The 144,179-nt window shown below is 47.0% G+C and overlaps 2 protein-coding genes and 1 long non-coding RNA gene across 3 annotated transcripts; 2 read left to right on the forward strand and 1 right to left on the reverse strand.

Annotated features, from left to right (window-relative positions):
- The first annotated feature begins 12,935 nt into the window (after positions 1-12,935).
- Positions 12,936-69,331, forward strand: ETF1 (eukaryotic translation termination factor 1). Its single transcript, XM_069763818.1, has 11 exons — positions 12,936-13,092; positions 13,187-13,303; positions 27,991-28,166; positions 36,615-36,754; positions 47,500-47,638; positions 49,634-49,824; positions 53,437-53,566; positions 55,340-55,495; positions 55,579-55,643; positions 58,397-58,544; positions 67,021-69,331. Exons 2-11 carry the CDS (start codon positions 13,218-13,220, stop codon positions 67,101-67,103), a joined length of 1,314 nt encoding a protein of 437 aa, XP_069619919.1. The 5' UTR covers positions 12,936-13,092; positions 13,187-13,217; the 3' UTR covers positions 67,104-69,331.
- A 2,342-nt stretch (positions 69,332-71,673) lies between these two features.
- Positions 71,674-73,228, forward strand: LOC138675512 (uncharacterized). Its single transcript, XM_069763819.1, has 2 exons — positions 71,674-72,049; positions 72,317-73,228. The coding sequence occupies exons 1-2, from the start codon at positions 71,712-71,714 to the stop codon at positions 73,215-73,217; spliced, it is 1,239 nt and encodes a 412-aa protein (XP_069619920.1). The 5' UTR covers positions 71,674-71,711; the 3' UTR covers positions 73,218-73,228.
- A 1,059-nt stretch (positions 73,229-74,287) lies between these two features.
- On the reverse strand, positions 74,288-76,125 carry LOC138675513 (uncharacterized). Its single transcript, XR_011320685.1, has 3 exons — positions 75,776-76,125; positions 75,082-75,238; positions 74,288-74,541 (listed from the first exon to the last, which is right to left on the reverse strand). It is a non-coding gene; the product is annotated as an uncharacterized lncRNA (long non-coding RNA).
- Positions 76,126-144,179: the final 68,054 nt, after the last annotated feature.

Consider the following 144,179-nt stretch of genomic DNA (forward strand, 5'->3'; position numbering starts at 1 on the left):
GATCTTGCTCGGGTGGCCGTTTTGGCGGGTTGTGGAACGGATGAGTCTTGGACGGTCATGGACGGAAGTGACGGTTTACCTACAGGTTTCTTTCGTCTGGACCGTCTCTGTGAGCTTGAAGGGGAAGACTTTTCAGGAGATGCAGTACTTGGCTCATCGAAAGCTTTGCAGAAGGCCACCAGGAAGGCCGGCAGATTCGAGATGATGGGTTCCCCTGCTTCCCAAAGGGGGTCGCACCACATCAAAGCATCTCCTCTAAGGTAGGCCATTAAGAAACCTACTTTCAACCAGTCAGTGGGGAATTGGGGAGCATGCCACTTGAAATAACGCAAGCACCGCTCCAGGAACACACAACATTGCTTTGGGTCCCCATAGTAGCATGGAGGATCTGCTGGCTTGGATTCGTCATTAGGAGCGCAGGCTTGAAGTCGATCAAACAGCTCATTAGAGATGACAATTGGGGATGCAGCAGTGAAGGACTAGCTTTCAGACTGGGTAAACATTTTCCTCGGAGGCCAATACTGGCAAGAAGAGAGTTCATCTTGCTCCGAGAGCGAAGGCACATGGGACTCAGCGGGGACCATGGCCTGTGCAAACTGTCACGCACGCGCCCAGACTGGTTGGCGTGGGCATACGGGGGTGTGGCCCCACCGGACCACAGACCAAACTTCCCTAGAAGGGGCGTAACTAAGTAGCTTCCTAGGTGTTCGCTGGAGCCTCTGATGGTGAGGTCAGACTTGTGCAATAGGAAGCTACCAGGTGCCACTCCAGGGTGATGTCTGGCTGTGGCTGCTGATCCCACTAAGGAACGGAGCGGGCACGGCTGGCACTCTGGCTGACAGGCGGGTACGGCTGGAACATAGGAAGAACCGGTAGGGACCGGTCTGCAGGCAGGTATGTGAAACAGGTAGGAACCTGTTCAGACAGGAGGACTAAGTAACAAGTAGAAGGTGGAACTAAGAGAAGAGGAGAAGGCAGAGCCAAGGGCGGAGACGCTGGAGGCGGAGCCAAGAGCGGAGACGCTGGAGGCGGAGCCAAGAGCGGAGACGCTGGAGGCGGAGCCAAGAGCGGAGACGCTGGAGGCGGAGCCAAGAGCGGAGACGCTGGAGGCGGAGCCAAGAGCAGAGACGCTGGAGGCGGAGCCAAGAGCGGAGACGCTGGAGGCGGAGCCAAGAGCGGAGATGCTGGAGGCGGAGCCAAGAGCGGAGACGCTGGAGGCGGAGCCAAGAGCGGAGACGCTGGAGGTGGAGCCAAGAGCGGAGACGCTGGAGGCGGAGCCAAGAGCGGAGACGCTGGAGGTAACGCCAAGAGCGGAGACGCTGGAGGTAACGCCAAGAGCGGAGACGCTGGAGGTAACGCCAAGAGCAGAGACGGAGCCAAGTGCAGAAACACAGGAGGCGGAGCCCGATAGAACCGCAGAGCGGAGCCAGATAGAACCGCAAAGAGCGGAGCCACAGAGCAAAGCCAGAGAGTGCGAAGCAAGGTCTGAGTGCAGAGCTGCAAGAGTGCGGAGTGTAAGCAGACTGAGAACACAAGGAAAGACAAAGCAGGGAAGGAAGCCACAGACAAGGAGACCGAGAAAAGACACAGTACAGACAAGGCAATGGAACAAGACACAGGGACAAAGACACAGGGACCAGGATATTCTGCCTCCTGGAGGGCGGACTACAAGATCAAGGCAAAAGCACAGAGAAAAGCTCAGAGGGAGAAACTCAGAGCAAGGCCAGGCAAACTCAGCAGCTAAACACTAACTGAGCTAACACATTGCACAGGCCCAGACCACAGGGTGGAGCTGCACTATATACAGGAGGCCTCTTGATAATTGGTCAGGAACTGATTAGACAGATGCACCTGATTCCTATAAGAACCAGAGAGTTCAGGCGCCAGCCCCCTATACACATAGCCATGAGGCATGCACAGAGCAGAGACACAGAACATGGAGCTGGCAAGAAACAGAAACCACATCATGGCCTGGAGCAGTGGTAAGATTGTGTGAGAGATGTGAGGCCATGCTTTGATGCCAGCAGAGTTGTTACAGCAGCTCAGTGCGTCAAGGCAGTGGAGGAGGCTCTGCACAAAGAGGGAGCAGATGCAGTGCCTCTGCCCAAGGCAAGACCAGTATGGCCCAACTGTGGCACAGTTTTGTGTGCCCACCCCAAATGTCTACACCATCACCGGCGGCTCCAGTCAGCAGGATGCAACGGTTCCGTCAGATGGTGACAGACTACATGACTTGCCCTCTTACTGTGATGTCCAGGCCGTGCGCCGCCTCCTCAGTATTGTTTGATTCTGTCACGGACCCTGCGCTGTTATGTTATCCCTTGACCATGCACAGTTAGCGCTGCCCGTCTTCTGACATCATTTGGTGTCAGGCTGGCTGCGCCTGTGCGGCCATGCTGCCCAAGATCCCACCTCGCAGTGTCGTCTAATGTAATCCCACTGTGAGCTTGGGATCCATGGGCATGCGCAGTGCATATCCTCGCCTCTCACCCCCTCCTTCCGGCCTCTTCAGACTGTGCAGCGTCAGCTGATCCCTAATAGCATGCCACGGCCGTGACGCCACACAGTCTGAAGAAGCCGGAAGGCGGGGAGTGAGAGGCGAGGATATGCACTGTGCATGCCCATGGATCCCAGGCCCGCAGTGGGATTACATTAGACGACACTGCGAGGTGGGATCTCGGGCAGCGTGGACGCACAGGCGCAGCCAGCCTGACACCAAATGATGTCAGAAGACGGGCAGCACTAAGTGTGCATGGCCAAGGGATAACATAACAGCACAGGCTCCGGGACAGATTTAAACAACGCTGAGGAGGCGGCGCACGGCACCATGGGGGTAGGAATGACGGCTGTGCTGCATCACATTGCAAAGGAAAGTCCCACCTCCGGGACGGTTTTACGGTGTGAGGGGACACATTTCATAAGTATCTAGTTCAACGTTTGCAAGGAGCATAATTAAAAGAGCCACCTTTTCCTTTTGCAGCATTAGTGCTGTACAAGATGGCTCTTTCAGCAACAAACGCCTGGGGGGGGTTAAAGGTTCCCTTTCAACTTGCTCCAGTGCAGGTTTCGGCCTACACTCAGCTCCTCCTGCTGTCCCTGGGCTCTAACACCGCTAGTTGGTGCCCGGAAGTGCTAGCTGCACAGAGAAAAACACCAGCCAATGTGTCAGTGGGGTTCAGCAACGCCAGCTGTTCCCCTGCTGTGTAGCCGGCAAAGTGTTCTGCAAATGCTACGCAGACACAAAGCTGCCGCCAGTGCAGGCTTCAGCCTACACTCTGCTCCTCTCCTCCTCCTGCTGACCCTGGGCTCTAACACCGCCAGTTGGTGCCCGGAAGTGCTGGCTGCACAGAGAAAAACACCCGCCAATGTGTCAATGGGGTTCAGCAATGCCAGCTGTTCCCCTGCTGTGTAGCCGGCAATGTGTCCTGCAAACACCACGCAGACACAACAGACCAAAAACTGCCTCCAGTGAAGGCTTCGGCCTACACTCTGCTCCTCTCCTCCTCCTGCTGACCCTGGGCTCTAACACCGCCAGTTGGTGCCTGGAAGTTCTGGCGGCACAGAGCAAAACACCCGCCAATGTGTCAGTGGGGTTCAGCAACACCAGCTGTTCCCCTGCTGTGTAGCTGGCAACGTGTCCTGCAAACGCCTCACGGACACCTGAACTGAAATTAAAGGGAACCTGTCTCCCCCCAGACGTTTGCATGTATATCAGCCACCTTGTATAGCAGTAATGCTGCATTTGTACAAGGTGGCTCATTAACTTATTCTCCTTGCATACGTCGAACTCAACATGTAAAAATGTGTCCCCTGAGACCATTAAACCATCCCTGAGGTGTGACTTTCCTTTGTAATGACACGCAGCAACCCCCTTGTTAGCGCTGCCCGTCTTCTGACATCATTGGTTGGCTGGCTGCGCCTCTGCGTCCGCCCTGCCCGACACAACAGCCCTCAGTGTCTTATTTATTTTGACTGCGAAAGTGTGATTGATGGGCATGAGCAGTGCATATCTTCGCCTGACTTCACTCATCTCCTTCCGCCATCTTCAGATATACGGCTTCATGGCCGTGGCATGCGATAAGGGATCAGCTGACGCCGCCCAGTCTGAAGCAGGTGTAAAGACATGTGTGAGAGGTGAACATATTTACTGCGCAAGGCGATGAATCCCAGCCCCGCAGTGTGAATTAATGAAAAGACACTGCAGGGCTGGGATTCATGGGCATCGCTAACCGCACCGGCCGACATGAAATGAGGTCAGAAGACGGGCAGCGCTAACAGTGCATGGCCAAGGGATAACACAACAGCGCAGACTCCTGTACAGCAAATAACGACGTTCAGGAGGCTGCGCCCAGCACCAAGGTGGAATTTTTGACAGCTGTGCTGCGTCTCATTAAGAAGGCAAGTCACGCCTCCAAGACAGTTTGACTGTGTAAGGGGCTAAATTGTATACGTGTTTCATTCAGCGTGTGCAAGGAGCTAAATTTAAAGAGCAACCTTTCACTTGTGGAGCATTACTGCTGCACAAGGTGTGGCTCTTCTACATTATAACACCTGAGGGTGGGTTAAAGGTTACCTTTGAAATTGGTTCAATTAGGCTTCGGCCTACACTCTGCTCCTCCTGCAGACCCTGGGCTCTAACTACGCCAGTTGGGGCCCGGAAGTGCTGGCTGCACAGAGGAAAACACCCGCCATTGTGTCAGTGGGGTTCAGCACCGCCAGCTGTTCCCCTGCTGTGTAGCCGGCAACGTGTCCAGCACAAGCCACGCTGGCAAAACAGACCAAAAGCTGCCACCAGTGCATGCTTCGGCCTACACTCTGCTCCTCTCCTCCTCCTGCTGACCCTGGGCTCAAACACCGCCAGTTTCTGCCCGGACGTGCTAGCTGCACAGAGAAGAACACCAGCCAATGTGTTAGTGGGGTTCAGCACCGCCAGCTGTTCCCCTGCTGTGTAGCCGGCAACGTGTCCAGCACAAGCCACGCTGGCACAACAGACCAAAAGCTGCCACCAGTGCAGGCTTCAGCCTACACTCTGCTCCTCTCCTCCTCCTGCTGACCCTGGGCTCAAACACCGCCAGTTTCTGCTCGGACGTGCTAGCTGCACAGAGGAAAACACCAGCCAATGTGTTAGTGGGCTTCAGCACCACCAGCTGTTCCCCTGCTGTGTAGCCGGCAACGTGACCTGCAAACGCCACGCAGGCACCTGAACTGAAATTAAAGGGACCCTGACCCCCACCCCCAGGTGTTTCTATGTATAACAGCCACCTTGTACAGCAGTACTGCTGCATTTGTACAAGGTGGCTGACTTTTTCTCCTTGCCCACGTGGAACTCAACACATACAAAATGTGTCTCATTAGAGACCATTACAATGGCCCTGAGGTGTGACTTTCCTTTTTAATGACACACAGCACCCCCCTTGGTAGCGCTGCCCGTCTTCTGACATCATTGGTTGGCTGGCTGTGCCTGTGCGTCCGCCCTGCCCGACACAACCGCCCTCGTTGTCTGATCTATTTTGACTGCGAGGGTGTGATTGATGGGCATATGCAGTGCATATGTTCGCCTGTCTTCACTCATCTCCTTCCGCCTTCTTCAGACTGTGCGGCCTCATGGCCATGGCAGGCGATAAGGGATCAGCTGAGGCCGCCCAGTCTGAAACAGGTGTAAGGACATTTGTGAGCGGCGAACATATTTACTGCACAAGGCCATGAATCCCAGGCCCGCAGTGTGAATTATTGAAAACACACTGGGGGTCTGGGATTCATGGCCATCGATAACCGCACCGGCTAACATGAAATGAGGTCATAAGACAGGCTGCGCTCACAGCGCATGGCCAAGGGCTAACAAGAGCACACACTCCTGTACAGCAAATAACAACGCTCAGGAGGCTGCGCCCAGCACCAAGGCGTTATTTTTGGACACCTGTGCCGCGTCTCCTTAAAAAGACAAGTCACGCCTCCAATACAGTTCTACTGTACAATGGGCAAAATTGTGTACGTCTTTCATTCTGCGTGTGCAATGAGCAAAATTTAAAGAGCAACCTATCACTTGTGGAGCAGTACTGCTGCACAAGGTATGGCTCTTCTACATTTTAACACCTGAGGGTGGGTTAAAGGTTACCTTTGAAATTGGTTCAATTAGGATTCGGCCTACACTATGCTCCTCTCCTCCTCCTGCTGACCCTGGGCTCTAACACCGCCAGTTTTTGCCCGGAAGGTGCTAGCTGCACAGAGAAAAACACCTGCCAATGTGTCAGTAGGGTTCAGCAACGCCAGCTGTTCCCCTGCTGTGTAGCCGGCAACGTGTCCTGCAAACGCAACGCAGACACAAAGCTGCCTCCAGTGCAGGCTTCGGCCTACACTCTGCTCCCCCTGCTTACCCTTTGCTCCAACACCGCTAGTTGGGGCTCTAGGAAGACAATCTTGAATAGGCAACGCATCCGGGTTCCAGCACCGTCAGCTGGTTCTCGGCAGTGTCTTTGTCACGGGTACTCCCTCCTGCCCAGCCTGGTTCCAGCACCGTCAGCTGGTTCCGGGTAGTGTCAATGTCACTTACACGCCTATACATTGCCCCGTCGTGTTGCGGTCGGGTTAGCCAACTCCAGGGTGCCTCCAGTTTAGGAGCTTCCTATGTGGGCTGCGTGAATTGGTAGTCAAGGCTGGTTCTGTAGTGCCAGTAGGCCAAGCTCCCGCTGTAGGACTGTTGGGGTTCGGTAACTGCGGCTGCCTCGCGGCCTAGCTGTTCTCTCCTCTCCTGTGGACCTTCTGGTCCACCACCTGGTTCCAGCACCGTCAGCTGGTTCCGGGCAGAGTCTTTGGCTTAGGTGCCTCCTCCTGGGTATCCGAGTTCCGCCAACGTCAGGCGGTCCTTGGTAGTGCTTTTAAGCACGGGCACCTACAGCTTAGTAACCGGGTTCCAGCACCGTCAGCTGGTCCTCGGTGCCATTGGCTCTTGCACACTGGGGCGACGCATCCGAGTTCCAGCACCGCCAGCTGGTTCTCGGCAGTGTTTTTGTCACGGGTACTCCCTCGTGCCCAGCCTGGTTCCAGCACCGTCAGCTGTTTCCGGGTAGTGTCAAGCTCACTGAGACGCCTATGCTTGCCCCGTTGTGTTGCAGTCGGGTTAGCCGACTCCAGGGTGCCTCCAGTTTAGGAGCTTCCTATGTGGGCTGCGTGAATTGGCAGTCAAGGCTGGTTCTGTAGTGCCAGTAGGCCAAGCTCCCGCTGTAGGACTGTTGGGGTTTGGTAACTGCGGCTGCCTCGCGGCCTAGCTGTTCTCTCCTCTCCTGTGGACCTTCTGGTCCACCACCTGGTTCCAGCACCGTCAGCTGGTTCTGGGCAGAGCCTTTGGCTTAGGTGCCTCCTCCTGGGTATCCGAGTTCCGCCAACGTCAGGCGGTCCTTGGTAGTGCTTTTAAGCGCGGGCACCTATAGCTTAGTAACCGGGTTCCAGCACCATCAGCTGGTCCTCGGTGCCATTGGCTCTTGCACACTGGGGCGACGCATCCGGGTTCCAGCACCACCAGCTGGTTCTCGGCAGTGTTTTTGTCACGGGTACTCCCTCGTGCCCAGCCTGGTTCCAGCACCGTCAGCTGTTTCCGGGTAGTGTCAAGCTCACTGAGACGCCTATGCTTGCCCCGTCGTGTTGCAGTCGGGTTAGCCAACTCCAGGGTGCCTCCAGTTTAGGAGCTTCCTATGTGGGCTGCGTGAATTGGCAGTCAAGGCTGGTTCTGTAGTGCCAGTAGGCCAAGCTCCCGCTGTAGGACTGTTGGGGTTCGGTAACTGCGGCTGCCTCGCGGCCTAGCTGTTCTCTCCTCTCCTGTGGACCTTCTGGTCCACCACCTGGTTCCAGCACCGTCAGCTGGTTCCGGGCAGAGCCTTTGGCTTAGGTGCCTCCTCCTGGGTATCCGAGTTCCGCCAACGTCAGGCGGTCCTTGGTAGTGCTTTTAAGCGCGGGCACCTACAGCTTAGTAACCGGGTTCCAGCACCGTCAGCTGGTCCTCGGTGCCATTGGCTCTTGCACACTGGGGCGACGCATCCGGGTTCCAGCACCGCCTGCTGGTTCTCGGCAGTGTTTTTGTCACGGGTACTCCCTCGTGCCCAGCCTTGTTCCAGCACCGTCAGCTGTTTCCGGGTAGTGTCAAGCTCACTGAGACACCTATGCTTGCCCCGTCGTGTTGCGGTCGGGTTAGCCAACTCCAGGGTGCCTCCAGTTTAGGAGCTTCCTATGTGGGCTGCGTGAATTGGCAGTCAAGGCTGGTTCTGTAGTGCCAGTAGGCCAAGCTCCCCCTGTAAGACTGTTGGGGTTCGGTAGCTGCGGCTGCCTCGCGGCCTAGCTGTTCTCTCCTCTCCTGTGGACCTTCTGGTCCACATCCTGGTTCCAGCACCGTCAGCTGGTTCTCGGCAGTATCTTTTGCTCTTGTACCTTCTGCTCCCCATCCTGGTTCCAGTACCGTCAGCTGGTTCCGGGCAGAGCCTTTGGCTTAGGTGCCTCCTTCTGGGTATCCAAGTTCCACCAACGTCAGGTGGTCCTTGGTAGTGCTTTCAGGCACGGGTACCTCCTGCTTAGTAACCGGGTTCCAGTAACATCAGCTGGATCTCGGTAGTTCCATTGGCTCTTGGACCTTCGGCTACCCATCCGGGTTCCAGTACCGTCAGCTGGTTCTCGGCAGTGTCTTTTGCTCTTGTACCTTCTGCTCCCCATCCTGGTTCCAGTAACGTCAGCTGGTTTCGGGCAGAGCCTTTGGCTTAGGTGCCTCCTTCTTGGTATCCGAGTTCCGCCAACGTCAGGTGGTCCTTGGTAGTGCTTTTTAGCACGGGTACCTCCTGCTTAGTAACCGGGTTCCAGTAACGTCAGCTGGTCCTCGGTAGTTCCATAGGCTCTTGAACCTTCGGGTAGCCATCCGAGTTCCAGTTCAATCAGCTGGTTCTTGGCATTTTCTCAGCCTTCTTGTACCTTCTGCTACATTTCCAAGTTGAAGACCCTAAAGTCGACGACCCGGAAGACCACCCCTAAGATGACGACGACACCAGAGACGACAACCACTGAGATGACGACGACCCTGGAGATGACGACCCTGAAGACCACCCCGATGACGACGACGGCGGAGACGACGACCCTGGAGACGACGACATGGAAGACCGAGAAGCAGAAGAACAAGAGGCTGCAGAACAAAGAGCAGAAGAACATTAAGCATAACACTTAATATCAGAGCAAAAGATATTATCTAAATTATATGCAGAAGAAGACTAAGCAGTGTATGGGGGTGAGTCCGTTCCTCCTCGTGGTGCCCCTGGATAAAGCCTGATGCTGCAGGCCAAACTGAACGCGGACAAATGTAACTTTTGTGACAGGCAGAACGGAAGGTGTAATCTTCAAACTTTTATAGATAACAACTACGAGAATGCCTGTCACAAATGAGAATATGATGAAGAAGTAGAATAGGAAGAATAATAACAGTTGAATAAAATGAATATGTAGAATAGGAAGAATAATAATAGTTGAATAAAATGAATATGAAGAATGTAATAAAAAAAAATAGGTAGAAGATGAAGAAGATGAATAAGGTGAAGAAGACGTTGATGTCAAAGATGCTGATGATGATGAAGATGAAAGTGTGGGAAAAGTAAAAAAAAGAAGGGGAAGGGCGTGGAATAGTGAAACATCAATATCTGACAAAATAAAAAATAATTTACATAGTCAATATCTTTGTCACTCCGAACGTCTTTAAAAAAAACAAAAAACATGCTATTCTATTTGATTGGGCTAAACCTCTATGCCTTTAATGTCTCCGCCACCTCCTCAAATACATCCTGCATTATTCTTAGTTGTTTTCCTTCATGTAGAATGAACCTACAAGGAAAGAAAGGGTTTATTTTAATTCCGATATTTTGGTCCCATTGACTTGCATTGGGATCGGGGATCGGTATCGGCGATATCCGATATTTTTTGAATATTGGCCGATCCAATCCGATACTTTCCGATATCGGAAGGTATCGCTCAACACTAGAAAAGACACATCTGGGATTAGATCCAGGTCTGCCTCCTACAGACACTAAGCTTAAACTGAGTTGCTTTGTGCCTGTCGGTGGGAGTATACAGCTGGGAAGGACCTATTTTCCTTTTCTGCCTAGTGCCAGCCTCTTAGCGACAGCTGCATACACCTATGGTTACCTGTGTCTTCTAATGAAGCGATAAAGAAATTCATTTATGGGTACATTTTTTTGTCGTTTGTTTTTTTTTTGGCTCTTTCTCTTAGTTCCTCTATGGGACTTTCACTTTCATGATCTGATCGAAGTTCTAAGGCTATGTGCACACATATTTTTGAGGTCTGCAGATTTTTCCATAGCGGATTTGAGAAATCTGCAGGTAAAAGGCACTGGGTTTTACCTGCGGATTTTATGCGGATTCCACCTGCGGTTTTACACCTGCATATTCCTATTATGGAGCAGGTGTAAACCGCTGCAGAATCCGCACAAAGAATTCACATGCTGCGCAAAGCGTGGATATACGCAGCATGGGCACAGCGGTTTATGTTTTCCATAGGTTTACATAGTACTGTAAACTCATGGGAAACTGCTGCGGATCCGCAGCAAAATCCGCAACGTGTGCACATAGCCTAATGCATTACTATGCACCAGCATTGCTATGCATCAGAACTGTCAGCCTGCTCTCACACACAAACTATCAAGCTTGCTAGAACCTGGTGACATCCGGGTCAACATGGTAACGATCAGGCACCACAATGACATTGCGGGGGCAGCAATCGGAGTGCAGAGGGGGCTCCCTCCCTTTTCAATGCTGAAATCAACATTGATAGCAGCATTTAGGGAGGTGTGTGTCAGCTGTCAAAATTGCTAAACATCCTGTGGCGATCGAGCGTGCACAGCATCTGTGCGTGCAAAATCGCCGGAAGTATCCATAAGTCCAAGCCGACCTGGACGTATGGATACTTTCAAGGTCGTGAAGGGGTTAAAGAGGAAGTAAAACTGACACAAAAAGCCTGGGCAGCACTGTGGTTATTTGTACCTTTTTCCAAAGGCTACATTGTCATACTGAACCAATAAGTTTCCAACTGATTTCAATGGGAAAAGCTCCTTGAGGCTATGTGCACACGTTGCGGAATGTTGTACGGATTTTTCCGCACTGATTTTGGTAAATCCGCACTGCGGATTTACCGCGGTTTTTGTGCGGATTCCACCTGCGATTTTACACCTGCGGATTTCTATTATGGAGCAGGTGTAAACCGCTGCGGAATCCACACAAAGAATTGACATGCTGCAATAAACAATGTGTTTCCGCGTTTTTTTTCCACAGCCTGTGCACTGCGGATTTTGTTGCCGACAGGGTACATGGTACTGTAAACTCATGGAAAACAGCTGCGAATCCGCGGCGGCCAATCCGCTGCAGATCCGCAGCAACATCGGCAGCGTGTGCACACAGCCTCAGTGCAGACGGTGCTGTTCTTATAAAATTATTTTGAACATTTCTCAGCAAAACAGGAAGTTTATTCAAGAGTAGCTGCAGCATTTTTATGTGGATTTTGCAGTAAAATCTTCTTCTAAAAACCTGTGAATAGGTCCTGAAGAGGAACAGGTCATGTGCGTGCATGACTCTTTACAATGGATGGCTTTTTTGCTTGCCACCTAATGATTCAGAACTCACAGAGTGGAGCGAGCCACAAACTCGAAAGACCACCTAATTCACATGCCACTTTTTGGAGTGCCAGCGGGTTAGCTGACCCCATTCTCCTTGTGGATGAGGCATCCAGAGAGGTGTACACAGGGTCCATTAGTACTTCACAGTCCCTGCTCCCTCTACTATTCTGTGAGGCCGGTTATACATAGTTATCATATCGGACAAGCACCTTTTTCTGTCCATATGGTTGGGTGGGCCGCATAGAAAGGGCACTGGAGGCCACAGGACGTGTACCCCTTTACTAAATGGACCAAAACAAATTGGAACCTGAAGAATTGACATATTGCAAATATTAAAGGGTTTTTTTTAACTATGAAAAACTAGTTGATGACAGGGCTAGAAGACAATGGCGCTAATTCATGCTGCTACCAGTCCCTCAGTGCCAGTCTCTTTATTTTTGGGGAAAGGGCAGTTAGCGATTGTCTGCAGAGGTCACAAACTGTTCCGCATCTTTCTGTAACCTGAGAGCCAGCAGAACCAGCCTATGACTGGCAGCGGACCATACGGAGGCCCGGCCTCAGCCTGAGCTGCCCTATAGATAGTATTTACCTTTTTACTTGGAGCCATCTCCCTCCCAGTCCACCAGCTGGGGCTGCAATACCCTGCAGGCTTCCTGAGAGCCAGACAAGGGCGAGGTGGGCCATAGGGCAGCTATGGGGTCCTAACTAGGGACACGACCTGTACAAGACCCCTCTATCCAGGGGCACCGTAGTGGACGGCCCCATAAGGCTACGTTCACATTAGCGTTACGCTAATGTGCGTCGCTGTTGCGTCGGCGACGCGCCCCTATGTTTAACATAGGGGACGCGTGCGTTTTTTTGTTAGCGTTTTTCGACATGTGCGTCGTTTTCGACGCTAGCGTCGGACGCACGAAAATGCAACAAGTTGCCTTTTTCGTGCGTCCGATTTTCGTCAAAAAACGACGCACGCGTCGCAAAACGCAGCGTTTTTGCGCTCGTTTTTGGTGCGTCGCGTGTTGCGTCGCCGACGCACCGGCGCGCAACGCTAATGTGAACGTAGCCTTACTGCAGGCTCCACACTGACACCAGAGATAGCGGAGGAATCCGCGGGCAGAGCTCAGGTCCCGGGAATGGAGGCCTGGGCCGTGCCGCAGCGCACACGTGAAGGACTACATTTTCCCGTCCCAGCTAGACGTTGCATCCGCGCCAGCGACCAATCACATTCTGCCTTATTTCCAATAGCTCGCCCAATAGGAACGCAAGGTGCTGGCGGCGGCAGGAAGTGACGTCACGTACCCCATGTGAGCAAGCATAGATTGCAACACATGCAGCAGCCGCGGCGAAGAAAGAAGCCGGTTTCTACGTCACTTCTGGGAGCTGGGGCTGACTCCATTGAGATCGGACGTCGTGGTCTGGACTGAACGCCGGGATAAGGGGACAGGTAAGCCGCGCTCCTCGCCGCTCGGGTCGGGAGGCGCAGCCTCGTGTGAGGTGATCGCTGGCTCTGACCAACCGTTGGCTTTTCTGTTGAGCAGCTCTCGGCTTCAGACAGGAGGAGGAGAGAAGATGGCGGACGATCCGAGTGCGGCAGACCGAAATGTGGAGATCTGGAAGATCAAGAAGCTGATCAAAAGCTTAGAGGCGGCCAGAGGGTGAGTGCGAGCGGCAGGGTGGCCGGGCCGTCCCCGGGAGGCGGCGCCGCTGGAGCCCCGCGTCCTGCCCCGTGCCGCACGTGTGATCAGCGGGCGGGCGCCGCTCCTCTCCGGCACATGTGTCCGGGCTCCAGCCCTAGGCCGCTCTCCTCAGCAGAGGTGGGGTGTGACTGAGCTAGCAGAGCGGCGAGGAGGCGGCGGAGCATTCCCCCAGCTGCTGCATGTCGCCCCATCTGTCAGTGTGCGGGTGCCTGAATGTGTGCGGCGCCCTATCTGGTCACCGGGAGGAATATCGCCCCAATCTGTCACAGTATGTGTGTGTGCAACGTCCTATCTGGTCACCGGGAGGAATATCGCCCCATCTGTCAGTGTATGTGTGTGTGCAACGTCCTATCTGGTCCCCGGGAGGAATATCGCCCCAATCTGTCACTGTATGTGCGTGGTATCTGGTCACTGGGAGGAATATCGCCCCAATCTGTCACTGTATGTGTGTATGCAACGTCCTATCTGGTCCCCGGGAGGAATATCGCCCCAATCTGTCACTGTATGTGCGTGGTATCTGGTCACTGGGAGGAATATCGCCCCAATCTGTCACTGTATGTGTGTGTGCAACGTCCTATCTGGTCCCCGGGAGGAATATCGCCCCAATCTGTCACTGTATGTGTGTGTGCAACGTCCTATCTGGTCCCCGGGAGGAATATCGCCCCAATCTGTCACTGTATGTGCGTGGTATCTGGTCACTGGGAGGAATATCGCCCCAATCTGTCAGTGTATGTGTGTGTGCGGCGCCTTATCTGGTCACCGGGAGGAATATCGCCCCAATCTGTCACTGTATGTGCGTGGTATCTGGTCACTGGGAGGAATATCGCCCCAATCTGTCAGTGTATGTGTGTGTGCGGCGCCTTATCTGGTCACCGGGAGGAATATCGCCCCATCTGTCAGTGTATGTGTGTGTGCAACGTCCTATCTGGTCCCCGGGAGGAATATCGCCCCATCAGTCACTGTATGTGTGTGTGCAGCGCCATATCTGGTCCCCGGGAGGAATATCGCCCCAATCTGTCAGTGTATGTGTGTGTGCAACGTCCTATCTGGTCCCCGGGAGGAATATCGCCCCATCTGTCAGTGTGCGGGTGCCTGAATGTGTGCGGCGCCCTATCTGGTCACTGGGAGGAATATCGCCCCAATCTGTCACTGTATGTGTGTGTGCAACGTCCTATCTGGTCCCCGGGAGGAATATCGCCCCATCTGTCAGTGTGCGGGTGTCTGAATGTGTGCGGCGCCCTATCTGGTCACTGGGAGGAATATCACCCCAATCTGTCACTGTATGTGTGTGTGCAACGTCCTATCTGGTCCCCGGGAGGAATATCGCCCCAATCTGTCAGTGTGCGGGTGCCTGAATGTGTGCGGCGCCCTATCTGGTCACCGGGAGGAATATCGCCCCAATCTGTCACTGTATGTGCGTGGTATCTGGTCACTGGGAGGAATATCGCCCCAATCTGTCAGTGTATGTGTGTGTGCGGCGCCTTATCTGGTCACCGGGAGGAATATCGCCCCAATCTGTCACTGTATGTGCGTGGTATCTGGTCACTGGGAGGAATATCGCCCCAATCTGTCAGTGTATGTGTGTGTGCGGCGCCTTATCTGGTCACCGGGAGGAATATCGCCCCAATCTGTCAGTGTGCGGGTGCCTGAATGTGTGCGGCGCCCTATCTGGTCACCGGGAGGAATATCGCCCCAATCTGTCACTGTATGTGCGTGGTATCTGGTCACTGGGAGGAATATCGCCCCAATCTGTCAGTGTATGTGTGTGTGCGGCGCCTTATCTGGTCACTGGGAGGAATATCGCCCCAATCTGTCACTGTATGTGTGTGTGCAACGTCCTATCTGGTCCCCGGGAGGAATATCGCCCCATCTGTCAGTGTGCGGGTGCCTGAATGTGTGCGGCGCCCTATCTGGTCACTGGGAGGAATATCGCCCCAATCTGTCACTGTATGTGTGTGTGCAACGTCCTATCTGGTCCCCGGGAGGAATATCGCCCCATCTGTCAGTGTGCGGGTGCCTGAATGTGTGCGGCGCCCTATCTGGTCACCGGGAGGAATATCGCCCCATCTGTCAGTGTATGTGTGTGTGCGGCGCCTTATCTGGTCACCGGGAGGAATATCGCCCCATCTGTCAGTGTATGTGTGTGTGCAACGTCCTATCTGGTCCCCGGGAGGAATATCGCCCCATCAGTCACTGTATGTGTGTGTGCAGCGCCATATCTGGTCCCCGGGAGGAATATCGCCCCAATCTGTCACTGTATGTGTGTGTGCAACGTCCTATCTGGTCCCCGGGAGGAATATCGCCCCATCTGTCAGTGTGCGGGTGCCTGAATGTGTGCGGCGCCCTATCTGGTCACTGGGAGGAATATCGCCCCAATCTGTCACTGTATGTGTGTGTGCAACGTCCTATCTGGTCCCCGGGAGGAATATCGCCCCATCTGTCAGTGTGCGGGTGCCTGAATGTGTGCGGCGCCCTATCTGGTCACCGGGAGGAATATCGCCCCATCTGTCAGTGTATGTGTGTGTGCGGCGCCTTATCTGGTCACCGGGAGGAATATCGCCCCATCTGTCAGTGTATGTGTGTGTGCAACGTCCTATCTGGTCCCCGGGAGGAATATCGCCCCATCAGTCACTGTATGTGTGTGTGCAGCGCCATATCTGGTCCCCGGGAGGAATATCGCCCCAATCTGTCAGTGTATGTGTGTGTGCAACGTCCTATCTGGTCCCCGGGAGGAATATCGCCCCATCTGTCAGGGCGCCGCACACATTCAGGCACCCGCACACTGACAGATGGGGCGATATTCCTCCCGGTGACCAGATAGGGCGTCGCACACACTCATACAGTGACAGATGGGGCGATATTCCTCCCAGTGACCAGATAGGGCGCCGCACACATTCAGGCACCCGCACACTATCTGGTCACTGGGAGGAATATCGCCCCATCTGTCACTGTATGAGTGTGTGCGACGCCCTATCTGGTCACCGGGAGGAATATCGCCCCATCTGTCACTGTATGTGTGTGTGCGACGTCATATCTGGTCACCGGGAGGAATATCGCCCCATCTGTCAGTGTGCGGGTGCCTGTATGTGTGCGGCGCCCTATCTGGTCACCGGGAGGAATATCGCCCCAATCTGTCACTGTATGTGCGTGGTATCTGGTCACTGGGAGGAATATCGCCCCAATCTGTCAGTGTATGTGTGTGTGCGGCGCCTTATCTGGTCACCGGGAGGAATATCGCCCCAATCTGTCACTGTATGAGTGTGTGCGACGCCCTATCTGGTCACCGGGAGGAATATCGCCCCAATCTGTTACTGTATGTATGTGTGCGGCGCCATATCTGGTCACCGGGAGGAATATCGCCCCAATCTGTTACTGTATGTATGTGTGCGGCGCCATATCTGGTCACCGGGAGGAATATCACCCCAATCTGTCACTGTGTGTCTGTGACGTCCTATCTAATCACCGGGAGGAATATCGCCCCATCTGTCAGTGTATGTGTGTGTGTGCGCCGTCATATCTGGTCACCAGGAGGAATATCACCCCAATCTGTCACTGTATGTGTGTGGTATCTGGTCACCGGGAGGAATATCGCCCCAATCTGTCACTGTATGAGTGTGTGCAACATCCTATCTGGTCATCGGGAGGAATATCACCCCAATCTGTCACTGTATGTGTGCAGCGCCCTATCTGGTCACCGGGAGGAATATCACCCCAATCTGTCACTGTATGTGTGTGGGATTTGGTCACCGGGAGGAATATCACCCCAATCTGTCACTGTATGTGTGTGGTATCTGGTCACCGGGAGGAATATCGCCCCAATCCGTCACTGTATGAGTGTGTGCAACATCCTATCTGGTCACCGGGTGCGGGTGCCTGTATGTGTGCGGCGCCCTATCTGGTCACCGGGAGGAATATCACCCCAATCTGTCACTGTATGTGTGTGGGATTTGGTCACCGGGAGGAATATCACCCCAAACTGTCACTGTACGTGTGTGGTATCTGGTCACTGTGAGGAATGTCGCCCCAATCTGTCACTGTACGTGTGCAGCGCTGTATCTGGTCACTGCGAGGAATAGCGCCCAATCTGTCACCGTGCGAGTGCATTGTCGAATCTGGTCACTGTCAGGATGCATGTGTGTGTGCGGTGTTGTATCTGGTCACCTTTTCGAATTACCACCCAGTCTGTCAGTGTTCGGGTGCATGTACGTGTGCGGTACCGTATCGGGTCACCATGAGGATTAACACCCCAATCTGTCACTGTGCGGGTACATGTGCAGTGTCGTAGCTGGTCTTTGTGAAAAATGGGGTGCATGTGCGGTGCCGTATCTGGTCACCGCGAGGGATAACGCACCAATCTGTCTCTGTACTTGTGCTGCGCCATATCTGACCACTGTGAGGAATATCGCACCCGTCTCACTACGTGTACGTGTTCGGCTTCATATCTGGTCATCGCAAGAGATAACGCACCAATCTGTCACCGTGAGCAGTCCTGTATGTGTGCAGCATCGTATCTGGTCACGGTGAGGAATAATGCCCCAATCTGTCACCGTGCAGGTGCATGTACATGTTTGGCACCATATCTGGTCACCGTGAGGAATAACGCCCCAATCCTGTGCGTGTACGTGTGCCGCGCCATATTTGGTCGCTATGAGGAATAACGCACCAGTCTGTCACTGAGCTTTTCTGTAGACATGTATATCGTTGTATCTGGTCACCATGAGCTCTCCTGTATATGTGCGGTGCTGTAAATGGTCACCATGAGAAATAACACACCAGTCTGTCACCATGAGCGTTCCTGTACGTGTGTGGCGTTGCATTTGGTCATAGTGACAAGATTTGAATTCCCAGAAATGTATAACGGGCGCTGTCATCTCATGCGGATGTGATCCTGAGGGTGTCACCTGTTATCTACTCTACCATGGGATGTCAGTTGAAAAACTAAGTTCCCCTCCCTCCTGACAGTGATGGAAAAGTGAGAATACTGGCATCTTGTCTGATACCGCCTAGCACTCAGTGGGAGCCCCTGGGCTGTGATAGGTGGGAATCCACCACCAATAGTTTTGTTGAACCCCCTTCCTATATATCAGGTGTAACCGGTCACTCAGCCATATTGATGTTTTTTTACTTGTTATACCTCGCCTTCCTCTTCATCACACCCAAGTAGCTCATTCCCCTCAGCACGTGTGTGGCCGGTACATGATCATCTTTATCTATAGTGGATTAGTAATCTACACTTTGCAGTCTTTCTGCTCTTGTGCTGGATATCTGCTCTCTAGGCTCTGATGTCCTCAGCTTGTGATAAACCTGGTTCAGACAAAGCTGCTAATCTGAGAGAAAACTACAGGGGGAGACGGTGACAGCCTGAACTAATGGCGACACCGTAGGTCTGTCCTAGGTCAATGGTGAGACCGTAGGTCTGGCCTAGGTCAATGGTGAGACCGTAGGTCTGGCCTAGGTCAATGGTGAGACCGTAGGTCTGGCCTAGGTCAATGGTGAGACCGTAGGTCTGGCCTAGGTCAATGGTGAGACCGAAGGTCTGGCCTAGGTCAATGGTGAGACCGTAGGTCTGGCCTAGGTCAATGGTGAGACCGTAGGTCTGGCCTAGGTCAGTGGTGAGACCGTAGGTCTGGCCTAGGTCAGTGGTGAGACCGTAGGTCTGGCCTAGGTCAGTGGTGAGACCGTAGGTCTGGCCTAGGTCAATGGTGAGACCGTAGGTCTGGCCTAGGTCAATGGTGAGACCGTAGGTCTGGCCTAGGTCAATGGTGAGACCGTACGTCTGGCCTAGGTCAATGGGGACACTGCTCATAGCTGTGTCCTTATGGAGCTGCTCTAAGGTACCGTCATATTTAGCGACGCTGCAGCAATCTAGACAACGATCCCGATCGCTGCAGCGTGGCTGTGTGGTCGCTGGAGAGCTGACCAACGATGCCGGTCCCCTGGTAACCAGGGTAAACATCGGGTTACTAAGCGCAGGGCCGCGCTTAGTAACCCGATGTTTACCCTGGTTACCAGCGTAAACGTAAAAAAGACACACTACATACTTACATTCCGGTGTCTGTCCTCCGGCGCTGTGCTTCTCTGCACTGTTAGCGCCGGCCAGCCGTAAAGCAGAGCGGTATCGTCACCGCTGTGCTTTACGGCCGGCCGGCGCTCACAGCCAGTGCAGGAAAGCACAGCGCCGGAGGACAGACACTGGAATGTAAGTATGTAGTGTTTGTTTTTTTTTTTTTTTACGTTTACGCTGGTAAGCAAGGTAAACATCGGGTTACTAAGCGCGGCCCTGTGCTTAGTAACCCGATGTTTACCCTGGTTACCAGTGAAGACATCGCTGAATCGGCGTCACACACGCAGATTCAGCGATGTCTGCGGGAGGTCCAGCGACGAAATAAAGTTCTGGACTTTCTGCTCCGACCAACAACAGCACAGCAGGATCCAGATCACTGCTGCCTGTCAAACTGAACGATATCGCTATCCAGAACGCTGCAACGTCACGGATCGCTGGCGATATCGTTCAGTGTGAAGGTACCTTTAGATCCTGCCCAGCCGCAAGATCTGAGGGGTTACAAAGGTGAGCCTGCCTGGCTTGTGTGGGCACTCATTAGCCACTGTAAGGCCGGCGTCACACTCGGCGTATAAAAATACGGTCTGTAATTTACGGCCGTAATACTCAAAAAAGTCCCCAAAATAGTGGTCCGTATCTCCTCAGTAGGCAGGGTGTATCAGCGTATTTTGCGCATGGCATCCTCCGTATGTAATCCGTATGGCATCCGTACTGCGAGATTTTCTCGCAGGCTTGCAAAACCGACATACGGACAAACAACGGATGCATGTTCTCAAAAAGTCATAAAAACATATATACTGTCCTATCTATCTATCTATCTATCTATCTATCTATCTATCTATCTATCTATCTATCTATCTATCTATCTATCTATCTATCTATCCCTATTCTATGTGTAGACATTTATTCTACCTATTCTATTGTAAGCTGTCAGTGTGATTTTACTGTACACCGCGCTGAATTGCCGGCTTTTCTCTCTAACACCGCTGCGTATTTCTCGCAAGTCACACTGCTGGTCCGTGTGTAATCCGTATTTTTCTGGCCCCCATAGACTTTCATTGGTGGATTTTTTGCGCAAAACGGTGACAAACGCAGCATGCTGCAATTTTCTACGGCAGTAGAAGACCGTATAATATGGATCAGTAAAATACGGCTGATAGGAGCAGGGGCATAGAGAAGCATTGTACCGTATGCAATCCGTATTTTCAGCACTCCTCTTACGTCCGTAAAACACGGTAGTGTGACGCCGGCCTAAGAGAACAATTTCTGGAAGAATTTTGGCTGCTTGTGAAAATCAACACCTGTCTGTGGTGTACCCGCCCTAATCCAAGTGATGCATGGAGGTCTACTACACAAGGCCTTCAGAGATGCAAAGTCTGCATCATTGGAAAGGTGTGCACATGGGACACCATCATCCCCTCCAATTACCCAGTGCTTAAAGGGGTATTGACATCTCCAAGATGTGATCGTAATATTAGCAAATCTCCATTTAGGAGTGTAGTATAGTTCTTCCGATTCACTTTGTCTCTTTCCTTATGTGCAGGCATTGCAGAACCTTGGGCATCTGTGGCTATGTTGACTGACAATTAGTTTGTTGCTAGTGGTCGTAACCATGGATACCTAAGGTCCTGCACATGAGGAAAGGGACAGAGCGAATCAGAGAAACTATACTACATTTCTAATTGGAGGTATTTACTATTATTATTTATTATTATTATTATTATTCCTACTACATATTGGGATAGGATCATGGAAATGGGAATAACTTCTAGTGTGACAGTTTTCACACATATCGGAGACATGTACACACTCATACTCATTATCTATGGGGCTGTGCACATGTCCATGTGTTCATACGGATCGTGGGACCCGCATGAGGACATGACCATTGTTTTTTTTCCCCCGGCAGCACAGACATCAATACATAAATTGTGCCGTCTGTGTGACCCGTTGCAGAATAGAAATGACAGATGTTTAGGTGTTACACAGAGAAACTTTACCCACTGGTGGAGAACAGTGGCACTCAAGTGCATTGTGCCCCTAAGGTTACTTTCACAATAGCGTCGTACTCGCCCCATCGCAGTGCGTCGGGCCGAGGTTACCGACGCTAGCAGTGAATGCGCCGCACAACTGGTGCAGCGGATGCATTTTTCCAGCGCATCCGCTGCCCCATTGTGAGGTGCGGGAAGGTGGGGAGGAGTTCCGGCCGCGCATGCGCGGTCAGAAATGGCGGATTGTCGGAACCAAAAACCGTTACATGTAACGTTTTTTCTCCCGGCGGTCCGCCATAACATGGCGCAACCGTCGCACGACGGTTGCGACGTGTGTCAATGCATCGCAATGCGTCGCTAATGTTAGTCTATGGGGCAAAAACGCATCCTGCAGACAACTTTACAGGATGCGTTTTTTTCCCCTAAATGAAGCATTGCGACGTATTGAAAAAAACGCTAGTGTGAAAGTAGCCTAAGACCATGTTCCCATGCAAAGTAAATCCTGTATTGTGTGGTTTGTTTTTTTCGCTGCATTTTGTGATTTTTTTTTTTATTTTTCTGTGAAAAATTCGTGCCACTTTTGAACTTTTTTTTTCTTTAGGGCTTTTATGGAGACCCTGAAAATGAAGCCCCCCACCCCCCCGTGCAGTTGTGATTTTAAGTGTTGAATCAAAGCTTCCTAGTAGTGATGAGCGAGTGTACTTGTTGCTCAGGTTTTCCCGAGCATGCTCAGGTGGTCTCCAGGTATTTGTTAGTTCTCGGAGATTTAATTTTTGTTGACGCAGCTGCATGATTTGCGGCTGCTAGACAGGCTGAATACATGTGGGGATTCCCTAGCAACCAGGCAACCCCCACATGTATTCAGGCTGGCTAATAGCTGTAAATCATTCAGCTGTATCAACAAAAACTAAATCTCCAAACAGTCACAAATACTCGGAGACGACTCGAGCGTGCTGGGGAAAACCTGAGTAACAAGTATACTCGCTCATCACTACTTCCTACACTTAACAAAGGCATATTTCAGAAGCCCTCCTAAACCTGTGTATGTGGTAATATCCTCCCCTCCTGCTTTCTCCGGGGTCCAGCGTAATTCTGACCTCTCCTCCGTGACGTTATTGAGTGAATTACTACGCTGACACTAGATTACATCCACATATATCCAGATTTAGGGGGAAGGAAGTGTAGTGGGAGGGCTTCTTCAAATCTGTTCCTTCAAATCTGTACCAAAAGCATCAGATACAGGGTTAAAAGCATAAAAACCCCACATTTATTAAGATAAAGATAAGATTATTGCATATTATGGTGCGGACACCTGCAGAAGAATTGTAGAAAAACTGCATCATTTAACGCTTTGTGTGAACAAGGCATGAAGCTCCCGGAAGGATTTTTTTGGCTAGATGGAGCTGGGCCTTAGACTTTCTAGACTTGGCTCATCGCAGATGCCAGTGTTTCGCCTCTGTGGTTATCACACATAGAACTCGTTCCCATTATAGTCTATGGGGTTGGCCACATGTCCTCCGTGTATTTTTGCTGACTCAGTGGTCAGCTCCATTGCTTTGGCGAGCTTGATCTGTGACTGATGCGTGTCTGATTTTAACCCTGGTCACAGATCAATGTCGCCAATGCAAGACTATGGGCTGTGAAAAAAAATCTGACATCTGCTAGAAGCCTAAATGCCAGCAGTTTAATCTTTTTTTGTTTTTTTTTTGCCTGAGAAAAGAACTTTTGATGGTAAAATCTGACACTGATCAAACTCTGCTGAATATTTGATCCACAAATAGTTTTTACCTATGCGAACAATCACTGATGTGTGACTGAGCCCTGAGGAACATTTCCCCTCTTCTAATGAACCTAAACTGGCACATTCCTTGTAGAGGGAGGGCACCACCCTTTCACTTTAGCATATGGGGGTGTCAGATCTTTGACCCTCACAGAATTTCTGGCATGTCAGGCCTTTTTGTCATCTTTTAACCCGTTAAGGACCAGGCGTATTTCTATTTTTGCATTTCCATTTTTTGCTCTGCTTCTTCCTAGAGACCTTACTTTATTTATCTGTCAATATGGTGATCTGAGGGCTTGTTTTTTTTTTTTTTTTTCGGGTCGAGTAGCACTTTTGAATTGCACCATTGATTTTACCCCATATTGTGTACTGAAAACGGGATAAGAATTGTAAGTGCAGTGAAAGTGCAAAAAAAAGTGCAATTCCAGTTTGTTTTTTTCACCATTTTCACTAATTGCTGACATCTTTACGGATACTATTTTAGTGTAGATAGAATGTTTTGATTGCCCGTTATTGCAATGTTGCAGCGACGAAAAAAAAACATAATTCTGGCTTTTGATTTTTTTTCTCATTACGCCATTTACTGATCGGAATATTTTTTTTAATTGATTAAGCAATTTTGAATCTGTTATACCAAATATGTGTGTTTTTTATTTTATTTTTTTTTTGAATGGAGCAGAAGGGTGATTTGACCTTTTTTCTATATTTTTTTTAAAAATATTTTTAAACCTTTTTTTTTAACTTTTTACATGCTTCAGTAGTCTCCATGGAAGATGAAACTGCGATCTTCCGATCACCTGTGCTACACATAGCATGGCTCAAATCGATCCAGCAATGACAGCCACGGGGGTCTCCTACAGACCGCAGGTTGTCATGCCAACCCAATGGTGGCCCACGGTCATGTGACATGGGTGCTGATGGGCATGGTTTGTGACGCGCTTCCGGCATGGCCATGTTAAGAGCCACGGGTAGATTGTGACTTCACCCACGGCTGTTAGGGCAGCGTGACAGCTGATCAGATCAGCTATCATGTGCCGGAGTCCGGACCAAAGAGGGGGTGGCACCCTATAACTGAGATATGTCATTGGACATTAAGGGGTTAAAGGTGATGTCCACTACTTTTTCATTGACCTATCTTTAAAGGTACCGTCACATTTAGCGACGCTGCAGCGATCTAGACAATCATTCCGATCGCTGCCGCGTCGCTGTGTGGTCGCTGGAGAGCTGTCACACAGACAGCTCTCCAGCGACCAACTATGCGAAGTCCCCTGGTAACCAGGGTAAACATCGGGTTACTAAGCGCAGGGCCGCGCTTAGTAACCCGATGTTTACCCTGGTTACCGGCGTAAACGTAAAAATAAACCAAACACTACATACTTACATTCCGGTGTCTGTCCCCCGGCGCTGTGCTTCTCTGCACTGACTGTGAGCGCCAGCTGACTGTGACGTCACCGCTATGCTCTGCTTTCCGGCCGGTGCTTACACAGTGCAGAGAAGCACAGCGCCGGGGGACAGACACCGGAATGTAAGTATGTAGTGTTTGGTTTATTTTTACGTTTAAGCTGGTAACCAGGGTAAACATCGGGTTACTAAGCGCGGCCCTGCGCTTAGCAACCCGATGTTTACTCTGGTTACCAGTGAAGACATCGCTGAATCTGTGTCACACATGCCGATTCAGCGATGTCTGTAGGAGGTCCAGCGACAAAATAAAGTTCTGGACTTTCTTCTCCGACCAACGATGGCACAGCAGGATCCTGATCGCTGCTGCCTGTCAAACTCAACGATATCGCTAGCCAGGACGCTGCAACGTCACGGATCGCTAGCGATATCGTTCAGTGTGAAGGTACCTTAAGTCCTGAGTGGCCACCCAGGTATTGATGACTTAAATGCTGATCAGCTGTTGCCGGAAATACTCGATTGCGTAGCTTGTCGTCTTCTGACAGTGGCCGCTGCAGGGTACTATACATCCACCTCCTATTGAGGTGAATAGGCGGATGTGCAGTATCAAGCTGCGCCCACTACCAGAAGGCAGAGCGAGTCTACAAGTGAGTATTTTTGGCCACCACCACCGATAACGGCGGCTGAGCGGGAGTGTCAGATCTTGGACAATCAGACATTGATGACCTATCCTAAAGATGGATTATCAATGAAATAGTAGTGGACAACCTCTAAGTATTAGTTTCACTGTGAGGCTTGTAATATTGTAAAATTGATCTTTGCCTGGTATAGTCTGCTTTTATGTGGGTGGTCAGCGCTGGGTCACAGCTGCTACTACTGGACTTTTTCTACTGTAGTATTGTGCACGGTACTAGGTAGCGCCACTACAGGTATACAGTGAACTGCAGAATTAGGCAGAACTCTCATTGAGGTTACAGTAGTTAGCTTCTGATACTCGGCAATAATTGAAGTTGCAATGTTACTGCGATTTATTTATTTTTAAAGGCCGATGACTGACTGAACAAGCATTCATTCATAATTGTTACCCCATGTAGACATTTCTGCTGATCATATAGTTTGACCTTAACTATCATTGTTTGCAGCACCTCGCCTCGTACAGACAGCATTGGGCTGTAGACCATCACTCGTCCGCCTATACTGTCCATAACTCCTCAGAAATGGAGCTAAGCGATCACCTGCTTGATTGTGGTCTGTAGATGGGTCATAAAGGTAACGTGGCACCATGAAAATGCAGTCTGTGGGCACAACGTTGTAGAGCAGATTGATACCGGTGTTTTCATACTCTTTTGTGGGACTTTCGGTAGAGTGGGTGTTCTCCTCAGGGGCTGATGGCTTTCTTTGCATAAGGCCAGGTGCACACCACCAATGTTTCCATCAGAGTGCTGGGGTTTGCACTTTGTTATTTTTCTTTTCGCACCCTTAGAACTAGCTTATCCGAGGAAAAAAAATAACATGTCTGAGTTTGATTCCAATATGGGAAACATCGCACTGCACGCTGATGATGCCCGAATACAGTCCGATTTCCACAGACTGACACGATGGATACATTTGTTTCTCCATCTCCTCAGTATGCTAATCGGATCATAATAAGCTGACACTCTGATCAGTGTCATTTGCATAATCGGCCCAATTGTCTGGAATGAAAGAATTTACAGCCATACAGCCATCTGACCCAGGCCCTAGTGCATAGAGATAGCGGTCACACACTGATGGGACCGTCCACTGGACCGAAAGTCCCAGAAAGAGCAGAGGACTAAATTAGCCTGAATGTTATCACAAAACTATATATCAATCTACTCTTTCTCAGTTCTTTAAGGCCAGTTTCACACTAGCGTTTGTGTACATGCTGTGTTTGGCGGGCATGTCACAAGGCCGCACGGGGACGCATTCGCCTACAGCGCATGACCACGCATGTCCCTGCGTACACAATGTTAAAGATAGGCACGCAGGACGGATGCGGATGTATGCGAATCTGAAGGAAAGTAAGCAGCCCTGCGTACACAAACACTAGTGTGAAACCGGCCTAACATGGTGCTTGCAGGCTCTTTCTGCATTTTCATGGTGACAGATTCTCTTTTAAAGGGGTTTGGGGGTTTTTTCCACAAAGTTCTTTTTAATCAATAGGTATTGGATTAAAAATAAGTTCCACAATTAAATGTGTTTAGAAAAAAATGTTCCTGTGCTGTGATAATCTTATAGATGTACAGTGTAATGGCCGTGTCTGACCGTACAGGGACATGGTCTGATCATACCACCGCTCCTGGGCAGGGGAGGACGCAAAAGAGAGTATACAGACATGACAGCACAGACTTCAAAATTATGCTTTTTTTTGTGGTAAAACCTTGTTTAACAATGGGCAGGGAAATATTTTACCTCACAAAAAGAATCTGCTGCAATGTCTGTATACTCTTATTGCTTCCCCCTCTGCCCAGGAGCTGTGGTATGATCAGACCATGTTCCTGTACGGTCAGACACAGACATTACACAGTACACAGCAGGGGCACATTTATAAGATTATCTCAGCACAGGAACATTTCTTCTTTACACATCCAGTTGTGTAAATTATTGTTATTAATAATAAATCTAGTGATTAAAATGTAGTTTGTGGGAAAACCCCTTTAACATTGCCATAAAAATTAAAGTCGGGCATCCCCCTGATTTGTATGGAGGCCTTCCAACTCTTCCCTGACAGATGTTGGGGTAAGGCTATGTTCACACGTCACATTTTTGCAGCGAAAAACAGCTGTTTACTGTCCCAGAGATTCATAAAGTCTCTTGTACACGTCTTTTTCCTTGCAGGTTTGAAGCAGTCCCATACCTGCAATAAATATATAAATTCTCTCAGCGGTTTGCACACCTTTTATTAATGAATGGGAAAAAATTAGCACACAAAAAAAATTCTATTTTATGCAGCATTTTCTTTCAAAAAGAAATTTATTCGCAGTAGATTTTTCTGCTGCAAATTCTGAATGTGCTAAGAATTGGAGTGCTGGAGTGTGAACGTCCAATTCGTTTGTTCTCGGGACATAAGCCAGTGCTCGGCCCGCGCTTGTGTATGGCGGCGTTGTGTACACTGCTCCTATGTATGGCTGCTGGTTTTGTGCAGATACATAATTTTGTCGTTTGGCCCTTATGTCTGGGTGACACGACTCTCTCCACATACAATTTTTAGTGGCTGGGTACATTTAGAGCCGGAGAGCTCCCTGTTAGGAACCTGATGACATGGAGTACAGCTATGGTCTCATATCAAACCTTGGCTCTTAATTGTTCTCATAGTGTAAGCTGCAGAAAGTGACCTTCACGACGTGTGTCTACTTCCATATTAAACTATGTCTTTCACATATCCTCATTGCAGAAATGGCACCAGCATGATCTCTTTGATCATTCCTCCCAAAGACCAAATTTCGAGAGTGGCCAAGATGTTGGCAGATGAGTTTGGAACAGCGTCTAACATTAAGTCTCGTGTGAACCGTTTGTCCGTCCTGGGAGCAATTACATCTGTACAACAGAGGCTTAAGCTCTATAATAAAGGTAAGCTTATATAGCATTGTGTCCTCGAGAAGGTAATTATTAGACCACGGTCAGTATTTGTAAGCCAAAACCCACTCCTGGTTTTGGCTTACAAATACTGAGGTAAACTCACCAAATACTGGTGTGCTCGTAGTCTTAGTATCTGTCCCAAATGCAGATGGAGACCTCTTAGATGCTTTAATAGAACGATGGTAGCTAGCTGGTAAGCGAGGGACTGAATCTAGCCATGGTAAGGAGATGACCATGCTCACCAGCTTCGAAGCTGGATTTTCAAGATCAATAGTAAAGAACTTGTGAGCACTGTGCATGTTTGACATCAGTGGTGGTCTGTCACCTAGGCAACCAAAAGTCTTAAAGGGAACCTGTCACCCCCAAAATCGAGGGTGAGCTAAGCCCATCATCAGGGGCTTATCTACAGCATTCTGGAATGCTCTAGATAAGCCCCCGATGTATCCTAAAAGATGAGAAAAAGAAGTTGTTATACTCACCCAGGGGCGGTCCCAGTCCGGTCTGATGGGTGTCACGGTCCGGTCCGGCGCCTCCTATCTTCATCAGATGACGTCCTCTTCTTGTCTTCATGCTCCGGCGCAGGCGTACTTTGTCTGCCCTGTTGAGGGCAGAGCAAAGTACTGCAGTGCGCAGGCGCCGGGCCTCTCTGACCTTTTCCTGCACACTGCAGTACTTTGCTCTGCCCTCAACAGGGCAGATAAAGTATGCCTGTGCCGGAGCCGCAGGGTGAAGAGCAGAAGAGGACATCATCGTAAGAAGATGGGAGGACTCGGACCGCCCGCCCGCCCGCCCAGGTGAGTATAATCTAACCTTTTTACTCATCTTTTAGGATACATCGGGGCTTATCTACAGCATTTCAGAAGGCTGTAGATAAGCCCGTGATGCTGGTGGGCTTTGCTCACCCTCGATTTTGGGGTGACAGGTTCCCTATAATATCTCAAGAACAGCTAAAAATATCAATTGCAAATAAGCTTGTGTTCTGCAGTATCCCCCTTAGCCTGCTATTGTAAATCTCCTTTGAACGCCTGGTGCATGGCCATCTTTTGGAGATCGTGATTGGCAATCAGATAATCACAGCTTCAAGTTTTCTTTAACCCCTTTCTGCCATTGGACGTACTATTCCGTCCATGTGGGGTGGGCCCTACTTCCCAAGGACGGAATAGTACGTCCAGCGTGATCGGCCGCACTCACGGGGGGAGCGCGGCCGGGTGTCAGCTGCTTATCGCAACTGACATCCGGCACTATGTGCCAGGAGCGGTCACGGACCGCCCCCGCCACATTAACCCCCGGCACACCGCAATCAAACATGATCGCGATGTGCCGGCAGTGCAGGGAAGCATCGCACAGGGAGGGGGCTCCCTGCGGGCTTCCCTGAGACCCCCGCACCAACGCGATGTGATCGCGTTGCTGCGAGGGTCTCCTACCTTCCTCCCTGCAGCAAGGCCCGGATCCAATATGGCCGCGGCATCCGGGTCCTGCAGGGAGGGAGGTGGCTTACCAAGTGCCTGCTCAGAGCAGGCACTTGGTAACGCTGCAGCGCTCTGAAACAGATCGGTGATCTGTCAGAGTGCTGTGCAAACTGTCAGATCACCGATCTGTATTGTCCCCCCTGGGACAAAGTAATAAAGTAAAAAAAAAAAAATTCCAAGTGTGTAAAAAAAAAAAAAAATCCTAAATAATGAAAAAAAAAATATATATTATTCCCATAAATACATTTCTTTATCTAAATAAAAAAACAAAACAAAAGTACACACATTTAGTATCGTCGCGTCCATAACGACCCAACCTATCAAAGCTGTCCCACTAGTTAACCCCTTCAGTAAACACCGTAAGAAAAAAAAAAAGAGGCAAAAAACAACACTTTATTATCATACCGCCGAACAAAAAGTGGAATAACATGCGATCAAAAAGACGGATATTAATAACCATGGTACCGCTGAAAGCGTCATCTTGTCCTGCAAAAATCGAGCCACCATACAGCAACATCAGCAAAAAAAATAAAAAAGTTTTAGTCCTCAGAATAAAGCGATGCCAAAATAATTATTTTTTCTATAAAATAGTTTTTATCGTATAAAAGCGCCAAAACATTAAAAAAATGATATAAATGAGCTGTCGCTGTAATCGTACTGACCCGAAGAATAAAACTGCTTTATCAATTTTACCAAACGCGGAACGGTATAAACGCCTCCCCCAAAAGAAATTCATGAATAGCTGGTTTTTGGTCATTCTACCTCACAAAAATCGGAATAAAAAGCGATCAAAAAATGTCACGTGCCCGAAAATGTTACCAATAAAAACGTCAACTCGTCCCGCAAAAAACAAGACCTCACATGACTCTGTGGACTCAAATATGGAAAAATTATAGCTCTCAAAAATATTTTCTGCAATGAAAAGCGTCTTTCAGTGTGTGATGGCTGCCAATCATAAAAATCCGCTAAAAAACCCACTATAAAAGTAAATCAAACCCCCCTTCATCACCCCCTTAGTTAGGGAAAAATTAAAAAAATGTATTTATTTCCATTTTCCCATTAGGGCTAGGGTTAGGGCTACAGTTAGGGTTAAGGCTAAAGTTAGGGTTAGGGTTTGGATTACATTTGCGGTTGGGAATAGGTTTGGGATTAGGATTAGGGGTGTGTCTGGGTTAGAGGTGTGGTTAGGGTTACCGTTGGGATTAGGGTTAGGGGTGTGTTTGGATTAGGGTTTGTTAAAATTGGGGGGTTTCCACTGTTTAGATACATCAGGGGCTCTCCAAACGCGACATGGCGTCCGATCTCAATTCCAGCCAATTCTGCGTTGAAAAAGTAAAACAGTGCTCCTTCCCTTCCGAGCCCTCCCATGCGCCCAAACAGGAGTTTACCCCAACATATGGGGTATCAGCGTACTCAGGACAAATTGGACAACAACTTTTGGGGTCCAATTTCTCCTGTTACCCTTGGGAAAATACAAAACTGGGGGCTAAAAAATAATTTTTGTGGGGGGAAAAAGATTTTTTATTTTCACGGCTCTGCGTTATAAACTGTAGTGAAACACTTGGGGGCTCAAAGTTCTCACAACACATCTAGATAAGTTCGTGGGGGGGTCTAGTTTCCAATATGGGGTCACTTGTGGGGGGTTTCTACTGTTTAGGTATATTAGGGGCTCTGCAAACGCAATGTGATGCCTGCAGACCATTCCATCTAAGTCTGCATTCCAAATGGCGCTCCTTCCCTTCCGAACCCTTCCATGCGCCCAAACGGTGGTTCTCCCCCACATATGGGGTATCAACGCACTCAGGACAAATTGGACAACAACTTTTGGGGTCCAATTTCTCCTTTTACCCTCGAGAAAATACAAATCTCGGGGCTAAAAAATAATTTTTGTGGGGAAAAATTTTAGTTTTATTTTTACGGCTCTGCATTATAAACTTCTGTGAAGCTCTTGGTGGGTCAAAGTGCTCACCACACATCTAGATAAGTTCCTTAGGGGGTCTACTTTTCAAAATGGTGTCACTTGTGGGGGGTTTCAATGTTTAGGCACATCAGTGGCTCTCCAAACGCAACATGGCATCCCATCTCAATTCCTGTCAATTTTGCATTGAAAAGTCAAACTGCGCTCCTTCCCTTCCGAGCACTCCCATGCGCCCATACAGTGGTTTACCCCCATATATGGGGTATCGGCGTACTCAGGACAAATTGTACAACAAAGTTTGGGGTCCATTTTCTCCTGTAACCCTTGGTAAAATAAAACAAATTGGAGCTGAAGTAATTTTTTTGTGAAAAAAAGTTAAATGTTCATTTTTATTTAAACATTCCAAAAATTCCTGTGAAACACCTGAAGGGTTAATAAACTTCTTGAATGTGGTTTTGAGAACCTTGAGGGGTGCAGTTTTTAGAATGGTGTCACATTTGGGCATTTTCTATCATATAGACCCCTAAAAATGACTTCAAATGAGATGTGGTCCCCCCAAAAAATTGGTGTTGTAAAAATGAGAAATTGCTGGTCAACTTTTAGCCCTTATAACGCCCTAACAAAAAAAAATGTTGGTTCCAAAATTGTGCTGATGTAAAGTAGACGTGTGGGAAATGTTACTTAAGTATTTTGTGTGACATATCTCTGTGATTTAACCCCTTCATGACCGGGGGATTTTTTTGTTTTTCCGTGTTCGTTTTTCGCTCCCCTCCTTCCCAGAGCCATAACTTTTTTATTTTTCCGTCAATTTGGCCATGTGAGGGCTTATTTTTTGCGGGACGAGTTGTACTTTTGAACGACATCATTGGTTTTAGCATGTCGTGTACTAGAAAACGGGAAAAAAATTCCAAGTGCGGTGAAATTGCAAAAAAAGTGCAATCCCACATTGGTTTTTTGTTTGGCTTTTTTGCTAGGTTCACTAAATGCTAAAAATGACCTGCCATTATGATTCTCCAGGTCATTACGAGTTCATAGACACCAAACATGACTAGGTTATTTTTTTATCTAAGTGGTGAAAAAAAATTCCAAACTTTGCTAAAAAAAAAAAAGAAAAAAAAAGAAGAAAAAATCGCGCCATTTTCCGATACTCGTAGCGTCTCCATTTTTCATCATCTGGGGTCGGTTGAGGGCTTATTTTTTGCGTGCCGAGATGACGTTTTTAATGATAGCATTTCGGTGCAGATACGTTCTTTTGATCGCCCGTTATTGCATTTTAATGCAATGTCGCGGCGACCAAAAAAACGTAATTCTGGCGTTTCGAATTTTTTTCCCGCTACGCTGTTTAGCGATCAGGTTAATACTTTTTTTTAATTGATAGATCGGGCGATTCTGAGCGCGGCGATACCAAATATGCGTAGATTTTGATATTTTTTTTTATTGATTTATTTTGATTGGGGCGAAAGGGGGGTGATTTAAACTTTTATGTTTTTTTTATTTTTTTCAAACTTTTTTTTTTTAACTTTTGCCATGCTTCAATAGCCTCCATGAGAGGCTAGAAGCAGGCATAGCACGAACGGCTCTGCTACACAGCAGTGATCTGCTGATCGCTGCTATGTAGCAGAATTGCACGTGTGCTGTGAGCGCCGACCACAGGGTGGCGCTCACAGCGACGGGCAATCAGTAACCATAGAGGTCTCAAGGACCTCTATGGTTACCATTCACAAGCATCGCCGACCCCCGATCATGTGACGGGGGTCGGCGATTACGTCATTTCCGGCCGCCCGGCCGGAAGCGGTAGTTAAATGCCGCTGTCTGCGTTTGACAGCGGCATTTAACTAGTTAATAGGTGCGGGCAGATCGTGATTCTGCCCGCGCCTATTACGGGCACATGTCAGCTGTTCAAAACAGCTGACATGTCCCGGCTTTGGTGCGGGCTCACCGCGGAGCCCTGCATCAAAGCGGGGGAGCCGGCATCGGACGGTATAGTACGTCCGATGCCGGTAAGGGGTTAATTGCATAAAAATTCAAATTTAGAAAATTGCAAAATTTTCAAAATTTGCGCCAAATTTCCGTTTTTTTCACAAATAAACGCAGGTAATATCAAAGAAATTTTACCACTATCATGAAGTACAATATGTCACGAGAAAACAATGTCAGAATCACTGGGATCCGTTGAAGCGTTTCGGAGTTATAACCTCATAAAGGGACAGTGGTCAGAATTGTAAAAATTGGCCCGGTCCATAACGTGCAAACCATCCTTGGGGGTAAAGGGGTTAAAAAGAAAAAAAGTTTTAAATTTTTTTTTTTTTAAATAACACAAGTTCAAATCACCCCCCTTTTCCCCCATTGAAAATAAAGCAATAAAAAAAATAGACATTTGTTATTGCTGCTTTCAGAAATGTCCGATCAAAATATAAAAATAATTCATCTGATCGGTAAAATAGCATAACGAGGAAAAAACTAAAACATCAGAGAGCCAGTTACTTTTTTTGTCTGCCGCAAGATTGCAATGAGAGGCGGTCAAAACATTGTATCTACACCAAAATGGTATCCATAAAAATGTCCGCTCGGGGCGCAAAAACTAAGCCCTCACCCAGCCCAAGATCAGGAAAAATGGAGACACTGTGGGTCTCTGAAAATAACTTTTTTTTCTTCCTTACAAAGTCTAAACTTCATTAAGTGTTAATGACGGGTACAAGTGCACTGGATACAGTTAGTACATTCTGCTCTCTGACTTCTTTGCTTAAAGTGGAAAAGCTCAGCAAAACAAAATGGGTAAAAATGTATTAAAGAATTGACTTTTTCAGAGTAGCTCTTCAGTAGTCTGAGCAGTTGGTAGTTATATGGTTGCGCTGCAGCATGGAGAAGGGTGTATTTCTACATTTAAGAACACTTTATAGGTCCACTTAAATTTATATTCTAGCTACTTTCTACGCAGGGGTCTTCCTGAAACTGAAACCCTCAGCAGCCCTAAGCTATTGCGCCCCATCCATGGCCATGATGTTAACATTTAGGCTATGTTCACACATAGCGTCGGGTCCCTGCGGGTTCTCCCGCAGCGGATTTGATAAATCTGCAGGGCAAACCCGCTGCGGTTATCCCTGCAGATTTATCATGTTTTGTCCTGCGGGTTGATGCTGCATATGCAGCAATATGCAGCATCAATAGTAATGTTAAAAATAATAAAATCCTGATATACTCACCCTCTGACGTCCCGATCTCCTCGGCGCTGCAGGCGGCTGTGCGAGAAGGACCTTCGTCACCGCAGGTCCTGGTCGCATAGCAAACCTGAGACCGGACGGCCGTGTGCAGCGCTGAGAGGTGAGTATAGCTAATTTTTTATTTTAATTCTTTTTTTTTTTTACCCACAAATATGGTTCCCGGGGCCTGGAGGAGAGTCTACTCTCCTCCACCCCGGGTACCACCCGCACATTATCCGCTTACTTCCCGCATGGTGGGCACAGCCCCATGCGGGAAGTAAGCGGATCAATGCATTCCTATGTGTGCAGAATCGCTGCGATTCTGCACAAAGAAGTGACATGCTGCGGATTGTAAACCGCTGCGTTCCCGCGCGGTTTTTCCCGCCGCATGTGCACAGTGGTTTGCGTTTTCCATAGGGTTTACAGGTTACTGTAAACGCTATGGAGACTGCTGCGGACCCGCAGCTGCAAAATCGTTGCGGTTCCGCGGTAAAAACCGCAGTGTGAACATGGCCTTAGTCTTACAGAAAAATTGATTGTTGTATAAAGAGCAGTAAAAATAAGGCAGTGCTGTGGTTTCTGACTACAATCTGGCGTCTGCACATGCAGATGTCCGTGCATTACTGTCCGAGCACGGACTGGTCTCCTGACCTAAAGGTACCGTCACACTAAGCGACGCTGCAGCGATACCGACAACGATCCGGATCGCTGCAGCGTCGCTGTTTGGTCCCTGGAGAGCTGTCACACAGACAGCTCTCCAGCGACCAACGATGCCGGTAGCAGAGAAGCACAGCGCCGGGGACAGACAGCGGTAGGTAAGTATGTAGTGGCTGTTTTTTTTTACTTTAACGATGGTAACCAGGGTAAACATCGGGTTACTAAGCGCGGCTCTGCGCTTAGTAACCCGATGTTTTCCCTGGTTACCAGCGAAGACATCGCTGAATCGGAGTCACACGCCGATTCAGCGATGTCAGCGGGAGAGCCAGCGACGAAACAAAGTTCTGGACTTTCTGCCCCGACCAGCGATATCACAGCAGGGGCCTGATCGCTGCTGCCTGTCACACTGGACGATATCGCTAGCCAGGACGCTGCAACGTCACGGATCGCTAGCGATATCGTCTAGTGTGACGGTATCTTTAGTGTGGTGGCCTCCTAGAATTGTATGAAGCTGTCACAGGCGGGTCAGGAGACCTGCAGCCAGTCTGTGCACGGAGGTCTGCATTCGCATTTGGGTGTATTTCAGCCAAAAACACACAAGAGAAAGTGATCTGATGACACACAGCCAAAAACACACACGAGAAAGTGATCTGGTGACACACAAGAGAAAGTGATCTGGTGAGACACAGCCAAAAACACACAAGAGAAAGTGATTTGATGACACACAGCCAAAGGCACACACGAGAAAGTGATCTGATGACACACAGCCAAAAACACACAAGAGAAAGTGATCTGATGACACACAGCCAAAAACACACAAGAGAAAGTGATCTGATGACACACAGCCAAAGACACACAAGAGAAAGTGATCTGATGACACACAGCCAAAGGCACACAAGAGAAAGTGATCTGATGACACACAGCCAAAGGCACACACGAGAAAGTGATCTGATGACACACAGCCAAAAACACACAAGAGAAAGTGATCTGATGACACACAGCCAAAGGCACACACGAGAAAGTGATCTGATGACACACAAGAGAAAGTGATCTGGTGACACACAGCCAAAAACACACAAGAGAAAGTGATTTGATGACACACAGCCAAAGACACACAAGAGAAAGTGATCTGATGACTTTTGTTGTCTCTTGTCCGACTGTACCAGAATTCCTCTGATCTCTGCTTTTGTTTCAGTACCACCGAATGGTTTAGTGGTTTACTGCGGAACAATTGTAACAGAAGAAGGAAAGGAGAAGAAAGTGAACATCGACTTTGAACCTTTCAAACCAATCAACACATCCTTGTATTTATGTGACAACAAGTTCCACACAGAGGTATGGCTTCCTGACTTCTGTCCGTATGTTGTGTCCCTCACTTTTGCTGCCAGCATTGTGGCTGGACCAGATGAGCTCTGGCTCCGGTCAGAACTTGTCTGGGAGTGGAAGGTCTCCTGCTCTAAGTCAGGATGAAGCCAGTTCAGTGTGTAACAATAGAGCCACACCTAGAGGCACATGGTGAGAGATGAGCCGCGGCCACCGCCTCCTGAGTTCCTTTTGTTAGGCCCAGACCTATAAAGCTCATCTGCCCTGTACTTCCCCCTTCTGTCTCCTGGCAAGTAAAGTGACTTTGAGGATTTTCTGACAAATAAGCCCCTTAAACAAGACCCCTTTTTAGAAACTACACCCCTCTAGGAAGTCAAAACTGCATTCAGGGATTTTATTAACCCTTCAGATGTTTCATAAGAATTAACGCAGAGTCAAATGAAAAATGTTTAGATTTTCACAAGGGGAAATACATGGACCGGTGGTTTAGGCACACTGTGGGGCTCAGAAGGGAGGAGGCATTTGGTTTTGGGAGCACAGATTTTGCTGCTTTTTTTTTTTTTTTTTGTCACTTTTTTTATCTCCCACATTTACCCTGCGCTTTACGCTGAGCACTTACATCGGGATTTTTATCTATGTCTCTGAGAGACGTGCGTCAAGTGAATCCCCTTACAGAGCCATCCACCAAGTCAGGCAGAGTTACTCTGGATTCAGTCTGGCCTCTGTTCAGTAGTGTCCGTCTCATCGGCCAGAAGGAGGCCACCTACCTAATAGTGAATCTTCTGTCTGGGGTTTGTCTAAATCCTGTATTGTTATTGACGGAGATATAGTTGGAAGAAAAGCTCGTTAGAGCTCAAACGTCACATGGGTGAATGATAGGGTAATTTCCCTGGATGTGCTGCCCCACTTTCCATATTTTGTTATGAACTCCAATGTAAATGCTCAGCGTAGGGCATAGGCAAATGTGAATGGAGTCTTGTGATCTCTGAAAGGCAGAAGGAACAAATACACAGCAATTCAAGAAGTTAGTGGGTTTTATTATAATTCTTTTTTTTTTTTTTTTGCATTGCTCTATTTTGAGAGCTATAACTTTTTTGTTTGTTTAAACTGGTGGTAGAACTTGTTTACGTTTTTTTTTTTTTTGTCTGAGATGGAAAAAACCCAGAACATGCGGTTTCAGTGTATTGGTTAGATAGTGTGACAGTTTAATAGCGCAGGTCATTCAGGACATGTCAGCATGTGTACATTTTTCTTTTTTTCCTTGTTAATTAAAAATTTTTAATGGCAAAATATTTTTGATATAATTTTTTTTTTTATATACTGCTGCCAAAATGCTGCTAGTTCCAGATTGTGGTCTCATAGCCCAACAGGCTAATTAAGGTATGGACCATTGGTCAAAGTTATCTGAGCACACAAATCTCCAAGGGTGCCCAAACTTGTGCAATAGCCCATTTTTCTTTATTTTGTTTTTTTTCTTCATTTTTAAATAGTAAAAGATGATTTTTTTTTTTTTTTTTTTTTTTTTTTGGTTGCCTTAAATACAAAGGAAATATGTCCGCTTTAACTTAGGCCCTTTTTAGAGATTTTCATCTTCAACTTGCTCAACTGTTCACAAAAACAGTAAATTTGACCAGGGGTGCCCAAAATTTTGAGGTGTCTTTGTATGTTTGATGGCACAATTATTGTACTGACCTGAAAAAGTATCATTTTGGCAGATACACGAAAAAAGTCACAATGAAGCAGGAGCCACCAGTATGTTCAAGTACTACTCCTATCAAAATTGGTATACTCTTTGTAATATATTGTAATCATGCTAAAAGGATACAAATGTTAATGGGAGTGCCTTTTTAATGGAGGTTAACCAAAATAAGTGTAAGATCTATGTAATTCCAAACAAAAAGAGGAGAAAGGCATACAGAAGATTGTTTATCTTCAGGTAGTGTAACCAATGTAAATCGTCATTATGTGACAAATGCAAAACCCTGGGCAAGACTGTTTAAAATGTGCCCAATCACTAGAGCCCATTTCCTGGTCCAAAGATTGTCACTGGGATATGACCGACATGACAACTAATAAAGGCATTTAACTTTCAGTAATATCTGAAATGGCAATAGACCCTTCCCCTAAGGTGAAGTCAAATAGTATTCAATAATGGCGAAGGGTTCAACGCTCAAGTAGAGATAATACATAAGTAATGCAGAAGAATGAAAGAGGTCAGCAGTAACAGTACAAAAAGGTGCCTTGTACAGAGCCTCCCAGGTAAGCTGGGGAACAGGAAAAGCATCGTATAGGAATGAGGACATGTGTATCGCCAAAGGTGTCTTCCTCAGAGGGTAAGGTTCAGTGCCTCCACTAGTGCCTTATCTACTTGAGTTATAAAATGACTAGATGGTGGCCCGATTCTAACGCATCGGATATTCTAGAATATGCATGTCCTCGTAGTATATTGCACAGCCATGTAGTATATTGCCCAGCCACGTAGTATATTGCCCACCGACGTAGTATACAGCACGTAGTATATTGCCCAGCCATGTAGTATATTGCCCACCGACGTAGTATACAGCACGTAGTATATTGCCCAGCCACGTAGCATATTGCCCAGCCACGTAGCATATTGCCCAGTTACGTAGCGTATAGCCCAGTTACGTAGCGTATAGCCCAGTTACGTAGCGTATAGCCCAGTTACGTAGCGTATAGCCCAGTTACGTAGCGTATAGCCCAGTTACGTAGCGTATAGCCCAGTTACGTAGCGTATAGCCCAGTTACGTGTATGTCACAGGTTAAAAAATAAACATATACTTACCTTCCGAGGGCCCCTTGTAGTTTGGTCACATGACCGTGACGTCATGGCAGATCCTTCGCACGCAGGCGCGCAGGGCCTGTGATAACGTCGCGGTCACATGACCGTGACGTCATGACAGCTCCTTCTCCCATACCATCCTTGGCACCGGAAGCTGCTGGAGGTCACCGGAGTGTCGCGAAAGGTGAGTATATAATTTATTTTTTTTATTATTTTTAACATTAGATGTTTTTACTATTGACACTGCATAGGCAGCATCAATAGTAAAAACTTCGTTACCGCCGCTATTAACCCTGTGTGACTGAGTTACCCGCGGCATAACGCGGTCCGTTACCGCTGGCATTAACCCTGTGTGAGCGGTGACTGCGGGGAGTATGGAGCGGGCGCCGACTGCAGGGGAGTAGGGAGGGACTAATCGGACTGAGGCCGTCGCTGATTGGTCGCGGCAGCCTTGACAGGTAGCTGGCGAGACCAATCAGCGACTTGGATTTCATGACAGACATTGGCCGCGACCAATGAATATCCGTGACAGACAGAAAGAAGGACAGAAAGACGGAAGTGACCCCTAGACAATTATATATTAGATGATTAAGTAAATTCCCTGAGCTGCATGATGGTGGGCAAAGATGCCCTCCGCATCCAAAGATCCCAACAGATACATGTGCTGGACGCATAGTGATAGACAATGCTACTAAAAAGAATAGCAACAATTGCTCAAAAATATAACTAGATTATTATTATTATTTATTGTTATAGCGCCATTTATTCCATGGCGCTTTACATGTAAGGAGGGGTATACATAATAAAAAAAAGTACAACAATCTTAAACAATACAAGTCATAACTGGTACAGGAGGAGTGAGGACCTTGCCCGCGAAGGCTCACAATCTACAAGGGATGGGTGAAGATACAGTAGGTAAGGATAGAGCTGGTCGTGCAGCTGTTTGGTCGATCGGTGGTTACTGCAGGTTGTAGGCTTGTCGGAAGAGGTGGGTCTTCAGGTTCTTTTTGAAGGTTTCGATGGTAGGCGAGAGTCTGATGTGTTGTGGTAGTGGGTTCCAGAGTAGGGGTGATACGCGAGATAAATATTGTATACGATTGTGGGAAGAGGAGATAAGAGGGGAATAGAGAAGGAGATCTTGTGAGGATCAGAGGTTGCGTGTAGGTAAGTACCGGGAGACGATGTCACAGATGTATGGAGGAGACAGGTTGTGGATGGCTTTGTACGTCATGGTTGGGGTTTTGTACTGGAGTCTCTGGGCAATGGGGAGCCAGTGAAGGGATTGACAGAGGGAAGAAGCTGGGGAATAGCAGGGGGACAGGTGGATTAGTCGGGCAGCAGAGTTTAGAATAGATTGGAGGGGTGCGAGAGTGTTCGAGGGGAGGCCACAGAGCAGGAGGTTGCAGTAGTCAAGGCGAGATGATGAGGGCATGGACTAGGGTTTTTGCAGATTCTTGGTTGAGGAATGAACGGATTTGTGAAATATTTTTGAGTTGAAGTCGGCAGGAAGTGGAAAGGGCTTGGGTATGTGGTTTGAAGGAGAGATCAGCGTCAAGGATTACCCCGAGGCAGCGAGCTTGTGGGACTGGGGAGAGTCGGCAGCCATGTACTGTAATGGAAAGGTTCGTTGGGTGGGTCACGTGAGATGGGGGAAAGATGAATTCTTTTTTGTCCATGTTAAGTTTCAGAAATCTAGTGGAGAAGAAGGATGAAATAGTGGACAGACATTGAGGCATTCTGGTTAGAAGGGAGGTGATATCTGGTCCAGAGATGTAGATCTGTGTGTCATCAGCATAGAGATGATGCTGAAAGCCATGAGATGCTATGAGCTGTCCCAGGCCAAAGGTGTAAATGGAGAAGAGCAGGGGCCCTAGGACTAAACCTTGTGGGACTCCGACAGATAGGGGGCGAGGTGAGGAGGTGGTGTGTGAGATGACACTAATGATAAAGTATCTGTGCTCATCTTTAAGTAGCACTATCTAGATAAGTTATGTCATCACTATGCATCCAGCTCATGCACCTTAAGATCTCTGAATGCTGATTCCAACTTTGCCCCCCCCCCCCCCCCCCACACACGCAGATCAAGTAATTTACTTAGTTTTTCATAACTGTTCAGTATATAAGGCTCTAGCCGAGCCACTGAACTTAACCCAGAGGAAGCCACGTCCTGTGGCGATAAGCACGTTATTCTTATTGCTATACTAGCTGAAGAGCCCGGCGTTGCCCGGACATAGTAACTAACTGTGGTTAGTTATAACAAATCATAATGATGATCCTCCATCCCATAGTCCCGTGCCCATATACCCATCATACATATCCTCCATCCCGTAGTCCTGTGCCCATATACTCATCATGCATATCCTCCATCCCATAGTCCCGTGCCCATATACCCATCATACATATCCTCCATCTTGTAGTCCTGTGCCCATATACTCATCATGCATATCCTCCATCCCGTAGTCCTGTGCCCATATACTCATCATGCATATCCTCCATCCCATAGTCCCGTGCCCATATACCCATCATACATATCCTCCATCTTGTAGTCCTGTGCCCATATACCCATCATACACATCCTCCATCCCATAGTCCTGTGCCCATATACCCATCATACACATCCTCCATCCCATAGTCCTGTGCCCATATACCCATCATACACATCCTCCATCCCATAGTCCTGTGCCCCTATACCCATCATACACATCCTCCATCCCATAGTCCTGTGCCCCTATACCCATCATACACATCCTCCATCCCATAGTCCTGTGCCCATATACCCATCATACACATCCTCCATCCCATAGTCCTGTGCCCCTATACCCATCATACACATCCTCCATCCCATAGTCCTGTGCCCCTATAACCATCATACATATCCTCCATCCCATAGTCACGTGCCCATATTACCCATCACACATCCTCCATCCCATAGTTCCATGCCCATATACCCATTGATATCATCTTCGCCATGGTAACCATTGACATCACCATGGCAACCTTTTATGACACCATCATCACCATGGCAACCATTGACATCCTCGTCGATACACACGTGTGTATATATATATCACACTGTATATACAATATATATATATATATATATGTGTGTGTGTGTATATATATCTTTTCCAGTTCACACAGGTGACTCTACACATGACTCTCTTTATTGCAGTGTTGCTACTGAATTATTTTTATTTTTTATATATACATTTGTGTATTATCTGTACAAGGGCATAGCACCTCTCTCCGTTACTGAATACTATTTGGAAAAAAAAAAAACCTTTAGGGAAGTGTCTATTCACAGCCATCTCAGTTATCCAATATATTTCCATGGCTTTCTTGGTTATCCATCTGGTGATATGCTCTGTATCCTCGTCCCGGTTTTTGGCCAGCTATTTAGGAAGTACAGCCTTTCTTTTGTACTTGTCTATCTTCTATTTTTGAGTCATGTTACAAGGTTATTTTTCCTCACTCTGAACGTCCTAAAAACTGAACCCACAACATTTTTTTATAGTATAATCGTGTGCCAAAATAAATAGAGACGTTCAAAACTTCAACTCATCCCCGAAGAAGAATAGGCTCCGCTCTTCTGTGGGTTGGCCACTAAATGACGTGTCCTTTTTATGTGAACACACTGCCATAGATAAGCTCTTGCTTTTCTAAATCCTGCTGTAATATGAGCTGCCCTCATGGTCATATGATCTCTGGGTGGCTGAGAATCTCCGGGCTTCCTCTGGTGTCACATCAGGGGGCAGTATAGGACCCTGAGCATGGCTTGCTCCATTCAGCAAAGCTCCCGCTGCTCCTGTGCGTGCTGCTGCACACGGCTCTCTGCAGAGCTCTCCCCTGTTTCTGCATTTATACAGCAGTGTGTAATATGTACATATCCTGCTCTATCCTGTGTAATGTCTATATACACCTTGCTGTAATCCATGTAGTATATAAATACATGCATATCTTAGTCTTTCTCCACCATCCATCCACCCAATTATACTAGAACACCATTAGGCTAGGTTCAGATTGCGTTAGTGCAATCCGTTTAGCGCCAGCGGATTGCGCTACGCAATGTGATATAAAGGGGTCGCGTTAAACGTCCCCGCTCTCCGATCCCCAGATCTCCGAACTGCGGGAACGGACCGCGGGCGCGCCTCGGACGCTGCACCCTCCATGATAGAAATCTGCAGTGGTAAAAACTGCATAAAACCCGCACAAAATCTGCATCAATTCCGCGGCAAATCCGCAGCTGCGGATTCTGCCAGGAGATGCGGATTTTGTGCAGAAAATTCTGCACCACGTGTGCACATAGCCTATCGGTGACTTGCCTGATGCGCTATATGACGCTGGGGGAGGAGTGGAAAGGGTTTGGGCAGAGTTACAAGGGCTGTGCTCCCTGCTGGCTTGCAGCCATGCTCAAGTGATGATGGGAAATGTAGTCAGAAGGAAGCAGGATTCTAAGAAGGAAGTGATGTCCGTGACGGCACAGCTGGTGCGAGGTCGTGAAGCAGAAAGGCATAAAACATGAAAATGGCATATAATTGTCTAAGGGGTACTTCCGTCTGTCTTTCTGTCGGCAACTTCCGTCACGGAAATCCCGCGTCGCTGATTGGTCTCATCAGCTGCCTGTCATGGCTGCCGCGACCAATCAGCGACGGGCACAGTCCGATTAGTCCCTCCCTACTCCCCTGCAGTCAGTGCCTGCATACTCCTAATGCCAGTGGTAACGGGCACTCTAACCGCTGCAATTAACCCTGTGTGACCAAGTTTTTACTATTGATGCTGCCTATGCAGCATCAATAGTAAAAAGATCTAATGTTAAAAATAATAAAAAAAAAAAACTGCTATGCTCACCTTCCGTAGTCCGACGATGCGCTCGCGGCTGCCGCCAGCTTCCGTTCCCAGAGATGCTTTGTGAAATTACCCAGAAGACTTAGCGGTCTCGCAAGACCGCTAAGTTATCTGGGTAATTTTGCAATGCATCCTGGGAACGGAAGATGGCGGCAGCCTCGCGCATAGGAACAGCTTCGCTGGATCCCGGCGGGTGAGTATATAACTATTTTTTATTTTAATTATCTTTTTTTAACACGGATATGTGCCCACACTGCTATATACTACGTGGGCTGTTATATAGCGCGTGGGCTGCGTTATATACAGCGTGGCTGCTATATACTACGTGGGCAGTGTTATATACCACGTGGGCTGCATTATATACTATGTGGCCAGTGTTATAAACTATGTGGCCAGTGTTATAAACTATGTGGGCAGTGTTATATACCGCGTGGCTGCTGTATACTACGTGGCCAGTGTTGGATACTATGTGGGCTGTATTATGTACTGCATAGCTTGTGCTATATATTACGTGGCAACTGTTATATACTGCATGGCCTGTGTTATATACTGCGTGGCTGCTATATACTATTTGGGTTGTGTTATATACTGCGTGGCCTGTATTAACGCATCGGGTATTCTACAATATGTATATAGCAGCCGCATAGTATATAGCACAGGCCACGTAGTATTTGTCTGCTATATACTACATGGCTCATATACTATGTGGCCTGTGCTATATACTATGTGGTTTACATACATACATACATACATACATACATACATACATACATACATACATACATACATACATACTCTAGAATAATACCCGATGCGTTAGAATCAGGCCACCATTTAGTATAATTATATGCACCTTTTATGCTCTGTGCATAAGTAGATTAGCGACTATATCCACATGAAGCACATGAAGAGAAATCATGAGTCAATGCTATATTATCAAATAGCGAATTTTTACTTCAAACAGTAAACCCACATGTTTAAAATGCATGCGAAAATTAAGCAGGAAAGTAGTTAAAATAGTAACCATAAACCTAAAAGTGAAGCGGTTCACAGCACTGATGTTACAGCACTCTGGGTCTAAAAAATGTATTGTACAGTTATCCATCCCAGGTAAAGAGCAAGTAAATAATTAGACTTGGTACATCATGCATATAGTATATCTTGTATAGGATGGGTCTGTGACAAACAGGGAAAAGATGGGTATCCAGATCGCTCTTATAATGGCGGTAACATGGTATCCTACATAAACAGGGATATGGTTTTCCAAATCAGTCTCTGCACTGTGGCCTCAGTGTTACAGGGTTCTGAACCGGTTTGTGAAAAACCAAAGCAAAATATAAGGGGAGGTTTGTGGACAGTGGGATAACTGTCCAAAATTCTATGCATGTGCCCGTTAGTCAGTTGTGCAAGTCAAATGGTAGAGATAACATGAAAATCAATTAGTAGTAGTAACCCATGGCTTACAGCAGTGTTTTCCTGGAACCGCTATCCCCATCGCACGTTTCACTAGTTTTGCCTCCTCAACAGCATAACATGCGTTGGGGACAGCTGTTCCAGGCACACATTGTTGTCAGCCATGGGTAACTACTAGTGATGAGCGAGTACACTCGTTACTCATCATTTCTGAGCACGCTCAGGTATCCTCCGAGTATTTGTGACGGCTAGATTGTTTTTGTCGACTCAGCTGCATGATTTATGACTGCTAGCCACATGTACTCAGGCTGGCTAGCAGCCGTAAATCATGCAGTTGCGGGGATGAAAACGAAATCTCCGAGCACTCAAATACTCGGAGGATACCCGAGCGTGCTCGGGAAAACCCGAGCAGCAAGTATACTCACTCATCACTAGAACTAATAATTGATTTTCATGTTATTTGTACCATTTGACTTTCACAACTGACTAATGGGCACATGCATAAACAGTATTAATCAGAACCTGTCAGCAGATTTTGCCGCTGTAAGCCCTGAAAGGCAGTGGCCGTATCTTGTCTACAGCATTCTATGATGGGTGTTTGGGTGTCGTCTTATAAATTTATTACCCACCCCAAGGAGACTGATCTGTGCCTCTAGCTGTACAATTTTTTCCCCTCATGGAGATTGTGTGTATATAATAATATTATTTTTCTATAGCGTGAACATATTCTGCAGCACTTCACATTTTAGAGGGGACTTTCATCATACGTAACTTTTTGTGAGCTGGTGACCCTCTTAAGAGAACATAAAGCTATGTAGTTCCCTGCAGGTCACCATGTGATCATAAGACCTTACGAAGGACAAGTATACCATGAATTTCATATAAAATAGAACAGTCTAAGTTGACAATAGCTGAGCTTCATCTCTAAGACGATTAGATGAAGGAACTTTAAATGTAAATTATGCCATGCATTACCATATTTTTCGGGCTATGAACACGCAGCGGATCATAACACACCCCAAATTTTCAGGAGGAAAATGGGGAAAAAATGAATGCGTCAAATGGGGGTCCGTCTTAAAGTCCTGAATACAGCTTACCGAGGACGGGAGCGGAGTTACAGGGGGTGTTTGGTGGTCTGGCGATGATATGACCCAAGACTGGTGCGCAGGTTCCGCTATGCTCAGTGGTGTGGGGACTACGGTGACATTTTTTGAAAGCCCGTGGCCCCCACACTATTATTACCTCAATGCTGTGGCCTCAGGGAAAATGGCCACCAGAGGTGCGCATGCGCAGATTGAGATCTCGGCAACAAGATCTCCATCTGCGCATGCGCCGACGGCCATTTTCCCTGAGGCCACAGCATTGAGGCAATAGAAGTGTGGGGGCCACGGACTTTCACAAAATGTCGCCAGAGCCCTTCCCTTGCACGACCGAATCTGCCGCACCAGGCTGGGGTGGGAGCGAGATCATCGCCCTGCAGTGTCGGACCACCGGAAGATTCTCCCGACTCCTACTGCCACCAAGCTAACTAAGTACATTCAGACTATAAGACACGCCCGTTTTCCACAAAAACCATTTGGAGGAAAAAGTGTCTTATAGTCAGAAAAATCTGGTACTTTATATATAAAATCACTACAAAAGACTTTGTACCTGCAATTCTTTCAGAAGGACGTCATGTTGTGGATTGTTGTGTTTTCAGGCTCTTACAGCTCTTCTTTCTGATGACAGCAAGTTTGGATTCATAGTAATAGATGGAAGTGGAGCGCTTTTTGGAACTCTACAAGGCAATACAAGAGAAGTGCTGCACAAATTCACTGTGGATCTTCCAAAGAAGCATGGTGAGACTCATTGACCTGTTAGATCTTAACACGAGGGGGGTGGAACTCAATTAGCTGAGGAATGTTGATGTTCTGAACCATTAGTGGAGCCAATCTTGAGTCGTGTCCACTTACAATGTCCCCTCCCTCCCCCCCCTATATATTGATGCATTGTTTTCCCATAAGTCTGGTCCTAGATGATGGCCCCTTTGATCTCTGTAATGTGACTATATTTTGGTCTTCACCCTTGTTCCTACAACAAGACTATGCACTTTACCGGGATTCATCCTAATCGGGTTGACTATATTCTTGCTCCCAATAGGATTGACTATCTATACCCGTAGATAAATACTGTATATAGAATTTTTAATATGGGGTATTAATGAATACTAATAAAGATTTACATATTTTATAGGAAGGGTATTTTTTTTTAAACACAAAAGATCACTCTTCAAGACGAATAAGGGTTTTCCTTGTTTGTTGGATGATCTTCAGCCAGTTTACACTGCATTGTTATTGTGAAATGAGCGTTCCAAAGAATGCTTGTTCATGATTATCTTGCAGTGTAAATGGACAATAAGGCTGTGTTCACACGTTGTTGTTTTTTTTTCAGCTTTTTTGCGTTTTTATGCAAGTTTTCACATACGTTTTAAAGTACTAGCCAAGTTTGAGATTTGAGAATTCTCGCGCACAGAGCTTGGTTTGTCCTCAGCATTATGTGCAAAACCTTGGGTTTAGAGCATGTCACTTCTTTCAGCGTTTTTTACCCATTGAAAGCAATGGGTGGTGGAAAAAAAATGCTGAAAAAATGCAGGTATCAGTTTTTGCTGCGTTTTTTTGTGTGCCAAAACCTGATTAACTAGAATCAGTTTTGTTTTTTGGTTTTTTTTTTGCACTAATCTTGCTTGAGACAAATGTACCATGACAAAAATGATGCAAGAATCGCAATAAAAACTAAGCAAATCCTGCTTTTTTGAGGCTAGTTTCTTACTGCCTAGAAAGTAGGTTTTGCCTTAGGAAAAAAGCGCAGCAAAAATGCAAAGTGTGAACATTGCCTAAAGGGGTTCCTCAAGAAAGTGGCCCCTGTTATGTAATTTAGATGGTAGACCGTCAGTCACATGTTGGAATCAGTTGAAGTCTGAAGGAAAAACTGCTCCTTAGACTTATGTCTCAACTTGATAGAGCTCTATCGCAAGCACACATATCCTGGTGAGCTGCCGGAAAAGGGCTGTGACAGAAGAAGAAACAAATGTTCTTGTTTGGCTGAGAAGGGCTGTGACAGAGGAAGATACAAATCTTCTTGGCTGGCTGAGGAGAAGGGCTGTGACAGAAGAAGAAACAAATCTTCCTGGCTGGCTGAGGAGAAGGGCTGTGACAGAAGAAGAAACAAATCTTCTTGTTTGGCTGAGGAGAAGGGCTGTGATAGAAGAAAATACAAATCTTCTTGGCTGGCTGAGAAGGGCTGTGACAGAAGAAGATACAAATCTTCCTGGCTGGCTGAGGAGAAGGGCTGTGACACGAGAAGATACAAATCTTCTTGGCTGGCTGAGGAGAAGGGCTGTGACAGAAGAAACAAATCTTCTTTGCTGGCTGACTGCTCATGAAGACACAGCTGAGGATGGAGGAAACAAATCCTTTCCACTCAGTCAGCTGAGAAGATTTTTTTCTTCTGATATTGCAGCCTTTCTCCTCAGCTCGCAAAGGTCTTAAGACTGGTGTTTCTTCAGACAGCAAGTGTATGAAGCGAGGACGCGCCCACTAGACGAGCTCTGGCCGGGAGTACGTATAACGCATACATACCTTCGGTCCAAGCGAATTCCTGCAGTGCACAGTGCTAGCGCTGCGGGGGGATTCATAAGTCGGTGGCCACACAGAATGACTGCAGACATAACCATTTAGACCATACAACCCCATTAAGCCCAAACTAAAATGCTAAAGCAGTAATATATTGCTCTACATGAAGGGTGATTCTTCTCGTCTTTGCTCCTCATAATGTAATGTCTCTTCCTCCCACAGGCAGAGGAGGGCAGTCTGCTCTGCGTTTTGCACGTCTACGAATGGAGAAACGTCACAATTACGTTAGGAAAGTAGCAGAAACTGCTGTGCAGCTGTTTATCTCTGGCGATAAAGTGAACGTAGCTGGTCTCGTGTTAGCGGGGTCAGCCGACTTCAAGACGGAGCTTAGTCAGTCTGATATGTTTGATCAGGTGAGAGGTTTATTACTGGTAAAGTCCACCTGTGCCGAGACTGCTGCCATCTAATGCCCACGTGACCATAAACGTCATTGTCGTACTTGGTGCTGTAAGGTATGACACACATAATTGGGGTCTCTGCCACGGTTTCCCTGTCTCTCGGCTGTGTCGCAATCTTCTTTTGCTGCTTATACACAGACTGTGAAGGTTTATGCCCCTCAGATTTAATAACCCTGGCAATTTATAAAAATTGTCCTGTGGCACTTATATTCGCCTGCTTTATTCATGTAGCTCAACTTGCTGCCCTGTGACTGACATAGTAATTGATGTCTTGTGTTGGCACGTCATCAATTTTGTGTATGGTGGGGGGCGTTGAACCTGTTCGCTTTAGTAGCCGAGATGGCCCCTTTCTATCTTTGCTACTGCATAAACATAAGAGGGGCAACTTTGGGTAATGAAATGAGCATTCTGCCAGCCACCTTCACATACAGCCCTGATCATGTGCCTGCACTGGAAACTTGTCAACATTGGGTTGGGAGTGGAATTGCTGAACCGGAGACCAATCCGGATAGGTGGAATACAGTGCACTATTGAAAATTAAAAAGATTTATGATCGAATTCTGAATACATCTAAATGTGATGTTAAGTTTATGATTGTATTACTTAATGGTTAAGGTCAATTTGTGTAGCCCTTCATTAAAGAAAACCTGACTGGTCCCCATGAGCACTAACCCATCAGCATTTTGTATATGTACTGCTAGATTCCCTTCCTAACCAGCCCTTTACACCCTTAGTCACCTAAACCCATGTTTAAAGTATTTTAGAAACTATTTTTTTTTTTAATGCAAGTGTGCCTTGTTTTATGTAACAAAGGGTATAAAGGGCTGGTTAGGCAGGAAATTTTACAATAGATACACAAATGCTGGTGGGTTAGAGGGCATGGGGGAAGCCTGTCGGGTTCACATACCAATGACACTTACACGTGAGTGCAGAAAGAGTAGGTCCCAAATACTATGGCTCATCAAACATTTTTGTTTGGATTTTCTACAAACTAAAGAATACAGCTGCCCTATGTAAGCGCTAAGGCTAGTTTCACACTAGCGTTTTGAGGAGCTGCGGAGGGCTGCAGACTTCCTCAATGAAGCCCCGCCCTCGACCGCACCTCCGCCGCTAGCTCTGCCTACTTCTGCATGCGGCCTGCGTAACCAATCTTTAACATTTGGTACGCAGGTTGTGCGGCTGTATGCGGAAAAAGAAAATTGCTACGCGTCCTATGCTGGTCGCCGCATCGTCAAAACGACGCATGCGGAAGCATCCGCATACAGCCGCACGACCTGCGTACCTAATGTTAAAGATAGGTATGCAGGCCGCATGCAGAAGTAGGCAGAGCTAGCGGCGAAGGTGCGGCCGAGGGCGGGGTTCACGGAGGAAGTCCGCAGCTCGTCAAAACGCTAATGTGAAACCGGCCTAACATGTATGCAAACAATGAATAGATTATCACTAGACTGCATTACTGCTATGCAAAATATACCATATTTTTCGGAGTATGAGACGCACCTAGGTTTTAGAGGAGGAAATTAGAAATATAAAAAAAAAAAAAGTGGTCATGACACACTGTTATGGGGGGTGGGGGGGGGGAAGCTGCTGCTGACACTGCTATAGGGGTAATATCCCCCATCTAGGCATATATGGTCCCCCGTCCTGGTGTACATGGGGCCCTCCCATCCCCGTCCTGGTTTACATGGGCCCCATTACAAAGCACACACAAAAAAAATTAATTCCGCTATTTACCTTCCCTCTGCTCCCTCCCTATTCTGATGCCAGTAGCTGATTTCAGCGTGTAACAGCATATGGCGTCACTGCTATGCACCCTCATACGCTGAGGTCAGCTTCCGGAATACTCTGATCCCCACACCCGGGACTATGGGTGTGGAGAGCAGTGAATCTTTTTCTTTAATAGCGTTCACAGTGTTGGCCGCAGCTGCTGGCTCCTGTAGTGACTGGGCGATGATGTGTGCCCGCTATTAAAGAGAATGAATATTCACTGCTCTTCACTCAATGAGTATCAGTTCTCTTTAATAGCGGGCACACGTAATTGCATGGCGGCTGCGGCTAACACTGCCCAGTATTAGCGAAAATAAATATTCACTGCTCTCCACTCCCATAGTTCCCCTCATCTTGCAGTTCCGGCCTCAGTGCATAGAGGTGGGTGGGACTATGGGCATGGGTGCAGTGAATATTCTCTTTAACAGTGGGCACACGCATTAGCTGCAGCAGCCGGCTCCTGCCTACTGTAACCCGCTTGTCTGCTGCTGCCGCTCCTCTCTCATCCACAGACACAGGGGACATAAATATATTAGTAACCATCTGAACTATAAGAAGCACCTTCAAAAAATTTTAGAGGAAAGTGCTTCTTATAGTCTGAAAAAACGGTACTTGTCCCATAAATTGACCAATTCACGAGACCCCACCAGCCGCAACAAGGTGACCTTAGATAGAACCCTAAACCTAATATTTATCAAACATGCCCCTCCTTAGGCTGATGGTAGGAGTACTCGATCAGAAAAGGCAGCTCTCACCACCTCCAGTAGTATACTACAAAAAACTGACCTGCACCTCCAACCAGAATAAAGCAAGTGTAAACAGGTGCAAGCTGCTGTGACTGCATATTTTACAGACCAGAGTATAGCAGCTCACAGTAATTCCTGCGGTGAATGCAAACATTGAGTATATGAAATTGAGTGCATTACTGCTATATAGAATATACTTATTGGTGCACAAATCGGACAATGCACGAGAGCCCACCAGCCTCGGCAATTCATATCTTTGATGGTCGTTTCTACCCCAGTCCCGTTAACTTTTTGTGAAAATTGATGTGGCTTAGCTAGAGGCTGCGTGAATTAATCGTAATATCCGAGAAGTGTGCTCCAGATTTTGTCTGGAGTACATTTCTTATGGTGGCGCACAGCAACTGAAAAATCCCTAAATTCATTAAGACGTTCACGTCTCAATTAATTTGATGCATCTTGCTCTAGCTCAGCCCTAAAAAAACAAAAAAAAGGTCTCTATGAATTTGTGCTTTAGTTTCCACTCTTGTGATCCCATATTTAGTCTTATACAGACAACCTGTCGGCTCTTCTGTGATGCTTGTTGTACTTAGAGGTATTCCCATCTCCAAGATCCTATCCCAATATGTAGGAGGAATAATAATAATGTTAGCAAATACTTCCAATTAGAAACTGTAGTGCAGTTCTTCTGATTCGCCATGTCGCTTACTCCATGTGCAGGAGATAGCCATGGTTACAAGTCATAGTGAGTAAGTTAGCTTTTACTGGTCGTAACCAAGTATACCTCAGCTACTGCAGTGCCCTGCATATGGGGTAAGCATAGCAAATCAGAAGAACTATACTACAATTTTTTTTCAAAAATTTGGTCAAAACGGTCAGTCTGTTGGGTCTGCACTCCTCTCTTCAAAATTATGCAAAGATCTTAATGAATATTTTTTTCTGCTGTTTCTGCAATCCACACGTTTACTGCACAGAGCAGATCTGCACAATTATTGGATGTACATGATTCTTTGTGTTCCTTTTGCAATTGTTTAAGGATGAACTTCTTGTTTCTTTGCAGCGATTGCAATCCAAAGTTCTGAAGCTAGTAGATATCTCTTATGGGGGAGAAAATGGTTTTAACCAAGCAATTGAGCTCTCGACAGAGGTCCTTTCTAATGTGAAATTCATCCAAGAAAAGAAGCTAATAGGTATGTATGGTTTAGGCTCGGTAAGAACACAAGGTTTCTCTACAAGTAAAATGGGGCACTGAGGTCGCGATTCAGAAGTGTTTTCACCAGATTTCTGCTGTAGTGTAGACTTTGAAAAGTCGCACAACTTTTGTACAATTGTTGCTTCTCCCCCCCCCCCCCCCCCCCCCTGCCCAGGAGCTGTGCTATGATCAGACCATGTTCCTGTACGGTCAGACACGGAAATTACACAGTACACAGCAGAAACGCATATATTAGATTATCTCCGCTCAGGAACATTTCTTTTTAACTCATCAAGTTGTGGGACTTATTTTTGTTCCATGATCTATTAAAGTGGGGACGTACTAGAAAGAATGAAGAAAAGGAATAAATAAAAAGAATGAACGTAACGTATAGCTCCAAAGATATAGAGAGGTATTATAGATTTCTTATGAATATTGGCCATGGAATGAACATGCAATATATGTACACTATAGAGGAATGAACACACATGTTCATTCCTCTATTCTAAATAATATAGTGGTAGATGCTGGGTAACCGCTTTAACACGCACTTTGTATTAATAGGAAACTTTGTATACAAGAATAGTAGAGGATTGTAAGATGCAAAGGTTCTTATCAGAGACATACGCCTCTTTCTCAAATTATGAGTTAAGGTACCTTCACACATAACGATATCGTTAACGATATCGTTGCTTTTGGTGACGTAGCAACGATATCGTTAAAGAAATCGTTGTGTGACAGCGACCAACGATCAGGCCCTTGCTGGGAGATCGTTGGTCGCTGAGGAAAGTCCAGAACTTTTTCGTCGCTGGACTTCCCGCTGACATCGCTGGATCGGCGTGTGTGACACCGATCCAGCGATGTCTTCACTGGTAACCAGGGTAAACATCGGGTAACTAAGCGCAGGGCCGCGCTTAGTAACCCGATGTTTACCCTGGTTACCATCCTAAAAGTAAAAAAAACAAACACTACATACTTACCTACCGCTGTCTGTCCCCGGCGCTCTGCTCTGCACTCCTCCTGTACTGGCTGTGAGCGTCGGTCAGCCGGAAAGCAGAGCGGTGACGTCACTGCTCTGCTTTCCGGCCGCTGTGCTCACAGCCAGTACAGGAGGAGTGCAGAGAAGCAGAGAGCCGGGGACAGACAGCGGTAGGTAAGTATGTAGTGTTTGTTTTTTTTACTTTTAGGATGGTAACCAGGGTAAACATCGGGTTACTAAGCGCGGCCCTGCGCTTAGTTACCCGATGTTTACCCTGGTTACCGGCATAGTTGGTCGCTGGAGAGCTGTCTGTGTGACAGCTCTCCAGCGACCAAACAGCGACGCTGCAGCGATCCGGATCGTTGTCGGTATCGCTGCAGCGTCGCTTAATGTGAAGGGGCCTCTACTTCTTCCCAATTTCCACTCCGTTCCCGGATGTACCATTCAATCTGATGAAATGCCAGCACAGTGAGGTATCAGGTTACACCTTGTATTATCCTCTATAGACAGGAGGAGTGTGGAGCAGAGGGACCCACAGAAACATTGTGCTGAGCTTTTTAGCAAGCCTTTTACCTCATCCCAGTGCTGCATTCATGTCCAAACAGCTCCAGGCTGCTGTATAAGCTCCTCCATGCTTAAAAATAACACCAGGATCCCTGTGTGTGCTGTGCATGGGAGAGTTCATAGCAGCAAGTCTCCCCCTACCAGCTCAGAGTGAATTGCAAATTAGGAAATGGCGCACAGTTGTCTAGAATTAGTTTATGGACTAAAATTTGTGTGTTTCTTTCACAGGGAGATACTTTGATGAGATCAGTCAGGACACGGGGAAATATTGTTTTGGTGTTGAAGACACACTAAAGGCATTGGAAATGGGAGCAGTAGAAATTCTGATCGTGTATGAGAACCTGGATATCATGAGATATGTCTTAAGATGTAATGGCTCTGAAGGTAATTCTCCCCCTTCCCAATCAAGCTGTTTGAAAGCTGCTTGAAGCTCCAATAAGCCTGACATTGTTTTCCCCCTTTTTTAGAAGAGAAAGTTCTTTACCTAACACCAGAACAAGAAAAGGACAAATCACACTTCACTGACAAAGAGGTATGAATTATGTAGTAACGGTCCGGCTTCACTATTGTTGGATCAGCTGATATTGTAATATCTGTTGCGAGTAAAACTGGGCACAATACCAGAGTAACCTCAATGGGCACGACTCATCAAAGCATTGACGCCAGAATTCTGACTTAAAACCTTTAAAAATAAATTGCAAAATTTAGGAGCACCTTGGAGTTGCGTGTCAAGATCTTGCATTTTTTGTTGTTTATATGACCATTTCTCCCATCCATAACCAAGTGAGCAGAGTTTGGGTGGGTGCTGGATGCCCCTGCTCGTCTAATTCGCAATGAACCATGGTGACAGTCCCGAAGCCAGAATTCTCACTTCGGTACTAGAGTAAGTCCACACCACTTGTCAGATGCTTCAGATTTCATGAGTTGGGATCATCTGATTCCAGCACACTCCCTCATCAAGATAGGTGTGAACAATGCCGGTCTTGATGAATCTGGTCCAGTCAGCATTAATGGACTGTGATCCATGAAACCTATTGAATGAAGCAATGTAAATGCAAAATTTAATGTAAATAATGGGCTCTCTACATACATGGGACTGAGGCTACATTCACACAGTTGTGTGTTGTCTGCATTATTCTCAGACATTGACCCATAGTTTCATTGATACAGTTTTAAAACCGGCTCCTTCTCTCCGTTGGTGAGACTCGGAGCATGTCCTAATCTCTTATGTGGCTCAGACTGACATTAAAGTTTATGGAGGATTAGTGCAAAACTAATGAAACACAGATGATATACTTTGTGATTCAGTTTTCTCTTTTGTTTTTATCCCATCCAGTTTAGAGTGAACGGATAGTTTAGTTCAGTCTACCTGGTCAAGCCGAAAAAAAAGTAATCCTTACTGGCCACTGTTTTCAACAGCGATCTGGTCTCTTCCAGCACCTCATGGCCACGTTTGTGACCTGTACAATCAGTGTCACCGGTGTGAAGCACCGGTTACTCTCTGTGTAAGGCTATATTCACACTTAGCGGTTTTTACCGCGGAACCGCCGCGATTTTGATGCTGCGGGTCCGCAGCAGTTTCCATAGCGTTTACAGTAACATGTAAACCCTATGGAAACCGCAAACCGCTGTGCACATGCTGCGGGAAAAACCGCGCGGGAACGCAGCGGTTTACAACCCGCAGCATGTCACTTCTTTGTGCAGAATCGCTGCGATTCTGCACCCATAGAAATACATTGAACCGCTTACTTCCCGCATGGGGCTGTGCCCACGTTGCGGGAAGTAAGCGGATAATGTGCGGGTGGTACCCGGGGTGGAGGAGAGGAGACTCTCCTCCAGGCCCTGGGAACCATATTTGGGGTTAAAAAATAAAAAATCTGGTTATACTCACCCTCTGATGTCCGGAGCTCCTGGGCGCTGCACGCGGCTGTCCGGTCAGAGTTGCTGTGCGACCAGGACCTGCGGTGACGTCGCGGTCACATGACCGTGACGTCACGAAGGGTCCTTCTCCCACAGCATCTTAGGAACCGGACCGCCGGGTGCAGCGCCCAGGAGATCCGGACATCAGAAAGTGAGTATAACCAATTTTTATTATTTTTAACATTACTATTGATGCTGCATATTGCTGCATATGCAGCATCAATAGTATTGGCGGAAACCCGCAGCGGAAAACGCGGAACAAACCGCGATAAATCTGCAGGGAGAACCGCAGTTGTTTTGCCCCGCAGATTTATCAAATCCGCTGCGGGAGAACCCGCAGGGACCCAACGCAAGGTGTGAACATAGCCTTAATCTGAGCCGGAGCTACAGAGCCTTGTTTTGAGGTTGTTTATATTTTACATTAAGAACATTCCAAAAGTGACCCCCGCACCTCATGACAAACACGGTCCCATGGTGCCGGAAGATAGTACCGATGAAACTGCAGAAGACTGCGGACAGTGAGATATTACTTCACTCATTACACATGCGCAAACAACGGGAAAAATAAATCCCTCATGCAGAAACAATTAGGCCTTGGAAGACGAGATTAGTGTGTAAAGGAGGATGTGGGAAAAGAACATTCTCTGGATTTTACAGAATCTCATACAGTAGGGAATGTGCCTTATTTCTCTGACTAGACCTCATTTTAAGCCTTAGATAACTGGGCAAAAACAGAGACAGTTGGGGGACAGTAGCATCTGGCAAATGTCCATTTTTCATCTGCAGTAGCGGGCACTTCCAGCAGCTTGTCATGTGCCACACTGCCAGCGAACGGCTCAAACTCCCTGTATTCTGTTAGCCACCCATATCAGTGTGTCAACCAATTCCCCCCCCCATAAGTGTGAATGGGGTCTTCTGCAGATGGCACTACACTTTGTTTGAAATATTTCTTTTTCCAGTTACTCGGCAGTCTTTCTATTACATACCCCTCCACCCCAGTGTTGCCTTGAGGTGATTGCCGTCAAGGATAATGTCCTCTTCTGTTCTGTTTATTGCTGCATAATTGGCTCCATCCTGAACCCTCGGTTGCACCAAATGATTCTCCGTATCAGCGTCTATGGGGTGGTCTCTGTATTCCTATGACTCTAACATGGAGTTACTGAATACCGGTCCACACTGCAGTCACTCTAGGAGTTGTATGTACAGCTGAGGGTCCGGGATACAATGATATCGGGACAAGAGCGCACGGTTTCCCACAAGAATGCTGATGATGAGCTATTGGTTTCTGCTGTGAAGCCACTGAGTGATGATTTCTTGGGGATTTATTTCAGGTTTTTATAGTCCTATTTCTGATCTTCTCTTTAGACTGGACAAGAGCATGAGCTGATAGAGAGTATGCCTCTACTAGAATGGTTTGCTAATAACTACAAGAAGTTTGGAGCAACACTGGAGATTGTTACAGACAAGTCACAAGAAGGATCACAGTTTGTGAAAGGATTTGGTGGAATTGGAGGTAAATGCAGAATAATGGGGAGCTGTCACTGATGTACAAGGTTTCTTGCCCAGTGTACCTGCAAAAAAATAAATAAATGGGGAAGCAGGTGGGCTACATTTGTGGTACTGGTATACTATGTAGTGGGATTTCTTTGATAAACTTTTGCTATAATGCATGTGTTTATAATATTAGGTTAAGTTGTCTTGGGTGAGGCATTTTCAATCCCACCATCTACTGTATATACAGTGGGGCAAAAAAGTATTTAGTCAGTCAGCAATAGTGCAAGTTCCACCACTTAAAAAGATGAGAGGCGTCTGTAATTTACATCATAGGTAGACCTCAACTATGGGAGACAAACTGAGACAAAAAAAATCCAGAAAATCACATTGTCTGTTTTTTTATCATTTTTATTGCATTTTATGGTGGAAAATAAGTATTTGGTCAGAAACAAACAATCAAGATTTCTGGCTCTCACAGACCTGTAACTTCTTCTTTAAGAGTCTCCTCTTTCCTCCACTGATTACCTGTAGTAATGGCACCTGTTTAAACTTGTTATCAGTATAAAAAGACACCTGTGCACACCCTCAAACAGTCTGACTCCAAACTCCACTATAGTGAAGACCAAAGAGCTGTCAAAGGACACCAGAAACAAAATTGTAGCCCTGCACCAGGCTGGGAAGACTGAATCTGCAATAGCCAACCAGCTTGGAGTGAAGAAATCAACAGTGGGAGCAATAATTAGAAAATGGAAGACATACAAGACCACTGATAATCTCCCTCGATCTGGGGCTCCACGCAAAATCCCACCCCGTGGAGTCAGAATGATCACAAGAACGGTGAGCAAAAATCCCAGAACCACGCGGGGGGACCTAGTGAATGAACTGCAGAGAGCTGGGACCAATGTAACAAGGCCTACCATAAGTAACACACTACGCCACCATGGACTCAGATCCTACAGTGCCAGACGTGTCCCACTGCTTAAGCCAGTACATGTCCGGGCCCGTCTGAAGTTTGCTAGAGAGCATTTGGATGATCCAGAGGAGTTTTGGGAGAATGTCCTATGGTCTGATGAAACCAAACTGGAACTGTTTGGTAGAAACACAACTTGTCGTGTTTGGAGGAAAAAGAATACTGAGTTGCATCCATCAAACACCATACCTACTGTAAAGCATGGTGGTGGAAACATCATGCTTTGGGGCTGTTTCTCTGCAAAGGGGCCAGGACGACTGATCCGGGTACATGAAAGAATGAATGGGGCCATGTATCGTGAGATTTTGAGTGCAAACCTCCTTCCATCAGCAAGGGCATTGAAGATGAAACGTGGCTGGGTCTTTCAACATGACAATGATCCAAAGCACACTGCCAGGGCAACGAAGGAGTGGCTTCGTAAGAAGCATTTCAAGGTCCTGGAGTGGCCTAGCCAGTCTCCAGATCTCAACCCTATAGAAAACCTTTGGAGGGAGTTGAAAGTCCGTGTTGCCAAGCGAAAAGCCAAAAACATCACTGCTCTAGAGGAGATCTGCATGGAGGAATGGGCCAACATACCAACAACAGTGTGTGGCAACCTTGTGAAGACTTACAGAAAACGTTTGACCTCTGTCATTGCCAACAAAGGATATATTACAAAGTATTGAGATGAAATTTTGTTTCTGACCAAATACTTATTTTCCACCATAATATGCAAATAAAATGTTAAAAAAACAGACAATGTGATTTTCTGGATTTTTTTTTCTCAGTTTGTCTCCCATAGTTGAGGTCTACCTATGATGTAAATTACAGACGCCTCTCATCTTTTTAAATGGTGGAACTTGCACTATTGCTGACTGACTAAATACTTTTTTGCCCCACTGTACTTGAGTATAAGCCGACCCGAGTATAAGCTGAGACCCCTAATTTTGCCACAAAAAAACTGGGAAAACTTAATGACTCGAGTATAAGCCTAGGGTGCTAAATGCAACAGCTACCGGTAAATGTCAAAACTAAAAATAGATACCAATAAAAGTAAAATTAATTGAGACATCAGTAGGTTAAGTGTTTTTGAATATGCATATTGAATCAGGAGCCCCATAAGATGCTTAATGCTTCATACAGTTCATGATGGGCCCCTTAAGATGCTCCATATTAAAATATGCCCCATATAATGCTGCACAAATGTTGATTATGGCCCCATAAGATGCTCTATAGACATATTTTCCCCATATAATGCTCATTATGGCCCCTATAAGATGCTCCAAAGACACATTTGCCCCATATAATGCTCCACAAATGCTGATTATGGCCCCATAAGATGCTCCATGGACATATTTGCCCCATATAATGCTGCACAGATGCTGCACATGGCCCCATAAGATGCTCCATAGAGATATTTGCCCCATATAATGCTGCACAAATGCTGATTATTGCCCTATAAGATGCTCCATAGACACATTTGCTCCATATAATGCTGCACAAATTCTGATTAAGGCCTCATAAGATGCTCCATAGACTATTATGCCCCATATGCTGTTGCTGTGATTAAAAAAAAAAAAAAATCACATATTTGCCTCTCGTCGCTCAGACCTCCGGCACTTACTATAGTCACCTGTCCCGCCGCTGTGTCTTCCACGTCCTCTGCACAGACTGTTCAGGCAGAGGGTGGCGCACCCACTAATCGCGCCCTCTGACCTGCGCGTCACTGCAGAGGGCTCGGAGCGGCGCTGACGGTGGATCGAAGACAGGTGAATATCGCGCAATGCCCCCGTTATACTCACCTGCTCCTGGCGCCGGTCCCTGGTTCTCCGGGCGCTGACAGCTTCTTCCTGTATTGAGCGGTCACATGGTACCGCTCATTACAGTAATGAATATGCGGCTCCACCCCGGAACGTGTGCACACAGCCTTATTCTTCATGTCAGTAAGATTATAGAAATTTAGCATTTTTTTATGTTTTGGGCGCTTTTAGAGCACCAAATAAATGTGATGTAAACTGTTCCCAATAAAAGTTTCAGATTCACAAAAAAAAGTCCCAACTATTATCCATCACCTGTCAATGTAAATAAGAGGCTTCCACATTATTGGTAGAACAAATGCTGTGGAAAAGTGCTGTGGCTCTTCATCCCACAAAAGAAATCCAGCTCACAAATGCCCATTCCCCCCCCCCCCCACCCCCCCCCCCCCCCCCTTCTGAGCCCCAGTGTGCCTAAACCTCATTTAGTGTCCGCTTGTTTGGTATTTCTGTAGTGCTGAGAGCCCGCCTAATTTGTGAGCACATGTCTCCAGAAGCATGAGCTGGGCATAATGCATGGTCACTACAATGTAAAGACACTACAATAACAGATTTGTAATTCTCGCTCAGCAACATCCTCTGCTGCTTGTTTATGTAAAATGCCCATTGAGTTAATACACCTCTAGATAAATTCCCAGATGGCTGTAATTTCCAAAAATGAGGTCACTTGAAGGGGGATTCTGCTCTTCTGGTACTTAAAAGCTCTGTATATGGAGTCCACAAACGATTTTAAAATTTGTTTTCGAATAGTCAGTGCTCTATCCCTCCTGAGTCTCTCCGTGTGGATAAGCAATTCTGTACAGGCACAAAAGGGGCAATTACTTTTTCAGCAAAAGTTGAGTGACAAACATAGGTGCCATTTTAACCCATTTCCTGTTGTGAAAATGTCAAATCTGGGGCTAAAAGTTGTGGTAAAAATGTATTTTTCTTCTATAAAATTCTGCGACCCACCTGTGGTGTCAATTTGATAATTGCACCCTTAAATGAATTCATTGAGATGTGTCACGGGGGTAGTCCACTGTTCTGGCACCCCAGGGGCTTTGCCAATGTAACATGGAACCCTAAAGCCATTCTAGCAAAAACTGAACTCCAATATGGCGCTTCTTCGCTTCTGAACTTTGCACTATGCCTCAAAAGTAGTTTTCTACTACCGTATATACTCGAGTATAAGCCGACCCGAGTATAAGCCGACCCCCCCCTAATTTTGCCACAAAAAACTGGGAAAACTTATTGATTCGAGTATAAGCCTAGTGTGGAAATGCAGCAGCTACCAGTGAATTTCAAAAATAAAAATAGATCATTATTTCCCCATAGCTGTGCCATATAGTGCTCTGCACCGTTCATTATTTCCCTATAGCTGTGCCATATAGTGCTCTGCACCGTTCATTATTTCCCCATAGCTGTGCCATATAGTGCTCTGCACCGTTCATTATTTCCCTATAGCTGTGCCATATAGTGCTCTGCACCGTTCATATTTCCCCATAGCTGTGCCATATAGTGCTCTGCACCGTTCATTATTTCCCCATAGCTGTGCCATATAGTGCTCTGCACCGTTCATTATTTCCCCATAGCTGTGCCATATAGTGCTCTGCACCGTTCATACTGCCCCATAGCTGTGCCATATAGTGCTCTGCACCGTTCATTATTTCCCTATAGCTGTGCCATATAGTGCTCTGCACCGTTCATTATTTCCCCATAGCTGTGCCATATAGTGCTCTGCACCGTTCATTATTTCCCCATAGCTGTGCCATATAGTGCTCTGCACCGTTCATACTGCCCCATAGCTGTGCCATATAGTGCTCTGCACCGTTCATACTGCCCCATAGCTGTGCCATATAGTGCTGTGCACCGTTCATACTGCCCCATAGCTGTGCCATATAGTGCTCTGCACCGTTCATACTGCCCCATAGCTGTGCCATATAGTGCTCTGCACCGTTCATACTGCCCCATAGCTGTACCATATAGTGCTCTGCACCGTTCATACTGCCCCATAGCTGTACCATATAGTGCTCTGCACCGTTCATATTGCCCCATAGCTGTGCCCTATATGCTCTGCACCGTTCATACTGCCCCATATCTGTGCCCCATATAGTGCTCTGCACCGTTCATATTGCCCCATAGATGCTCCACATAAATCTGCTGCCGCTGCAATAAAAAAAAAGCCATACTCGCCTCTCTTGCTTGCAGCTCCCAGCGTCCGGTCCCGGCGTCTCTGCGGACTGACTGATCAGGCAGAGTGCGCCGCGCACACTATATGCGTCATCGCGCCCTCTGACCTGAACAGTCAGAGCGGAGCGACGCCGGGAAGATGGAGCGGCGCCCGGCGTGTGGAACGGGGACAGGTAAATATGACATACTTACCTGTTCCCGGCGTCCCGCTCCTTCTCCCGGACAGCTGTCTTAGGTGCCGCAGCCTCTTCCTCCATCAGCGGTCACAGTTACCGCTGATTAGAGAAATGAACATGCGGCTCCACCCCTATGGGAGGTGGAGCCGCTTATTCATTTCTCTAATGAGCGGTCCCACGTGACCGCTGGACAGGGGAAGAGCTGCAGCACCGAAGACCGTGGGACGGCAGGGGGAGCGCCAGGATCGCTGGAAGCAGGTAAGTATGCCTCGGCGCCCTCACCCACCGACCCTGCCACCCACCTTGACTCGAGTATAAGCCGAGAGGGGCACTTTCAGCCCAAAAACTTGGGCTGAAAATCTCTGCTTATACTCGAGTATATACGGTATATATGAGGTGTTGGTGTACTCAGGAGAAATTAAGCAACAAATTGGTTAATTTTCTCCTTTTGTCTCTTTTTGAAAATTAATAACTTGGAGTCCATGCAATATTTTAGGAAAAAATGGTAATTTTCCATTTACTCGACCCAATATTAAACAATTCTGTGAATCGCTTGAGGGTTAAAAATGCTTACTACACCCCTAGATGAATTCCTCAAGAGATTTAGTTTTCTAAATAGTCATTTGTGGAGGGGGGTGTTTACTGTTTTGGCTATTCATTTATGACATGGCATCAGTAATCGATTTCACTCAAAATTGAGCTTCAAAAATTCAATTTCCTTCAGAGCCGTGCCGTAACCCCAAACCATTTTCCTCAACTATTTTTTCTGTTACCATTGTGAAAATGAAGAATTTGATGCTAAAGCAACATTTTTGCTTACTTTTTTTTTTTTTTTTTTTTCCATGGCTCAATGTTAAAATTCTGTGAAGCACCTGTGGGTTCAACTTGCTCACCATACCACTAGATAAGTTCATTGAGGGATGTCAAATAGGTTCACTTGTGGGGGTGTTTCCACTGTTTAGGCACATCAGGGGCTCTGCAAATGCAACATGTCATCCACTTTCTTTTCCAGACAATTTTGTGCTCCAAAAGTCGAATGGTGCTCCTTCCCTTCTGAGCTTTGCCATGCACCCAAACTGTAGTTTTCCACCATATATGGGGTATCTGCGTACTCAAAAGAAATTGCTCAACAAATTGTACAGCCAATTTTCTCCTGTTACCTTTTGTGGTAAAAATTTGGGGCTAAAGCAACATTTTTGTGGGTCGAAGTAAAATATTTATTTTTCCCCTTTGCTTTAATTCTTGTGAAGCACCTTTTTAAAAGGTTAAAAAAAAAAAAAAATAACTTCTTGAATTATGTTTTCAAAATTGTCGGTATTTTCTGTTACATAGGGTTTGTAAATTTTGCTGGAAAAATTAAAAATTGCTGATTGTTTTTTCATGAAGGTTTAAAAGTTACCGTATATACTCGAGTATAAGCCGAGATCTTCAGCCCAAATTTTTGGGCTGAAAGTGCCCCTCTCGGCTTATACTCGAGTCACGGTGGGTGGCAGGGTCGGCAGGTGAGGGGGAGAGGGCGCTGAGGCATACTCGCCTAGTCCCGGCGGTCCTGACGCTCCCCCTGCCGTCCCACGGTCTTCGGTGCTGCAGCTCTTCCCCTGTTCAGCGGTCACGTGGGACCGCTCATTAGAGAAATGAATATGTGGCTCCACCTCCCATAGGTGTGGAGCCACATATTCATTTCTCTAATCAGCGGTGCCGGAAGAGGCTGCGGCACCGAAGACCGTGTGACAGGCAGAGGGAGCGGGACGCCGGGAGCAGGTAAGTATGTAATATTCACCTGTCCGCGTTCCACATGCCGGGCGCCGCTCCATCTTCCCGGCACCGCTCCATCTTCCCGGCGTCTCTGCGCTCTGACTGTTCAGGTCAGAGGGCGCGATGACGCATATAGTGTGCGGCGCCCTCTGCCTGATCAGTCAGTGCGGAGAGACGCCGGGAGCTGCAAGCAAGAGAAGTGAGTATAGCATTTTTTTTTTTTTTTAATTGCAGCAGCAATGGCACAGCTTTATATGGCACAGCTATGGGGCAATAATGAACGGTGCAGAGCACTATATGGCAGCTATGGGGCAATAATGAACGGCGCAGAGTACTATATGGCACAGCTATGGGGCAATAATGAACGGTGCAGAGCACTATATGGCACAGCTATGGGGTAATAATGAACGGTGCAGAGCACTATATGGCACAGCTATGGGGCAATAACGAACGGTGCAGAGCACTATATGGCACAGCTATGGGGTAATAATGAACGGTGCAGAGCACTATATGGCACAGCTATGGGGCAGTATGAACGGTGCAGAGCACTATATGGCACAGCTATGGGGCAGTATGAACGGTGCAGAGCACTATATGGCACAGCTATGGGGCAGTATGAACGGTGCAGAGCACTATATGGCACAGCTATGGGGCAATAATGAACGGTGCAGAGCACTATATGGCACAGCTATGGGGCAATAATGAACGGCGCAGAGTACTATATGGCAGCTATGGGGCAATAATGAACGGCGCAGAGCACTATATGGCACAGCTATGGGGCAATGAACGGTGCAGAGCACTATATGGCACAGCTATGGGGCAATGAACGGTGCAGAGCACTATATGGCACATCTATGGGGCAATAATGAACGGTGCAGAGCACTATATGGCACAGCTATGGGGCAATAATGAACGGTGCAGAGCACTATATGGCACAGCTTTCTATGGTACATCTATGGGGAAATAATGAACGGTGCAGAGCATTATATGGCACAGCTATGGGGCCATAATGAACAGTATGGAGCATCTATTTTTATTTTTGAAATTCACCGGTAGCTGCTGCATTTTCCACCCTAGGCTTATACTCGAGTCAATAAGTTTTCCCAGTTTTTTGTGGCAAAATTAGGGGGGTCGGCTTATACTCGGGTCGGCTTATACACGAGTATATACGGTAATATCCGATTCAGTGGGATCTCTTCCAGAGTTATTACCACATGAAGTGACACTGGTCAGAATCGTATAATTTGGTCTGGTCAGAAAAGTGAAGACAGTTTCAGGGGTGATGGGGCTAAAATAAGCTCTGGAGGCAGATTCTCATGCAGACCAGTGTCAGGCCCATAGATCTTAACAGCTCGTTTACAAAATAAGAACAAAAACATAATTTCTCTGGAAGAGGACGTTGGATTATTGATATCAAGGTATCATTGTATTCGGCTTCCTATGACCTACATGGTCATTAAGATGACTTAGAAGGATCGATCCCATTGATAGATTCCCTTTAATTTTTCCGCCTGTTATGCAGGTTCATTGACCTTAAGCAAACCTTTATTAGCCTATAGGAATGTAGCATGCAGCAGGGAAGTGGGTTCAGCTATGGTTGCATGGTGTACTAACACATGATTTTTATTCCAGGTATCTTGAGGTACAGAGTGGATTTTCAAGGAATGGAGTACCAAGGAACAGATGATGAATTCTTTGACCTGGATGACTACTAGGTAGTCGAGATGGGTCTGGCAAATTGTGCATAACCCTCCAGCATCCAACCCAAGAAGATGATTTATGGTGGAAAATAAAAATGGTCCTTGCCTTAGAATTTGAACATTTCCAATACTTCGCCTATAAGCATTGGATAAGAAAAATGAAAACTTTTTTTTTTCTTCTCTTTCTTTGTCATGATGGTAAACGCTGCTGCAAGGTTCCCTCATGCCACTTGGACATGTCTGACCGAATCCGTTTTTACTTACCAAGAAATCAGTTCATCTTGTATTTTAAGAAAATGTTTTCTTTCATTTTATCTTTATAGACAGGCAATTAGCTGGCTTCAGATATCCGTGCAATTCCAACACCCTTATGCTTACTTTTTATTTAATGTCAGGAGGACATGATATCCATTTATAATGTTTGATTTTTCAGAATAAAGAATGGATAAGTACACACTAAAACTATACAATGTATACAGCAGATTGCAGACGCTTACCAGTCCTGTTATAAGTTACATATGCTATGTAAGGTCTGTGCTAAAGCAGCTGAGGTCCATTTTTGTGGCTACCTGCTAGAGCCATCACTGGACATGAAGGCACCAAGATGCAAGTACAAAGTTATGAAAGGATATGACATAACCTTATTACAGGGTCAGTTATGAAGATGATATATCGTTGCATGATCCTGTAAAAACAGCACACAGCATGCATATAGTACCGCATACACTAATCACGCTTCCAGCAGCCAAGCATCTAATGAATAACAAAGTAGGGGATGTGCGGGCGGTTGCTTTTATTCACTGCCACTCAGTATCCTAATAAAAGTGGGCAATTGATATATGCAAAACACTTGACCTCCAAGTCTTTTGAATTGGTTTCTCAGTTTAATTTATTTTTTATTAAAGACGCTTTCCCAATATTACCAGCAATCATGAGTACAAGGTCCCTTGTCTCTCCATTTAAGTGGGGCTGCAGTTGCGAACTCTGCGACTTACAATATTCAGCAGTCTTCATCAGTCCGATGGACTGTGGAAGCTTTGGTGGGTCCGAGTGCTCCACTACCGCCCCACTCAAATGGTGGACCCTGCACTTTTATCCTTGTGATTAGTCAGACCCTGCAATGAGGCTCTTTCCAGTTTATAGGTGATAAGTGCAGGTTATGTGGAAACCCCTCCTTGAAAGGGATTGTCTAGGCAAAAAAAAAAAAAAAATTCTCCACAAACAACCTCACCTCAAACTCATTGATACTCTCCAAACACACCTTGATTCAGCGTAGGCTGCTCATTAGTATCCATCGGAGGAGAAGTCACCGCTCTGCCTGACTACTGCAGCTATCGGGTGACTTCTGCAGCACATCACTGGATGGTTGTCTGAGGATGTGGCCATCAAAATGACCTGGCTTTTGCAGCCAATCACAAGCTGCTGTAGGACCGTAACATCTTCTCTTCAATGTCTTGTGCTGGATCCAGGTGAGAACCGGCAGGCGAGTATCAATATAGTTTATTCTGTATAGATACTTGTCCTTGGAGTACTTTTTATTTTTGCCCAGACGGCCCCTTTTGTAATTTTTGGCTTATTTTTCCCTTCCTCCAAATAATTTCCTCTTAACAGGTCAGCAACAGTTCCACATACATGTCATTTTTTTTTTTCTTTTTTTTTTTTTTATAAAGTACATTGATTTTCTCTATGAAATGCTTGCAAGACAGCTTTTGTTCTTTCCATGTTGTTGGCTCATATCTCTAAGGACTAAGTTTTATCCAAATCCCATAAATTACATCGACCCAAACCATTAAAATACCCAGACTAACATATGTTGAATGTTAAGTACAGACGGTCCTACTTGGTTTTCTAGTCCCAACTGCTTCCAATATAAGTATATTGCCGTGTCTTGCTCTTTCAGAATCGACTGCATAATGCTGTTGTACATGGGCCTGTTATCACGTTTCTTAAAAAAGAAAAAAAAAAATGGATGTAAATTTGCTTTGATTTAGAAAGCTGGTCTACTTCAACCCTACAACTAACATGGTAGCTTTCTTCCTTTTTGCTATATTTGGAAATGATGCCAAATTTTTGTATTTCTTTAATGTGTTCTTTTCAGTGGCACATCATATACATATATGTACAAATAAAATGGGGTACAATTCTTAACCTTATATATCCTGAAATGAGTGTTCCCAAGCAGTAATAACTTGGTGTTGTGATGTACAGAAATGGAGAAAAGTATTAAACCATATTTAAGAATAGTGATGTTTCAGGGTTTTCAATTATGCTTTCTCAAACTTGGAAATCTTTAGAAACTTTGTAGTTATAGTAGTGGCCTTACAGTAAAAAATATATATACATTTTTTTTGTATGGATTAATTAAAAACAAACAGGCAATCTCTCCTTCCACCACCTCTCAATGTCCAGCGCCGGCCGCTCCTTAAACTATGTGCACACGTTCAGGATTTCTTGCAGAAATTTCCTGTGCAAAATCGGACATTTTCAGAAAGAAATCTGCATGCATAATGTATGCGTTTTTGTTTTTTTTTGTGTTTTTATAGTGTTTTATAGCAAAAAAAAACGTGAAAAATCTGAAACGAGTGCACACAGCCTTGAGGCCAGCTCTGGAGATGACTGTTTCCAGAAGTCACATCACCAGTGCACCTATAATTGGCTGCAGTGGATTTGTGATGCAAAAAAACGACTCTTCGGATGTTTCTGAAAGGTGGGTATGCCTTTTAATTGATTCATTAAAAAATTTGTCAAACAACCCTTTTAACATTTTAAATGGAGTTTATCAGAACAGAATGATTGTTCAAACGAAGTGCACCCTTGGTGTGGCCAAACATTAAAGTGCACCTTCCCATATACTTCTTTTCCCTCTGTCCCAACGCCCACCTCTTTTTTGACAATTTGGCTTTATAAAGCCAGAATAGGCTGGAGGTAGAAAGCAAGCAGGTGTGAGGGTGCAGTTAAAGTGCATTTTATTGCCATGGGAGTTTACACATTACAATAACAAGCAAAGCAAAATTGTCTGGTTCGGCTGTAAAAACGAGTTAATAAAGAATTACGACACTAAGGGGAGTTTCAGCATCGAATGACTGTTCAAACCAAGCACAGGCACTCGGTGAATCAAAGCATTTAAAGGGAAGGTGCCATCAAAAAAAAATTTTTTTCAGAAATTGTAAAAATGTAAAGAATTAATGATTACATTTTCTTAAAAAATATTATCATTTGTTTATAATTTAGTAAAATATGAAAAATAATTTGAAAAGTTTTGGAATTTCCACTTTTCAACACTAGGGGGAGCAGCTGCTGAAATTTCAGAAAAACCTTGTGTACAAATAGCTCACATTACTGCACTGCAGTAATTATGGGCGGAGTCTGCTGACGTGTGTGATGTCTCCTCTCCTTCTGGGTGTTTGCTAAGGGATTAGAGAGGATGATATTCAGGAACCCAGTGAGCAGCCATTTTGTTGGTGACTGCAGAGTATGGCTGCCGTCACACTATCAGTATTTGGTCAGTATTTTACCTCAGTATTTGTAAGCCAAAACCAGGAGTGGAACAAATAGAGGAAAAGTATAATAGAAACATATGCACCACTTCTGCATTTATCACCCACTCCTGGTTTTGGCTACAAATACTGAGGTAAAATACAAACCAAATAATGATAGTGTGGAGGCAGCCTTATACTGACAAGTAGACAGTCACCAAGGATGGCAGGCAGCAAAAGGATTCTGGGAGATATGTGGTGGAGGGAGCAGGGTGACAGCAGCACAGAGTATTTCAGGAGAGCAGTGTGCTGGTCTATAGGGGCCCCCTTTTTGGTGCGCGGAGCAGCCAGGGATTGTACATAGAGCGCTGTCTTTTATACACATGGATGGACCGTCTGCTCCACAGAAATCCAGGAAACATTTCTGCGGATTGATGGCCTGGTCTGATCCAGACTTTGCATACAGACCCCATTCCCCTTCTCAGATCCTGTCTTCTCCATCCTCTCCTGGCGATGTGTGAAAGCGAGGCGACAGGCGCAGTCCGGGGTGACGCTGGGAAGGAAATGTAGCCATATAGTAACGATAAAAATGAGACCCCTCTCTTCAGCTACCTCACCAGCCTTCCCCTGACTGCACCTAACTGGAAGTCATGCTTTACCCTCTATTACCCCAGACCCGCGTGCAGGTGCTCAGCCAGAACCACTATAGAATGGGTCCGCTTTCTGAAGATAATACTGCCATAGTGTTCTCACATAATACCGCCATATAGATCACACACAATACTATCAAATAGATCACACAATACTGTCATAGGCCGGCCTCACACTCAGCGTTGAAAAATACGGTCCGTATTTTACGGCCGTAATACGCTCCAAAATTAGAAATACGGTGGTCCGTAAGAACTCCGTAGGCAAGGTGTGGTCGCGTATTTTGCGCATGTAATGTTGCGTATGTAATCCGTATGCCCACCGTAATGCGTATTTTTCACGCAACCTGACAAAATGGACATATAACGGTTTTTGCGGATGAAATTGATTTAAATTACCCTCAGCAACCCTATTTAAGGCCTCTACAACATGTGTCTCACTCCCATATGGTCATTTTGTGGCTTTGCAACTGTTGGAGTGTTGTTGTAACATTTGGACCATGTCTGACCACCTGCAGTTCACCCCAACGCAGCGTGTTTTGTTTAACTGGCTATTGTCTCGTCGGTTTGGGCACCCATACCCTGTGATTGTGGATCCGCGAAGGAGGAGCAGAAGAATGTGGGTGCATCCTCTTCTGACTAAACGCCTCACTAAAGGCCATTTTCATCGGCTATATACAGCTCTGCGGGAACATCCAGACAAGTTTTATCTGTACTGTCGCATGTCTATACAAACCTTTGACAGATTGTTGGAGATATTACGCCCAGGAATAACATTTCAGGACACAAGGCTGCGCAAAGCCATCTCTGCTGAGGAGCGTCTTCTCCTCACGTTACGGTATGTATTCTCCATCCTCACATACTGTATGTTGATCTTTTTTATAAATGTTTCTTATTTTTTAAATTTTTACCCATAATATGTGTACATTAAGGCCAAAGCAGATGTGACAACGTGACGTAACTGTTATATTTCAGCCCCTTAAGGCCATTTTTCCCATTTCAGTGTTAATTTAGTAGGCCACAAATGCAAATATGATTGTGCTTATTCATGTTTTGTGTGCACTCTTGAAACAAACCTAATTTATTGTGTTTGTTTCACTTACAGATTTCTGTCCACTGGATTGTCCTTTGCAGGTCTCCACCTTGAATTTTTGATTGGCCGCTCCACCATTTCTGGCATTGTGCGGTTAACCTGTCGCCAAATATGGGATAGACTTAAGGACCTTGTGATGCCTGAGCCCAAACAGGCTGATTGGCTCCAAATAGCCCGTGGGTTCAAGGTCAATTGTGACTTCCCAAACTGCATTGGAGCGGTGGATGGGAAACATATTAGGGTACGTAAGCCGCCGAACTCTGGCTCCCAATTCTACAACTATAAGCAGTTTTTCTCTGTAGTTCTGTTAGCTGTAGTTGACAGTAACTACAGGTTTATAATTGTAGATATTGGGGCCTATGGACGAACTGGAGACTCTAGGGTCTTCAATTCGTCTATAATGGGTCGGCGGCTAGGTGAAAACCAGTTAGACCTCCCACCACCACAACAACTCCCAGGCTCCACTGCAGAAGCACTGCCTTTTTTTTTTGTTGGAGATGAGGCCTTCCAACTCACCAGACACGTCATGAGGCCTTATCCCCGGCGCAACCTGGACCACCGTCGGAGGATATTTAATTTGCGCCTTTCTAGGGCGCGCAGACTGGTGGAGTGCACCTTTGGTATTCTGGTGGCCAAATGGCGTGTCCTACAGACTGCCATGCAGCTCAGTGAGGCTACAGTCAATGAAGTAATCAAAGCATCTGTAATTTTGCACAACTATACCCGCATACATGATTGCTTCTCAGATGGTAATGATGAACACATGTTGCGTAGTGTCAGTAGTCCAACACCACATGGCCCACCTCCGCGCCGTCCCCTTTCTGGTATCAAAGTTAGGGATGTTTTGACCAATTATTTTGTTTCTCCTCAGGGTTCTACTCCCTGGCAAGATTATGCTGTTTCTCAGTTGTGATTTTTGTTATTTTAAAGATGTGTTTTTGTAATATATTATCAACCACTGAAAACGTACTGTGTGTTTTTTTTCCTTAATTACCATATGTTTCTGTTTTCTGAATATGTGTGTGATGCAAAAATGATTAGTCTACAAACATCAATTGTCTTTTTTGTAAACTTTTTACTAACTTTGCAACCCTTTTTTTTTTTGTTGTTAACCCCATATTTTTGCCATATGGTTTTGAGAAGCCTTTTTTATGGGTTGCTTTATACCAAGGATCCACAACAAAGTGGAAATGTTTTGAAAACACAACATTAACATGGTAGCCAGCTACCAAAACAAAACACAAAAAACAAAACTAAATTACAGATCCCTGTAAGTTGGTGGGGGAGATGTTGGCAGCTCTGGGTCCTGGTCTGGTGGCCTTTGTTGGGCCGATGGCAGTTCATCCTGTGAGGATGCAGTGGCTTGCGGCCCAGAATACTGGCCTTGTCCATATTGGCCAGATGTGTGTTGACCAAAAGCCATTTGGCTCTGGGCATCATGCTGAGGTACAGATTGCCTTGCATCATACCCCAACCCAAAATGGCCATGTTGTCCAAACCCAGGTTGGGACCAGCCAACATCACTGTGTCTGGAGAAGTGGCCATATTGGGATTGGGGGTTGAAGCCTGCCATTTGGTACTCTAATGGCCTTTGTAGATTTTGGGATGGGAGGGGTTGAAGGGGAGGCATACGTGGAGTAGGTGCAGCAAATCCTGATTGATTTGGCTCCTGTTGAGGGAATTGAAGGCGCAAGAGGTTTGTTTGGCCAAGCTGCCTTCGCTCCAGGTATTCAAAAACCTCATAGGGGTTATTTGGAGGGGTGCTTAAATCAATCAGGATTTGCATACACCCTCTGACACGTAGCCTCACCTCACGGGGAAGGGGTCTAAGGTATCGGGCAAGGCTGCGGGCAAAGGCCTCCTCGCCATCATCTGTGGCTGCCCTGGCCAAATAGTTGAGGACCCCAGCATCAACTTCACTTCTTCTGCCTTCAAGCTCTCTCCTTCGCCGGGATCTCCGTAAAGGGCCAGCTGCTTGTGGGGATGACACCAGTGGGCCTGTAGGGCTGCTGCTGTGCCCATGTTCCACAGGCCTTGGTACATGTGCTGCTGAGGGTGATGGTGCAGCATCTTCATCACTTGCTGCTGCCTGCAGTGATGATGCTGCTGATGGGTCCTCAATGATGGATCCTGATGCAGCCACAGATGGTCCTGCAACCTCTTCCTCCACACTTACAGGATCAATGATAGGGTCTGATTCTGATCCGGTTTCCCTCTCTGTGAGGTTTGACTGTGTTCTGTAAAGAAAACAATAAAATAAAATTTTTATTTTGACATTGTTTAATTAGACATCGGTGTGCAATATTAAAATAAAACAAAAAAAAAACAAAAAACACAACATCTCCTTCTCTACTCCCCTATTATCTCATATTCACACAAGAATATCCAAGATTTGTCTTGTAGAGCCCCACAAATGTAACAAACACTATCACGACACATCATAATGTGGCATACCATTTCAAGCTACACAAAAACCAGGCACAACCACCTCTTCAAACAATAAGATACCATGCAGTAACAACCCATACCACAAAACACTGCCTGAACATCTCTAAACTCGCATACTACATTCTCACCCATCCCTTGTTGAATCTTGGGATGCTTGGCGGCCAGGGTCCTCTCTCCTCCAGGACACTTTTGGAATTTATGCTTGTTTACATTATTGTTGGCACTATATTGACACATCCTTACATGGAACTTGCAATGTCATAACCCTAATCCACAAAAAAAATAAAAATTTAGTTACATTACAAATGTCTAGAGTGGTTTGTACTTACTGCCTAAGATCCATACTGGCATCCAAAAAGGAAAGACGGTCGTAATATATATACTTCCTCTTCTTCAGTGGGGCTGCTGACCCACTCCTAGCCCGCTGCTGTCTTTCCCGCCGGTATTGGTCCCGGATGCTGCGCCATCTTGTCATAACATCATCCACTGCAATTACAAGGGCACAAATAATGTTCTATATCATTCTGAACATAGCTTAGTCCAGTTGTCAGACATATTTGTATTGTTAAAGCAAAAAGTGGCTATAGCACAATAATTTCCATGGTGAGTCAGATGATAAAGGGGTTACATGCAGAGGTCTATATATCGCCCACAGTTAAGAACTTGACAGTATCAGACTGGTAGAGAGGGGAGAGAACCCTGTTCTTGCAAACATACATTAGGTAAGATATGCTAGGATAGGAAAGGAAAATGACTTGTGCTATAATGAGAATAATGCTCAAAAATATCTAAAAATAAGACAAGGGACAACAACCCTCTGGACGGGGTATGAGGCCAAGAAAATATTTAGCAGGGCAAGATCAACATGAACTATGTCCAGAAACACTTTGGCATGTTCCTCAGCTTTAGAAAATGACAAATAAGGCCATAAATGACATATAAAGATAAAAATGATGGCTCAAGTAATCATGTAGGGAAAGCATCTTTTAAAGTTAAATCTTGTGAATACATGAGTGTACTTACATAGACTTGTCTGCTCCGCACGTGGCCGTTGGGCATAATCAGGGAATAGTAGCCCACAGATGGCCCTCCAAGCTGCCTCTTTCCTGGCCCGGTTGGAGTAGTTGGGATCCCTCTGGTCCCATATTTCAGGCCTTTCTTGGACCAGGATGAGGAGCATATCAACATTGATGATGTTTGCCATGCTGCTTGGAACTCTGTGGAGGCGAGCACCAGACTTCCGGGATGTCTGTGTGGCTTTTTGAGCTAATTAGCATGTCTGAGTTTCATGATTGAGGGCTTGGCTCAATTCCTTGCACCTGGCGATGTCTGGAGATGTCTGGCGTATTTTACGCAAGTCACACTGTTGGTCCGTGTGTAATCCATATATTTCTCGCCCCCATAGACTTTCATTGGCGATTTTTTTGCGCAATACGGTGACAAACGCAGCATGCTGCGATTTTCTACGGCCGTAGAAGACCGTATAATACGGAACCGTAAAATACGGCAGATAGAAGCTTGGCCATAGAGATGCATTGTACCGTGTGCAATCCGTATTTTCTGCACCTCTCTTACGTCCGTAAAACTCGCGAGTGTGAAGCCGGCCATACAGTTCTCACATAATACCACCATATAGATCACACATAATACCGCCAGTGTTCTCACATACCGCCATATAGATCACACATAATACCGCCAGTGTTCTCACATACCGCCATATAGATCACACATAATACCGTCAGTGTTCTCACATACCACCATATAGATCACACATAATACCGCCAGTGTTCTCACATACCACCATATGCTTCTCACATAATACCGCCATATAGATCACCCATAATGCCGCCACATAGATCTCACATGTATTGTAAATAAAGACTCGGCCAGAATAAAGTCTTTTATTAATCTTTTTTATACCATACCGAACGCATAATCCTCGACTCCCTCATCTCCCACAACAAAAATAATAAACCACAATGGGGAAAGACACGCAGGGGGGAGAGGAGTGCATAGGAGAGGATTAGATACTGACTGCTGCGCAATGTATCTAATCCTGTCCTGTGTGATACTGTACACAGGACAGGATTAGCTACACAGGACTAGATTAGCTACACAGGACAGAGGTAGCAGCGGTAGATGGTATATAGAGGCAGGCAGCAGTGGTAGATGGTATATAGAGGCAGGCAGCAGTGGTAGATGGTATATAGATGCAGGCAGCAGTGGTAGATGGTATATAGATGCAGGCAGCAGTGGTAGATGGTATATAGACGCAGGCAGCAGTGGTAGATGGTATATAGAGGCAGGCAGCAGTGGTAGATGGTATATAGAGGCAGGCAGCAGTGGTAGATGGTATATAGACGCAGGCAGCAGTGGTAGATGGTATATAGAGGCAGGCAGCAGTGGTAGGTGGTATACAGGGGCAGGTAGCGGTGGTATACAGGGGCAGGTAGCAGTGGTATATAGGGGCAGGTAGCAGTGGTATATAGGGGCAGGTAGCAGTGGTATATAAGGGCTGGTAGCAATGGTATATAGGAGCAGGTAGCAGTGGTATATAGTGGCTGGTAGCAGTGGTATATAGGGGCTGGTAGTGGTATATAGGGGACAGGTAGTGGTATATAGGGGACAGGTAGCAGTGGTAGATGCATAAGAAAATAAAAACTGTACTTACCTTCAGTCCTCTTCCAGGAAGTGCTGAGTCATGTTCAGGGCAGAGCAGTGTGATGATCTCCCTGCTCTGCTCTGAATGGCAGTGAGCAGTGATTGCAGCCTGTGCTGTAATAATAAGTACAGACTGCAATCACAGCTCCTGGCTGCAGATACTCACCCTGAACCTCGCTCCCAGCAGCAGCTTCTCCCTGGCAGCTCCTGCTATGATCGCACACACAGCTGTGTGTGCGATGACCGAGGAAAAAAACAAAATGGCCGCGATCTCTCACAGCTGTGACGTAGCAGCCCAGTGGGCGTGCCCAAGTCACAGCTGAGAGGCAGGAGGAGCGGTCGGAGCCCGACCATTGGCTCTTATGCCCATGGCTGCCGTAAGTGAGGTGTGCAAGTGTCGTGCCCAGACACTTACACCCACACTAATGAAAATGGCGGCCTCCAGTGGCAAAAGTAAAAATGAATAAATAAAAAAGTATTAAAGTACTACATTTACTTTTGTATTAAAAATAATTGATTATATAATCAATAATTATTAATACAAAAACTAAAATCACGGCACCCTCCCTTTAAAGGACATCCCTCAGTAATATCAACCCTCCTAAGTTGTCAATGTGGCACCCCTAGGGGTATTTGCCACAAAAATAGTTACTGACAGTAAATACAAATACTAAAATAGCAAGACTGCACTACCACCTTCGGCCAGAAGGGGGAGCTCCAGAGACTCCCCTTGATCCATTCTGGTCTGAGAGAAGAAATGGCAGTTGGGCCAAGGAGCTGAAAGTGAGAGGTCATACAGTTGAATATCTAACAGCCCTGTGACTGTTACCAGGCCTAAATCACCGGCCTGAGGAGAAGAGGGACAGAGAAAAAGGACATTGTGAGAACCGGGTAGCATTAATCACTACCCAGAACAGGCGCAAAGACGGATACCGGATCCGTGGCTGTATTCATTATATATAATACAGCAACCGGAAAAACGTGAGGTGATATCAGCTTCACTAGGGCCGGACGCAGCAACAGACACAGAGTTCAGCGGTACTCCCAGAGGGGGTAAACCGATAAAAGGACTCGGGTTGCCCGTCGAACCAGGACCCGGAGGGGACAGATTGGGCCGGCAGCCAGTTCACATACAGCAGCAGGGCCACACAGAAATTGCGCACAATAAGAGGCGAAGACCCCGGCAGGGTCAAAGTAACTCAGAGTTCCCATACAGACTCCGGTGACAGGACTGGTTGTAAATCCTTTTATGTTAAAGTAAACTGGTTAAACGCTTCAGTGCCTCAGTCTTTCATTTGGACAATAGCCATCTATCCAGGATCAGGATCATCACCGCTGGGAGAACCTGCTGCTGATCAAGTAAGTGCCTGTCCCCTCACGATACCCCTTACACTGTGCATTGCCTGAGGCCACAGCACCGAGTCAAGCCACCCGTGACATCCCCCTCAAGAGACAGACTCCATTGGTCCGGTGCTGGGTATCCCGGTCTCCTGGGCGTCACAATTGGCGTCACGAACAGGATTCAGCCAGCCCGTATACCGGGTATTGTGTGCCATGATTGGAGTCCAAAATTGTGAAAACTTGGATGAAAAATCTTGAAAATTGACTTTATTAAAGAAAATTCCATTTCCCATTGAAAACTATTGAAAGTGACTTTTCCCCATTGGTTATAATGGAGTAAAGATGGCCGCCATCCCCTGAGGTAATCACTTCATAACCGTTAGGCTACGCCATCACCTGAGCTCCAGTCTAACTGAAAAACTTCAGAATCCGCCATTACAGAGCGCGCTGGGTGGGTGTCATTGTGGGCGGCACCAAGCTGAGCGCTCTGACATCAGAGCAAGGGGAAAATCGATCCTGCTGCACAGCGGAACGAATCTACACTATCCCGACGGAAGCGGAGGACCGGAAGGGTCCGGATTAACTAAGGGGGCACAGTATGTCGCAGCACGGAGACGCCGCAGCACCCGGCGACGCTAATGCAGCTGAAAGACAGAGTGTCGATAGAGAGTCCGGTAGCGCAGCGGTGCAAGGAGTGGCGCCCATCATGTCAGTGCTGATGCCATATACCCCGGGTGGCCCATGGCTTCCAATGTATGAAGGTGAGCCTAATACCCTTGACGATTTCAGAGAAAAGATGCTGGCCCATTTTGACATGTTCCCCGTGGGTGAAGTTCAGCGTGTTAGTCTCCTGATGATGCAGTTAAGTGGCCATGCTAAGCGAGAAGTCACAGCATGGGCAGCTGATCTAAAAGGCACTGTTGAACGCATATTTGCTGGATTAAAAGCTACATTTGAAACCACTGCCAGCAGCAAAGCTAAAGTACGATTCTTTAATTGCAAACAAAAAGTTAATGAGTGCGTGAGAGACTTTGCCTTAAACCTGCAGGAAGCCCTTAAATCACTTACACTGGCTGAACCCATTTTTAGCACCGGAGCGGATAAACTGCTAAGAGATCAATTTATTGAGGGACTCTACACCCCTTCTCACCGGGGGCATGTGAGCATGCTTGTTTTTAAGAACCCTGAATTGACATTTGCCCAATTAAAAGAGAGCGTTATACGTCTCCAGCTGGCAGAAGCACCTCGGGATCAGGAGCCTGCGCAACTCATGGCAGAGGCTCCTCAACAACATGGAGTACCAGTGACATCAGCTATGTCCGGGGCCATTGCTAAGCCCCTGGGGCCCAGTACTAATGAGGCTCTTCAACAAAAGCTTGACTCTTTAACTGATGTTGTTGCTTCAATGGCTAAAACCATGCAGGAGATGAGAGGACCCAAGATGGAGTTGGCAAACCGTAGAGAAGATGTTCCATGGATGAGACCCCGGAGATACCCGACATGGAGAGGACGACCCCGCGACCGCTACCAACCGGATGGACAGCCCATTTGCCGCCGTTGCCAGCAGCCAGGCCACTTTGCACGAGATTGTGATTTAAATGGGAATCGCCTGGGAATGCGGGCAGCTTCGCAGGAATGAACTTTCAAGGCCCAACACCCTGGCACGACAGGTACATCGGAGGACGACCCATTATCCCTATCGTGCTGGACAGAATGCCCCTCAACGCTTTGCTGGACACAGGTTCCCAGATTTCATCTATACCGTATATCCTTTATAAGAGGTACTGGGCTGATGCAGATATTGATAAAGGGCCCTCTGATGTTGAACTAGATATATGGGCCAGTAATGGTAAGTTGGTACCGAAACTAGGATTCAGGGAGATGACCATAAAGATTGGTAAAGTAGAATTGAAGAAACAGGGTATAATTGTTGTTGATGTTGACCGGCGGAACTGTGAACCAACTGTATTGATAGGAATGAATGTGTTAGAGAACTGCTTTTCCGAAGTCATTTCTGTCTTACAGCAAATTGCTGAAACTGCCCAATCCTGCCAGCAGAGAGTTCTCCGGAGGGAAATAAAAGTATTGATGTTAAGGCAACAGGTAGAAGTTGCAGGTGGAGAAATCGGCAGTGTGAGGGTAAGTGATCCAACGGCTATTGTAATCCCACCAAAAACAGAAATGCTGGTATGGTGTAGAGCAGCCATTGGTACTAAGGGACGAGATTATCAAGCCTTAATAGAACCAGTGTACACCGACAGCAGGCCCACTATACTCACAGCACGAGGGATAGTCGAGGTACACCGGGGACGAGTGCCGGTACGACTTTGGAACTGTGGAGAGGAAGAGGTCACTTTGCCAAGGTATGCTACAATGGCAAAGCTATATACTGTTGACAACAATGCCATCACAACCATTGAGCCCTTAGAACCAACCTGTCAGGTGGAAGGCAATGGCTCAGATGGAGAAATGGAGGATTGGTGCCAACAGCTACACGTGGGCATAAATTCAACACCTACCCATCAAAAACAAGGGGTGTATAGGCTAGTGACGGAATATGAACAAGTCTTCAGTAAACACCCATTGGACTTCGGACGGATAGAAGGGGTAGAACACACAATCCCCACAGGTGACCATTCCCCAATAAAAGAAAGATATAGACCCATACCGCCCGCTCACTATCAGTGTGCAAAAGATATGCTGAGGGAGATGAAACAGGCCGGGGTAATAAGAGACAGCTGTAGCCCCTGGGCGGCCCCTCTAGTGATTGTCAAAAAAAAGGACGGAACCATGAGAATGTGCGTAGACTACCGGAAGATTAATAACATCACCCATAAAGACGCCTACCCCTTGCCTAGGATAGAAGAGTCCTTAACTGCTTTGAAATCTGCTAATTATTTTTCCACCTTAGACTTAACAAGCGGGTATTGGCAAGTCCCTGTGGCTGAGAGAGATAAGGAAAAGACGGCATTCACCACACCAATGGGTCTATGTGAATTTAATCGCATGCCGTTCGGACTCTGCAACGCATCCGGTACCTTCCAGCGGCTGATGGAATGCTGCCTCGGACACAAGAACTTCGAGACCGTCCTCCTGTACCTAGATGATGTGATCGTCTACTCAAAGACTTACGAACAACACTTAATAGACCTGGCAGAAGTGTTCGAAGCCTTATCCAGGTATGGCATGAAAGTCAAGCCATCCAAAGGTCACCTTCTCAAGCCAAAGGTACAGTACCTGAGACACATCGTGAGTTCGGAGGGAGTAGCACCAGATCCCGAGAAAATAAGCGCCATAAGGGATTGGCCAAGACTTACCAGCGCAAAAGAAGTGAGACAATTCCTGGGATTGGTGGGTTACTATCGCAGATTTATAAAAGGATTTACCAAGTTGGCAGCACCCTTGCAAGACACCTTGGTAGGGCAGACGAAGAAACCTTCAAACCGAAACCCTCCTTTTCAGTGGAACGACGAAAGGGAATTTGTTATGCTGTAATGTCTATTGTCTGTACAAGTCCCCTCTATAATTTGTAAAGCGCTGCGGAATATGTTGGCGCTATATAAATAAAATTATTATTATTATTATTATTTATAAGGGAAGACTCCTTTGAACAACTAAAGAAGGCACTAACCGGAGAAGAGGTTCTGGCATACCCAGATTACCATCAACCTTTCATCCTCTACACCAATGCCAGTAATGTGGGACTAGGAGCGGTGCTGTCACAAAAACAAGAAGGTCGGGAGAAAGTCATCGCCTTTGCAAGTAGAAAGCTCCGGCCTACTGAAAGAAATTCAGAAAATTACAGCTCCTTCAAATTGGAACTACTGGCAGTAGTTTGGGCTGTGACTGAACATTTCAAACACTATCTGGCCGCTGCAGAATTTATTGTCTATACTGACAACAATCCGTTGACCCACCTGGACACAGCCAAATTAGGTGCATTAGAACAGCGATGGATAGCCCGGTTATCTAATTACAACTTCATAATCAAGTATCGAGCAGGTCGCAAGAATGGAAATGCCGATGCCCTATCCCGGATGCCACACTTGAGAGATGTAGAAGAGGAAACGTGGGAGCTTGAAGAAATTGAACTACCAGCCTTCCATCGTCCCAAGGCAAAACATCGTCAGTCAAGTACCTATCAGAAACAACAAGAGGTGCATTTTAATCCGTTAGCACACCATAGATGGGCTGACACCCAAGACAGCAATCCGGCTGTGAAGTTGGTGAAGGAACTGTTGACTGAGCAAAGTGCATATCCCGATGAGGATGCCCCAGAAGAGACGCATCAACTCTGGAAAGAGAGAGGCAAAATGTTCCTGTATCAAGGGAAGCTCTGTAGAAGATACACCAATCCGAAAACACATGAATTGGTTTGGCAGATTATTGTGCCTAAACAAGATGTGAAGATGGTGCTCGAAGCTTACCATAATGGTGCTGGTCACTTCGGTTGGAAAAAGTTAGAAGTACTTCTAAGAGAAAGATTTTATTGGGTCGGGATGAGAAAATCAATCGAACAGTGGTGCAGAAATTGTGGCCCGTGCAACCTCAGAAGAAACGATCAAAAGAACCAAAGAGCACCACTGCAGCCCATAATCACCAAACAACCACTTGAACTTGTAGCCATAGACCACGTGAAGTTAATACCAAGCCGGTCCGGCTATGTCTATGCCTTGACCATCGTGGACCATTATTCACGCTTCTTGGTAGTAGTACCCGTAAAAGATCTGACAGCAAAAACAGCAGCCAAAGTGTTCCAAACGTACTTTTGTAGACCCCATGGATATCCAGAACAGGTTCTCACCGACCAAGGTACAGCCTTTGAATCAGAGATCTTCAGAGAATTCTGTAATATGTATGGTTGCAAAAAGATCCGGACGACGGCCTATCATCCACAAACAAACGGCTTATGCGAGAAGATGAACCATATTGTAATAGACCTACTAAAGACTTTACCTGAGACAGAAAGGAATCAATGGCCAGAGAAATTGCCTGACTTGGTAGATCTGTATAATCATGTCCCGGTAAGCTCCACCAACTGCACCCCAGCTTACCTTATGCGTGCAAGACCTGGCCAATTACCAATCGATCTAGAAATGGGAATTCTTAAACCAGACGCAGAAGTTCAAGACTCCAATTGGGATATCATACGGCAAAAGCAGTATCGCCAAGTGCAAGAGAGTGTGGAAAGAAGCCTTCAGCAAACTAGAGAAAGACAAGAGCGAACTTTCAACCAGAATGCTCTAGCGACCCCATTAAGACCGGGTGACCAAGTGCTCAAGAGAAATCGTCGAACCAATAAACTGGACAATCAGTGGGAAGCCGTACCCTACACAGTTTTACCAACAAGAGTGGATAATCCTAAAATGTGTCTCATTAGCAAAAACGGAGGCTTAACATCTGTACTAGTGTCAAGAGACAATCTTAAATTATGTCCGGAAGCACTGAAAGAGCCAGAAGTTGTCCAGCCAGAACCAGAAGTTATTCAACCCATACTGGTTCAACCAGTAAAGGAAAAAGAAGAGGAAATGTATCACACCTGTATAGGAGACTTTCCCAAAACCCTACTAACATACCATGGTGCAGTAGTGGTTCCCATGGTGGCCTTTTACCCAACACCGAACCCAATACCAGAAGTCCCAAGACAGGAAGAGGCTGACCCCGTACTACAGGAGGTTCCAGGCCAGGAAGAACAGATTCCTGGTCAGAGTAATCCCATTCACGGTGGACTTGCCAACTCCATAGTCGTGGAATTATCTTTAGCAGAGCGGGCAGATACTACATCCGCAGTAGACAGTAGTACACCACATGAAGAGACACCGCTATTACGTAGATCACAGCGTAGTACCCAGGGTCAATTACCGGCCAGGTATGCAGATTACCAACTATAAAGCTCATAATGTGAATTGTATATATGTTATGCCGTATATAGTTAAACAGAAAATGTAGTATAGTCATTGTTATCAGTCTGCAACGTTTAAGCCCAGTGCCTACAGAGACTTGTCTGTATGAACTTCTTGCATATTCTTGAACTTTTTATCAGCCTGGAGGCAATAAATCAAAGCTCCGGAAAGACTGCTTTTTGAACTTTGCTTTTTGCTCTTTTTGAACTTTCTTTAGACTTTATATTGATAACTCCGTTGGAAAAATGGAACTAAATTCCTGGACACTAAGTACAGTGCCTTTCCTAATACCTTCAAGGATAGAACTGTATTAATGGACGCTATTTGAAGTGACTTTTTACAGAACTCTATTTTTGTTTCCTTGAGTGGTTTTTGTAACTTTTCATTTTTAAGACTCTGTACCTATTAATTGTTATTTCAAAATGTTATCGTCCCACAGTCCCGGAGTACTGTTCTTAACTGTGGCACCCCTAGGGGTATTTGCCACAAAAATAGTTACTGACAGTAAATACAAATACTAAAATAGCAAGACTGCACTACCACCTCCGGCCAGAAGGGGGAGCTCCAGAGACTCCCCTTGATCCATTCTGGTCTGAGAGAAGAAATGGCAGTTGGGCCAAGGAGCTGAAAGTGAGAGGTCATACAGTTGAATATCTAACAGCCCTGTGACTGTTACCAGGCCTAAATCACCGGCCTGAGGAGAAGAGGGATAGAGAAAAAGGACATTGTGAGAACCGGGTAGCATTAATCACTACCCAGAACAGGCGCAAAGACGGATACCGGATCCGTGGCTGTATTCATTATATATAATACAGCAACCGGAAAAACGTGAGGTGATATCAGTTTCACTAGGGCCGGACGCAGCAACAGATACAGAGTTCAGCGGTACTCCCAGAGGGGGTAAACCGATAAAAGGACTCGGGTTGCCCGTCGAACCAGGACCCGGAGGGGACAGATTGGGCCGGCAGCCAGTTCACATACAGCAGCAGGGCCACACAGAAATTGCGCACAATAAGAGGCGAAGACCCCGGCAGGGTCAAAGTAACTCAGAGTTCCCATACAGACTCCGGTGACAGGACTGGTTGTAAATCCTTTTATGTTAAAGTAAACTGGTTAAACGCTTCAGTGCCTCAGTCTTTCATTTGGACAATAGCCATCTATCCAGGATCGGGATCGTCACCGCTGGGAGAACCTGCTGCTGATCAAGTAAGTGCCTGTCCCCTCACGATACCCCTTACACTGTGCATTGCCTGAGGCCACAGCACCGGGTCAAGCCTCCCGTGACATCCCCCTCAAGAGACAGACTCCATTGGTCCGGTGCTGGGTATCCCGGTCTCCTGGGCGTCACATCTATATGGGCAGGTCATAGCAAGTTGAATAAAATGATGCAGTGCCTTGCACAAGTATTCAGCTCCCTGGAACTTTTCAACCTTTTCCCACATATCATGCTTCAAACATAGAGATACCAAATGTAAATTTTTGGTGAAGAATCAACAAGTGGAACACAATTGTGAAGTTGAAGAAAGTTTATTGGTTATTTTAAATTTTTGTGGAAAATAAAAAAAACTGAAAAGTGGGGTGTGCAATATTATTCGGCCACTTTTAATACTTTGTTGCGCCACCTTTTGCTACGATTACAGCTGCAAGTCGCTTGGGGTATGTCTATCAGTTTTATACATTGAGAGACTGAAATTCTTGCCCATTCTTCCTTGGCAAATGGCTTGAGCTCAGTGAGGATTGATGGAGATCGATTGTGAACAGCAGTTTTCCGCTCTTTCCACAGATTCTCGATTGGATTGAGGTCTGGACTTTGACGTGGACATTCTAACACCTAGATATGATTTATTTGTGAACCATTCCATTGTAGATTTTGCTTCATGTTTGGAATCATTGTCCTGTTGGAAGACAAATCTCCGTCCCAGTCTCAGGTCTTTTGCAGACTCCAACAGGTTTTCTTCAAGAATGGCCCTGTATTTGGCTCCATCCATCTCCCCATCAATTTTACCCATCTTCCCTGTCCCTGCTGAAGAAAAGCAGGCCCAAACCATGATACTGCCACCACCATGTTTGACAGTGGGGATGATGTGTTCAGGGTGATTGCCTGTGTTGCCTTTATGCCAAACATATCGTTCGGCATTGTTGCCAAAAAGTTTGATTTTGGTTTCATCTGACCAAAGCACCTTCCACATGTTTAGTGTGTCTCCGAGATGGCGTGTTGCAAACTTTAAACAACAATTTTTATGAATATCTTTGAGAAATGGCTTTCTTGCCATTCTTCTTAAAAGGCCAGATTTATGCAGTGTACGACTGATTGTTGTCCTATGGACAGACTGTTCCACCTCAGCTGTAGATCTCTGCAGGTCATCCAGAGTGATCATGGGCTTCTTGGCTGCATCTCTGATCAGTCTTCTTGTTTGAGATGAAAGTTTAGAGGGACTTCCCTATCTTGATATATTTGCAGTGATATGATACTCCTTCCATTTCAATATGATCACTTGCACAGTGCTCCTTGGGATGTTTAAAGTTTTGGAAATCATTTTGTATCCAAATCCAGCTTTAAACTTCTACACAACCGTATCACGGACCTGCCTGTTGGGTTCCTTGGTCTTCATGATCTCTGTGCTTTAAACAGAACCCTGAGACTATCACAGAGCAGGTGCATTTATACGGAGACTTAATTAGACACAGGTGCATTATATTTATCATCATTAGGCATTTAGGACAAAATTGGATCATTCAGAGATCCACAATGAAATTCTGGAGTGAGTTTGCTGCACTGAAAGTAAAGGGGACAAATAATATTGCACGCCCCACTTTTCAGATTTTGATTTTCAACAAAAATTTAAAATAACCAATCAATTTCGTTCCACTTCACAATTGTGTTCCACTTGTTCATTCTTCACCAAAAATTTACTTTTGGTATCTTTGTTTGAAGCATGATATGTGGGAAAAGGTTTTAAAGTTCCTGGGAGCCGAATACTTTCACAAGGCACTGTATCTTGACACCTGTAATCTGATGTCTTATTCCAGAGAAATCCATGTTTTTCTTATATGTAAATGAGCTGTTAAGTGGTGTGGCCGGACCCTGATCTTCATCACAATCTGCTTCCTTTTTATATTCCGCAGCGCTTTACAGTTTTTGCACACACTATCATCGCTGTCCCTGATGGGGCTCACAATCTAGATTCCCTAACAGTATGTTTTTGGAATGTGGGAGGAAACCGGAAAACCCGGAGGAAACCCACGCAAACACGGAGAGAACATACAAACTCTTTTCAGATGTTGTCCTGGGTGGGATTGGAACCCAGGACCCCAGCGCTGCAATGCTAACCACTGAGCCACCGTGCTGCCCCTACAATGCAGAAGTCCTGCATTGAATTAGATTGACAATCTGACTTTAAAATGTTCACGGCCCTTAAAGGGACTACATTTTTTTTTAATAATGTAAAAACATGAGAATTTATTTAATCCGTATATTTTATATATTATTTATATAGCACCATTGATTCCATGGTGCTGTACATGAGAAGGGGTTACATACAAATTACAGAGATCACTAACAGTAAGCAAACTAACAATTACAGACTGATACAGAGGGGTGACGACCCTGCCCTTGCGGGCTTACATTCTACGGCTGGTTTCACACGTCAGTGGCTCCGTTACGTGAGGTGACAGTTTCCTCACATACCGGAGCCACTGACACACGTAGACACATTGAAATCAATGCATCTGTGCAGATCTCATTGATTTTTTTGCGGACCGTGTCTCCGTGTGCCAAACACAGAGACATGTCAGTGTTCGTGGGAGCGCACGGATTACACGGACCCATCAAAGTCAATGGGTCTGTGTAAAACACGTACCGAACAGGGACGCTACAGTAAGCGCTGTCCCCCCCACGTGGTGCTGAAGCCGCCATTCATATCTTCTCTGCAGCAGCGTTTGCTATAGAGAAGATATGAATAATCTTTTTTTTTTTTTGTTTCTCATGTTTCAAATAAAGATCCATGTTCCCACCCCCTGTGCGCCCACCCGCTGTTATTAAAATACTCACCCGGCTCCCTAGCTGGCGCTGCTTCCTGTCCTAGCCGCACCTTCTACTGTATGAGCGGTCACGTGGGGCCGCCCATTACAGTCAACCCTCCCATAGGAGTGGACTATTACTGTAAATGAGCGGCCCCACATGACTGCTCATACAGTAGAAGGTGCGGCCAGGACAGGAAGCAGCGCCAGCGAGGGAGCCGGGCGAGTATTTTAATAACAGCGGGCGGGCGCACAGGGGGCGGGAGGGGGGTGGAAACATGGATCTTTATTTGAAACACGAGAAACAAAAGAAAAAAAAAGGATTATTCATATCTTCTCTACAGCAAACGCTGCTGCAGAGAAGATATGAATGGCGGCTTCAGCACCAGATGCAGGGGACAGCGCTTATCTCTAGCGCTGTCTCCTGCACGGTGCGTGTGGTACCCAGTCGGCACACGGGCGCCGCTCGTGTGCCACACTGATGTGCCACAGAAACGCATGGGCACACGGACACGGATAATTCCGTTACCGATTTTTCCGGTACCGGAATTATCTGGACGTGTGAGACTGGCCTACAAGATGATGGGGATGGAGACAATAGGTTGAGGGTTGTAGGAGCTCCGCTGTTGGTGAGGCGGTAGCTTTGGTAGTGGTGAGGAGGCAGCAAGGTCAGTGCAGGCTGTAGGCTTTCCTGAAAAGGTGGGTTTTCAGGTTCGTCTGAAAAATCCGAATGTGGTTGATAGTCGGATGTGTTGGGACAAAGAATTCCAGAGCATGGGGGTGTTACGGACCACTCGGTACCCAGAATATGTTGTGCAGTTATATGTATGTATAATAAGTTCCATGTGAGATGCATGTCCCTAATGCATCAGCCCACAGGCTGCGCCCCTGGGCAGAGGGGACATGATATTCCCCTTTTGTCCGCCCCCCACCTTTGTAATTCCCACAGTAAATATCGGCAGGCTCCGGCCACCTGCGGCTATTGTAATGTATGTCTGGCCTGCCCCTTTTCTATTGGCCTGCCCACTGTATCTGTGTGATATATTCTGAGTGAAGTGTTGTCAGACTGGAAATACGTGGAGAAGCAGTGATCTTTAATATGCGCCCATGTAACCAAGCAATTCCAGCCAGCGTCCTTCATTCAGACTCCAGCCAAAGCAGAGTGGACCTCCCGAAACACGGGGTGGTACTGAAAGAGGTACCCCAGCTTGGTAGACCCCGTTACACTAGTGGCAGACAGCGGGATATGATGCCCCTTCTACAGGAAGAAAGGAATGAATGGAAAACAACTACCAGACGTTAAAGAGGACTACATTAAAAGATCTGGTGGAAGCCCGAGGGTTGATTGCCAGCAACAAATCAAAAGCGGATTTGATTGCAGCCATCATGGAACATGACAGTGCAGCGCCCCTCAATGTGAACGTGGAGGAGACTGAATTCCAGAGGGAGGTAAAGAACAGACTGGCGTTCTATGTCCCAAACCCTGCAGTAGAGATCATATGAGAGGTGATTGCTGATGTGCGTACTGATCTGAAGGAAAACATGGCCGAGCGGACCAGGATAGAGCTAGCCAAGATGGAGATGGCAGAGAGGACCAAAGTGGAACTGACCAAGATGGAGATGGAAGGGCGGAGAGAGGAGAGTCAGCGAGCAGGGGGAGCTCTGGCCTTCGACCAGGTACCTTCAACAGTAAGCCACAAAAAGATCCAGTATAATGCCTTCCGACAGTTGGGGGAGGCAGAGGAAGACATTGATGGCTTTCTGCAGGACTTTCAGCGGCAGTGTGCCCTTCATCAAGTGAAGCTGGAGGAAAGGGTTCAGATTCTGGCCAGCAAGCTTACAGGCCGGGCAGCGGACGCCTATTGCATGGTACCTGATGAGGACTATTTGGACTGCGTGGATCAAAGAAGTGATCTTAGCCCAGTATGCGCTGACACCAGAGGCATATCGCCAAAAGTTCCTCGGACTTATAAAACGCGTAACTGATACGCTGAATGGGCCTGTAAATTACAGCGGTCACTGCTACAGTGGGTACAAGGGAGCCAAGCAACCACTAAGGAGGACGTCCAACAGCTCTTGTTAGAACGATTCTTTAATGGACTTACCCCTGAGACACAGGAATGGCTTCGGGACAGGCGGCCAACGACTCTTGAGGAAGCCGCTCGTCTGACCGATGAACATCATGATGCCAGGAGGCTTCAGTTGTCCGGATCAAAGATGGTCACTAGGGGTCCGCCCATGGACGTGGAGGGCCCCAAACCACCGAAGATTGTAGGGGGACCAGCTAGAAACCTGGCCTACCACAGTCCCCCTGGGGTGCGATGCCACACCTGCCGTCAGCTGGGCCACCTGCAAAGACAATGTCTCAACCGGACTCAGCATACCCAGTGGCCAAAGGTGGGAACAGCTACCTTCAGCTGGGCTGCTGTACACTGCTACCAAGGTGAAGCAGACCCGGGATTGGGGGCTACGACTAACAAGGGGTGGAAGAGATGGAGGAAGTGCTGCATGAAGTAGAGCCCGTGCAGGCAGCCCGGGCAGATAATCGACAACAGCATCAACAGGTCATGTGGGTTAATGGGAAATGTATGCAGGGACTAAGAGATTTCAGGGCAACTTTGACCCTTGTGAAGCCTCATCTCGTCCGGGACCAAGAGAAGACGGACCGGACAGTGGCAGTCCATGTAACAGGGGGAGCTATACATCGACTGCCCACTGCCAGGATTCACCTGAACTGGGGAGTCGGGGGATGGCCACGTCTGCAGGCAAATCTTCCATCAAGCCGACTTCAACGTCTTGCTGGGAAATGACTTGGGGCCCATGTTGTCTGCCTTCTCGGTTGCCCCTCTGGCTGAGACATATCCTGTGACCACCCGGAGACAAGCTCAAGCTGCGGAGGCGGAATCACACTCAGAGGGGGCCCAGGTAAGACATCCCAGCCCTACACGTATTCCCATAGCCAGACACATTTCTTAGGCCACCCCAGATGAATTTAAGAGGGAGTTACTTGAGGATCCTTCATTGGAGGGATATCGCGGGAAGGCACAGGAGGGGAGAGGGGTACTGGAAAGGGAACAGTTTGTACGGAAGCAGGGACTCCTCTACCGGATCACAGAGCAGCACCACACAGGGACAAGCCCCACTATAAAGCGACCACTGGTAGTTTCCAAGAAGTATAGGCAGGAGTTACTGCAAATCTCTCATGACATACCCTTGGCCGGGCACTTCGGCGTCTGTCGCACCAGGCATCGTCTGACACAAAACTTCTTTTGGCCTGGGGTAACCTATGATGTTCGTCCGTACTGCCAGACCTGTGACAGTTGCCAGCATATTGGCAAGAGGAGAGATTGATGCAAGGCCAAATTACGCCCCACCATTGTGGAGGAACCTGTTATGAAAGGCAATTCAGTATCACAATGGACATGGAGGTCAGAGCACATACAGTGATCTGACAATAACCCAAAATAATAGAACGAGCTCTGAGACGTGGGAACTCTGCAGACAGCAATCCCTGATCCTCTCCAAACACAACTAGAGGCAGCCGTGGATTGCGCCTAACGCTCCCTATGCAACTCGGCACAGCCTGAGAAACTAACTAGCCTGAAGATAGAAAAAATAAGCCTACCTTGCCTCAGAGAAATACCCCAAAGGAAAAGGCAGCCCCCCACATATAATGACTGTGAGTAAGATGAAAAGACAAATGTAGGGATGAAATAGATTCAGCAAAGTGAGGCCCGATATTCTAGACAGAATGAGGATAGGAAAGATAACTTTGCGGTCTACACAAAACCCTAAAGAAAACCACGCAAAGGGGCAAAAAGACCCTCCGTACCGAACTAACGGCACGGAGGTACACCCTTTGCGTCCCAGAGCTTCCAGCAAAACAAATAGACAAGCTGGACAGAAAAAATAGCAACAAATAGCAAAGAAGCACTTAGCTATGCAGAGCAGCAGGCCACAGGAATGATCCAGAGAAACACAAGTCCAACACTGGAACATTGACAGGAAGCATGAATCAAAGCATTAGGTGGGGTTAAGTAGAGAAGCACCTAACGACCTCACCAGATCACCTGAGGGAGGAAACTCAGAAGCAGCAGTACCAGTTTCCTCCACAAACGGAAGCTCCCAGAGAGAATCAGCCGAAGTACCACTTGTGACCACAGGAGGGAGCTCTGCCACAGAATTCACAACAGTACCCCCCCCTTGAGGAGGGGTCACCGAACCCTCACCAGAGCCCCCAGGCCGACCAGGACGAGCCACATGAAAGGCACGAACAAGATCGGGAGCATGGACATCAGAGGCAAAAACCCAGGAATTATCCTCCTGAGCATAACCCTTCCATTTAACCAGATACTGGAGTTTCCGTCTAGAAACACGAGAATCCAAAATCTTCTCCACAATATACTCCAATTCCCCCTCCACCAAAACCGGGGCAGGAGGGTCAACAGATGGAACCATAGGTACCACGTATCTCCGCAACAATGACCTATGGAAGACGTTATGTATGAAAAAAGAATCTCGGAGGGTCTGACGAAAAGACACAGGATTAATAACCTCAGAAATCCTATAAGGACCAATGAAACGAGGTTTAAACTTCGGAGAGGAAACCTTCATAGGAATATGACGAGAAGATAACCAAACCAGATCCCCAACACGAAGTCGGGGACCCACACGGCGTCTGCGATTAGCGAAACGTTGAGCCTTCTCCTGGGATAAGGTCAAATTGTCCACTACATGAGTCCAAATCTGCTGCAACCTGTCCACCACAGTATCCACACCAGGACAGTCCGAAGACTCAACCTGTCCTGAAGAGAAACGAGGATGGAACCCAGAATTGCAGAAAAATGGCGAAACCAAGGTAGCCGAGCTGGCCCGATTATTAAGGGCGAACTCAGCCAAAGGCAAAAAGGACACCCAGTCATCCTGATCGGCAGAAACAAAGCATCTCAGATAGGTTTTCAAGGTCTGATTGGTTCGTTCGGTCTGGCCATTAGTCTGAGGATGAAAAGCCGAGGAAAAAGACAAGTCAATGCCCATCCTACCACAAAAGGCTCGCCAAAACCTCGAAACAAACTGGGAACCTCTGTCAGAAACGATATTCTCTGGAATGCCATGCAAACGAACCACATGCTGGAAGAACAATGGCACCAAATCAGAGGAGGAAGGCAACTTGGACAAGGGTACCAGATGGACCATCTTAGAAAAGCGATCACAGACCACCCAAATGACTGACATCTTTTGAGAGACGGGAAGATCTGAAATAAAATCCATAGAGATATGTGTCCAAGGTCTCTTCGGGACCGGCAAGGGCAAAAGCAACCCACTGGCACGAGAACAGCAGGGCTTAGCCCGAGCACAAATCCCACAGGACTGCGCAAAAGAACGCACATCCCGCGACAGAGACGGCCACCAAAAGGATCTAGCCACTAACTCTCTGGTACCAAAGATTCCAGGATGACCAGCCAACACCGAACAATGAAGCCCAGAGATCACTTTATTTGTCCACCTATCCGGGACAAACAGTTTCTCCGCTGGACAACGATCAGGTTTATTAGCCTGAAATTTTTGCAGCACCCGCCGCAAATCAGGGGAGATGGCAGACACAATTACTCCTTCCTTGAGGATACCCGCCGGCTCAGATAAACCCGGAGAGTCGGGCACAAAACTCCTAGACAGAGCATCCGCCTTCACATTTTTAGAGCCCGGAAGGTACGAAATCACAAAGTCAAAACGGGCGAAAAACAGCGACCAACGAGCCTGTCTAGGATTCAACCGCTTGGCCGACTCAAGATAAGTCAGGTTCTTATGATCAGTCAATACCACCACGCGATGCTTAGCTCCTTCAAGCCAATGACGCCACTCCTCGAATGCCCACTTCATGGCCAGCAACTCTCGGTTGCCCACATCATAATTCCGCTCAGCAGGCGAAAACTTCCTGGAAAAAAAAAACGCATGGTTTCATCACTGAACAATCAGAACCTCTCTGCAACAAAACAGCCCCTGCTCCAATCTCAGAAGCATCAACCTCGACCTGGAATGGAAGAGAAACATCAGGTTGACACAACACAGGGGCAGAAGAAAAACGACGCTTCAACTCTTGAAAAGCTTCCACAGCAGCAGAAGACCAATTGACCAAATCAGCACCCTTCTTGGTCAAATCGGTCAATGGTTTGGCAATACTAGAAAAATTGCAGATGAAGCGACGATAAAAATTAGCAAAGCCCAGGAACTTTTGCAGACTTTTCAGAGATGTCGGCTGAGTCCAATCATGGATGGCTTGGACCTTAACAGGATCCATCTCGATAGTAGAAGGGGAAAAGATGAACCCCAAAAATGAAACCTTCTGCACACCAAAGAGACACTTTGATCCCTTCACAAACAAAGAGTTAGCACGCAGGACCTGAAAAACCGTTCTGACCTGTTTCACATGAGACTCCCAATCATCCGAGAAGATCAAAATGTCATCCAAGTACACAATCAGGAATTTATCCAGGTACTCTCGGAAGATGTCATGCATAAAGGACTGAAACACTGATGGAGCATTGGCAAGTCCGAATGGCATCACTAGATACTCAAAATGACCCTCGGGCGTATTAAATGCAGTTTTCCATTCATCGCCTCGCCTGATTCGCACCAGATTATACGCACCACGAAGATCAATCTTGGTGAACCAACTAGCCCCCTTAATCCGAGCAAACAAATCAGATAACAAAGGCAAGGCGTACTGAAATTTAACAGTGATCTTATTAAGAAGGTGATAATCTATACAAGGTCTCAGCGAACCATCCTTTTTGGCTACAAAAAAGAACCCTGCTCCTAATGGCGACGATGACGGGCGAATATGCCCCTTCTCCAGGGATTCCTTCACATAACTGCGCATAGCGGTGTGCTCAGGCACGGATAAATTAAACAGTCGACCTTTTGGGAATTTACCACCAGGAATCAAATTGATAGCACAATCACAATCCCTATGCGGAGGTAGGGCATCGGACTTGGGCTCATCAAATACATCCCGGTAATCAGACAAGAACTCTGGAACCTCAGAAGGGGTGGATGACGAAATTGACAAAAATGGAACATCACCATGTACCCCCTGACAACCCCAGCTGGACACCGACATGAATTTCCAATCCAATACTGGATTATGGGCTTGTAGCCATGGCAACCCCAACACGACCACATCATGCAGATTATGCAACACCAGAAAGCGAATATCCTCCTGATGTGCAGGAGCCATGCACATGGTCAGCTGGGTCCAGTATTGAGGCTTATTCTTGGCCAAAGGCGTAGCATCAATACCTCTCAATGGAATAGGACACTGCAAGGGCTCCAAGAAAAACCCACAACGCTTAGCATATTCCAAGTCCATCAAATTCAGAGCAGTGCCTGAATCCACAAACGCCATGACAGAATATGATGACAAAGAGCAGATCAAGGTAACGGACAGAAGAAATTTTGACTGTACCGTACCAATGGTGGCAGACCTAGCGAACCGCTTAGTGCGCTTAGGACAATCAGAGATAGCATGAGTGGAATCACCACAGTAGAAACACAGCCCATTCAGACGTCTGTGTTCTTGCCGTTCAACTCTGGTCAAAGTCCTATCGCACTGCATAGGCTCAGGTTTAAGCTCAGGTAATACCGCCAAATGGTGCACAGATTTACGCTCACGCAAGCGTCGACCGATCTGAATAGCCAAAGACATAGACTCATTCAAACCAGCAGGCATATGAAATCCCATCATGACATCCTTAAGGGCTTCAGAGAGACCCTTTCTGAACATAGCTGCCAGCGCAGATTCATTCCATTGAGTGAGCACTGACCATTTTCTAAATTTCTGGCAATATACCTCTATCTCATCCTGACCCTGACAAAGAGCCAGCAAATTCTTTTCTGCCTGATCCACTGAATTAGGCTCATCGTACAGCAATCCGAGCGCCAGGAAAAACGCATTGCTATTACTCAATGCAGGATCTCCTGGCGCAAGAGAAAATGCCCAGTCCTGAGGGTCGCCACGCAAAAAAGAAATAATAATCAAAACCTGTTGAACTGGATCACCAGAGGAACGAGGTTTCAAGGCCAGAAATAACTTACAATTATTTTTGAAACTCAGAAACTTAGTTCTATCTCCAAAAAACAAATCAGGAATAGGAATTCTTGGTTCTAACATAGATTTCTGATCAATAGTGTCTTGAATCTTTTGTACTCTTGCCGAGAGCTGATCCACAAATGAAGACAGACTTCTAATGTCCATCGCTACACCTGTGTACTGAACCACCCAAATGTCTAGGGGAAAAAAAAGACAAAACACAAAGCCAAGAAAAAAAAATGGTCTCAGAACTTCTTTTTTCCCTCTATTGAGAATCATTAGTACTTTTGGCTTCCTATACTGTTATGAAAGGCAATTCAGTATCACAATGGACATGGAGGTCAGAGCACATACAGTGATCTGACAATAACCCAAAATAATAGAACGAGCTCTGAGACGTGGGAACTCTGCAGACCGCAATCCCTGATCCTCTCCAAACACAACTAGAGGCAGCCGTGGATTGCGCCTAACGCTCCCTATGCAACTCGGCACAGCCTGAGAAACTAACTAGCCTGAAGATAGAAAAAATAAGCCTACCTTGCCTCAGAGAAATACCCCAAAGGAAAAGGCAGCCCCCCACATATAATGACTGTGAGTAAGATGAAAAGACAAACGTAGGGATGAAATAGATTCAGCAAAGTGAGGCCCGATATTCTAGACAGAACGAGGATAGGAAAGATAACTTTGCAGTCTACACAAAACCCTAAAGAAAACCACGCAAAGGGGCAAAAAGACCCTCCGTACCGAACTAACGGCACGGAGGTACACCCTTTGCGTCCCAGAGCTTCCAGCAAAACAAATAGACAAGCTGGACAGAAAAAATAGCAACAAATAGCAAAGAAGCACTTAGCTATGCAGAGCAGCAGGCCACAGGAATGATCCAGAGAAACACAAGTCCAACACTGGAACATTGACAGGAAGCATGAATCAAAGCATTAGGTGGGGTTAAGTAGAGAAGCACCTAACGACCTCACCAGATCACCTGAGGGAGGAAACTCAGAAGCAGCAGTACCAGTTTCCTCCACAAACGGAAGCTCCCAGAGAGAATCAGCCGAAGTACCACTTGTGACCACAGGAGGGAGCTCTGCCACAGAATTCACAACAGGAACCATTTAGCTGAGTAGCGGTCGATCTGATAGGGGCGTTAGCCAAACCCAGTTCGTCAGGGAAAAGGTATATATTGACAGTGGTAAATTATGCCACACGGTATATAGAGGCGGTTGCGTTACCTAACATACTGGCAGAGACCGTGGCGGCCACCCTGCTCCAGGTTTTCTCACGGGTGGGTTGGATTTCCCTGGGAGGTTATCTCGGACCAGGGTACCCAGTTTACAGCAGAGGTGACCAACCAACTGTGGAAGCTGTGCGGCGTAAAGTCCATTAGAAGCGCCCCATACCACCCGCCAACCAATGGGTTGTGTGAATGCTTTAACGGGACGTTAAAACAACTCATTGTGACTTTTACCAGAACCTACAGGGACTGGGAGAAATTCTTGCCACACCTCCTATTTGCCTATCGGGAGGTGCCCCAAGAATCCATGGGGTTCTCCCCGTTTGAGCTGGTATATGGGAGATTGGTAAGGGGACCCCTAGACTTAGTGCTAGAACACTGGGGAGGGGAGGGCCTCCTAGAAGGGGTACCTATTGTACCCTATGTGCTGGAATTCTGGGACCTACAGGAGCTGACCCAGGCTGTACGTGAGAACATGCAGGTGACCCAGCGGCGCAAGCACGTATGGTATGATCGGAGGGCCAGAGAGCGCACCTTGGAAATAGGACAGAAAGTCCTGGTGTTACAGCCAACTAGGCAGAAAAAGTTCCAAGCTGCATGGCAGGGGCCCTACCAGGTAGTGGGGAAAATAGCTGACACAACCTATAATGTCGCCGATTGTGACGACCCCAGGGTTATCCGCATGTTCCACGTGATATGCTGAAGCCCTACCGGGAGCACCCTGAAGAGGTAGTCGCCATCTGTGCACCTGAAGCAGAGGATTTAGCCGGACTTCCCTTGCCGGATGTCTTAGGGGAAAGGACTCAGTCTAAAACATGGGACCAGGTACACTTGGGTGAAGACCTAGGCCCCCGGGAGAGACAGCAGGCGGAGGAGTTGTTGAGGCAGTGACAGAGGATGTTTTCGGGGAGACAAGGGTACACTTGCCTGGCATAACACAAGGTTGAGACTAGGATCAGACCCCACTGCGACAAAACCCCTTCCGCGTCCCTGAGTCTGTACAAGAGGAGATGCGACAAGAGATACAAGAGATGTTGCGTTTAGGGGTCATTGAAGAGTCAGTCCCTGGGCATCTCCCGTAGTGTTAGTGCCCAAGAAGGATGGGACTACACGGTTTTGTGTAGACTATCGTAAGCTCAATGAGAAAACAGTGACGGATGCATATCCCATGCCGCGTGTGGATTAGTTGTTAGACTGGCTGGCGGGGGCAAAGTATTTGACCACCATTGATCTATGCAAAGGCTACTGGCAGATTCCCCTTAGTCCTGATGCTATTCCTAAGTCGGCATTTGTCACCCCATTTGGCTTATTCCAGTTTCAAGTTATGCCATTCGGAATGAAGACTGCCCCGGCGACCTTCCAGAGGCTGGCTGACCGTCTTCTGGATGGTCTCCAGGACTATGCTTGTGCCTACCTGGATGACATCGCCATCTACAGTGCGAAATGGGAAGAGCATCTAAATCACCTAGAGACCGTATTGGACAGGATCCACAAGGCCATAATCACCCTGAACCCAAACAAGTGTCACGTGGGCAAAGCAGAGGTTCAGTATTTAGGGCATTGGGTGGGAAGTGGGAAACAGCAACCAGAACCAGCTAAGATTGAGGCCATAGCCAAATGGCCCACCCCACGCACAAAAACCCAGGTCATGGCATTTCTAGGGACAGCGGGGTATTATAGGAAATTCGTTCCCAATCACAGCAGCGTAGCCAAGTCCCTCACTGATCTGACCCGTAAGAACCAACCCCGCCAGGTGACCTGGACCCCAGAGTGTGAGGAAGCCTTCCGCCAACTAAAGCACGCCCTCGCCAATACCCCTGTATTGGCCGCACCCGATCCAACTAAAAGTTTCCTTGTTCACACAGATGCTTCTATGTTTGGATTGGGGGCAGTACTGAGCCAAGTCGGGCCGGATGGCCAAGAACACCCGGTAGCTTACCTGAGTTGGAAACTACTGCCCCGTGAGATAAGCTATGCGGCCTTCGAGAAGGAGTGCCTGGCGGTAGTATGGGCACTCAAAAATTTGATACCATATTTGTATGGACGACAGTTTTCCCTCCTAAAGGACCATAATCCCCTAGTCTGGCTTAATCGGGTCTCCGGAGACAATGCCAGATTGCTGCGGTGGAGTTTAGCCCTACAACCTCTGGACTTCACCATCCACTACAGATCAGGCAAACAAAACGGTAACGCCGATGGACTAAGTCGACAAACGGAACTTGTACCAACCCCATAAACTTCGGTCATCCCCAAACCGATCTGTTAAGGATCAGACTGTGTATGCCGATCACGTCGCTGAAAAGGGGAGCCGTGTTACATGTTACGGAAGCACTCAGCACCCAGAATATGTTGTGCAGTTATATGTATGTATAATAGGTTCCATGTGAGATGCATGCTCCTAATGAATCAGCCCACAGGCTGCGCCCCTGGGCAGAGGGGACACGATATTCCCCTTTTGTCCGCCCCCCCCACCTTTGTAATTCTCACAGTAAATATCGTCAGGCTCCGGCCACCTGCGGCTATTGTAATGTATGTCTGGCCTGCCCCTTTTCTATTGGCCTGCCCTCTGTATCTGTGTGATATATTCTGTGTCCTGTGAGTAAAGTGTTGTCAGACGGGAAATACGTGGAGAAGCAGTGATCTTTTATATGCGCCCATGTAACCAAGCAATTCCAGCCAGCATCCTTCATTCAGACTCCAGCCAAAGCAGAGTGGACCTCCTGAAACACGGGGTGGTACTGAAAGAGGTACCCTAGCTTGGTAGACCCTGTTACAGGGGGATATTCTGGAGAAGTCTTGGAGGCGGTTAGGTGAGGAGCGGATAAGTGTAGAGGAGAGAAGGAGGTCTTGGGAGGACCGGAGATTACGTGAAGGAAGATATCGGGAAATTAGTTCAGAGATATATGGAGGAGACAGGTTATGTATGGCTTTGTAGCTCAGTATTAGTAATTTGAACTGGATACGCAGAGGGAATGGGAGCCAGTGAAGAGATTTGCAGAGGGGGGAAGCGGAGGAGTAGCGACGAGAGAGATGAATTAGTCGGGCAGCAGAGTTAAAGGGACTCTGTCACCTGAATTTGGAGGGAACAATCTTCAGCCATAGGGGCAGGGTTTTCGGGTGTTTGATTCACCCTTTCCTTACCCACTGGCTGCATGCTGGCTGCAATATTGGATTGAAGTTCATTCTCTGTCCTCCATAGTACACGCCTGCGCAAGGCAAGATTGCCTTGTGCAGGTATGTACTACGCTGGACAACAGAATGAACTTCGATCCAATATTGCAGCCAGCATGCAGCCAGCGGGTAAGGAAAGGGTGAATCAAACACCCGAAAACCCTGCCCCTATGGTTGAAGATTGTTCCCTCCAAATTCAGGTGACAGAGTCCCTTTAAGGATGGACTGGAGAGGTGCAAGGGTATTAGCAGGGAGGCAACAGAAAGGATGTTGCAGTAGTCAAGGCAGAAGATGATGAGGATATGCACATGCATTTTAGTAGATTGACGGTTGAGGAAAGGACGGATTCTGGAAATATTTTTGAGCTTGAGGTGACAGGAGGTGGAAATAGCTTGGATGTGCAGTTTGAAGGACAGGGCAGAGTCAAGGGTTACTCCAAGGCATCAGACTTCCGGTACGGGGGAAAGCGTGATGTCATTATTTGCGATAGATAGGTCAGGTATGGAAGATCTATGAGATGGAGGAAAGATGATGAGTTCAGATTTGTCCACATTGAGTTTGAGGAAGCGAGAGGAGAAGGAGGATATGGCTGATAGACACTCTGGGATTTTGGACAGCAGAGAGGTGACATCTGGGCCAGAAAGGTAGATCTGAGTGTCGTCAGCATAAAGGTGGTAATGGAATTCATGGGACTTTGAGTTGTCCCATGTCAAGTGTATGGATTGAGAAGAGTAGGGGTCCTAGAACAGAGCCTTGGGGGACTCCAACAGAGAGAGGGTGGGATGAGGAGGAAGTGTGGGAGTGGGAGATGCTAAATGTGCAAAGGTATGAGGAGATCCAGGATAGGGTGAGGTCTTTGATGCCAAAGGAGGAGAGGATCTGTAGTAGGAGGCAGTGGTCAACTGTGTCAAAAGCAGAGGACAGGTCTAGAAGGAGGAGTACAGAGTATTGTCCGTTAGCTTTGGCTGTAATTAAATATATATTTCACACTTGGTACCACTGAACCCACAACAAGCCTTTTTTATGAAGGTGAGAAATATGGAGCCAGTGTCTTTACTTCTGAAGCAATTTTGAACTCGGGTGCTTCAGTGCCCCTTCACAACCCCACCAAAAAAAGCAGGATTTGTAAGCTTCACTGAAAATTTTAAAAAAAAGTTAGAAGCCTTCAAATTTTCAAATCAATATAACACCCTAACTTTTAAAGGGGGTCTCTGAATAGTCAAGTATGGCATTCATAATATCAATAACAAATATTTGGCCAATAAGTGACGTCTTAACACTGTCTGGATCCTTTGCTTTATAATGTAAGAATAAACCACATCTGAGACTGGACCATTTATCAACAAAGAATATTCATTACCAGTCAACAGTTATACGATTACCACACTAATACCAGCTGCAATAATGGCACACAATACTAATATACAAATAAATGCTCGATTGCCTAATTATATTTCCTTCCCCCGTGTGAAGATCGGAGATTGTGGGTTGTAATAATCACCTAGGCAGGTTAGCAATGCAACTTTTTTTTATTATTATTCCTTACATCCATGGTCTTACAGCAATTCCGGGTTGATGATCACAATGCAATGGCTCCATTCTGTAATATCCCATCTTGGGGTCAATTGTTCCAATGCCCTCATACCAGGCGATAACTTTTGTATCTCCCACCAATATAGTCTATAGTCACAGTCCATGCTCCATACCACAAACATAGCACATATCTCCCATTCCAGCTGGCAACAGAGTTCCTCATGTCGAGACGATCGAAATCACGATTGTAGCACATACAGGCGCTTCTCACAAAATTAGAATTTCATTAAAAAGTGTTTTTTTTTCAGCTCTTCAATGCAAAAAGTGAAACTCGTGTATTATATAGAGTCATTACAAACAGAGTGATCTATTTGAAGTGTTTATTTCTGTTAATTGATTATGGCTTACAGCCAATGAAAACCCAAAGGTATTTATCTCAGTAAATTAGAATAATTAACAAAAACCACCTGCAAAGACTAAGCATTTAAAAATGTCCCTTAGTCTGTTTCAGTATCTTCCATAATCATGTGGAAGACTCCTGACTTGACATATGTCCAGAAGGCAGTCATTGACACGCTCTACAAGGAGGGTAAGCCACAAAGGGTCATTGCTAAAGAAGCTGGCTGTTCAGAGTGCTGTATCCAGGCATATTAATGTAAAGTTGAGTAGATGGAATTAGTTTGGTAGAAAAATGTGCACAAGCACCAGGATAACCGCAGCTTTGAAAGCATTGTTAAGAAAAGGCCATTCAAAAATTTGAGGGAGATTCCCCCGGAGTGGACTGCTGCGGCAGTCATTGCTTCAAGAACCACCATACAGAGACGTATCCAGGACATTGGCTAAAAGTGTCACATTCCTTGTGTCAAGCCACTCATGACCAATAGACAGATGAAAGTACATTTTGCATTTCATTTGGAAATCAAGGTCCCAGAGTCTGGAGGAGTGGAGAGGCACACAATCCAAGCTGCTTGAGGTCTAGTATGAAGTTTCCACAATCGATGATGGTTTCGGAAACCATGTGATCTGCTGGTGTAGGTCCACTGTGTCTTATCAAGACCAAAGTCAGCGCTGCAATCTAGCAGGAACTTTTAGAGCACTTTTAGAGATGGATCTGGATAAGTTGGAAACTTGGGCTGAAAGGTGGCAGATGAGGTTTAACAATGATAAATGTAAGGTTATACACATGGGAAGAGGGAATCAATATCACCATTACACACTGAACGGGAAACCACTGGGTAAATCTGACAGGGAGAAGGACTTGGGGATCCTAGTTAATGATAAACTTACCTGGAGCAGCCAGTGCCAGGCAGCAGCTGCCAAGGCAAACAGGATCATGGGGTGCATTAAAAGAGGTCTGGATACACATGATGAGAGCATTATACTGCCTCTGTACAAATCCCTAGTTAGACCGCACATGGAGTACTGTGTCCAGTTTTGGGCACCGGTGCTCAGGAAGGATATAATGGAACTAGAGAGAGTACAAAGGAGGGCAACAAAATTAATAAAGGGGATGGGAGAACTACAATACCCAGATAGATTAGCGAAATTAGGATTATTTAGTCTAGAAAAAAGACGACTGAGGGGCGATCTAATAACCATGTATAAGTATATAAGGGGACAATACAAATATCTCGCTGAGGATCTGTTTATACCAAGGAAGGTGACGGGCACAAGGGGGCATTCTTTGCGTCTGGAGGAGAGAAGGTTTTTCCACCAACATAGAAGAGGATTCTTTACTGTTAGGGCAGTGAGAATCTGGAATTGCTTGCCTGAGGAGGTGGTGATGGCGAACTCAGTCGAGGGGTTCAAGAGAGGCCTGGATGTCTTCCTGGAGCAGAACAATATTGTATCATACAATTATTAGGTTCTGTAGAAGGACGTAGATCTGGGTATTTATTATGATGGAATATAGGCTGAACTGGATGGACAAATGTCTTTTTTCGGCCTTACTTACTAACTATGTTACTAAGCTTGTATTCTGACTTTGTGCTTCCCTTTGCCAACAAGCTTTTTGGAGATGGAAATTTCATTCTCTAGCAGTACTTGGCACCTGTGCATACTGCCAAAGGTACCAATACCTGGTTTAAAAACAACAGTATCACTGTGCTTGATGAGCCAGCAAACTCGACTGACCTTAATTCTATTGTCAAGAGGAAGATGAGACACCAGACCCAACAATGCGATGAACAATGGCCTCTGTAACACCTGAGCAGTGTCACAGGCTAATCGCCTCCAAGCCACACCGCAATGATGCAGTAATTGATGAAAAAGGAACCCTGACCAAGTATTGAGTACATTTACTGAACATTAGTGTTGAGTATTCCAATCCTGCAAGTATCGGGTATCGGCCAATACTTGCTGTATTGGAATTCCGATACCGAGTTCTGATATTTTTGTGATATCGGAAATCGGTATCGGAGTGTGCGGTGCGCATGGTTCCAAGGGTCTGGAGGAGAGGAAACTTCCGATATTTGAAAGTATCGATATCGGATGGTATCGGCCGATACCGGCCGATACCGGCAAAATATCGGATCTCGCCGATACCGATACCCGATACCAATACAAGTCAATGGGACACAAATATCGGAATGTATCCTCGATGGTTCTCAGGGTCTGAAGGAGAGAAAACTCTCCCTCAGGCCCTTGGATCCATATTAATGTAAAAAATAAAGAATAAAAATAAATAATATGGCTATACTCACCCCTCCGAAGAACCCTGGCTGTCACCGCTGCAAGCGTCCGCCTCCGTTCCTGAGAATGTAGTGAGTGAAGGACCTTCGATAACGTCGCGGTCAGGTGAGCGGTCACGACGTCATCGAAGGTCCTTCACTCTCTGCAATTCTCAGGAACGGAGGCAGACGCTCGCAGCGGTGACAGCCAGGGTTCGTCGGAGGGGTGAGTATAGCCATATTTTTTATTTTTATTCTTTATTTTTTACATTAATATGGATCCAAGGGCCTGAGGGAGAGTTTTCTCTCCTTCAGACCCTGGGAACCATCGAGGATACATTCCGATATTTGTGTCCCATTGACTTGTATTGGTATCGGGTATCGGTATCGGCGAGATCCGATATTTTGCCGGTATCGGCCGATACCATCCGATATCGATACTTTCAAATATCGGAAGGTATCGCTCAACACTACTGAACATACATTACAGTAGGCCGACATTTCGGATTTTAAAATCATTTTTCAAGCTGATGTTATAAAGTCTTCTAATTTACTGAGATAATGACTTCTGGGTTTTCATTGGCTGTAAGCCATAGTCAACATTCACAGAAATAAACACTTGAAATAGATAACTCTTTTTGCAATGACTCTAATATATGAGTTTCACTTTTTGTATTGAAGAACTTAATTAAATTAACTTTTTGATGATATTCTAATTTTGTGAGAAGCACCTGAATATCAAGCTCCAGCCAGCAACCAAATATTGTATAGTAACAACTGGGTTTCTCCAAATGTGTTTGTGGGTTTAGTGAAAGACAGAGGACCAGAACTGTATTCCCCAACGTCCACAGCAGGTCAATATGGGTTACCATGCCCCTGCGCGCTAATGGGCCAATGTGGAATATTTAATGATTTTAAGTAGTCCCACCCCCTCATCTCCCCCTGGATAAAGGGGGAAGCATCCCACAAGCCATCAGTTTTTACTTTGTACCTGTGCTTGCGGGAGTTTTTTTTGCTTCCCTCCCTACCCCCTTGCTTGCTTATCCAGATTTTTAGTCTGCTCCATGTGTGCTGCTGCCATGCCAGTGCCATTGCTGAGAGTGCTCTTCCAGGTGAAGTAGCTACTTCTTGTCAGCGTTTTTCATCCACCATTTTCTTGGTGGGATCCACGGTGTCTCCTCTATGGGTGCCGCCATGTTTTTCGTGGTTTGCTGCTGTGATTGGCAGACTTCATCATGGGGTGGGGGAAGTTCCTCCTTTTCTTTTTTAAGTGGTTTTTCAGCCTGCATGGTTGTGGTTGTGGCTGCACAGACCTTTTTATCTAGCTTGTCTTATAGCTTGCTATCCAGCATGTCATCTCAGGTTTCGGTCAGCTGTGCCTCTGGTGGCGGAGAAGCGACCTCCAAAAGACATCACCTGGAGTGTGCTTCCTGCGGACTTCCCCTCCCAGATGGTTAGTCTGGGACAATGTGCAATATCTGTGTTCCCAGTATGGAGGAACTCACGATTAGAGATTTGATCATCTGGGTAAAAGACCTAATAGCTGGCTCCGCAAGGTCTAATCCCTTACCTTCCAGGGCTCAGAAACGTGCCCTTTGTTCTCCCTCTCCTCAGGGAAATTACTCCGAGTCTAAGGACCTTATGGTCATTGATAAGATCGGAGCTTCATCATCGGATTCTGAGGAAGAATTGTCTAGGAAAACCTACTTTCCAGTGGAAAAGTCTGGTAGGCTTATTAAATCTGTGCAGAAGGAACTTCACCCGTCGGAGCTGCCTACCTCTTCTAAGGTGCCTAGGTGTCATGATCCCAATGGCAGGGGATCACAAAAGGACAAGCACAAAAAACAAAACAAGCTCTAGGGTGATGGAAACTGAGCTGACCGCGATCCTGAACCTAAACACACAACTAGCTGTAGCCGGGGAACGTGCCTACGATGATTCCTAGACGTCTCGCGCCAGCCGAAGGACTAACTTCCCCTATTAGAAGAAACACAGACCTCTCTTGCCTCCAGAGAAACACCCCACAGAAATAGCAGCCCCTCACATGTAATGACGGTGAAATGAGAGGAAAGCACATACGTAGTTATGAAAACAGATTCAGCAAAATGAGGCCCGCTAAAGCTAGATAGCAGAGGATACAAAAGTGAACTGCGTGGTCAGCGAAAAACCCTACAAAAAACCATCCTGAAATTACTTGAACTCATGTGCCAACTCATGGAACATGAGGAGTAATATCAGCCCACTAGAGCAACCAGCAAAAAGGAATCACATATCTGCAAGCTGGACTAAGATAAAAATTAAGCAAAACGTGGAACAGGAAAATCAAAAACTTAGCTTGTCCTGAAGATTACAGAAGCGGGAAGCAGAGGTAACAAGACACACTGATTACATTGATAGCCGGCGAGGAAATGACAAGAAAGCCAGGTTAAATAGGAAACTCCCATATCCTGATAGAACAGGTGGACACCAGATACCGCAGAGAACACAAGTCACCCAGTACCATCTGTAACCACCAGAGGGAGCCCAAAAACAGAATCCACAACATACCCCCCCCTTGAGGAGGGGTCACCGAACCCTCACGAGAACCACCAGGGCGACCAGGATGAGCCCTATGAAATGCACGGACCAAATCAGCAGCATGAACATCAGAGGCAACCACCCAAGAATTATCCTCCTGACCATAACCCTTCCACTTGACCAAATATTGGAGTTTCCGTCTGGAAACACGAGAATCCAAGATCTTCTCCACAACATACTCCAATTCTCCCTCCACCAGCACCGGAGCAGGAGGCTCAAGCGAAGGAACAACAGGTACCTCATACTTCCGCAACAACGACCGATGGAACACATTATGAATAGCAAACGATGCCGGGAGATCCAAACGAAACGACACAGGGTTAAGAATTTCCAAGATCCTATAGGGACCGATGAACCGAGGCTTGAACTTAGGAGAAGAGACCTTCATAGGAACAAAATGAGAAGACAACCACACCAAGTCCCCAACACGAAGTCGAGGACCCACGCGGCGACGGCGATTAGCAAACTGCTGAGCCATCTCCTGGGACAACTTCAAATTGTCCACCACATGACTCCAAATCTGATGCAACCTATCCACCACCATGTCCACTCCAGGACAATCAGAAGGCTCCACCTGACCAGAGGAAAAATGAGGATGAAACCCCGAATTACAAAAGAAAGGAGAAACCAAGGTAGCAGAACTAGCCCGATTATTAAGGGCAAATTCGGCAAGCGGCAAAAAGGTAACCCAGTCATCTTGATCAGCAGAAACAAAACACCTTAAATAAGTTTCCAAGGTCTGATTAGTTCGTTCCGTCTGGCCATTCGTCTGAGGATGGAATGCAGACGAAAAGGACAAATCAATGCCCATCTTAGCACAGAACGTCCGCCAAAATCTAGACACAAACTGGGATCCCCTGTCAGAAACGATGTTCTCCGGAATCCCATGCAAACGAACCACGTTCTGAAAAAACAGAGGGACCAACTCAGAGGAGGAAGGTAACTTAGGCAAGGGTACCAGATGAACCATCTTAGAAAAGCGGTCACACACAACCCAGATGACGGACATTTTTTGAGAGACAGGGAGATCCGAAATAAAGTCCATGGAAATGTGCGTCCAAGGCCTCTTCGGGATAGGCAAAGGTGACAACAATCCACTGGCCCGAGAACAGCAAGGCTTAGCCCGAGCGCAAACTTCACAAGACTGCACAAAAGAACGCACATCCCTCGACAAGGAAGGCCACCAAAAAGACCTGGCCACCAAGTCTCTAGTACCAAATATTCCAGGATGACCTGCCAACGCAGAAGAATGGACCTCGGAGATGACTCTACTGGTCCAATTATCCGGAACAAACAGTCTTTCAGGCGGACAACGATCAGGTTTATCCGCCTGAAACTCCTGCAAAGCACGTCGCAAGTCTGGGGAGACAGCCGACAAAATCACCCTATCCCTAAGGATACCAGTGGGCTCAGAATTTCCAGGGGAGTCAGGCACAAAACTCCTAGAAAGAGCATCCGCCTTCACATTCTTTGAACCTGGCAGGTATGAAACCACAAAATCGAAACGGGAGAAAAACAGTGACCAACGAGCCTGTCTAGGATTCAGACGCTTGGCAGACTCAAGGTAAATCAGATTTTTGTGATCAGTCAAGACCACCACACGATGTCTAGCACCCTCAAGCCAATGACGCCACTCCTCAAATGCCCACTTCATGGCCAAAAGCTCCCGATTACCAACATCATAATTCCGCTCAGTGGGCGAAAACTTTCTAGAAAAGAACGCACATGGCTTCATCACTGAGCAATCGGAGCTTCTCTGTGACAAAACCGCCCCCGCTCCAATCTCGGAAGCATCAACCTCAACCTGAAAAGGAAGCGAAACATCTGGCTGACGCAACACAGGAGCAGAAGAAAACCGGCGCTTAAGTTCCTGAAAGGCCTCCACAGCCGCAGGAGACCAATCAGCAACATCAGCACCCTTCTTAGTCAAATCCGTCAAAGGCTTAACAACACTAGAAAAATTAGTTATGAAACGACGATAAAAATTAGCAAAGCCCAAGAACTTCTGTAGACTCTTAAGAGATGTAGGCTGCGTCCAGTCACAAATAGCCTGAACCTTGACGGGATCCATCTCAATAGTAGAAGGGGAAAAAATATACCCCAAAAAAGAAATCTTCTGGACTCCAAAGAGACACTTTGAACCCTTTACAAACAAAGAATTGGCCCGCAGGACCTGAAACACCTTCCTGACCTGCTGAACATGGGACTACCAGTCATCAGAAAAAACCAAAACATCATCCAAATACACAATCATAAATTTATCCAGATATTCACGGAAAATATCGTGCATAAAGGACTGGAAGACAGAAGGAGCATTAGAAAGTCCAAAAGGCATCACCAAATACTCAAAGTGGCCCTCAGGCCATCTGTAACCACCAGAGGGAGCCCAAAAACAGAATCCACAACACCTAGGGCCTTTACTGTGGATGGTAAGGTCATGTACCTTTATGAGGGTGAAAGGCAGAGACCAGAAAAGGCACAGTTTCTATCTAAATGGTTTAAAATGCTCTAGCCCCTGTTTGAGTCTCAGTCTAAGGACTGGGCATCTCCCCCTAAGGTGGATATAGGGATTGTCCAGAAAGACTATTGTCCCTTCCAAAGATGCTGCAAATCTTAAAGATCCTATGGACCACAGAATTGAGGTCTCCTTGAGAACTTATTCCTCAGCAGTTGCACAGTCCTCTGTTGGGATCTCAGCCCATGAAACATCTAGGGCCCCTAGATAGTGGCTAGCCAGACTGGAGGAGGATATTGAGTCTAGGGTCTCCAGTGAGGATCTACTTAAGAGATTTGAGCGTATGAACCTAGCTGTGAATTTCCTGTGTGAATCTTCGGAACAGGTGTTAAAGTTGGTGGCTAGGACCATGACCATTTGCACTGTGGGGAGGAGAGCATTGTGGCTTAAGCCATGGTCATGTGACATACCTTTCAAATACCATCTCTGTAATCTGGAATATTCTCCAGGAAGGTTGTTCAACCAGAAGTTGGATTCAATTATGGAGGACCTAGCCGATAACGACAAGTCACTTCCTCAAAGACAGTCCTTTTGTGGCTTTGCCTCATCCCTTTGGGATCAACTCCATCATTCACCCCCTAGATTTGGAGGAAGATATAGGTATGGTGAAAGAAGAGGGGAAACTGCATCTTCCCGCTGGGGAGCCTATAGGAATCCCAGAGCAACCAAAAAAGACTTCTGACGCCAAAAAGATACCGGTGGGGGAAGATTAACATTTTTCTTGCAAAACTGGAAAGATTTAATAAAGCACACCTGGGTGATCAAAATTATGGAGAATGGTTATATGATTCCTTTAATTTCTTTTCCCCAAGAAAGATATTCCGTGTCCAGTACTCTTCCTCCCTCCAGGCAGAAAGTTCTAGAGAAAGAGATACCAAATTTAATTCTGCTTTCAGCCTTGGAACCTGTTCCAGCATCCCAAGTTGGAAGAGGTGTATACTCTCCTGTCTTTCTGGTTCCAAAACCATCAGACAAGTGGCGTCTGATAAATCGATCTAAGGTACCAAAATTAGGGTTGAGCGACTTTTAGTTTTTTAGGGTCGAGTCGGGTTTCGAGAAACCCGACTATCTCAAAAGTCGAGTCGAGTGAAATCGGCCGATTATCGCGAAAAGTCAGGGATCGACCGAAACACGAAACCCAATGCAAGTCAATGGGGAAGCATAGTCGGCAGTGAGTGGAGGCCAGGAAAACATGTACAGTGCCCATTTTAATGGCAAAAATATCCATTCTTGTTACTGAAGCTTGTCAATCTTAATTTACCTTATAATAATAGTAAGGCATTGGAAATTGGGGGTCATTTGGCTAAAGTTGTGGGGGGTAGGGCTGGTTCAAGTATTTAGTGGGCCCAGGAAATCTGGACCACGTCACGGAAGTGCAGCAGGGAGAGGTAAGTATTTCAACTTTGCAAGTGCTGTGATCCTGAGCAAGTGGGGGGGCCCACTCGTTGGCATTGGCACTGGCACAGGGCCCCTCAAAGTACGGCGGTGTGTTTGCACGGCGGGGCGCCTCCCACCGGCAGCGACACTTTTGCGTACTATGAGGGGCCCTGTGCCAGTGACGTCGCCAACAAGTATTCCTCCCCCCACCTGAATAAGGAACCTGCACTTTCATCTCCACCTTCCTCTTTGTCCCCGTGTAAGGTGGTATGGTATGTGGGAAGGGGAACCTGACTTTCAGCAGGGTCACAATCTTGCTGTGTAGCGTGCACGGGGAATGTTGCGTTATGGGTCAATGTACCAGCAGACTCATCTATCACTGGCTGGGCAATGGGCAGGATGAGGAGGAAACACAGATATAGGCCCAAAGAATAAAGTGGGCTAAATACAGTTCAAAATTGGTAACAGGACTAACCAGGGGGCATTGCTTTGTTCAGTGGAGTACAACTGTAATGAGAGGCTGACACAGTGAGTAGGTCCAAATCAGTAGGTAGGCTAAATGCAGTTCAAAATTGGTAACAGAAGTAAACAGGCGGCACTGGTTTGTTCAGTGTAGGAGAACATCAAGGAGCGGCAGACACAGTTAGTAGGGGCAACAAAACAAGTAGGCCAAATGCAGTGTTTTATTAAAAACAATTTAACGAGAGCCTGAAGATAGAAGCTAGGGAAAGGCAACCTGGAGAACACCTTGGAGCGGAAGACACCGTTTGTAGAACCCAGACCCAACTTGTAGGCCTAATGCAGTGTTGTTTCAACAACTACTTAACGAGAGCTTCAAGATAGAAGCTAGGGAGAGGCAACCTGGAGAACACCTTGGAGCGGCAGACACCGTCTCTACAACCCAGACCCAACTTGTAGGCCTAATGCAGTGTTTCAACAACTACTTAACGAGAGCTTCAAGATAGAAGCTAGGGAGAGGCAACCTGGAGAACACCTTGGAGCGGCAGACACCGTCTCTACAACCCAGACCCAACTTGTAGGCCTAATGCAGTGTTGTTTCAACAACTACTTAACGAGAGCTTCAAGGTAGAAGCTAGGGAGAGGCAAACTGGAGAACACCTTGGAGCGGCAGACACCGTCTCTACAACCCAGACCCAATTTGTAGGCCTAATGCAGTGTTGTTTCAACAACTACTTAACGAGAGCTTCAAGATAGAAGCTAGGGAGAGGCAACCTGGAGAACACCTTGGAGCGGCAGACACCGTCTCTACAACCCAGACCCAACTTGTAGGCCTAATGCAGTGTTGTTTCAACAACTACTTAACGAGAGCTTCAAGATAGAAGCTAGGGAGAGGCAACCTGGAGAACATCTTGGAGCGGCAGACACCTTCTCTACAACCCAGACCCAACTTATAGGCCTAATGCAGTGTTGTTTCAACAACTACTTAACGAGAGCTTCAACATAGAAGCTAGAGCGAGGCAACCTGGAGAACACCTTGGAGCGGCAGACACCATCTCTACAACCCAGACCCAACTTGTAGGCCTAATGCAGTGTTGTTTCAACAACTACTTAACGAGAGCTTCAAGATAGAAGCTAGGGAGAGGCAACCTGGAGAACATCTTGGAGCGGCAGACACCGTCTCTACTACCCAGACCCAACTTGTAGGCCTAATGCAGTGTTGTTTCAACAACTACTTAACGAGAGCTTCAAGATAGAAGCTAGGGAAAGGCAACCTGGAGAACACCTAGGAGCGACAGACACCGTCTCTACAACCCTGACCCAACTTGTAGGCCTAATGCAGTGTTGCTTCAACAACTACTTAACGACAGCTTCAAGATAGAAGCTAGAGCGAGGCAACCTGGAGATCACCTTGGAGCGGCAGACACCGTCTCTACAACCCAGACCCAACTTGTAGGCCTAATGCAGTGTTGTTTCAACAACTACTTAACGAGAGCTTCAAGATAGAAGCTAGGGAGAGGCAACCTGGAGAACATCTTGGAGCGGCAGACACCTTCTCTACAACCCAGACCCAACTTATAGGCCTAATGCAGTGTTGTTTCAACAACTACTTAACGAGAGCTTCAAGATAGAAGCTAGAGCGAGGCAACCTGGAGAACACCTTGGAGCGGCAGACACCGTCTCTACAACCCAGACCCAACTTGTAGGCCTAATGCAGTGTTGTTTCAACAACTACTTAACGAGAGTTTCAAGATAGAAGCTAGGGAGAGGCAACCTGGAGAACATCTTGGAGCGGCAGACACCGTCTCTACTACCCAGACCCAACTTGTAGGCCTAATGCAGTGCTGTTTCAACAACTACTTAACGAGAGCTTCAAGATAGAAGCTAGGGAGAGGCAACCTGGAGAACACCTAGGAGCGGCAGACACCGTCTCTACAACCCTGACCCATCTTGTAGGCCTAATGCAGTGTTGTTTCAACAACTACTTAACGAGAGTTTCAAGATAGAAGCTAGGGAGAGGCAACCTGGAGAACACCTTGGAGCGGCAGACACCGTCTCTACAACCCAGACCCAACATGTAGGCCTAATGCAGTGTTGTTTCAACAACTACTTAACGAGAGCTTCAAGATAGAAGCTAGGGAGAGGCAACCTGGAGAACATCTTGGAGCGGCAGACACCTTCTCTACAACCCAGACCCAACTTATAGGCCTAATGCAGTGTTGTTTCAACAACTACTTAACGAGAGCTTCAAGATAGAAGCTAGAGCGAGGCAACCTGGAGAACACCTTGGAGCGGCAGACACCGTCTCTACAACCCAGACCCAACTTGTAGGCCTAATGCAGTGTTGTTTCAACAACTACTTAACGAGACCTTCAAGATAGAAGCTAGGGAGAGGCAACCTGGAGAACACCTTGGAGCGGCAGACACCGTCTCTACAACCCAGACCCAACTTGTAGGCCTAATGCAGTGTTGTTTCAACAGCTACTTAACGAGAGCTTCAAGATAGAAGCTAGGGAGATGCAACCTGGAGAACATCTTGGAGCGGCAGACACCATCTCTACAACCCAGACCCAACTTGTAGGCCTAATGCAGTGTTGTTTCAACAACTACTTAACGAGAGCTTCAAGATAGAAGCTAGGGAGAGGCAACCTGGAGAACACCTTGGAGCGGCAGACACCGTCTCTACAACCCAGACCCAACTTGTAGGCCTAATGCAGTGTTTCAACAACTACTTAACGAGAGCTTCAAGATAGAAGCTAGGGAGAGGCAACCTGGAGAACACCTTGGAGCGGCAGACACCGTCTCTACAACCCAGACCCAACTTGTAGGCCTAATGCAGTGTTGTTTCAACAACTACTTAACGAGAGCTTCAAGGTAGAAGCTAGGGAGAGGCAACCTGGAGAACACCTTGGAGCGGCAGACACCGTCTCTACAAACCAGACCCAATTTGTAGGCCTAATGCAGTGTTGTTTCAACAACTACTTAACGAGAGCTTCAAGATAGAAGCTAGGGAGAGGCAACCTGGAGAACACCTTGGAGCGGCAGACACCGTCTCTACAACCCAGACCCAACTTGTAGGCCTAATGCAGTGTTGTTTCAACAACTACTTAACGAGAGCTTCAAGATAGAAGCTAGGGAGAGGCAACCTGGAGAACATCTTGGAGCGGCAGACACCTTCTCTACAACCCAGACCCAACTTATAGGCCTAATGCAGTGTTGTTTCAACAACTACTTAACGAGAGCTTCAACATAGAAGCTAGAGCGAGGCAACCTGGAGAACACCTTGGAGCGGCAGACACCATCTCTACAACCCAGACCCAACTTGTAGGCCTAATGCAGTGTTGTTTCAACAACTACTTAACGAGAGCTTCAAGATAGAAGCTAGGGAGAGGCAACCTGGAGAACATCTTGGAGCGGCAGACACCGTCTCTACTACCCAGACCCAACTTGTAGGCCTAATGCAGTGTTGTTTCAACAACTACTTAACGAGAGCTTCAAGATAGAAGCTAGGGAAAGGCAACCTGGAGAACACCTAGGAGCGACAGACACCGTCTCTACAACCCTGACCCAACTTGTAGGCCTAATGCAGTGTTGCTTCAACAACTACTTAACGACAGCTTCAAGATAGAAGCTAGAGCGAGGCAACCTGGAGATCACCTTGGAGCGGCAGACACCGTCTCTACAACCCAGACCCAACTTGTAGGCCTAATGCAGTGTTGTTTCAACAACTACTTAACGAGAGCTTCAAGATAGAAGCTAGGGAGAGGCAACCTGGAGAACATCTTGGAGCGGCAGACACCTTCTCTACAACCCAGACCCAACTTATAGGCCTAATGCAGTGTTGTTTCAACAACTACTTAACGAGAGCTTCAAGATAGAAGCTAGAGCGAGGCAACCTGGAGAACACCTTGGAGCGGCAGACACCGTCTCTACAACCCAGACCCAACTTGTAGGCCTAATGCAGTGTTGTTTCAACAACTACTTAACGAGAGTTTCAAGATAGAAGCTAGGGAGAGGCAACCTGGAGAACATCTTGGAGCGGCAGACACCGTCTCTACTACCCAGACCCAACTTGTAGGCCTAATGCAGTGTTGTTTCAACAACTACTTAACGAGAGCTTCAAGATAGAAACTAGGGAGAGGCAACCTGGAGAACACCTAGGAGCGGCAGACACCGTCTCTACAACCCTGACCCAACTTGTAGGCCTAATGCAGTGTTGTTTGAACAACTACTTAACGAGAGTTTCAAGATAGAAGCTAGGGAGAGGCAACCTGGAGAACACCTTGGAGCGGCAGACACCGTCTCTACAACCCAGACCCAACATGTAGGCCTAATGCAGTGTTGTTTCAACAACTACTTAACGAGAGCTTCAAGATAGAAGCTAGGGAGAGGCAACCTGGAGAACATCTTGGAGCGGCAGACACCTTCTCTACAACCCAGACCCAACTTATAGGCCTAATGCAGTGTTGTTTCAACAACTACTTAACGAGAGCTTCAAGATAGAAGCTAGAGCGAGGCAACCTGGAGAACACCTTGGAGCGGCAGACACCGTCTCTACAACCCAGACCCAACTTGTAGGCCTAATGCAGTGTTGTTTCAACAACTACTTAACGAGACCTTCAAGATAGAAGCTAGGGAGAGGCAACCTGGAGAACACCTTGGAGCGGCAGACACCGTCTCTACAACCCAGACCCAACTTGTAGGCCTAATGCAGTGTTGTTTCAACAACTACTTAACGAGACCTTCAAGATAGAAGCTAGGGAGAGGCAAGCTAGGTAGAGGCAACCTGGAGAACACCTTGGAGCAGCAGACACCGTCTCTACAACCCAGACCCAACTAGTAGGCCTAATGCAGTGTTGTTTCAACAGCTACTTAACGAGAGCTTCAAGATAGAAGCTAGGGAGATGCAAGCTAGGTAGAGGCAACCTGGAGAACACCTTGGAGCAGCAGACACCGTCTCTACAACCCAGACCCAACTAGTAGGCCTAATGCAGTGTTGTTTCAACAACTACTTAACGAGAGCTTCAAGATAAAAGCTAGGGAGAGGCAACCTGGAGAACATCTTGGAGCGGCAGACACCGTCTCTACAACCCAGACCCAACTTGTAGGCCTAATGCAGTGTTGTTTCAACAACTACTTAAAGAGAGCTTCAAAATAGAAGCTAGGGAGAGGCAACCTGGAGAACACCTTGGAGCGGCAGAGACCGTCTCTACAACCCAGAACCAACTTGTAGGCCTAATGCAGTATTGTTTCAACAACTACTTAACGAGAGCTTCAAGATAGAAGCTAGGGAGAGGCAACCTGGAGAACACCTTGGAGCGGCAGACACCATCTCTACAACCCAGACCCAACTTGTAGGCCTAATGCAGTGTTGTTTCAACAACTACTTAACGAGAGCTTCAAGATAGAAGCTAGGGAGAGGCAACCTGGAGAACATCTTGGAGCAGCAGACACCGTCTCTACAACCCAGACCCAACTTGTAGGCCTAATGCAGTGTTGTTTCAACAACTACTTAATGAGAGCTTCAAGATAGAAGCTAGGGAGAGGCAATCTGGAGAACATCTTGGAGCGGCAGACACCGTCTCTACAACCCAGACCCAACTTGTAGGCCTAATGCACTGTTGTTTCAACAACTACTTAACGAGAGCTTCAAGATAGAAGCTAGGGAGAGGCAACCTGGAGAACATCTTGGAGCGGCAGACACCTTCTGTACAACCTAGACCCAACTTATAGTCCTAATGCAGTGTTGTTTCAACAACTACTTCACGAGAGCTTCAAGATAGAAGCTAGGGCGAGGCAACCTGGAGAACACCTTGGAGCGGCAGACACCGTCTCTACAACCCAGACCCAACTTGTAGGCCTAATGCAGTGTTGTTTCAACAACTACTTAACGAGAGCTTCAAGATGGAAGCTAGGGAGAGGCAACCTGGAGAACATCTTGGAGCAACAGACACCGTCTCTACAACCCAGACCCAACTTGTAGGCCTAATGCAGTGTTGTTTCAACAACTACTTAACGAGAGCTTCAAAATAGAAGCTAGGGAGAGGCAACCTGGAGAACACCTTGGAGCAGCAGACACCGTCTCTACAACCCAGACCCAACTAGTAGGCCTAATGCAGTGTTGTTTCAACAACTACTTAACGAGAGCTTCAAGATAGAAGCTAGGGAGAGGCAACCTGGAGAACATCTTGGAGCGGCAGACACCTTCTCTACAACCCAGACCCAACTTGTAGGCCTAATGCAGTGTTGTTTCAACAACTACTTAACGAGAGCTTCAAGATAGAAGCTAGGGAGAGGCAACCTGGAGAACACCTTGGAGCGGCAGACACCATCTCTACAACCCAGACCCAACTTGTAGGCCTAATGCAGTGTTGTTTCAACAACTACTTAACGAGAGCTTCAAGATAGAAGCTAGGGAGAGGCAACCTGGATAACATCTTGGAGCGGCAGACACCGTCTCTACAACCCAGACCCAACTTGTAGGCCTATTGCAGTGTTGTTTCAACAACTACTTAACGAGAGCTCCAAGATAGAAGCTAGGGAGAGGCAATCTGGAGAACATCTTGGAGCGGCAGACACCGTCTCTACAACCCAGACCCAACTTGTAGGCCTAATGCACTGTTGTTTCATCAACTACTTAACGAGAGCTTCAAGATAGAAGCTAGGGAGAGGCAACCTGGAGAACACCTTGGAGCGGCAGACACCGTCTCTACAACCCAAACCCAACTTGTAGGCCTAATGCAGTGTTGTTTCAACAACTACTTAACGAGAGCTTCAAGATAGTAGCTAGGGAGAGGCAACCTGGAGAACATCTTGGAGCGGCAGAAACCTTCTCTACAACCTAGACCCAACTTATAGGCCTAATGCAGTGTTGTTTCAACAACTACTTAACGAGAGCTTCAAGATAGAAGCTAGGGAGAGGCAACCTGGAGAACACCTTGGAGCGGCAGACACCGTCTCTACAACCCAGACCCAACTTGTAGGCCTAATGCAGTGTTGTTTCAACAACTACTTAACGAGAGCTTCAAGATAGAAGCTAGGGAGAGGCAACCTGGAGAACATCTTGGAGCGGCAGACACCGTCTCTACAACCCAGACACAACTTGTAGGCCTAATGCAGTGTTGTTTCAACAACTACTTAACGAGAGCTTCAAGATAGAAGCTAGGGAGAGGCAATCTGGAGAACATCTTGGAGCGGCAGACACCGTCTCTACAACCCAGACCCAACTTGTAGGCCTAATGCACTGTTGTTTCATCAACTACTTAACGAGAGCTTCAAGATAGAAGCTAGGGAGAGGCAACCTGGAGAACACCTTGGAGCGGCAGACACCGTCTCTACAACCCAGACCCAACTTGTAGGCCTAATGCAGTATTGTTTCAACAACTACTTAACGAGAGCTTCAAGATAGAAGCTAGGGAGAGGCAACCTGGAGAACACCTTGGAGCGGCAGACACCGTCTCTACAACCCAGACCCAACTTGTAAACCTAATGCAATGTTGTTTCAACAACTACTTAACGAGAGCTTCAAGATAGTAGCTAGGGAGAGGCAACCTGGAGAACACCTTGGAGCGGCAGACACCGTCTCTACAACCCCGACCCAACTTGTAGGCCTAATGCAGTATTGTTTCAACAACTACTTAACGAGAGCTTCAAGATAGAAGCTAGGGAGAAGCAACCTGGAGAACATCTTGGAGCAACAGACACCGTCTCTGCAACCCAGACCCAACTTGTAGGCCTAATGCAGTGTTGTTTCAACAACTACTTAACGAGAGCTTCAAGATAGAAGCTAGGGAGAGGCAACCTGGAGAACACCTTGGAGCAGCAGACACCGTCTCTACAACCCAGACCCAACTAGTAGGCCTAATGCAGTGTTGTTTCAACAACTACTTAACTATAGCTTCAAGATAGAAGCTAGGGAGAGGCAACCTGGAGAACATCTTGGAGCGGCAGACACCGTCTCTACAACCCAGACCCAACTTGTAGGCCTAATGCAGTGTTGTTTCAACAACTACTTAACGAGAGCTTCAAGATAGAAGCTAGGGAGAGGCAACCTGGAGAACACCTTGGAGCGGCAGACACCGTCTCTACAACCCAGAACCAACTTGTAGGCCTAATGCAGTATTGTTTCAACAACTACTTAACGAGAGCTTCAAGATAGAAGCTAGAGCGAGGCAACCTGGAGAACACCTTGGAGTGGCAGACACCGTCTCTACAACCCAGACCCAACTTGTAGGCCTAATGCAGTGTTGTTTCAACAACTACTTAACGAGAGTTTCAAGATAGAAGCTAGGGAGAGGCAACCTGGAGAACATCTTGGAGCGGCAGACACCGTCTCTACTACCCAGACCCAACTTGTAGGCCTAATGCAGTGTTGTTTCAACAACTACTTAACGAGAGCTTCAAGATAGAAGCTAGGGAGAGGCAACCTGGAGAACACCTAGGAGCGGCAGACACCGTCTCTACAACCCTGACCCAACTTGTAGGCCTAATGCAGTGTTGTTTCAACAACTACTTAACGAGAGTTTCAAGATAGAAGCTAGGGAGAGGCAACCTGGAGAACACCTTGGAGCGGCAGACACCATCTCTACAACCCAGACCCAACTTGTAGGCCTAATGCAGTGTTGTTTCAACAACTACTTAACGAGAGCTTCAAGATAGAAGCTAGGGAGAGGCAACCTGGATAACATCTTGGAGCGGCAGACACCGTCTCTACAACCCAGACCCAACTTGTAGGCCTAATGCAGTGTTGTTTCAACAACTACTTAACGAGAGCTTCAAGATAGAAGCTAGGGAGAGGCAATCTGGAGAACATCTTGGAGCGGCAGACACCGTCTCTACAACCCAGACCCAACTTGTAGGCCTAATGCACTGTTGTTTCATCAACTACTTAACGAGAGCTTCAAGATAGAAGCTAGGGAGAGGCAACCTGGAGAACACCTTGGAGCGGCAGACACCGTCTCTACAACCCAGACCCAACTTGTAGGCCTAATGCAGTGTTGTTTCAACAACTACTTAACGAGAGCTTCAAGATAGAAGCTAGGGAGAGGCAACCTGGAGAACATATTTGAGCGGCAGACACCTTCTCTACAACCTAGACCCAACTTATAGGCCTAATGCAGTGTTGTTTCAACAACTACTTAACGAGAGCTTCAAGATAGAAGCTAGGGAGAGGCAACCTGGAGAACACCTTGGAGCGGCAGACACCATCTCTACAACCCAGACCCAACTTGTAGGCCTAATGCAGTGTTGTTTCAACAACTACTTAACGAGAGCTTCAAGATAGAAGCTAGGGAGAGGCAACCTGGAGAACATCTTGGAGCGGCAGACACCGTCTCTACAACCCAGACACAACTTGTAGGCCTAATGCAGTGTTGTTTCAACAACTACTTAACGAGAGCTTCAAGATAGAAGCTAGGGAGAGGCAATCTGGAGAACATCTTGGAGCGGCAGACACCGTCTCTACAACCCAGACCCAACTTGTAGGCCTAATGCACTGTTGTTTCATCAACTACTTAACGAGAGCTTCAAGATAGAAGCTAGGGAGAGGCAACCTGGAGAACACCTTGGAGCGGCAGACACCGTCTCTACAACCCAGACCCAACTTGTAGGCCTAATGCAGTATTGTTTCAACAACTACTTAACGAGAGCTTCAAGATAGAAGCTAGGGAGAGGCAACCTGGAGAACACCTTGGAGCGGCAGACACCGTCTCTACAACCCAGACCCAACTTGTAAACCTAATGCAATGTTGTTTCAACAACTACTTAACGAGAGCTTCAAGATAGTAGCTAGGGAGAGGCAACCAGGAGAACACCTTGGAGCGGCAGACACCATCTCTACAACCCCGACCCAACTTGTAGGCCTAATGCAGTATTGTTTCAACAACTACTTAACGAGAGCTTCAAGATAGAAGCTAGGGAGAAGCAACCTGGAGAACATCTTGGAGCAACAGACACCGTCTCTGCAACCCAGACCCAACTTGTAGGCCTAATGCAGTGTTGTTTCAACAACTACTTAACGAGAGCTTCAAGATAGAAGCTAGGGAGAGGCAACCTGGAGAACACCTTGGAGCAGCAGACACCGTCTCTACAACCCAGACCCAACTAGTAGGCCTAATGCAGTGTTGTTTCAACAACTACTTAACTAGAGCTTCTAGATAGAAGCTAGGGAGAGGCAACCTGGAGAACATCTTGGAGCGGCAGACACCGTCTCTACAACCCAGACCCAACTTGTAGGCCTAATGCAGTGTTGTTTCAACAACTACTTAACGAGAGCTTCAAGATAGAAGCTAGGGAGAGGCAACCTGGAGAACATCTTGGAGCGGCAGACACCGTCTCTACAACCCAGACCCAACTTGTAGGCCTAATGCAGTGTTGTTTCAACAACTACTTAACGAGAGCTTCAAGATAGAAGCTAGGGAGAGGCAATCTGGAGAACATCTTGGAGCGGCAGACACCGTCTCTACAACCCAGACCCAACTTGTAGGTCTAATGCACTGTTGTTTCAACAACTACTTAACGAAAGCTTCAAGATAGAAGCTAGGGAGAGGCAACCTGGAGAACACCTTGGAGCGGCAGACACCGTCTCTACAACCCAGACCCAACTTATAGGCCTAATGCAGTGTTGTTTCAACAACTACTTAACGAGAGCTTCAAGATAGAAGCTAGAGCAAGGCAACCTGGAGAACACCTTGGAGTGGCAGACACCGTCTCTACAACCCAGACCCAACTTGTAGGCCTAATGCAGTGTTGTTTCAACAACTACTTAACGAGAGTTTCAAGATAGAAGCTAGGGAGAGGCAACCTGGAGAACATCTTGGAGCGGCAGACACCGTCTTTACTACCCAGACCCAACTTGTAGGCCTAATGCAGTGTTGTTTCAACAACTACTTAACAAGAGCTTCAAGATAGGAGCTAGGGAGAGGCAACCTGGAGAACACCTAGGAGCGGCAGACACCGTCTCTACAACCCTGACCCAACTTGTAGGCCTAATGCAGTGTTGTTTCAACAACTACTTAACGAGAGTTTCAAGATAGAAGCTAGGGAGAGGCAACCTGGAGAACACCTTGGAGCGGCAGACACCGTCTCTACAACCCAGACCCAACTTGTAGGCCTAATGCAGTGTTGTTTCAACAACTACTTAACGAGAGCTTCAAGATAGAAGCTAGGGAGAGGCAACCTGGAGAACATCTTGGAGCGGCAGACACCTTCTCTACAACCCAGACCCAACTTATAGGCCTAATGCAGTGTTGTTTCAACAACTACTTAACGAGAGCTTCAAGATAGAAGCTAGAGCGAGGCAACCTGGAGAACACCTTGGAGCGGCAGACACCGTCTCTACAACCCAGACCCAACTTGTAGGTCTAATGCAGTGTTGTTTCAACAACTACTTAACGAGACCTTCAAGATAGAAGCTAGGGAGAGGCAACCTGGAGAACACCTTGGAGCGGCAGACACCGTCTCTACAACCCAGACCCAACTTATAGGCCTAATGCAGTGTTGTTTCAACAACTACTTAACGAGAGCTTCAAGATAAAAGCTAGGGAGAGGCAACCTGGAAAACATCTTGGAGCGGCAAACACCGTCTCTACAACCCAGACCCAACTTGTAGGCCTAATGCAGTGTTGTTTCAACAACTACTTAATGAGAGCTTCAAGATAGAAGCTAGGGAGAGGCAACCTGGAGAACACCTTGGAGCGGCAGACACCGTCTCTACAACCCAGAACCAACTTGTAGGCCTAATGCAGTATTGTTTCAACAACTACATAACGAGAGCTTCAAGATAGAAGCTAGGGAGAGGCAACCTGGAGAACACCTTGGAGCGGCAGACACCATCTCTACAACCCAGACCCAACTTGTAGGCCTAATGCAGTGTTGTTTCAACAACTACTTAACGAGAGCTTCAAGATAGAAGCTAGGGAGAGGCAACCTGGAGAACATCTTGGAGCGGCAGACACCGTCTCTACAACCCAGACCCAACTTGTAGGCCTAATGCAGTGTTGTTTCAACAACTACTTAACGAAAGCTTCAAGATAGAAGCTAGGAGAGGCAATCTGGAGAACATCTTGGAGCGGCAGACACCGTCTCTACAACCCAGACCCAACTTGTAGGCCTAATGCACTGTTGTTTCAACAACTACTTAACGAGAGCTTCAAGATAGAAGCTAGGGAGAGGCAACCTGGAGAACACCTTGGAGCGGCAGACACCGTCTCTACAACCCAGACCCAAATTATAGGCCTAATGCAGTGTTGTTTCAACAACTACCTAACGAGAGCTTCAAGATGGAAGCTAGGGAGAGGCAACCTGGAGAACATCTTGGAGCAACAGACACCGTCTCTACAACCCAGACCCAACTAGTAGGCCTAATGCAGTGTTGTTTCAACAACTACTTAACGAGAGCTTCAAGATAGAAGCTAGGGAGAGGCAACCTGGAGAACATCTTGGAGCGGCAGACACCGTCTCTACAACCCAGACCCAACTTGTAGGCCTAATGCAGTGTTGTTTCAACAACTACTTAACGAGAGCTTCAAGATAGAAGCTAGGGAGAGGCAACCTGGAGAACACCTTGGAGCGGCAGACACCGTCTCTACAACCCAGAACCAACTTGTAGGCCTAATGCAGTATTGTTTCAACAACTACTTAACGAGAGCTTCAAGATAGAAGCTAGGGAGAGGCAACCTGGAGAACACCTAGGAGCGGCAGACACCATCTCTACAACCCAGACCCAACTTGTAGGCCTAATGCAGTGTTGTTTCAACAACTACTTAACGAGAGCTTCAAGATAGAAGCTAGGGAGAGGCAACCTGGAGAACATCTTGGAGCGGCAGACACCGTCTCTACAACCCAGACCCAACTTGTAGGCCTAATGCAGTGTTGTTTCAACAACTACTTAACGAGAGCTTCAAGATAGAAGCTAGGGAGAGGCAACCTGGAGAACATCTTGGAGCGGCAGACACCGTCTCTACAACCCAGACCCAACTTGTAGGCCTAATGCAGTGTTGTTTCAACAACTACTTAACGAGAGCTTCAAGATAGAAGCTAGGGAGAGGCAATCTGGAGAACATCTTGGAGCGGCAGACACCGTCTCTACAACCCAGACCCAACTTGTAGGCCTAATGCACTGTTGTTTCAACAACTACTTAACGAAAGCTTCAAGATAGAAGCTAGGGAGAGGCAACCTGGATAACACCTTGGAGCGGCAGACACCGTCTCTACAACCCAGACCCAACTTATAGGCCTAATGCAGTGTTGTTTCAACAACTACTTAACGAGAGCTTCAAGATAGAAGCTAGAGCGAGGCAACCTGGAGAACACCTTGGAGTGGCAGACACCGTCTCTACAACCCAGACCCAACTTGTAGGCCTAATGCAGTGTTGTTTCAACAACTACTTAACGAGAGTTTCAAGATAGAAGCTAGGGAGAGGCAACCTGGAGAACATCTTGGAGCGGCAGACACCGTCTCTAAAACCCAGACCCAACTTGTAGGCCTAATGCAGTGTTGTTTCAACAACTACTTAACGAGAGCTTCAAGATAGAAGCTAGGGAGAGGCAACCTGGAGAACACCTAGGAGCGGCAGACACCGTCTCTACAACCCTGACCCAACTTGTAGGCCTAATGCAGTGTTGTTTCAACAACTACTTAACGAGAGTTTCAAGATAGAAGCTAGGGAGAGGCAACCTGGAGAACACCTTGGAGCGGCAGACACCGTCTCTACAACCCAGACCCAACTTGTAGGCCTAATGCAGTGTTGTTTCAACAACTACTTAACGAGAGCTTCAAGATAGAAGCTAGGGAGAGGCAACCTGGAGAACATCTTGGAGCGGCAGACACCTTCTCTACAACCCAGACCCAACTTATAGGCCTAATGCAGTGTTGTTTCAACAACTACTTAACGAGAGCTTCAAGATAGAAGCTAGAGCGAGGCAACCTGGAGAACACCTTGGAGCGGCAGACACCGTCTCTACAACCCAGACCCAACTTGTAGGCCTAATGCAGTGTTGTTTCAACAACTACTTAACGAGACCTTCAAGATAGAAGCTAGGGAGAGGCAACCTGGAGAACACCTTGGAGCGGCAGACACCGTCTCTACAACCCAGACCCAACTTGTAGGCCTAATGCAGTGTTGTTTCAACAGCTACTTAACGAGAGCTTCAAGATAGAAGCTAGGGAGATGCAACCTGGAGAACATCTTGGAGCGGCAGACACCATTTATACAACCCAGACCCAACTTGCAGGCCTAATGCAGTGTTGTTTCAACAACTACTTAACGAGAGCTTCAAGACAGAAGCTAGGGAGAGGCAACCTGGAGAACACCTTGGAGCAGCAGACACCGTCTCTACAACCCAGACCCAACTTATAGGCCTAATGCAGTGTTGTTTCAACAACTACTTAACGAGAGCTTCAAGATAAAAGCTAGGGAGAGGCAACCTGGAGAACATCTTGGAGCGGCAAACACCGTCTCTACAACCCAGACCCAACTTGTAGGCCTAATGCAGTGTTGTTTCAACAACTACTTAACGAGAGCTTCAAGATAGAAGCTAGGGAGAGGCAACCTGGAGAACATCTTGGAGCGGCAGACACCGTCTCTACAACCGAGATCCAACTTGTAGGCCTAATGCAGTGTTGTTTCAACAACTACTTAACGAGAGCTTCAAGATAGAAGCTAGGAGAGGCAATCTGGAGAACATCTTGGAGCGGCAGACACCGTCTCTACAACCCAGACCCAACTTGTAGGCCTAGTGCACTGTTGTTTCAACAACTACTTAACGAGAGCTTCAAGATAGAAGCTAGGGAGAGGCAACCTGGAGAACATCTTGGAGCGGCGGACACCTTCTCTACAACCTAGCCCCAACTTATAGGCCTAATGCAGTGTTGTTTCAACAACTACTTAACGAGAGCTTCAAGATAGAAGCTAGAACGAGGCAACCTGGAGAACACCTTGGAGCGGCAGACACCGTCTCTACAACCCAGACCCAACTTGTAGGCCTAATGCAGTGTTGTTTCAACAACTACTTAACGAGAGCTTCAAGATAGAAGCTAGAGCGAGGCAACCTGGAGAACACCTTGGAGCGGCAGACACCGTCTCTACAACCCAGACCCAACTTGTAGGCCTAATGCAGTGTTGTTTCAACAACTACTTAACGAGAGCTTCAAGATAGAAGCTAGGGAGAGGCAACCTGGAGAACATCTTGGAGCGGCAGACATCTTCTCTACAACCTAGACCCAACTTATAGGCCTAATGCAGTGTTTTTTCAACAACTACTTAACGAGAGCTTCAAGATAGAAGATAGAGCGAGGCAACCTGGAGAACACCTTGGAGCGGCAGACACCGTCTCTACAACCCAGACCCAACTTGTAGGCCTAATGCAGTGTTGTTTCAACAACTACTTAACGAGAGCTTCAAGATAGAAGCTAGGGAGAGGCAACCTGGAGAACACCTTGGAGCGGCAGACACCGTCTCTACAACCCAGACCCAACTTATAGGCCTAATGCAGTGTTGTTTCAACAACTACCTAACGAGAGCTTCAAGATGGAAGCTAGGGAGAGGCAACCTGGAGAACATCTTGGAGCAACAGACACCGTCTCTACAACCCAGACCCAACTTGTAGGCCTAATGCAGTGTTGTTTCAACAACTACTTAACGAGAGCTTCAAGATAGAAGCTAGGGAGAGGCAACCTGGAGAACACCTTGGAGCAGCAGACACCGTCTCTACAACCCAGACCCAACTAGTAGGCCTAATGCAGTGTTGTTTCAACAACTACTTAACGAGAGATTCAAGATAGAAGCTAGGGAGAGGCAACCTGGAGAACATCTTGGAGCGGCAGACACCGTCTCTACAACCCAGACCCAACTTGTAGGCCTAATGCAGTGTTGTTTCAACAACTACTTAACGAAAGCTTCAAGATAGAAGCTAGGAGAGGCAATCTGGAGAACATCTTGGAGCGGCAGACACCGTCTCTACAACCCAGACCCAACTTGTAGGCCTAATGCACTGTTGTTTCAACAACTACTTAACGAGAGCTTCAAGATAGAAGCTAGGGAGAGGCAACCTGGAGAACACCTTGGAGCGGCAGACACCGTCTCTACAACCCAGACCCAACTTATAGGCCTAATGCAGTGTTGTTTCAACAACTACCTAACGAGAGCTTCAAGATGGAAGCTAGGGAGAGGCAACCTGGAGAACATCTTGGAGCAACAGACACCGTCTCTACAACCCAGACCCAACTAGTAGGCCTAATGCAGTGTTGTTTCAACAACTACTTAACGAGAGCTTCAAGATAGAAGCTAGGGAGAGGCAACCTGGAGAACATCTTGGAGCGGCAGACACCGTCTCTACAACCCAGACCCAACTTGTAGGCCTAATGCAGTGTTGTTTCAACAACTACTTAACGAGAGCTTCAAGATAGAAGCTAGGGAGAGGCAACCTGGAGAACACCTTGGAGCGGCAGACACCGTCTCTACAACCCAGAACCAACTTGTAGGCCTAATGCAGTATTGTTTCAACAACTACTTAACGAGAGCTTCAAGATAGAAGCTAGGGAGAGGCAACCTGGAGAACACCTAGGAGCGGCAGACACCATCTCTACAACCCAGACCCAACTTGTAGGCCTAATGCAGTGTTGTTTCAACAACTACTTAACGAGAGCTTCAAGATAGAAGCTAGGGAGAGGCAACCTGGAGAACATCTTGGAGCGGCAGACACCGTCTCTACAACCCAGACCCAACTTGTAGGCCTAATGCAGTGTTGTTTCAACAACTACTTAACGAGAGCTTCAAGATAGAAGCTAGGGAGAGGCAACCTGGAGAACATCTTGGAGCGGCAGACACCGTCTCTACAACCCAGACCCAACTTGTAGGCCTAATGCAGTGTTGTTTCAACTACTACTTAACGAGAGCTTCAAGATAGAAGCTAGGGAGAGGCAATCTGGAGAACATCTTGGAGCGGCAGACACCGTCTCTACAACCCAGACCCAACTTGTAGGCCTAATGCACTGTTGTTTCAACAACTACTTAACGAAAGCTTCAAGATAGAAGCTAGGGAGAGGCAACCTGGAGAACACCTTGGAGCGGCAGACACCGTCTCTACAACCCAGACCCAACTTATAGGCCTAATGCAGTGTTGTTTCAACAACTACTTAACGAGAGCTTCAAGATAGAAGCTAGAGCGAGGCAACCTGGAGAACACCTTGGAGTGGCAGACACCGTCTCTACAACCCAGAGCCAACTTGTAGGCCTAATGCAGTGTTGTTTCAACATCTACTTAACGAGAGTTTCAAGATAGAAGCTAGGGAGAGGCAACCTGGAGAACATCTTGGAGCGGCAGACACCGTCTCTAAAACCCAGACCCAACTTGTAGGCCTAATGCAGTGTTGTTTCAACAACTACTTAACGAGAGCTTCAAGATAGAAGCTAGGGAGAGGCAACCTGGAGAACACCTAGGAGCGGCAGACACCGTCTCTACAACCCTGACCCAACTTGTAGGCCTAATGCAGTGTTGTTTCAACAACTACTTAACGAGAGTTTCAAGATAGAAGCTAGGGAGAGGCAACCTGGAGAACACCTTGGAGCGGCAGACACCGTCTCTACAACCCAGACCCAACTTGTAGGCCTAATGCAGTGTTGTTTCAACAACTACTTAACGAGAGCTTCAAGATAGAAGCTAGGGAGAGGCAACCTGGAGAACATCTTGGAGCGGCAGACACCTTCTCTACAACCCAGACCCAACTTATAGGCCTAATGCAGTGTTGTTTCAACAACTACTTAACGAGAGCTTCAAGATAGAAGCTAGAGCGAGGCAACCTGGAGAACACCTTGGAGCGGCAGACACCGTCTCTACAACCCAGACCCAACTTGTAGGCCTAATGCAGTGTTGTTTCAACAACTACTTAACGAGACCTTCAAGATAGAAGCTAGGGAGAGGCAACCTGGAGAACACCTTGGAGCGGCAGACACCGTCTCTACAACCCAGACCCAACTTGTAGGCCTAATGCAGTGTTGTTTCAACAGCTACTTAACGAGAGCTTCAAGATAGAAGCTAGGGAGATGCAACCTGGAGAACATCTTGGAGCGGCAGACACCATTTATACAACCCAGACCCAACTTGTAGGCCTAATGCAGTGTTGTTTCAACAACTACTTAACGAGAGCTTCAAGACAGAAGCTAGGGAGAGGCAACCTGGAGAACACCTTGGAGCAGCAGACACCGTCTCTACAACCCAGACCCAACTTATAGGCCTAATGCAGTGTTGTTTCAACAACTACTTAACGAGAGCTTCAAGATAAAAGCTAGGGAGAGGCAACCTGGAGAACATCTTGGAGCGGCAAACACCGTCTCTACAACCCAGACCCAACTTGTAGGCCTAATGCAGTGTTGTTTCAACAACTACTTAACGAGAGCTTCAAGATAGAAGCTAGGGAGAGGCAACCTGGAGAACACCTTGGAGCGGCAGACACCGTCTCTACAACCCAGAACCAACTTGTAGGCCTAATGCAGTATTGTTTCAACAACTACATAACGAGAGCTTCAAGATAGAAGCTAGGGAGAGGCAACCTGGAGAACACCTTGGAGCGGCAGACACCATCTCTACAACCCAGACCCAACTTGTAGGCCTAATGCAGTGTTGTTTCAACAACTACTTAACGAGAGCTTCAAGATAGAAGCTAGGGAGAGGCAACCTGGAGAACATCTTGGAGCGGCAGACACCGTCTCTACAACCGAGACCCAACTTGTAGGCCTAATGCAGTGTTGTTTCAACAACTACTTAACGAGAGCTTCAAGATAGAAGCTAGGAGAGGCAATCTGGAGAACATCTTGGAGCGGCAGACACCGTCTCTACAACCCAGACCCAACTTGTAGGCCTAATGCACTGTTGTTTCAACAACTACTTAACGAGAGCTTCAAGATAGAAGCTAGGGAGAGGCAACCTGGAGAACATCTTGGAGCGGCGGACACCTTCTCTACAACCTAGCCCCAACTTATAGGCCTAATGCAGTGTTGTTTCAACAACTACTTAACGAGAGCTTCAAGATAGAAGCTAGAACGAGGCAACCTGGAGAACACCTTGGAGCGGCAGACACCGTCTCTACAACCCAGACCCAACTTGTAGGCCTAATGCAGTGTTGTTTCAACAACTACTTAACGAGAGCTTCAAGATAGAAGCTAGAGCGAGGCAACCTGGAGAACACCTTGGAGCGGCAGACACCGTCTCTACAACCCAGACCCAACTTGTAGGCCTAATGCAGTGTTGTTTCAACAACTACTTAACGAGAGCTTCAAGATAGAAGCTAGGGAGAGGCAACCTGGAGAACATCCCGGAGCGGCAGACATCTTCTCTACAACCTAGACCCAACTTATAGGCCTAATGCAGTGTTTTTTCAACAACTACTTAACGAGAGCTTCAAGATAGAAGATAGAGCGAGGCAACCTGGAGAACACCTTGGAGCGGCAGACACCGTCTCTACAACCCAGACCCAACTTGTAGGCCTAATGCAGTGTTGTTTCAACAACTACTTAACGAGAGCTTCAAGATAGAAGCTAGGGAGAGGCAACCTGGAGAACACCTTGGAGCGGCAGACACCGTCTCTACAACCCAGACCCAACTTATAGGCCTAATGCAGTGTTGTTTCAACAACTACCTAACGAGAGCTTCAAGATGGAAGCTAGGGAGAGGCAACCTGGAGAACATCTTGGAGCAACAGACACCGTCTCTACAACCCAGACCCAACTTGTAGGCCTAATGCAGTGTTGTTTCAACAACTACTTAACGAGAGCTTCAAGATAGAAGCTAGGGAGAGGCAACCTGGAGAACACCTTGGAGCAGCAGACACCGTCTCTACAACCCAGACCCAACTAGTAGGCCTAATGCAGTGTTGTTTCAACAACTACTTAACGAGAGCTTCAAGATAGAAGCTAGGGAGAGGCAACCTGGAGAACATCTTGGAGCGGCAGACACCGTCTCTACAACCCAGACCCAACTTGTAGGCCTAATGCAGTGTTGTTTCAACAACTACTTAATGAGAGCTTCAAGATAGAAGCTAGGGAGAGGCAACCTGGAGAACACCTTGGAGCGGCAGACACCGTCTCTACAACCCAGAACCAACTTGTAGGCCTAATGCAGTATTGTTTCAACAACTACTTAACGAGAGCTTCAAGATAGAAGCTAGGGAGAGGCAACCTGGAGAACACCTTGGAGCGGCAGACACCATCTCTACAACCCAGACCCAACTTGTAGGCCTAATGCAGTGTTGTTTCAACAACTACTTAACGAGAGCTTCAAGATAGAAGCTAGGGAGAGGCAACCTGGAGAACATCTTGGAGTGGCAGACACCGTCTCTACAACCCAGACCCAACTTGTAGGCCTAATGCAGTGTTGTTTCAACAACTACTTAACGAGAGCTTCAAGATAGAAGCTAGGGAGAGGCAATCTGGAGTACATCTTGGAGCGGCAGACACCGTCTCTACAACCCAGACCCAACTTGTAGGCCTAATGCACTGTTGTTTCTACAACTACTTAACGAGAGCTTCAAGATAGAAGCTAGGGAGAGGCAACCTGGAGAACACCTTGGAGCGGCAGACACCGTCTCTACAACCCAGACCCAACTTGTAGGCCTAATGCAGTGTTGTTTCAACAACTACTTAACGAGAGCTTCAAGATAGAAGCTAGGGAGAGGCAATCTGGAGAACATCTTGGAGCGGCAGACACCGTCTCTACAACCCAGACCCAACTTGTAGGCCTAATGCAGTGTTGTTTCAACAACTACTTAACGAGAGCTTCAAGATAGAAGCTAGGGAGAGGCAACCTGGAGAAAATCTTGGAGCGGCAGACACCTTCTCTACAAACTAGACCCAACTTATAGGCCGAATGCAGTGTTGTTTCAACAACTACTTAACGAGAGCTTCAAGATAGAAGCTAGAGCGAGGCAACCTGGAGAACACCTTGGAGCGGCAGACACCGTCTCTACAACCCAGACCCAACTTGTAGGCCTAATGCAGTGTTGTTTCAACAATTACTTAACGAGTGCTTCAAGATAGAAGCTAGGGAGAGGCAACCTGGAGAACACCTTGGAGCGGCAGACACCGTCTCTACAACCCAGACCCAACTCGTAGGCCTAATGCAGTGTTGTTTCAACAACTACTTAACGAGAGCTTCAAGATGGAAGCTAGGGAGAGGCAACATGGAGAACATCTTGGAGCAGCAGACACCGTCTCTACAACCCAGACCCAACTTGTAGGCCTAATGCAGTGTTGTTTCAACAACTACTTAACGAGAGCTTCAAGATAGAAGCTAGGGAGAGGCAACCTGGAGAACATCTTGGAGCGGCAGACACTGTCTCTACAACCCAGACCCAACTTGTAGGCCTAATGCAGTGTTGTTTCAACAACTACTTAACGAGAGCTTCAAGATAGAAGCTAGGAGAGGCAATCTGGAGAACATCTTGGAGCGGCAGACACCGTCTCTACAACCCAGACCCAACTTGTAGGCCTAATGCACTGTTGTTTCAACAACTACTTAACGAGAGCTTCAAGATAGAAGCTAGGGAGAGGCAACCTGGAGAACATCTTGGAGCGGCGGACTCCTTCTCTACAACCTATCCCCAACTTATAGGCCTAATGCAGTGTTGTTTCAACAACTACTTAACGAGAGTTTCAAGATAGAAGCTAGAGCGAGGCAACCTGGAGAACACCTTGGAGCGGCAGACACCGTCTCTACAACCCAGACCCAACTTGTAGGCCTAATGCAGTGTTGTTTCAACAACTACTTAACGAGAGCTTCAAGATGGAAGCTAGAGCGAGGCAACCTGAAGAACACCTTGGAGCGGCAGACACCGTCTCTACAACCCAGACCCAACTTGTAGGCCTAATGCAGTGTTGTTTCAACAACTACTTAACGAGAGCTTCAAGATAGAAGCTAGGGAGAGGCAACCTGGAGAACATCTTGGAGCGGCAGACATCTTCTCTACAACCTAGACCCAACTTATAGGCCTAATGCAGTTTTTTTTCAACAACTACTTAACGAGAGCTTCAAGATAGAAGCTAGAGCGAGGCAACCTGGAGAACACCTTGGAGCGGCAGACACCGTCTCTACAACCCAGACCCAACTTGTAGGCCTAATGCAGTGTTGTTTCAACAACTACTTAACGAGAGCTTCAAGATGGAAGCTAGGGAGAGGCAACCTGGAGAACATCTTGGAGCAACAGACACCGTCTCTACAACCCAGACCCAACTTGTAGGCCTAATGCAGTGTTGTTTCAACAACTACTTAACGAGAGCTTCAAGATAGAAGCTAGGGAGAGGCAACCTGGAGAACACCTTGGAGCAGCAGACACCGTCTCTACAACCCAGACCCAACCAGTAGGCCTAATGCAGTGTTGTTTCAACAACTACTTAACGAGAGCTTCAAGATAGAAGCTAGGGAGAGGCAACCTGGAGAACACCTTGGAGCGGCAGACACCGTCTCTACAACCCAGAACCAACTTGTAGGCCTAATGCAGTATTGTTTCAACAACTACTTAACGAGAGCTTCAAGATAGAAGCTAGGGAGAGGCAACCTGGAGAACACCTTGGAGCGGCAGACACCATCTCTACAACCCAGACCCAACTTGTAGGCCTAATGCAGTGTTGTTTCAACAACTACTTAACGAGAGCTTCAAGATAGAAGCTAGGGAGAGGCAACCTGGAGAACATCTTGGAGCGGCAGACACCGTCTCTACAACCCACCCCCAACTTGTAGGCCTAATGCAGTGTTGTTTCAACAACTACTTAACGAGAGCTTCAAGATAGAAGCTAGTGAGAGGCAATCTGGAGAACATCTTGGAGCGGCAGACACCGTCTCTACAACCCAGACCCAACTTGTAGGCCTAATGCACTGTTGTTTCTACAACTACTTAACGAGAGCTTCAAGATAGAAGCTAGGGAGAGGCAACCTGGAGAACACCTTGGAACGGCAGACACCGTCTCTACAACCCAGACCCAACTTGTAGGCCTAATGCAGTGTTGTTTCAACAACTACTTAACGAGAGCTTCAAGATAGAAGCTAGGGAGAGGCAATCTGGAGAACATCTTGGAGCGGCAGACACCGTCTCTACAACCCAGACCCAACTTGTAGGCCTAATGCACTGTTGTTTCTACAACTACTTAACGAGAGCTTCAAGATAGAAGCTAGGGAGAGGCAACATGGAGAACACCTTGGAGCGGCAGACACCGTCTCTACAACCCAGACCCAACTTGTAGGCCTAATGCACTGTTGTTTCAACAACTACTTAACGAGAGCTTCAAGATAGAAGCTAGGGAGAGGCAACCTGGAGAACACCTTGGAGCGGCAGACACCATCTCTACAACCCAGACCCAACTTGTAAACCTAATGCAATGTTGTTTCAACAACTACTTAACGAGAGCTTCAAGATAGTAGCTAGGGAGAGGCAACCTGGAGAACACCTTGGAGCGGCAGACACCGTCTCTACAACCCCGACCCAACTTGTAGGCCTAATGCAGTGTTGTTTCAACAACTACTTAACGAGAGCTTCAAGATAGAAGCTAGGGAGAAGCAACCTGAAGAACATCTTGGAGCAACAGACACCGTCTCTACAACCCAGACCCAACTTGTAGGCCTAATGCAGTGTTGTTTCAACAACTACTTAACGAGAGCTTCAAGATAGAAGCTAGGGAGAGGCAACCTGGAGAACACCTTGGAGCGGCAGACACCGTCTCTACAACCCAGAACCAACTTGTAGGCCTAATGCAGTATTGTTTCAACAACTACTTAACGAGAGCTTCAAGATAGAAGCTAGGGAGAGGCAACCTGGAGAACACCTTGGAGCGGCAGACACCATCTCTACAACCCAGACCCAACTTGTAGGCCTAATGCAGTGTTGTTTCAACAACTACTTAACGAGAGCTTCAAGATAGAAGCTAGGGAGAGACAACCTGGAGAACATCTTGGAGCGGCAGACACCGTCTCTACAACCAAGACCCAACTTGTAGGCCTAATGCAGTGTTGTTTCAACAACTACTTAACGAGAGCTTCAAGATAGAAGCTAGGGAGAGGCAATCTGGAGAACATCTTGGAGCGGCAGACACCGTCTCTACAACCCAGACCCAACTTGTAGGCCTAATGCACTTTTGTTTCAACAACTACTTAACGAGAGCTTCAAGATAGAAGCTAGGGAGAGGCAACCTGGAGAACATCTTGGAGCGGCGGACACCTTCTCTACAACCTAGACCCAACTTATAGGCCTAATGCAGTGTTGTTTCAACAACTACTTAACGAGAGCTTCAAGATAGAAGCTAGGGAGAGGCAACCTGGAGAACACCTTAGAGCGGCAGACACCATCTCTACAACCCAGACCCAACTTGTAGGCCTAATGCAGTGTTGTTTCAACAACTACTTAACGAGAGCTTCAAGATAGAAGCTAGGGAGAGGCAACCTGGAGAACATCTTGGAGCGGCAGACACCTTCTCTACAAACTAGACCCAACTTATAGGCCTAATGCAGTGTTGTTTCAACAACTACTTAACGAGAGCTTCAAGATAGAAGCTAGAGCGAGGCAACCTGGAGAACACCTTGGAGCGGCAGACACCGTCTCTACAACCCAGACCCAACTTGTAGGCCTAATGCAGTGTTGTTTCAACAACTACTTAACGAGAGCTTCAAAATAGAAGCTAGGGAGAGGCAACCTGGAGAACACCTTGGAGCAGCAGACACCGTCTCTACAGCCCAGACCCAACTAGTAGGCCTAATGCAGTATTGTTTCAACAACTACTTAACGAGAGCTTCAAGATAGAAGCTAGGGAGAGGCAACCTGGAGAACATCTTGGAGCGGCAGACATCGTCTCTACAACCCAGACCCAACTTGTAGGCCTAATGCAGTGTTGTTTCAACAACTACTTAACGAGAGCTTCAAGATAGAAGCTAGGGAGAGGCAACCTGGAGAACACCTTGGAGCGGCAGACACCGTCTCTACAACCCAGAACCAACTTGTAGGCCTAATGCAGTGTTGTTTCAACAACTACTTAACGAGAGCTTCAAGATAGAAGCTAGGGAGAGGCAACCTGGAGAACATCTTGGAGCGGCAGACACCTTCTCTACAAACTAGACCCAACTTATAGGCCTAATGCAGTGTTGTTTCAACAACTACTTAACAAGAGCTTCAAGATAGAAGCTAGAGCGAGGCAACCTGGAGAACACCTTGGAGCGGCAGACACCGTCTCTACAACCCAGACCCAACTTGTAGGCCTAATGCAGTGTTGTTTCAACAACTACTTAACGAGAGCTTCAAGATAGAAGCTAGGGAGAGGCAACCTGGAGAACATCTTGGAGCGGCAGACATCTTCTCTACAACCTATACCCAACATATAGGCCTAATGCAGTGTTGTTTCAACAACTACTTAACGAGAGCTTCAAGATAGAAGCTAGAGCGAGGCATCCTGGAGAACACCTTGGAGCGGCAGACACCGTCTCTACAACCCAGACCCAACTTGTAGGCCTAATGCAGTGTTGTTTCAACAACTACTTAACGAGAGCTTCAAGATAGAAGCTAGGGAGAGGCAACCTGGAGAACACCTTGGAGCGGCAGACACCGTCTCTACAACCCAGACCCAACTCGTAGGCCTAATGCAGTGTTGTTTCAACAACTACTTAACGAGAGCTTCAAGATGGAAGCTAGGGAGAGGCAACCTGGAGAACATCTTGGAGCAACAGACACCGTCTCTACAACCCAGACCCAACTTGTAGGCCTAATGCAGTGTTGTTTCAACAACTACTTAACGAGAGCTTCAAGATAGAAGCTAGGGAGAGGCAACCTGGAGAACACCTTGGAGCAGCAGACACCGTCTCTACAACCCAGACCCAACTAGTAGGCCTAATGCAGTGTTGTTTCAACAACTACTTAACGAGAGCTTCAAGATAGAAGCTAGGGAGAGGCAACCTGGAGAACATCTTGGAGCAGCAGACACCGTCTCTACAACCCAGACCCAACTAGTAGGCCTAATGCAGTGTTGTTTCAACAACTACTTAACGAGAGCTTCAAGATAGAAGCTAGAGCGAGGCATCCTGGAGAACACCTTGGAGCGGCAGACACCGTCTCTACAACCCAGACCCAACTTGTAGGCCTAATGCAGTGTTGTTTCAACAACTACTTAACGAGAGCTTCAAGATAGAAGCTAGGGAGAGGCAACCTGGAGAACACCTTGGAGCGGCAGACACCGTCTCTACAACCCAGACCCAACTCGTAGGCCTAATGCAGTGTTGTTTCAACAACTACTTAACGAGAGCTTCAAGATGGAAGCTAGGGAGAGGCAACCTGGAGAACATCTTGGAGCAACAGACACCGTCTCTACAACCCAGACCCAACTTGTAGGCCTAATGCAGTGTTGTTTCAACAACTACTTAACGAGAGCTTCAAGATAGAAGCTAGGGAGAGGCAACCTGGAGAACACCTTGGAGCAGCAGACACCGTCTCTACAACCCAGACCCAACTAGTAGGCCTAATGCAGTGTTGTTTCAACAACTACTTAACGAGAGCTTCAAGATAGAAGCTAGGGAGAGGCAACCTGGAGAACATCTTGGAGCGGCAGACACCGTCTCTACAACCCAGACCCAACTTGTAGGCCTAATGCAGTGTTGTTTCAACAACTACTTAACGAGAGCTTCAAGATAGAAGCTAGGGAGAGGCAACCTGGAGAACACCTTGGAGCGGCAGACACCGTCTCTACAACCCAGAACCAACTTGTAGGCCTAATGCAGTATTGTTTCAACAACTACTTAACGAGAGCTTCAAGATAGAAGCTAGGGAGAGGCAACCGGGAGAACACCTTGGAGCGGCAGACACCATCTCTACAAACCCAGACCCAACTTGTAGGCCTAATGCAGTGTTGTTTCAACAACTACTTAACGAGAGCTTCAAGATAGAAGCTAGGGAGAGGCAACCTGGAGAACATCTTGGAGCGGCAGACACCGTCTCTACAACCCAGACCCAACTTGTAGGCCTAATGCAGTGTTGTTTCAACAACTACTTAACGAGAGCTTCAAGATAGAAGCTAGGGAGAGGCAATCTGGAGAACATCTTGGAGCGGCAGACACCGTCTCTACAACCCAGACCCAACTTGTAGGCCTAATGCACTGTTGTTTCTACAACTACTTAACGAGAGCTTCAAGATAGAAGCTAGGGAGAGGCAACCTGGAGAACACCTTGGAACGGCAGACACCGTCTCTACAACCCAGACCCAACTTGTAGGCCTAATGCAGTGTTGTTTCAACAACTACTTAACGAGAGCTTCAAGATAGAAGCTAGGGAGAGGCAATCTGGAGAACATCTTGGAGCGGCAGACACCGTCTCTACAACCCAGACCCAACTTGTAGGCCTAATGCACTGTTGTTTCTACAACTACTTAACGAGAGCTTCAAGATAGAAGCTAGGGAGAGGCAACATGGAGAACACCTTGGAGCGGCAGACACCGTCTCTACAACCCAGACCCAACTTGTAGGCCTAATGCACTGTTGTTTCAACAACTACTTAACGAGAGCTTCAAGATAGAAGCTAGGGAGAGGCAACCTGGAGAACACCTTGGAGCGGCAGACACCATCTCTACAACCCAGACCCAACTTGTAAACCTAATGCAATGTTGTTTCAACAACTACTTAACGAGAGCTTCAAGATAGTAGCTAGGGAGAGGCAACCTGGAGAACACCTTGGAGCGGCAGACACCGTCTCTACAACCCCGACCCAACTTGTAGGCCTAATGCAGTGTTGTTTCAACAACTACTTAACGAGAGCTTCAAGATAGAAGCTAGGGAGAAGCAACCTGAAGAACATCTTGGAGCAACAGACACCGTCTCTACAACCCAGACCCAACTTGTAGGCCTAATGCAGTGTTGTTTCAACAACTACTTAACGAGAGCTTCAAGATAGAAGCTAGGGAGAGGCAACCTGGAGAACACCTTGGAGCGGCAGACACCGTCTCTACAACCCAGAACCAACTTGTAGGCCTAATGCAGTATTGTTTCAACAACTACTTAACGAGAGCTTCAAGATAGAAGCTAGGGAGAGGCAACCTGGAGAACACCTTGGAGCGGCAGACACCATCTCTACAACCCAGACCCAACTTGTAGGCCTAATGCAGTGTTGTTTCAACAACTACTTAACGAGAGCTTCAAGATAGAAGCTAGGGAGAGACAACCTGGAGAACATCTTGGAGCGGCAGACACCGTCTCTACAACCAAGACCCAACTTGTAGGCCTAATGCAGTGTTGTTTCAACAACTACTTAACGAGAGCTTCAAGATAGAAGCTAGGGAGAGGCAATCTGGAGAACATCTTGGAGCGGCAGACACCGTCTCTACAACCCAGACCCAACTTGTAGGCCTAATGCACTTTTGTTTCAACAACTACTTAACGAGAGCTTCAAGATAGAAGCTAGGGAGAGGCAACCTGGAGAACATCTTGGAGCGGCGGACACCTTCTCTACAACCTAGACCCAACTTATAGGCCTAATGCAGTGTTGTTTCAACAACTACTTAACGAGAGCTTCAAGATAGAAGCTAGGGAGAGGCAACCTGGAGAACACCTTAGAGCGGCAGACACCATCTCTACAACCCAGACCCAACTTGTAGGCCTAATGCAGTGTTGTTTCAACAACTACTTAACGAGAGCTTCAAGATAGAAGCTAGGGAGAGGCAACCTGGAGAACATCTTGGAGCGGCAGACACCTTCTCTACAAACTAGACCCAACTTATAGGCCTAATGCAGTGTTGTTTCAACAACTACTTAACGAGAGCTTCAAGATAGAAGCTAGAGCGAGGCAACCTGGAGAACACCTTGGAGCGGCAGACACCGTCTCTACAACCCAGACCCAACTTGTAGGCCTAATGCAGTGTTGTTTCAACAACTACTTAACGAGAGCTTCAAAATAGAAGCTAGGGAGAGGCAACCTGGAGAACACCTTGGAGCAGCAGACACCGTCTCTACAGCCCAGACCCAACTAGTAGGCCTAATGCAGTATTGTTTCAACAACTACTTAACGAGAGCTTCAAGATAGAAGCTAGGGAGAGGCAACCTGGAGAACATCTTGGAGCGGCAGACATCGTCTCTACAACCCAGACCCAACTTGTAGGCCTAATGCAGTGTTGTTTCAACAACTACTTAACGAGAGCTTCAAGATAGAAGCTAGGGAGAGGCAACCTGGAGAACACCTTGGAGCGGCAGACACCGTCTCTACAACCCAGAACCAACTTGTAGGCCTAATGCAGTGTTGTTTCAACAACTACTTAACGAGAGCTTCAAGATAGAAGCTAGGGAGAGGCAACCTGGAGAACATCTTGGAGCGGCAGACACCTTCTCTACAAACTAGACCCAACTTATAGGCCTAATGCAGTGTTGTTTCAACAACTACTTAACAAGAGCTTCAAGATAGAAGCTAGAGCGAGGCAACCTGGAGAACACCTTGGAGCGGCAGACACCGTCTCTACAACCCAGACCCAACTTGTAGGCCTAATGCAGTGTTGTTTCAACAACTACTTAACGAGAGCTTCAAGATAGAAGCTAGGGAGAGGCAACCTGGAGAACATCTTGGAGCGGCAGACATCTTCTCTACAACCTATACCCAACATATAGGCCTAATGCAGTGTTGTTTCAACAACTACTTAACGAGAGCTTCAAGATAGAAGCTAGAGCGAGGCATCCTGGAGAACACCTTGGAGCGGCAGACACCGTCTCTACAACCCAGACCCAACTTGTAGGCCTAATGCAGTGTTGTTTCAACAACTACTTAACGAGAGCTTCAAGATAGAAGCTAGGGAGAGGCAACCTGGAGAACACCTTGGAGCGGCAGACACCGTCTCTACAACCCAGACCCAACTCGTAGGCCTAATGCAGTGTTGTTTCAACAACTACTTAACGAGAGCTTCAAGATGGAAGCTAGGGAGAGGCAACCTGGAGAACATCTTGGAGCAACAGACACCGTCTCTACAACCCAGACCCAACTTGTAGGCCTAATGCAGTGTTGTTTCAACAACTACTTAACGAGAGCTTCAAGATAGAAGCTAGGGAGAGGCAACCTGGAGAACACCTTGGAGCAGCAGACACCGTCTCTACAACCCAGACCCAACTAGTAGGCCTAATGCAGTGTTGTTTCAACAACTACTTAACGAGAGCTTCAAGATAGAAGCTAGGGAGAGGCAACCTGGAGAACATCTTGGAGCAGCAGACACCGTCTCTACAACCCAGACCCAACTAGTAGGCCTAATGCAGTGTTGTTTCAACAACTACTTAACGAGAGCTTCAAGATAGAAGCTAGAGCGAGGCATCCTGGAGAACACCTTGGAGCGGCAGACACCGTCTCTACAACCCAGACCCAACTTGTAGGCCTAATGCAGTGTTGTTTCAACAACTACTTAACGAGAGCTTCAAGATAGAAGCTAGGGAGAGGCAACCTGGAGAACACCTTGGAGCGGCAGACACCGTCTCTACAACCCAGACCCAACTCGTAGGCCTAATGCAGTGTTGTTTCAACAACTACTTAACGAGAGCTTCAAGATGGAAGCTAGGGAGAGGCAACCTGGAGAACATCTTGGAGCAACAGACACCGTCTCTACAACCCAGACCCAACTTGTAGGCCTAATGCAGTGTTGTTTCAACAACTACTTAACGAGAGCTTCAAGATAGAAGCTAGGGAGAGGCAACCTGGAGAACACCTTGGAGCAGCAGACACCGTCTCTACAACCCAGACCCAACTAGTAGGCCTAATGCAGTGTTGTTTCAACAACTACTTAACGAGAGCTTCAAGATAGAAGCTAGGGAGAGGCAACCTGGAGAACATCTTGGAGCGGCAGACACCGTCTCTACAACCCAGACCCAACTTGTAGGCCTAATGCAGTGTTGTTTCAACAACTACTTAACGAGAGCTTCAAGATAGAAGCTAGGGAGAGGCAACCTGGAGAACACCTTGGAGCGGCAGACACCGTCTCTACAACCCAGAACCAACTTGTAGGCCTAATGCAGTATTGTTTCAACAACTACTTAACGAGAGCTTCAAGATAGAAGCTAGGGAGAGGCAACCGGGAGAACACCTTGGAGCGGCAGACACCATCTCTACAAACCCAGACCCAACTTGTAGGCCTAATGCAGTGTTGTTTCAACAACTACTTAACGAGAGCTTCAAGATAGAAGCTAGGGAGAGGCAACCTGGAGAACATCTTGGAGCGGCAGACACCGTCTCTACAACCCAGACCCAACTTGTAGGCCTAATGCAGTGTTGTTTCAACAACTACTTAACGAGAGCTTCAAGATAGAAGCTAGGGAGAGGCAATCTGGAGAACATCTTGGAGCGGCAGACACCGTCTCTACAACCCAGACCCAACTTGTAGGCCTAATGCACTGTTGTTTCAACAACTACTTAACGAGAGCTTCAAGATAGAAGCTAGGGAGAGGCAACCTGGAGAACACCTTAGAGCGGCAGACACCATATCTACAACCCAGACCCAACTTGTAGGCCTAATGCAGTGTTGTTTCAACAACTACTTAACGAGAGCTTCAAGATAGAAGCTAGGGAGAGGCAATCTGGAGAACATCTTGGAGAGGCAGACACCGTCTCTACAACCCAGACCCAACTTGTAGGCCTAATGCAGTGTTGTTTCAACATCTACTTAACGAGAGCTTCAAGATAGAAGCTAGGGAGAGGCAACCTGGAGAACATCTTGGAGCGGCAGACACCTTCTCTACAAACTAGACCCAACTTATAGGCCTAATGCAGTGTTGTTTCAACAACTACTTAACGAGAGCTTCAAGATAGAAGCTAGAGCGAGGCAACCTGGAGAACACCTTGGAGCGGCAGACACCGTCTCTACAACCCAGACCCAACTTGTAGGCCTAATGCAGTGTTGTTTCAACAAC

The sequence above is a fragment of the Ranitomeya imitator genome, chromosome 4 (assembly GCF_032444005.1).
Source record: "Ranitomeya imitator isolate aRanImi1 chromosome 4, aRanImi1.pri, whole genome shotgun sequence".
In the NCBI taxonomy this organism is placed as follows: domain Eukaryota; kingdom Metazoa; phylum Chordata; class Amphibia; order Anura; family Dendrobatidae; genus Ranitomeya; species Ranitomeya imitator.

Coding starts and splice junctions, on each gene's coding strand:
- ETF1 (XM_069763818.1), top strand. CDS start 13,218: ATGGCGGACGATCCGAGTGCGGCAGACCGAAATGTGGAGATCTGGAAG. Junction 49,825..53,436: donor AGTCTGATATGTTTGATCAG/GTGAGAGGTTTA, acceptor GTTTCTTTGCAG/CGATTGCAATCCAAAGTTCT. Junction 58,545..67,020: donor AGGATTTGGTGGAATTGGAG/GTAAATGCAGAA, acceptor TTTTTATTCCAG/GTATCTTGAGGTACAGAGTG.
- LOC138675512 (XM_069763819.1), top strand. CDS start 71,712: ATGTCTGACCACCTGCAGTTCACCCCAACGCAGCGTGTTTTGTTTAAC. Junction 72,050..72,316: donor CGTCTTCTCCTCACGTTACG/GTATGTATTCTC, acceptor TTTCACTTACAG/ATTTCTGTCCACTGGATTGT.